Source organism: Neolamprologus brichardi, chromosome 13, assembly GCF_056152115.1.
Source record: "Neolamprologus brichardi isolate AB-2024 chromosome 13, ASM5615211v1, whole genome shotgun sequence".
NCBI classification, from domain to species: Eukaryota; Metazoa; Chordata; class Actinopteri; order Cichliformes; family Cichlidae; genus Neolamprologus; species Neolamprologus brichardi.
In genome coordinates this window covers 21,957,610-22,098,574 of record NC_142116.1, presented here as the reverse complement: position 1 = coordinate 22,098,574, position 140,965 = coordinate 21,957,610, and the positions used below count along the sequence as shown (strand labels likewise).

At 40.2% G+C, this 140,965-nt stretch overlaps 9 protein-coding genes across 14 annotated transcripts; 2 read left to right on the top strand and 7 right to left on the bottom strand.

Annotated features, from left to right (window-relative positions):
- Positions 1-8,702: 8,702 nt before the first annotated feature.
- On the bottom strand, positions 8,703-20,838 carry LOC102788974 (interferon-induced, double-stranded RNA-activated protein kinase-like). Its single transcript, XM_006807652.3, has 13 exons — positions 20,709-20,838; positions 18,375-18,507; positions 18,184-18,273; positions 16,548-16,612; positions 16,291-16,354; positions 14,701-14,774; positions 14,482-14,598; positions 14,240-14,365; positions 13,959-14,160; positions 13,548-13,691; positions 10,314-10,415; positions 10,132-10,194; positions 8,703-9,659 (listed from the first exon to the last, which is right to left on the bottom strand). The coding sequence occupies exons 1-13, from the start codon at positions 20,804-20,806 to the stop codon at positions 9,522-9,524; spliced, it is 1,416 nt and encodes a 471-aa protein (XP_006807715.2). The 5' UTR covers positions 20,807-20,838; the 3' UTR covers positions 8,703-9,521.
- An 8,436-nt stretch (positions 20,839-29,274) lies between these two features.
- Positions 29,275-36,616, bottom strand: LOC102789269 (interferon-induced, double-stranded RNA-activated protein kinase-like). The gene is made up of 15 exons (XM_006806917.3): positions 36,284-36,616; positions 35,588-35,717; positions 35,364-35,503; positions 35,157-35,280; positions 34,980-35,053; positions 34,748-34,897; positions 34,515-34,638; positions 34,241-34,299; positions 31,532-31,651; positions 31,301-31,438; positions 30,987-31,191; positions 30,534-30,662; positions 30,114-30,215; positions 29,848-29,910; positions 29,275-29,622 (listed from the first exon to the last, which is right to left on the bottom strand). Exons 1-15 carry the CDS (start codon positions 36,391-36,393, stop codon positions 29,485-29,487), a joined length of 1,806 nt encoding a protein of 601 aa, XP_006806980.2. The 5' UTR covers positions 36,394-36,616; the 3' UTR covers positions 29,275-29,484.
- A 690-nt stretch (positions 36,617-37,306) lies between these two features.
- Positions 37,307-44,209, bottom strand: LOC102789554 (interferon-induced, double-stranded RNA-activated protein kinase-like). The gene is made up of 17 exons (XM_006806918.3): positions 43,981-44,209; positions 43,453-43,553; positions 43,187-43,332; positions 42,860-43,090; positions 42,631-42,763; positions 42,368-42,435; positions 42,198-42,279; positions 41,880-41,941; positions 41,693-41,783; positions 40,546-40,604; positions 40,303-40,422; positions 40,047-40,175; positions 39,739-39,943; positions 39,118-39,261; positions 38,519-38,620; positions 38,268-38,330; positions 37,307-37,631 (listed from the first exon to the last, which is right to left on the bottom strand). The coding sequence occupies exons 2-17, from the start codon at positions 43,483-43,485 to the stop codon at positions 37,497-37,499; spliced, it is 1,803 nt and encodes a 600-aa protein (XP_006806981.2). The 5' UTR covers positions 43,486-43,553; positions 43,981-44,209; the 3' UTR covers positions 37,307-37,496.
- Positions 44,210-45,059: 850 nt separating this feature from the next.
- On the bottom strand, positions 45,060-57,821 carry LOC102789848 (interferon-induced, double-stranded RNA-activated protein kinase-like). Of its 2 annotated transcripts, XM_035914907.2 has the most exons (24): positions 57,609-57,821; positions 56,929-57,055; positions 56,690-56,844; positions 56,490-56,604; positions 56,296-56,369; positions 56,027-56,176; positions 55,783-55,915; positions 53,565-53,632; positions 53,395-53,485; positions 53,199-53,272; positions 52,956-53,105; positions 52,694-52,826; positions 50,944-51,011; positions 50,766-50,856; positions 49,164-49,195; positions 49,036-49,078; positions 48,866-48,948; positions 48,627-48,746; positions 47,585-47,713; positions 47,090-47,306; positions 46,857-47,000; positions 46,086-46,187; positions 45,832-45,894; positions 45,060-45,553 (listed from the first exon to the last, which is right to left on the bottom strand). In XM_035914907.2, exons 1-24 carry the CDS (start codon positions 57,707-57,709, stop codon positions 45,416-45,418), a joined length of 2,601 nt encoding a protein of 866 aa, XP_035770800.2. In that variant the 5' UTR covers positions 57,710-57,821; the 3' UTR covers positions 45,060-45,415. The 2 variants fall into 2 exon arrangements, with proteins under 2 accessions (XP_035770800.2, XP_035770799.2); XM_035914906.2 differs by having other exon boundaries at positions 56,690-57,055.
- Positions 57,822-58,445: 624 nt separating this feature from the next.
- On the bottom strand, positions 58,446-61,230 carry gpatch11 (G patch domain containing 11). The gene is made up of 8 exons (XM_006806920.3): positions 61,087-61,230; positions 60,657-60,883; positions 60,535-60,576; positions 60,327-60,447; positions 60,140-60,230; positions 59,866-59,976; positions 58,985-59,066; positions 58,446-58,883 (listed from the first exon to the last, which is right to left on the bottom strand). Exons 1-8 carry the CDS (start codon positions 61,134-61,136, stop codon positions 58,828-58,830), a joined length of 780 nt encoding a protein of 259 aa, XP_006806983.2. The 5' UTR covers positions 61,137-61,230; the 3' UTR covers positions 58,446-58,827.
- A 105-nt stretch (positions 61,231-61,335) lies between these two features.
- On the top strand, positions 61,336-81,236 carry heatr5b (HEAT repeat containing 5B). Of its 2 annotated transcripts, none has more exons than XM_006806922.3 (36): positions 61,336-61,490; positions 63,772-63,936; positions 64,031-64,242; positions 64,884-64,992; positions 65,100-65,249; positions 65,826-65,997; positions 66,090-66,247; positions 66,338-66,587; positions 68,690-68,845; positions 68,986-69,236; positions 69,318-69,429; positions 69,528-69,680; positions 69,766-69,865; positions 69,987-70,096; positions 70,174-70,337; positions 70,485-70,660; positions 70,839-70,944; positions 71,038-71,228; positions 72,031-72,190; positions 72,375-72,564; positions 72,711-72,880; positions 72,975-73,122; positions 73,218-73,397; positions 73,476-73,730; positions 74,403-74,584; positions 74,667-74,735; positions 75,502-75,681; positions 75,777-76,017; positions 76,317-76,553; positions 76,768-76,895; positions 77,728-77,872; positions 77,995-78,267; positions 78,489-78,713; positions 78,851-79,002; positions 79,385-79,598; positions 79,946-81,236. In XM_006806922.3, exons 2-36 carry the CDS (start codon positions 63,811-63,813, stop codon positions 80,251-80,253), a joined length of 6,153 nt encoding a protein of 2,050 aa, XP_006806985.1. In that variant the 5' UTR covers positions 61,336-61,490; positions 63,772-63,810; the 3' UTR covers positions 80,254-81,236. The 2 variants fall into 2 exon arrangements, with proteins under 2 accessions (XP_006806985.1, XP_006806984.1); XM_006806921.3 differs by having other exon boundaries at positions 66,338-66,632.
- Positions 81,237-81,421: 185 nt separating this feature from the next.
- On the top strand, positions 81,422-108,132 carry LOC102790911 (striatin, calmodulin binding protein). Of its 2 annotated transcripts, XM_006806923.2 has the most exons (17): positions 81,422-81,765; positions 93,676-93,779; positions 95,883-95,956; positions 97,781-97,859; positions 98,854-99,018; positions 99,182-99,317; positions 99,416-99,578; positions 100,297-100,407; positions 102,297-102,440; positions 102,553-102,689; positions 103,286-103,461; positions 103,947-103,994; positions 104,085-104,206; positions 104,299-104,466; positions 104,559-104,699; positions 105,208-105,396; positions 106,568-108,132. In XM_006806923.2, the coding sequence occupies exons 1-17, from the start codon at positions 81,553-81,555 to the stop codon at positions 106,735-106,737; spliced, it is 2,340 nt and encodes a 779-aa protein (XP_006806986.1). In that variant the 5' UTR covers positions 81,422-81,552; the 3' UTR covers positions 106,738-108,132. The 2 variants fall into 2 exon arrangements, with proteins under 2 accessions (XP_006806986.1, XP_006806987.1); XM_006806924.2 differs by lacking the exon at positions 100,297-100,407.
- A 1,448-nt stretch (positions 108,133-109,580) lies between these two features.
- Positions 109,581-132,120, bottom strand: vit (vitrin). Of its 3 annotated transcripts, XM_035914904.2 has the most exons (23): positions 131,925-132,120; positions 126,213-126,293; positions 125,938-126,003; positions 125,403-125,559; positions 125,186-125,319; positions 125,032-125,109; positions 123,681-123,857; positions 123,128-123,172; positions 122,760-122,798; positions 122,618-122,668; positions 121,733-121,795; positions 121,151-121,213; positions 118,982-119,056; positions 117,525-117,590; positions 117,029-117,091; positions 116,484-116,537; positions 115,457-115,504; positions 114,919-114,984; positions 113,198-113,345; positions 113,007-113,110; positions 112,020-112,246; positions 111,415-111,928; positions 109,581-111,244 (listed from the first exon to the last, which is right to left on the bottom strand). In XM_035914904.2, the coding sequence occupies exons 2-23, from the start codon at positions 126,244-126,246 to the stop codon at positions 111,066-111,068; spliced, it is 2,451 nt and encodes an 816-aa protein (XP_035770797.1). In that variant the 5' UTR covers positions 126,247-126,293; positions 131,925-132,120; the 3' UTR covers positions 109,581-111,065. The 3 variants fall into 3 exon arrangements, with proteins under 3 accessions (XP_035770797.1, XP_035770798.1, XP_006806988.1); XM_035914905.2 differs by lacking the exon at positions 117,029-117,091; XM_006806925.3 differs by lacking the exons at positions 122,618-122,668; positions 122,760-122,798; positions 123,128-123,172 and having other exon boundaries at positions 131,925-132,119.
- Positions 132,121-133,470: 1,350 nt separating this feature from the next.
- LOC102791655 (visual pigment-like receptor peropsin) lies at positions 133,471-140,122 on the bottom strand. Its single transcript, XM_006806926.2, has 7 exons — positions 140,060-140,122; positions 138,081-138,298; positions 137,276-137,481; positions 135,365-135,464; positions 134,528-134,632; positions 134,219-134,442; positions 133,471-134,047 (listed from the first exon to the last, which is right to left on the bottom strand). Exons 2-7 carry the CDS (start codon positions 138,217-138,219, stop codon positions 133,589-133,591), a joined length of 1,233 nt encoding a protein of 410 aa, XP_006806989.2. The 5' UTR covers positions 138,220-138,298; positions 140,060-140,122; the 3' UTR covers positions 133,471-133,588.
- Between the last annotated feature and the right edge of the window lie 843 nt (positions 140,123-140,965).

Sequence of the window (140,965 nt, the reverse complement as noted above, 5' to 3'; positions counted from 1 at the left end):
TTGGTTATGGCATTCCATGTACGCCCTGCCTGCTAGCAAATAGAGAGAAAAAGCCGAATAATCAGACAGTCCCCTGTGAGCAAGCGCTTGGCTAAAGTGGGAAGGAAAAACGTCTTTTAAACAGGAACACTCAGGGAGAAGCAGGTATATGCTGCAACAGACCGGCTGGGGGTGAGGGGAGGAACACAGGAGAGGAAGACGGGACAAAGGACAGACTGTGAAAGGTAGGCAGAGGTTACTAATAACTAATGGCTGAATGTAAAGTGGTTTATAAATATATTTATTTATAGGTTTTTATATAAATAGTAAAAAAGGGTTAGAAGCACTCAGCGCATCATGGGACCATCATGGATCATAATGGCTTACTGTCAGGAGCCCTCGTTAAAGGGGTTCAGCCCAGTGCAGAGCTGTCTCTGTTTAGTTTAGGATTATCTTTGAGTTATTTTTCCTTTTTTCCCTTTGTAAAGTCTTTGATTTCTTCTTTAGTTGACTGCACTGCATATATGACACATTAGATCACAGATGTGAAGGATATAATAAAAATACTGGCCTTCTGAACAGTTTATTTCCGCCTCCACCACTCGATCAACTCTCACATGGTGACTGTCTCCCGAATCCAAACTGGGATATGGTTCCTCAGAAGAGAGACCTAGTTTCTTCGCTAGTGCTGCTTCTTTGTAAACAGATGTTCAAACTTATTTTTAAATGTTGCATTGGATTTGCATTTAAATGACTCAGTCTTTTACATAAACAATGTAATATACTGGTAATATAAAATATGAATACAAGGATTATTATATTAAAAAACAAACAAATTTAAGGCATTATTTTTTTAATTCAACAATCTACAATAAAGATCAAAGCGGACTTCATCTGAGGTCATATGGTAACATCTGACAGCCTTAAAGGTACAGTTGCATTTCTTGGCTTTCTGATGTCACTAGTATGATTTCTCCTTAATTATGGTAAAGGCAGCTAGTTAGCTTAACATGGAAATGAGAAAGAGTGAAAGTAGAAACAGAAAGGTTTTCCTGCAAATATCTCAAACCTACTTCATAAATGTTTAGTTATTCCATTTGAGAAAAAAATCTGTGCTTGATTGGGTGTAATGTTTAAAAACAAAGAAGCTTTTTTTTAAAAATCCTATCAGCATTTTATCTGCTCCAAAGCCATAAGTGAAAAATGCCTCAGTGTAACTAAAGAAGTGATGCATCTGCTTTTCACAGCTTCAACCTCTGAATGCACATCTGCCACCCACACCTCGAGAGCCTGCTGATTTTGATTGAGTCCTTATAAAGAGGATCCAAACAAAAAAAAAAATGTTCCAGAGACATGCATGTGATGTCACTAACTAATCGCCCAACGTGCACTGCAGCATGCCCCCTTCCAGTGAAACAAGGTACCGCTCGTGTCTCTGTGTGTCGTTTGCTGGTGATAATACGGCACAAAAAGACTCTTAAGGACGACATTATCTCCAATGTTCTCTGAAGACTGACATGCCTGTAATGACCAAGCACAGCATGCTCTCTGTTGATAGTGCTTACAAACCTCAATTTGGGAGGTGGTGGGGGGACAAAAAAGAAATGCGGACGACAGGATGCCAAGTGTGATTCAGACCACAGGGTGTTGATTTCTGGGAAAGTGGCTCCGGAGACTGGAAGTACGAAGACAGATGGCAACATGGTGCACCGATTCCCCTATGAGGCTTCACACACAACAAGAAATCTATTTATGAAATGGCTCTCTGAGTGTAATGCCACTAATTTGGGTCTGATGAAGAACACAGGAGCCGTGTGGCAGCAGCGGAGACTTTCAGCCATCTCTAAAAGGATTTTTGAGAGGCCAGATGTGGCGTGCAATGAATTTAATTCGACTGCATTCGTCCCTAAAGAGCATCTTATCAGGTTATACGCTGACTTTTATATACAGGAGCGACTGTCTGCCCTTGAATTCATTTCATTTTTATGACCTTTGATGAGAATTGAGATATTTATTTTGTTAATAAAAATATAAAGAACAGAGGTTAGCAATAGTTTGATGCTTTAAATTTCCAATGCAGCAAATACGCAACTACTTTACTAATTAAAATAATAATAAAAAGAAATTTACAAAGATCCTGAAAAATATCAGCAACTGAAACTAACCCCACTGGAATCAAATGCAACCTTCAAGTGATGTACACGCTCACACAACAATTGATTTGTTGTTTTTGGAGGTACCAGACAGAAAAGGCTTTTTTTCCAATAAAGATCAATACAGATGTCTAGGGCAGCATTGTCTCTGAATGGATATGTGATCAGCCTCATTCCCCGACCCTCGCTGTGAATTACTTGCAGCGTTTGAAATCTTGAGTCTGGCTTTGTCCTTCGGTCCACGGCTTCTGAAGCATCTCAACTATCAAATTACACCAACCGGTTAGGGCCGATTTATGAGAAATCACTTTTTAAAGGAGGGAAAACAAGGAAACAGGCAACGCTGTGTAAATACGTGACCGTGTGATGAAAATTGCTGGTGGTATTACCTCCTCCATCAAAAACCTCCGCTATTGTGGTTAGCCCTTTAATCATAACATGCTTTGCATCTGCAAGTAAGTCGTGATGTGCACTGCTGAATATTTTCCATGTGAGACACCCCTCAAAGGAAAGGAAAAAAAACACAGTTAAAGATTTTAAATTCATCTTTAAAAACGTACAACCTAAGGGGACCTTTCACTTAAACACGAGCTAACCCACTCACGCAGAAAAGAGGTTTAACAGCTCTCGAACACAAGACAGGCAGGGCTGATTGCAGGGAAGGAGGCAGAGTGTGTCTGCTTTTAGAGGCTGTGTTGGCTCGAGTGAAGCCAAACTGGACACAAATCATCTGGAGCACCATCCAGAGGGGTGGGCGTGTGGGTGGGTGGGAAGGCAGAGCAGATAAAACGAATCCTAAAAAGCTCCTGGCAGCTGAATAAAACAGCCCCAAAGGCTGTCTGTCATGGCATGGTGTTCAAGCGTTGGCCCCCTCTTTCTGTTTCTGGCTTTGTTCGTGTCCTGGTTTCACGGCGCCTTTCATCTCCCTTCCCTGCCTCTCCCATAGGTGCCTGCGTAATTACTACTGACACAAAGAGAAGGAAGCAAACATGAATCCGCAAACATTACTAAAGTAATTAATTCCCGTCGATTCACTCTATCTTTCGATTCATCTGCCGGTTTGATGAGCTTGCCTGCTCCCCCCCCACCTCCCCGTCTTATTTCCCCTGCAAAGCCTGATAAAAGAACAGAGAAAACCCAGATTTATTGTCACTTATCATTCAAATTACGCAACAAAGTCACCTTGCTTGATCCTTTCAGCTCTGAATATTCTAATTTGTCAACTATAAACACTTCACCACACAGCCTTTAATAGCACGGAGAGGAAAAGCTTGAATCCTATCTCACGGCTTCAGTCTGCAGGTGCGGGGAGCAGAAGCAGATACTTCCCTGTGAATCATTTAATGGCAAATAAAACTGTAACTTCACAGTCTTTGAAGAAGTGCAGGCTGTCTGGTTTTCGCCACGGCTGTGATATATTTATGACAGCAACGAGGAGGATGTCTCTGTCCTCGATTTGGAAGAATCCGTCTAGCCGTAAACAACATTAGCGTTGGCGGTTGCAGTGCATGCAGTGTTGTAATCTTCAGCTCGAACCTTGTTTGATAAAGCCTTTTTCTCCGCAGAGCACGTTGGTTGTGGTTTAAGAAACCTTCATTTTCTTCTTCTTCTCTGTTTTTGCCTTCTCTTTCTTTGTGCTTGCATGAGAAATCCACTCTAACATCATGATTGCATCACCTCACACACGTCTTTCCTGTGGGCATGAAATCGGCACAACAGCTGGGCTGTCAGAAGGTGTCGTTTTTGCAAAAAGGAAACAGGGGAATAACTGGCTGCGCAGGCTTTCAGAGGATCCCCCAGACACATTGCCGCCTGCCCCCCTCTCCTGCTGCTCTACAATGAACTGCTGAACTCCAGATGGGGCTGACTCTTTGACTTATTAAAGATTTACCAGGTGAGTTTGGCATCATTCTCTTGACCTTCAAAGCTGCAAGATGAGGGGGGCGCTGCACCAAGATGCCAAGCATTTGAGGACAGGAAGCAACCAAACGACTTTGTTGCATGGACTGTGTGGGGTGGCTGTCAACAGAGAGAAAGCACTATCATTTGTAGTAAATTACAAACCCACGCAGAGTTACACAAGGCAGCCTAAATCTAGTTGGTGTGACAGCTCCTTCAGCTGAACGCACACCTGCCAAGAAAAGAGCACGCATGCCCACACATGCATCTCACTCGTATCCACGTGCCAATAAAAGCAACAAAACACACCGTTAGACCAATTTCACCAAATTTACACAAATAGGGTATTCATTTTTTGCAACAACGGGACCATCTTTAGAAAATCATTGTAAAAAAGAAATCACAACTCTTTACAGTGAACATACCTTAGAGTTTAGGGACTTTTCAAAATTTCAAACCAAGTCAAGAAGTAAAAGAGAAGTCTTTGTAGCAGTGATAAATAGCAGCAGCTAAAATCATGTGATATGCGTTATTACCTCTGACAGGCCTGCTCTCAGGAGACAGCGGGCTGGTATTTTGGAGGGATAAATATAACAAGTGAGAATGGATGGAAAATCTCCACTGAATATTTGGCTGACGTGGAGCCAGATCTGAAAAGTCAGTTGTCTTTGATTTGTCAGCGCAGTCATGGACCCGCCACAGGCCGTCTGGGAGTTCTCCTGTGCAATAGGTTTTATGTAACCAGAGTACAAGAGCTCGGGGGAGGATTCACTGTAGGCGTTGGGAAGAGGATGTAATGCGCGGACCTGCCAGTTAGAGCTGAATCAGGTGGGTCTGAGTGAATGAGGTGTTTTCCTTTCAAATCGGAGCTCAGATGTAACGGCTTGAACATAAAAGCAATGGCAGAACTTTTGTCCTGTGTTCAGTATAACCGCTCATATATGGTGGGAAATTAAGAAAACACCAGCAAATGGAAAAAACGCTGCAAAAGCAAACAAAACACAATGGAAACAGAAAGAAAACAATCCGAAACTAAACGGAAGTGACAATAACATGAGGGAACAGCGGTGGAATTTACAAGCTAACAGTATGATATGAATCATGTAATTAAAACACGCATTACCTCCATCTTTTTCTCCCTTACGACGCCAATGAGACCCTCTCTTCTTTTAAGCATATCTCAGTGCGATCCTTCACGTTTTGGTTTCTGTCACCTCCGCAGTCGCTCCGTCCTGTTGTTGTGTCCCCAAAAACACTTCTGTTGTGTTTTGTGAGATTTTGTTCAATTTTATTCTCATTTATTTGTGGGGTTTTTTTTCAACTTCTGTTGAGTCTTGTGTCCTTTTACAGTATTTTTCTATTTGCTGGTGTTTTCTTAAGGTGCAGTTCGTTTGACCTCTCGAGGTCACCGTACTCATTCATGTAGTAGTTCAACTTTTGCAAGGAAACAACAAAAGCCTTGACTTTGTGCAATGATGACGCAAACAGGTCCCTTCACAACTTCTAATTAGGGCGACCTTTGAGCTGATGACACCTAGGGTAAATCTGACAACAGCCGGGGTTTGGAAAGACATTTCATACCGAGACCATGATACTGAATAACACAACACATCTTGATACAGACCTACATATTTTTATATATGACTTTACTTATGGTGAAGATGGAACACTTTCTAGGATTCAGATTTGCCTGGAAAGCCCCTGGAAAGCACCACCGGAGGTGCTCCACATGTGTAGTGTTTTTATAAAGTAACCGAATAAAATCGCTAAATTAGAACATGTGCAGGAGACAAGACACTGATGTTCCCAGCTGTAGCCCTGTCCCTGTTTGACACCCAGTTAAAGGGTTACACTATAACTTAAAATGACTCCCAGAGAGACTCCATGTTTAAACTCATTTACTTCAACTCATGAATTTATTACCTCGGACTTTAAATGTGGTTATCTAAGGATTCAGGATGTGAAGCAGCTGCCTGTTGTGTCCTGCTAGGAGAGCTAATAAACATGAACTGAAACGGTCCATTAAAACCAGAAGAGCCAGAAATAATGTACATGTTAAGAAAAAGTGCTGAGTGCTAATAATTTGCTCTTACATTGCATTATAATTTCCCCCTGCTAACCAGCCACTTCACTAAATAGACTTTCTCTGTTGCTTGTTACTGATAATATCAAATCAGCCGACTGCAAAAAGGCAGACATGTTTGAGACAGCAACAGGAAATCCGAATACGAGCATCAGAATGGAAAATAAAGGGTTTTCCCACATAAGCGTCTCTGAGGTTTACAGATAATGGTCCAAAAAAGAGAAAATCTGTGGATGAAAACGCTTTGTTGATGCCAGAGGTTAGAGGAGAATGGCCACACTGCTTTGAGCTGATAGGAAGGCACAAGAGCATCTTTCAATGCACAACACAAATAGAGGCTACAGTTCACACAGCCTCACCAAAACTGGGAAACAGAAGACTGGAAATGTGTTGCCAGGATGTACGTGTATGTATACATAGTACAGAATTCAGAGCAACAAAGTTCTTGCAAGTTGTATAGTCATTTAAATCTTTTGCCAGCATGTAACATGACAGCATGCTGAAAAATCACAGGTATGGCCCTTTAAACCCTACAGCGTTCCTTGAGTGGAGTGGACGGTGGCTGGATGTGGTTCTGGAGAGGTGGAAAGCACAGCGTAAAAGCCAAGTGGAGCCTCGGGCAAGACACACCATGCGCTCATGCTCCAGTTAACCTGAGTGCACCAAAGGTTAAGTGAGCTATAATTTAACAGGAACTTCTGAAATATATGCATAGTCAGGGGGAGATGACAAACCTATATCTCACCGGTCACATGTATTCTGAACTGTCACGTTTCATTTTGAGGTCTGAAGGTGGGCAACAGCGTTGTCTTTGCAGCAGAGCCGATTTCTAAAGCGCACAGAGCAAAGCAAACTCCGGTTGCTGCTTCTGAAATGAGGCTACGCACAGAGTAATCGTTTGGCCCGACCCCCGGGGACTGTGGGGAGACACTCTGACTTGTGAGTCCATTTTACCCCCGGCAACATGGTTCAGGCCACTGACTAGAAGCACTGCTTCAATGCCCACAGTGCTCTCAGAGGAAGTGACCTCAATACATCCAATAAGCCTGCTCGCAGGAGCGCGACAGCTGCAGAAGATTGGAGACACACCAGGTTTCTTATCTTAGATGCTGCTTAAATGAGAAAGTACATTGTTTTGGTGGTGTAAATGTCACAGGAAGAACAGCTCAAAGTTTTCTCATGCAGTCGCTATCTAAATGACATCTGCAGAGTAAAGAAGAAAAGTCGACTGGCTTGAATAATTTTGGATTGTAGTGGAAAAAATAAGAATTTAAAGGCAATGAATAGAAAATAGCAACAAAATTCTAATTGTGTCTACGTGCTAAAATCCACAGTAAAGAATTAATGATTTTATTGATAATAAGAGTCATTTGTAAAATGCAGACTACATAAGATGGTTGTTTGGGTTTGTTAATTCACTGTTCACTACAAAGATGAAGCCTGATTGCAGCCACACACTGCGAAGGTGGCCCAACCTCAGCTCTGTCATCTGATAGTAAGTGATGTTTTTGTTTTTTAACTTTTGGATGGACACACGTACACGTTTTGCGTGTACTGATTTTATCAATGAACAGCTGCGTACCTGCAAAACTGCTATTTGTGCAAATCTTTTTCCATTTGCTCACTAAGTGTGGTTCAGTCACATATCACAGGTCGCGATGCTTTTATGCATTTGAATGGATTCCAACAAAATGTTTTTCTCACGTTCACTTACGGCCTTTTTTTGCTTCCATACAGCACCTGTTTAGTCCTTGTAGTCGGGTCAGTTGTGAACATGTGTCTATAAATAAAGAGCCAAATGTTTCACAGGAGATGCAACATATTGGGCTTTATCAGGCTGAGACAAATGTGCCTCTAGATCCTGCTGAAGTTATCACATCGTGAAAAAAGGAACTGTAATATTGCTCGTGTCCGTTTTGTGTGGTTAAAAATCTTTTAAGTAGCATTACCAACACTTCTCACCAAACACCAACAGCTGCAAGTTACTGTAAGTCATTCATGCAGGCTACAAGAGTCTTCCCAAGGTCTAAGGGGGAAGATCAGTGAGGGAGGTTTAAAATATCCCATGTTCACTGCTGAGAGGATAAGGATCTGGATCTGCGTGGTTTCTTTCAGGAGCTTTCCCCCTTTTACTGCTGCTGTCACAATGAGGTAGTGCTGTAGCTGATAAGACAGAAATCAGTCCTTCACCTATGGCCTCTCCACAGGCGGCAAGCAAATTTTAAGGCTCTTTGCACTGTGGAGATTGTTGAGGTAACATACTGAGCTGCAGGAGCTGATTTGTGCTGATTAGCGGGCCCATGTGACTGTGGGCACCGGGTCCAGGTGATTGTGTGGGATCCTGCATTTGGCACTTGTTACTGCGGTTTTCCACTGAGATGTTAATCATCCAGCATGCGCCAGAGGCATGATTAAATGTCACGCAGCTCCCTCAGCTTTGGCCCTCTCACTGTGAATAAACCTCTCTCACCCACAGGCAGACAGGGCCTGGAGCCTGCAGCTGCAATTTGAACTGCCCGACCTATGCAGTGCCACAGCTCCCCCTACAGGCCAAAGAACAAAAGACAACAACAACAACAAAATTCTCTTTATTTGACGTTACTCTTGATCAAAAGAGGAAACTGTGCAATCACCAGGTGATGCACAGACATAAATGCATATAGAAAGTATACAAAAGATAAAAAGATTTTAAAATAATGTAAATGACATAAATTAAGACAGAAGAAAGACAGAAAAAAGAAAGGATTGTCATAAAAAACTGAGGATTTTTCTCCAAGCTTCACATCCCAGTGCACCTCAGATTGCAATGGAGGAGTTTGCCGACCCCCCACTCAGAGGTCAGAGCCTGAACTTCAACAGGTAACAGACATCGATGAGCAGTTAGTTTCATCAAACCACAAACCTTCATGAAGCTGTTTCTACCTCTTCATGATTTTACAGTAGAAATGTTTTTGAGAGTTTTTGCTTTGTGTTGTCGGCTTTTTGTTCATACCTAAAAACTATGAGACTGTACACGTCTCCTCATTAGGGCACAAATTTGTGTTGGTGTGTTTATGGTGTAACGCAAAAATAATGCAACTAGTAGTGCAGCAAATTACTTTCTCAGGCGATTACTTTAGTAACTGTAACTTCAATATGTGATCAATAAAATATCTAGTCATGTGTCAAATGGCATGGTTTGCACACTTCCTGGAAGGATGGGCAGAACTGGTCACTTAAATTTTAAAATGAAAGCTACAGGTTTCTGTAGCTTCAATGTTTGGTGGTACGTTCTAAAAACGATCATTTATGATTTGTAAGTTGCATGTAAATATTTTACATTATTCTGAAAGTTTTTCAAGCGCACCAATGGATCTTTTTTCCCCTCCACATCTGCAGATGAAATTCTTCTGTTGTATTCCCGCTATTTAGACAGTGGCCCTTCCACGACGCGCTATTTCTTCAGCGTTTATCTGTTTAGCGCACTCTTCCAGGTCTGTTATGACCTTAGACGCTTCAGGTCGGTCTTCGGGATTCATACTCAGCATTGATCTGATGGTGATGCACTGTAGCATAAAAAGAGCAATAAAATATTTATTAGAAACAATTTCTCATTTGCACCATTTCTAGAGCTCAACTTCAACAACATTTTCCACTAAGTGTATATCTTTTAAATCCAGAGTCTTATTTCCCCAAATATGAAGATCATCCCTTTCTGATTTTGTTCTCATCACCATCAGATGTTTGAACCTAAACTTCCTGATGCTCCACAGACTTTCCTTGCTTCTGTGACAACTAAAAAAAGGCCTTTTCTAATGATTAATTAGCCTTTCAGACACTGGAATACTGGAGAGGTGTTTGCTGGAAATTGTCTTCTGTTAGCTGATGTAAATAATCCATCTAAAATCAAACACATACATTTCTAAGTGACCCTAAAAATTTGAGAGGTTTTGGATCACAGCCTTTCCTCTGCCAGCACATATGTCGTGAGAAATGCATACTGAAATTTGCTAATACACTGAGAAAACATTGATGTACCTCCGAGATAAAAGTGGATGCAAATTCTTGGGGAAGCTTCTGTTTTCTGATGTCTTCCCATGTCTGAAATTCAGAAATATAGTTCAGGAAACTTCTAATGAATAGTTAAAGACAAAACATTTGACCTTCTACAGATTATGAGCTACCATGCACAGCATTCTGATTGTGACTCAACAACCTACCTTGGCCTTTTCATAACGAGTGGAGAATTTCCAAAGAAGCTCAAAGTAGATCAGCCCCAAAGCAAATATGTCAACCTTCCTGCCATAATTCGTCTCGCTCTCCTGTGTTAAAGCAGTTAAACAGCATTAATAACAACAAGCACTGAGCGCACAAACCTCCACCAAGGCAGCTCACTCTCTGGTCAGTGTTTACATTTAAGGGAATAGTACTGTATTTTGCATATAGAAATTCTGTAAGCATGGTTAATAAGTATTTATAGGTATTGATTTGTAAATAATTGGGCATGAATAACCTGAGCTTACAGAGCTCTAGATTAACTTTTCCCACGGTTGCACTGTGCGCCTAACTTTTTTTCTTCTTAGGTCCACCAACACAAAAGTTAGGCACACCCCAATCTTTCAACCGCATCAATTAACACTGCAGTTTTTACATGTGCACTTTTTTTGGGGGAGGATTTGCTGTCCATACAGGCAATATTAATTTGTAACAATCTTGTCAACACAAAGTTCTTTTTTTGGAGCACAGTTCTACAAGAAAGATAAGTTACTGAAAAAGTGCTTGTGCTTAAAGTGCTTTGGCACTCTTTGGCAGTATTGCAGGTAATGTTAAACTTAATCATCATCTCAGTCTCGTCTGATGACCTGTTTCGCTGCTGCATGCAGTTTAAAGGCAGTAGGAAGAGGGGACACTTGGACAGTGCATTTATCACGGCATAGAATGTGTTTTCAATCATTCTTTTCATCTTTTGTCATTACCCAACAGCTACATCCACTTCTGTCGGGCTTAGGCTACCCACTAGGGCTGGGTATTGTCACTGATTTCTATAATCGTAACTGAGGATAAAACACAGAAAACATGAAAGAGATTTTCCTGGCCTGACTTTTTATATCAGATAACCACCTTAAAAAATATTTTGCAAGCTAAGAGTTTTTCAATTTAGTATAATTTCTGAAAATAAAAAGTATTAAACAGCAAAATTAAGGATTTCTTGTCGGAGGTCATTTTGGGGGAAAAGAGAAAAACAGCGGCCGACAGCGCTGTAAACAACGGTAAACTGGTGTGGAATAAGCAAACGAATAATACAGGAAACAGAGATTTGAGATGGGAAACTGTTCTTGAAGTACATTTTGGTCGAAGAGGGACAAAACCTGAAGCTCAGAATCAGTGAGCTGACGACTTTCAACCCCGACGGGTTCGTGCCATCGGGTGAGAAAGCCGTCATCTCACTGATACGTCGGCTCCACGCTCTGTGTTTACGTCTTTGTGTGGAATCTGTTTACTTGCTCTCATTTACTATTTTATCTGTTTGGTGGTTGTTCAAATAGTTTTGTGAGCTCCTGGCTTTTCTGGCAAAAAACATTAATATTTAAAAATTGATTCAGGATTTAATGAATCAACATCGCGTTATTCAAGCTAAAAATCCACTTTAATTGGAAAATCAACTATTGAAACCCAGCCCTACTACTCACCTGTCTATCCACCTAAACTTTCCAACGTACACACACGTAGGCTGAAAGGAATATCTGGACCACGACCAATCAGAGGTCCTGTCCCTGACTATCTCTGATTGGTTTAGACCACGATAGGGGCATAATGTGCGTTTGTTGTTGATTACATGGAGACTTTCAGAGTAGCAGGGACTTTTTTTCCTTTTTAATCGAATGGCTGGATGATTTTTCTTTAGTTGCATCATTGTTGCATCATTGAGAAATTAGAGAAATTAGAAATTAGAGCCTATTAGGCTTATTATGTAATAATACAATTTTCTAACTAACTAAGCAGCTCATCTCTTTTTCTTGACGTGTTCTTTAAAGATATAATATGTTGTGGGGTCAATGTGAAAGAAAGGCAGATGTAAAATGCAAAAGTGAGGTCAAAGGGTTAAATGTGATATATTTGGATGTAAACTATAATGTGATATTTAGAAGCCACATATACCAGTATCATTTTCCTAAATGGAAAACGCATAAATAAACAGTACAATTTTAAGCAACGTTTTAAATATTTTTAAAGACATTTTACGAAAGTCTGACCTCATTTGACTTTGGAGAAGGAATCGGAGGTCCCAAGTAATGGGTTATTTAGAATCTCTATATACACTATATGGCCAAAAGTATTAAACCACTTATCCAAATCACTGAATTCCGACGTTGCAGTAACATCCTGAGGCACACAGTGCACACAGGTTGCTGACTTTCTGCAGAGTCAATTTCTACAGAACTCCAAACTTCATGTGGCCTTTAGATTAGCTTAAAATCAATGCGGCTTCATGGAATAAGTTTCCATGGCTGAGCAGCTGCATCCAAGCCTTACATCACCAGGGACAATGTAAAGTGTCAGCTGCAGTGGTGTAAAATACGCCATCACTGGACTCTAGAGCAGTGGAGACGTGTTCTCTGGTGTGACGAAGCACACCTTGGTGGTTTCCAGGAGAATGGTACTTGTCTGGCTGCACTGTGCCAAGTGTAAAGTCTGGTGGAGGCGTGGGGTTGGTTTTCAGGAAGTTGTTCCAGTGAAAGGAACTCCTAATGCTTCAGCATAATAAGAGACTTTGGACAATTTTATGCTCCCAACTTTGTGGAAAATATTTGGGGATAAACCCTTCCTGTCCCAACACCAGTGAACAAAGTAAGGCCCATTAAGACATGGATGAGCATGTTTTGTGTGGAAGAACTTGACTGGCTGGCACAGAGTCCCGACCTCAACCCCCATACAAAGATGAGAGCGGTAAATGTGAGCCAGTTTTCAATAAACACACTTTTATAAACACACTGCTTGTCCAGGTGCAAAGAATGGCTTCATATCAAATCTTATAAATTAAGAATTGGATATTGCTCAAGTTCATATGCGAGTCAAGGCAGAGGAGCAAATACTTTTGGCAAATATATTGCATGATTTCCTATATGCCCATATGTTGTCCATAAAAACATAGTTTTAATAAACAGCTCTATGGCAATATCATCAATTGAACGTGCGATCACTCTATTGAACTTTGAGAGGTCAGAGGTCGAGAATGATTTATTTTAAATCTTTTCACAATACTTTATGTTGACGATACACACCACACTTATAAGAATCATAGTTTCTAAGTTACAAGGCTTTTTTAAATACATCGCAATAAATCATAAACTTGAAGAACTTGGTGGATGTATGCCACATTTTAATGGATTGTTAAGATGACCCCACTCTACACGTCTACAAAGAAATTAGCATAATAATGTCGACGGACTCACCTGTTCAGGAGCCATGTATGATGGTGTTCCCTTATTTACAGTTCTCTTCATTGGGGACTTGTCATCGTCGTCGTTCTCAGCAGTGACCAGTCCAAAGTCTCCGATTTTTACTTTTGTGTCCTGCCCAAACAGGATGTTGGCAGGCTAGCGGGACGAAACAAAGCAAACATGTGACCAATTGTTACATCCTGTGAGGCTGTGGGGGTGTGTGGGTGTGGTGTTGCAATAAACAGTAATGAGTGAGAATCTCTGGGTTTCTGTGGATTTCAGTAAAAGAGTAAACTGAATAATTTTAGAAAAACAAAAAGTCACATACGAACATTACACCTTGTTGTCAGGTTTTAACCTGTACACACACACAGCCCTGTGCGCTACCTGTGGTTAGCCCGTTATCTGCTTCGTCTGGCTCACCTTCAGGTCTCTGTGGATGAGCTTCTTGGAGTGAATGTACTCGATACCACTGACCATCTGCTGAGCAATGGTCAGACTTTCTTCTCTTCTCTTGGAGTTTGATTTCTTCGTATACCAGTCTTCTATCCAGTCTAGAAGTGTTTTGGTGTCACACAGTTCCATCCGAATGTAGAGGCACTTCTTGGGTGAACCAGTGGAAGACCTAAAACAGGATGAATGATCAAACAGTGAAATGATACAAAAGAAGTGAAGAATTACTTTCACAAGTGGACGAGTCTTACTGTGTACTGCAGCTTTCGTCAGTGCTGTCCGACTGGTATCCTGAATCCTCCATCCAACACGAGAAGTATCTAATGATATTAGGGTGCTCGAGGTCTGACAACGCCTTTGCTTCTCGTAGAGCTTTTCTAATTCAAAGAGGGGGGAAAAAACCCTGAATCATACAACTTTACTATAACTATAACAATATAAACCAATAAAGCACGCAGTGAAATCATGCAATATTACTGAACACTTCACTTACTCGTTCCAGCGGATGATCTTTATTGCGTAATACTTTTCCACCAGTTTATCTTTTACCATGACTACTCGACCAAAAGCTCCTTTACCCAGCTTCTCTACGTAGTCAAACTGTGAATGACTGTTGACAGAAATCTTTTATTAAATATCAATTTCTTAAAGCAATTGAACAGAATGTGATAATTTTGATAATATTGCATTCTCATATTTTTATTTTCCATACCTGAAGATTTCTGAATCAGCTAACCTATCACTGGGAGAGCTTCCTGAACTCTTTTCTTCAGGACACAACATATCCTTGACAAAACAATACAATAGAATGCATAGTGTAAAAAAAGAGAAAGAAAGAAAAGACACCAAAGCATGTAGCATGAATTAAATCAATGAACTTTCATTGTTCACGTCATTGAACTACTAAGCTGCAGTTCACAGTATCTTTTTTAAAATACTGTGAACTGCAGCTTAGTAGCATGTCTGAATAGATGTTCACATATTTTGGGCTTCATATAAGCTTTTTGTTGCTCTGCAAATTTGAGTAAATACAGAAGATTTTGCTAGAAAATATAAAGCAACAGTAAATTAAAGTAAATCAATGTTTACTGCATATAAATAGCTAGCTAATAAATGTTGGGTTACTTAACGTAATCCCTGATTCTCTGATAATGGAGTGAGATGTTTCACTATGGGAATCACCTTGGTGTGACTAACTATGGAAGCTCCAATGACACCCTGTCTGTCCATGACAGATCTGTCGAGCCGTGCCCCTCCTGACTCATTCTCAGCAGATTTCTTTTGGTCCCCAAGCAAAGGATGAAAGTGCTGGTAAAACACTGTTATCAAAGAACCAGGGGTTACGTTAAGTAACCAACCACTAATTTAATAGTCGACGTGTCTGAAGCTTTGTAAGATCCTGAAAAACGCAGGAATAACTAGTAGGATTTAAAAGTGTAATAACGTACTGAAACATAAGATGGCAGCACTGCATGTACAAGGATGCCAGCTGCCACTAAACGCGAAAGAAGAAAAAGAAGCAGCAGTCTCCGTTATCATAGCTGTGTCCAAATTCAGGGGCCGCATTTTGTCCTGGATTGTCTCTTCGATTTTTCCAGTTATCGGACTGAGCATGTTTAGCAACCATACAAGACTCGCTATAACGCAATTGCCTGACACAAACATCAGCCATCTTGCCAAACAAAACCAGGAACTGCTGGAACAACTCGCCTGACACAACAGCTGTTTAATAGAGTGTAACTATAAGTGGACTTCTTCCAAAGGATTTACCATAATCCAAACTGGGACTGGAAAAACCGTTCTGCGATATACTCCTATAGAGGACAACGGAGAACTGTTAAGCACCTAATCAAGTTTGCCTGGACACGCTAAGGAAACTCAAAGTAGTTTTTCACGGGAAGAAAGCGACAATGAGTTAGGAGGCGCTGGTCGGTAAGTTAGAATAAGGGGGCGGAATCCTGAGCTTGGCTTGACAGGTCTGTCATAGACAGATGGGTTGTCATTGGAGTTTCCATAGTTTGTTACACCAAGGAAATTCCCATAGTAAAACACTGAAGTTAGAAAAAGAACTTGTTTTTGTTCTAATAATCACGTTTGATTTAAAATAGGACAGTGTGCGTGAAACATCAAATGTGTTGTCAAATTTTACTGCCAGTTTCTTCAGGTTTCACTCAATTTTTGATCTTCTTGTTTTTAGGAGGATTTCAGACTGGACCTTGGAGTCACTCGGACACACTGGCCGCTTTTAAAGTTTTTACTTAAAATAGCACTGTTAGTGTGAAAGGTAATACAAGACCTGAACCTTGGAGTTTTTTGACGAATTACATGTCTGCGCCACAGGTTCTGATGAAGCACCACAGGAATCCCTGGGAGAAAACAAAGAGGTAAATTAGTAAACACTCCATCCTTTTTCTCTCTTTTGCGTATCCTCCTCAGGGTTGAGGGGGACAGGAGCCTAACCCAGCTGTCATAGGGCGAGAGACAGTGTACATCCTGGACAGGTACCAGTCTAGTCTACCATTTTCACAAATCTACCACTGCTATCAGTTTGTGACTTACGGTTCAGTCTGTGGTGTGGGCAGCGTTGCTGAGGCTTCATCTTGAAACACTTTGAAGCGCGACACCTGAAACACAAGCAGAAAGTCTTTAACTTCTGTACCATATCGTCCTCCTTAAAATCTATGTATGTTATGTTAATTACACTTGCAGGCAACAACTCAATGCATTTATTTATTTTGTATGTCTTATAATTTAAGTGATCTACTGAGATTTTCCTATACAACCATCTATGGTTTACAGAGAACGGCCAGGAACCGAGAAGATATCCAGTGAGTGGTAGTTCTCTGAAAAGGTCTCTGATGCCAGAGGAGAACATCAATAATGGTTTGAGTTGAAGGGAAAGCACCATTAACTCAAATAACCATACAGGTAGAAGAGTATCTCTGAAACAGCAGCAGAAGACCACACTGGTAGCCACGCCCATCAAGATTAAACAAATTTAAGACTGGTTTCTTGAACATGACAATGGGCCTGATTTACAAACAGTGTGCACAAACAAATATGTGTGCAAATTTGGAGTAGAACAGTTTTATGCAAAAAAAGAAATAACAATAATAACGACTTTATTTTTATTTGTCGTTATTACTTCTGGTCATTTACAGTTTTCCAAAACACCACAGACTACAAAATGCTCAGAATTACAAAAAAAAGCTTGTAAAAAAAGCTAAATATTACTTGGAAAGGTGTAAGCCAGGGGTGTTCACAGCAGCTTATGCAGTAACCATAGTAACCACGGACTGAGCAGCTGGATCGACACAGGTCTGACAACAATTCGACATGTATGATCTTGAAACAGGACAGACTTTGTAATTGCTAACCTCATATCAAATGTGTACGTAGGCCGAGTCCATGTTTGACGTTTATTTATTATCTAATCTTTGCTCTCAAACTTTTAAACAGCAGTGAGTCTGCAGCTGAGAGAATACAAACTCTGTCCGTGCAGATTTTAACATTTCTGATTAAAAATCAGCACATGCAGATAACACATAACACACAGCAAGAACACGTATTCAACCAAACATCTGCGACAAACAAGTGCTCATCTTTTTTACAACAGTGTTGTGTTTGACTGCTATATTTGTATGGTCTTTATGCTGTAGATTTTTCCTCACTGCTTTTGTCATGTACCCCAGTGAGCTTGAGTGGTGATGGGCACTGAATATTTTCTTGTATACATTTTTGCCCATTTTGGGCAGGGCATATATTCCCTGCCGCGCTTATCCTGGCTTCCTCGTACATTTCAATCATTTTAGCGTTTCTAATGTATTTAATAAATTAGATCTTTTCATTGTTTTCTTGGTGCTGTTACATGTATAAAACGATGGTTTTGTACTAGCATTAAACCTTGTGAACTGACTCTATGCATATGGCTCTTCTCTATCTAAATAGTACTTCCTATGGGTCACACACGTATCATAAATTGGGTGGTAATTTTGTGTGCAAATTCAGACTCAAGTGGCCTTCGTAGTCACTGGATCTTAATAAGTCAGACAGTATTTCCTGGTACTTCATTTTGACCCCTTAACATTTACAGTAATAACAAGATCCACTGTTTGCTCCAAGTTACAAGCTACACCATGCATACAAGTTAGTGTTTGATTTAAACCAGCACAGGTTATAATGTATTGCTACTCACCCCGTTAGTTTTGCGTTCAGATATACCATCAAACAAAGCTTTTCTGCATTTCAGGTGAGAATGTTGCGCATTTGAATCTTTTTTCTTCATCTGAGAGAAAAACAGATTTTTCAGAAATGACATCATTGTTAAGAATAAGATCAACAAATTTGTCAAACGTGTTCCATATACAGGCACATGCACCATCTTACCTGCAGGATTAGATTTTCCTTCTCATTCAAACTTTCCAGGGCATTTCGAGCTGCGTTCTGCTTTGCTTTTTCAGCGTTCTTCCCCTCACCATCAGGAAACCTTTGCCCATTAATCACAGCCCTCATGATGACTCTGACAAAGAATTTTAAAAGCTCTAATTAACATTGCTGATGTACTCTAAGTCAAAAGTTTGATCACACTTTCTCATTTAACAGTTTTTCTTTATTTTCATGACTATTTACATTGCAATTTCTTACCGAAGGCATCAAAACTATGAATGAACACAAATGGAATTATGTAGTAAACAAAACGAAGTGTGAACTAACTCAAAACACGTTTTACATTTTAGATTCTTCAAAATAGCCTCCCTTTGCATTGATTACTTAATGAGCTTCATAGTCACCTGAAATAGCGGTAAGTGGTAACTGAATGTTTCTACTAGGCAGAGCTATGTGAGGACATGGCAACATAACCACTGGGAAATTTATGGCGATGATGATGTTGCAGGAGCGAGCACAACATGACAAATCTGTCAGAGAAGGACGACATTTTGATCATGCCGATCGCAGAAATCTGAAACCACGGAGGGCCCGACTCAGACAGTGGTTCCGCCAGCTAAACCCACACAGCCCCTCTTTCTCTTTACATGGTTTGGTTATGAAAAGAAACAACTTAGTCTCAAGTTAAATAATGTAATAAGCGAGGTCACTGCCACAGTCAACTACGTCAAAACACGACTTGTTAAAGCCCGGGTTTATCGGGACTGTGCGAAGTAATGGCAGGGCTCGCAAAATTTCAAAATCTCTGGTAGCCCTTCGGGCAGGCATTCTTCCATTTTTGGTAGCCCAAAATAAATTTAAGTAGCCCGAATAAAAAAGAAAGCATTTTTTTATGTTTTGTTTCCGTTACAATATTATACTTTAATGTATAATATTGTAACGGAATATTGTTACAGGAGAAACAAAATTAATCTCTCACCTCCAAAATTAATCAAAAAATATTGTTAAAATGCAAATCACAACAACTGTATAAAAATTACAAACATCAACTCAAATACTTGGTTCAAATTGAACAGAAATTTCTATGAATTTGTAAGAACTGTGTAGAACATAAATCAGTCTGTGTCAGATCCTGAATTTGAAATTTCCACTGAAGTCACAAGTAAGAAGTAAGTGGAACCAAGATCTAGGACGTTTGCTTTTTGAAGTTTGCAAAGACTGCTAAATTTTGCCAGTGGTAGTTCACTCTTTGCAACATAGTACACTGTTCTAAACAGATTTTTCAGGGTTTTTTTTTAGTATGTTTTTTGCAATTGCTGTTTGTTCTGGGAAAGATATTGCAGACTGAGCAATAATGCATTTCTTGCATTTCTCATGGGTTCTAATGGGGCCTTTCTTAAAATTACTGGTCCCAGTAACAAAGGCGCTTGTCGACTCAGAAATCAAATGAAACTCACAACACACCTGGCAGAACATCATGTTATTTAGCTCGTCATATTCCAGCCACAGAAATTCTTTTGTCCATGAAACCATAAAGCTGCACTTTCTTTTTGCCTCATTGTCTGATTTGTCATAACTTTTCAGTTTTGTGGTAAGCTTTTCTTTGGCTGTCCCTTCTTCACCCTGACCCGTCTTATTTAGCTGAGCAGAACTAAAATACCTGCGTAAATCCTGCTGCTTTTACACACGTACTTACATAACGGTCAGCGATTTTTTTGCGCACTCAACCTCTCACGTGTTTAAGCTTGCTGCCAGAGATTTGACTTGTCGCATTTGAATGGTTAGCTAATGAGTGATTAGACGATGTCAGAGGAATTGGTGCGCAATCAATCTGTCACTCACCAGTCAGTGCTGCTGCTCTCTACACACCGTTCGCGCGATCGCAAAATGAAAGTGAAAGCAAAAAGCAAGCGCAAATTCAAACGCGATTTCAATATGTCACATATTGACAGTGGCTCACCGATGCCAATGACATAATTACTCAGCTACATTGGCGAAAGAATGCAAAAGCATAGACATATATTTTCCTTCCTATGATAGCCCGACGGGCAGGGCTGAGTTAGATTTTGGTAGCCCGACTGGAAAAATCGCTAGCCCCGGGACGTCGGGCTAGCGATTTTGCGAGCCCTGAATGGGCTCCGACAACACAGCCGTTGTGTATCACAGCGAGTCCCGCGTATTCCAAGTTAAACCAAATAGCTATTATTAAACTAATATAAGACTACAAGGACTTAGTAGTTGGTTTAGCACTTGCATGGCCCAATGCACAATATGGCAGCATACCCTCTTTAATACATTGCAGCTGCCGAACACATTTATCCGGTTTTAGCTCACCTCCCGCCAGGTCTCTCCAAAACGTTCTCATATTCCAGCTTCAAATCGTTCCTCCGTGCAAAGTTTTTCAGTCGTGTTGTGTACTTATTCTTGCCCATCTTAAATCGCGAAACCCTGGTCGGACAAATGCTTGCTGTAGTACAGCAGAGCTCACACACAGATCTAAATTTCCCCGGGCCGCTGGCAAGTGAGGGACGAGGACACTTCGTCAGAAACGTACGGTGGCCCTGAGAGGCCAAACGGACTGCAACTTCAGAAAACACTTGAGTGACCATTATCAGTATTTCTTAATGCTTATAATCTACAGTGCGCCCACCTCGTATGTGTAAAGTAAGCCTTAGTGGAAAAAAACATCGCGCCCGTATTTGGAAATCGGCCCTAATTAATTTTATTAAAATACCTATATGAGGTATTTTGGTTTTGTGCAGCCACTCCTTCTCAGACCAAAGTAAAGTTTTTCTTCATTTTTTGAGCTACTTTTCCAACAGGTTTTCTCAGTAGCAGAAAACTGTCTACAGACAGAAACTCCCAGAAACTCAAAATAACCCAGAGTAAAAAAAAAATAATTCAAAACTCGGTCCTATTTAGCATCCCGGATTTTTTTTTATTGAAGAAATTTCACTCTCCTGCGGGAAAAGAGGTTTTCTTCATTTTTTGAGCTACTTTTACAACGGGTTTTCTCAATAGACAGAAAACCCTATAGCCTGCCCTTTATAAATATCTCTTTGATTATTCAAACAGTGTTTAAATTGTGACTCGTTTGTTATCCAAAAACATTTTATCTATGTTACTGATTTAAAATATACATACATATATTTCATGTTTTTAGCTTAAACAGACTCTTGAGCAAAATCCGTAATGGCATAACCAGTGTGCAGCCTAATGTACGTCTTTTAAGTGTATGTTAATCAGTACATGAAGCGTACCTCTGAAAAAGAGTCCATCATTTGTGAATTTACTGATTTGTTTTTTAACTGCAGTTTTCACAAACTGCGGATGATGAAATCCTCTGTATTGTAGAAAATGTCTTTAAACTATCGCTGTTCCTACTTACTGAGTTCCATAGCTACTTCTTTACTATGTGAATAAACAATTTGAACGAGAAATGATTTAAAGACACATTGAAGCAAGGGCAGAACATTTGTAATGAAATTTATGTGACCGTTCTTCTGAAATCCGACAGAGAGTAAAAATCCAAGAGCTGCTGTAATCCTCTGCATTAATGATCTTTCTGTTTCTCTCCTTCTGCGTGCGCGCGCGCGCGCGCGCGCGTGCTCTCACAGAGAGGAGGTCACGACAGGAGTTCCCTGAGTTGACTCGTATGAACCATAAAGTCAGTTTGGACTGAGGAGCAGTCGGTAAACAACATTCAGTCTTGACAAAATTACTTTTTTATCCAAAGCATGACAAGAAATCAAATCTCTATATCACAATGATTTCAATAAAACCTTATTATTATTATTATTATGGGGGCAATATCACAAATTACCGTAGATCATTAATAGGGAACAAAAAAGAAGGATCACATCGGCAATGGGAGACAGAAGTCTTGACACGTGCTTATAACTTAAAACACAAAAAACCCAGTTACATATGGAGGACCACAAGAGCCACGCGCATCGAAATAAAAAATCCTGTGCTTGATTAATGAATTGTAGAATAAAATCTGCATTTGTAAATTCATTTTTGAATTCCAATTTAATAAACTGATTTTTAAAATGCTTTTTAAGTCTTCATTTCAAAAATCTTTTTCGAATTGCACTTTAATAAACTGCATTTCAAAAACCTTTTTTGAATTGCACTTTAATAAACTTCATTTCAAAAATCTTTTTCGAATTGCACTTTAATAAACTTCATTTCAAAAACCTTTTCCGAATTGCACTTTAATAAACTTCATTTCAAAAACCTTTTTCGAATTGCACTTTAATAAACTTCATTTCAAAAATCTTTTTCGAATTGCACTTTAATAAACTTCATTTCAAAAACCTTTTCCGAATTGCACTTTAATAAACTGCATTTCAAAAACCTTTTTCGAATTGCACTTTAATAAACTTCATTTCAAAAACCTTTTTCGAATTGCACTTTAATAAACTTCATTTCAAAATCCATTTCCCTTTCCTGTTCGCTCAGGGATTAACATGTGGATTAGCATTTGGATTAGCAGTTGGATTAACAACTTCATTTTAAAAATCCTGCTGCTATTCAAATGAGCCACACCGTGGGATGTAAGGAGCTCTCTGATTGGTTGGTCAGACACAGGCTGTCTGCCAGCCTGGATGTTTCTAGCTCATAGCTTCGCCCTGCTAAGAAGCCTGTGTGCTTGTACAAAGGCCGTTCGACCTCGGGATTTACACTCGGTTCGACACGGATATGTGAAGAATGAAGGGACCCTGCAGCGAAACGGAGAGCCCAACCTCTGGCTGAGTGCCTGTTTACAAAGTCTGACCACCTGTGAAGGTAACGTGCTAACGTGGCTAACGCTAGCATCACCGCACGTACCCCCGTTATTTTAAGGTCATCTTAGCTTATGAAAGTTTTACGTCGCAGCTGTACAAGCTAGCTACGTGTTTTGTAAGCTGCTGTACTCTTCACAAATAAAGCTGGAAGCAGCTCAAACTATAAGAACCAGCACTGAGGCCTGTTACATTTATACAGTGTTAGAGCAACGGCTGCAGCCTACAGCCTTTAAACTAGCGATTAAAATGCTGACAGTAAACTCCTCAGTCCAGATGTTACCACATTACTTTGTGATACTTGTGAGTTAAAACAACTGAGACAGGCTGATTAAAATAACAGCTTTCAGTTCTCTCATTCAGCATATAAACACTGGAGATCACACTACTGATTTCAGCTCATTTAATATGTGAGTGCACAGATTCATTCTCAACTGGACATAAACGATGATCAAAGGTTGTATATATGATGAAGTCATCAAACCCCAGCCTGTAACACAGTGCGCTGAATCTTAGCTTTGAATGTCCAGTATATTCTAATCAGTGCAATCTAAGCATTCACTGAACCTACAGTATCTACACCTGTGTGGTAAATGTGTGGTAAAGCTACAGATAATGAAATTTAATTATTAATACAATATACGTCATGAGAAACGAAAGCTGAAATTGATTCAGTTTAGTACTTTTCTCTGTATGCTCTGTGATTATAAAGGCCTTAAATTCTGTGATATATACTGTAAATGATTTTCACAGAGGTCTTAAAGTACTTAAATCACTGCTGATAGTCTGGTTGTTTATATTTTCACATTTTTGTGTCTGTAGGGCTGTTTGATGACGATTTGGACTCCTCTGGGAGATGAGGACACACCCACACCTGTTCCATACTGCAGCCATTGATGGTGTTACGGCTCTGAGTCAGCTTTGGGCCATCAGACGCACACACTGGAAAACCAGCACCTGGACTTCATGCAGGAGAGACGGCCTCAGTGATTTAGGTTCATAAGCAAGTTCAAACATTTCTGGCCTATTATCACTTAGATTTCTTAATCTTAAAAGTGAATGCATTTAAAGCAGGAACTGCACACCTAGCCATCAGAAGTGTGGCAGCATGAGTACTGTAAAGTTTTGTAGGGTCCTTGTTAAAAATTCCACAAGCACCACACATTTGTCATATAAAGTTCCATTTTTTACAGTACAGTGTTGAAATTATAAACTATATATTCTAGTCATCCACTTGTCAGTAATTTTTGAGTAAATGGATGTCAGTGATAAATCAGTGGTGATTCACCTGCAAATGTTTTTAACAAACTTTGTTTTTTGTAGAATTCCTCAACAGCTGTGGAGAGATGCATTTGAATATCTTCTGGTTCCACTTCTCCTTACCTGGAAGCTGAGCATTGCTCATTTCTGACAAGGACATACACCTCAGCACTTATCATGGGTGTTACATCCTTCGTGCAACAATTCCAGAGAAAACAAGAGAGCAACGACCACTCATTAAGACCAGCCAGAAATCTGTCCCTTTCTGGCAGCTGTGGAAACTTCCAATAAGAAAGTTTGCAATCTTAGAACAATGCTGGATCATGTGTGATGTGTCATATCAGGATATTACATTTTGACCTAATTCTGCTCAATCTGTTTTGATCGTTGATCCAGTATTTCAGCTTTGTGTTGTGCTGCAAGTTTAAAACCCATTGTCCTCATGAGCACAGCATCTAACAACTCTCCTTGAAATAGTCGATTGACTTTAACTGGACACAATGGTTTCCAGTGGGAGATATTTTCATCACTTATCCGTGACACTGGAGAAGTCACCTGAGTGAGTGATAAAACAATTTTCCATGGAAAATCCAGAGGCACTAAACTTTGTTGTTTCTTTGGGCTCTATTTCAGCTCTAGCAGCATCTCTCAGAAGAAAACTGTTTTCCCAATAATCAGATGAAAAAATTGAACCAGGTGGTATTCTCTGGAGTTTAAGACCAAGACTGAACTCAAACAGTGAATTGACATTAGACTGGAATTCATAAGATGAATAGAAATACTGCTGAAGCTGAATGATTCATTCATATATGATTTTTTTTTCTCCAATTCACCAGGTCTGTATAGTTCAGTATGACTGTGGTACATGATACAAAAGAATAAATACAGAAGAATAAAAACTTTGTGAATAACTTTACTCTTCTTAAAAATAACTAATAAAACAAGTAAAAGTACAAATGTGTACAAGTTAGAGACTTCCTCACTAAGATTTTAATTGTGTGTTAAAGAGAAAGAGATTAGGAGGTAAAATAGACGATGCAGAGTCCATCATCACTGAGGTCGTCTCTCCTGCATGAAGTCCAGGTGCTGGTTTTCCAGTGTGTGCGTCTGATGGCCCAAAGCTGACTCAGAGCCGTAACACCATCATTGGCTGCAGTATGGAACAGGTGTGGGTGTGTCCTCATCTCCCAGAGGAGTCCAAATCGTCATCAAACAGCCCTACAGACACAAAAATGTGAAAATATAAACAACCAGACTATCAGCAGTGATTTAAGTACTTTAAGACCTCTGTGAAAATCATTTACAGTATATATCACAGAATTTAAGGCCTTTATGATCACAGAGCATACAGAGAAAAGTACTAAACTGAATCAATTTCAGCTTTCGTTTCTCATGACGTATATTGTATTAATAATTAAATTTCATTATCTGTAGCTTTACCACACATTTACCACACAGGTGTAGATACTGTAGGTTCAGTGAATGCTTAGATTGCACTGATTAGAATATACTGGACATTCAAAGCTAAGATTCAGCGCACTGTGTTACAGGCTGGGGTTTGATGACCTCATCATATATACAACCTTTGATCATCGTTTATGTCCAGTTGAGAATGAATCTGTCCACTCACATATTAAATGAGCTGAAATCAGTAGTGTGATCTCCAGTGTTTATATGCTGAATGAGAGAACTGAAAGCTGTTATTTTAATCAGCCTGTCTCAGTTGTTTTAACTCACAAGTATCACAAAGTAATGTGGTAACATCTGGACTGAGGAGTTTACTGTCAGCATTTTAATCGCTAGTTTAAAGGCTGTAGGCTGCAGCCGTTGCTCTAACACTGTATAAATGTAACAGGCCTCAGTGCTGGTTCTAATAGTTTGAGCTGCTTCCAGCTTTATTTGTGAAGAGCACAGCAGCTTACAAAACACGTAGCTAGCTTGTACTGCTGCGACGTAAAACTTTCATAAGCTAAGATGACCTTAAAATAACGGGGCTACGTGCGGTGATGCTAGCGTTAGCCACGTTAGCACGTTACCTTCACAGGTGGTCAGACTTTGTAAACAGGCACTCAGTCAGAGGTTGGGCTCTCCGTTTCGCTGCAGGGTCCCTTCATTCTTCACATATCCGTGTCGAACCGAGTGTAAATCCCGAGGTCGAACGGCCTTTGTACAAGCACACAGGCTTCTTAGCAGGGCGAAGCTATGAGCTAGAAACATCCAGGCTGGCAGACAGCCTGTGTCTGACCAACCAATCAGAGAGCTCCTTACATCCCACGGTGTGGCTCATTTGAATAGCAGCAGGATTTTTAAAATGAAGTTGTTAATCCAACTGCTAATCCAAATGCTAATCCACATGTTAATCCCTGAGCGAACAGGAAAGGGAAATGGATTTTGAAATGCAGTTTATTAAAGTGCAATTCAAAAAAGGTTTTTGAAATGAAATTTATTAAAGTGCAATTCGGAAAAGGTTTTTGAAATGAAGTTTATTAAAGTGCAATTCGGAAAAGGTTTTTGAAATGAAGTTTATTAAAGTGCAATTCGAAAAAGATTTTTGAAATGAAGTTTATTAAAGTGCAATTCTAAAAAGGTTTTTGAAATGCAGTTTATTAAAGTGCAATTCGAAAAAGGTTTTTGAAATGCAGTTTCAAAATGCCGAGTCTCCAAATGCAAACAAAAGGATATTTTCCACTTTAGATCTTAAATGTGTATACATGAGATGATGTCCGATAAAAGTAATAAACGATAAATGTAAATCATTTTTTTTAACTTTGCAGACTCATTTACAGTGAAAGCGATAAAAAAAAGAGATCGTGGCTTTAATGAGATTATGAACAAAATGCATTACATTTTGTTTTTTTTGCTAAATTAACAACTTTTCCAACTCTGATTCTCTGCAGGACCAACACGGACATCAGTTCAGACTGAAATCCAGTTCAGACGGCACACGCAACATGTTCAAGCTTGCACGGAGGCCTTTCAATAAATATAAGAAGATGGTTAAGGCGAGAGATTGCTATTCTGTCTTTTACATCGGTACAAAGGGAGGACTAAATGCCAAAAAAGAGAAAAGTTGTTTGTTTTTTTAAATGACGCTCTAAAACAGTCCAGGTATCTTTGTGTTTACGGGGAGAAGGGAATAACTGCGGCTGAGGCTCTGAAAAGAGACGGTCGTTTCACCGATGACCTGGGCTACTTTGAGCTGGTTAACATCGACGACGAACGTAAGACTGAGTGCACAGACATAATTGATTGTCTGGACAATAAGAAATTCCAGATATGTTTTCCTCAGGGAGCAGATACGGAAATAAAAGATGTAGCCATCCAGGGCAGCAGAAACCTCCACACACATCAAATAATGCAAAGTGCAGCGGTGGAATGACATCAGTCTTAGATGTAGCACGGCAGAACGGATTGAGTCTGATGAGTAAGGAAAAAGTTGGTTACTGTTATGGTCTGCTGTTTAAAATAAAACATGTATCCATGTCCTTCCTTCCTGATCACTTCTACTAGTCTAAGCAAGAATATTACACTATGTTTTGGTCTTTGGCGTTTCTGTGAGCTCATCTCAATGACTGCAGGCCAGGTTTGAATCGCATTAACCTACTTATTTGCTTCTGCTTGCTAAATTAAATTCATGTGGTAGTTTTCCTGTTTTATTGATAGGTTTGTGATTCCATCATGCTATCAGGGTGGCAAAGGAAAGGATATTCCATAAGTGTCTTTAAGGTTTCTCTCATTACTGTCTGTTGACCAGAGTAAATATAAAGTGCTTTAAAAAGTATCTGCCCTTTTCCTGACTTCTCAGTGTTTTGAATATTTGTCACAACTAAATATTTAAGATCAAACAAATTTAACATTAATCAAACATTGTGGTGGCTGCGTGATGGTCTGGCTGCTTTGTTACTCCAGGACGACTTGCTGTAATTGATGGAACCATGAATTCTGCTCTATATCAGTGTGATGGACCAAGTTGAAAAAGCAGGAGTCGTCACAGGAATTATAAGAAAAAGAGGGTTTTCATTTATTTAACCCAAAAAATTATATTAACAAACAATAGATGTTGAGCTCATAAAAGAGGTCAAAGAAACAAAACTAAACTCAGGCAAAGAACTGCGAAGTTAAACTCAACGACTGCCCAAACAAACATAACGGACATAAAACAAGAAATGAAATACAAGGGTAATGGCTGATCAGACCACTATGACTAAGTCCAGACTTAAATCAGACTGAGATGCTGTGGTACAATCTTAAACAGGCCGTTCATAGTTGAAAACTGTCCAATGTGTCTGAATTAAAATAACACTGCATTGAAGAATGGGTCAAAATTCCTCTGTGTTACGTGACTCATTGCCAGTTGCATGACTGAGTTTATTCTTGCTGCCACTCTGCTCATTATTTAAATACCAAAAATGAAAATCTTTGGTAATTATTATATACCAAGTGTTTCTGCAAGAAAAGTCACAGAGCTAAATGAGAGACATTTACCATTTCAGTTTCTTATACACCTTTTATTATTTCATCCCCTCTAGTACAGTATTAATGACCTTTCTCATGTTGTTCCAAGTCACACGTAGCTGACTGATATTGCAATCAATCAGATTAAAACAAACAAAAGAAAAAATGCAACAAAAATGATTAAAATGGTTAAAAATGAGTGAAAACATTTAGGAAAGTTTGTAAAATTGAGCCACATGGAGTGTGCTTTTTTTTTTTTTATCTCTGACATTCAACATGAATCCACCAGAAGTACACGTAGCATCACAGTTCCTCCTCCTCAGGACAGCAGCAGGTTAACAACAGTTACAAAGTGACAACCTACACCGGGAAACTGATTTGAATAGTTCGATTTTAAAATCATGATTTCATGTTTCATTTCCATATCCAATACAAACTTCCCTGAAATAGCGGGATTCATGATGTGACCTCTTCCATATATTAACTTTGCGCGTTAACAGTTACCCAACATAATATTGCACAGTACATCAAATCATTTCATTAAGCAGATGCAACAAGACAGATTTGCAAAGGCTCCTGTGACTTTTGAAACTTTTCTCTTGTGACTATCAGACAGTTTGATTTTCCTGGCGAGATGCTTTGTATGAGTTGAATATCCGAGTCCACTCTTCAAGCTCTGCCTTCACGGCACTGGCATCAGGTCGGTCTTCTGGTTTCTCAGACAGCAATGAGTTAATAATTTGCTTCTGTTTACAAACAAGAAAAAATACAGTATATGTGTAATGTCTTGTGCAATGAAACCTCTGATAAATAATAAATATATTAAAAAAATCTATATGTTGTGTCCAGACAACTCAGCAATCAAAGAGGACCTTTTATAACTGAGTAAACCACTTAATGTAAGTTTTATCACTGTTCTGCTGATGACCATCCTGTGAGAATGTAAGCACAGTATGAATATGGTAATTTACCTCTTTGGTAAAAGTCACTGAAAAGTCTTCAGGGAACCTCTGCCTTCTGACGTCAGGCCAAATCTGGTGTTAATGAAGTGATTAAAGAACAAAGAGGACGTTAGTTTATACAATAATTGTTCCAATTACACTTGTTTGAAGAATGAAAATATTTAAAACACATAAAAAAGCTTTGCCAGAAGAAACCAGCTACAGATGACTAGTTATTGGTATATAATAACTCCATGCATATGCACAATGGTTAAAATGACTGCAGTGAATCTCACCTTTGCTCTTTCTGAGCCAGTAGAAAGTTTCCAAAGGAGTTCAAAGAATATCAGCCCCAAAGCAAACATGTCCACTTTTCTGTCGTACTTCCTCTCACTCCTCTGTGATAGACAAACAGACAAAGGACAAATGTATCTGATGTCATATTTTTCTCAATCATTGTGCTAAATGTTACAGTTATGCTTGAATTCAAAAAATCTTTTTGTCTTTCAGTTTTATTGCTTAAATTTGAGGGTCAAATAAAATTCTGCAGGAACAGAAGCTGATGATTTTACAGCTCTCACCACTAAAGAGAGGTGAGACTGAGCTTTGTTAAGTGTGAAAGGCTCATATGTAGTACTTAGGCCATTTATAAAATCCTATTTATTAACCAATGAAACACAAGAAGTAAACATTATTGTCAGTATAGGTCATCTCACTTGTTCAGGAGCCATGTAAGAAGGAGTTCCTTTGTACACTGTTCTCTCTTCATCATCATCATCACTGGTGACCAGACCAAAGTCCCCAATCTTCACTTCTCCTTCCACTCCAAACATGATGTTTGCAGGCTTTGCATTCAAAAGGAAAACATGAGGTATGTTTGAGCAAAATGATCATAAAGGTATATTTATGTTTATTTATTTGATCATTTCTAGGGACCAAAAAATCAGCAATGATGTTGCACAATCTATTGTTTGATAGTTTCATGAATGCCCTAAAAGCAGATTTAAAAATAGTCAACAAAAGTCTGTTATGTGTCTCAGGGCGCCTAAAGGCCCTTGTCATAGTAAACCAGAGGACACATTAAGGGGTCACACCTTAATACCTTCTAGTACCTTCTAATTTCAGCAGAACAATTTTATTTTGTCTTAAAATTTGCTGCATTGTCTCACCTTAAGGTCTCTGTGGATGTGGTTCCTGGAGTGAATATACTCGACTCCACAAACTATTTCTTGAGCAATTCTCAGACTTTCTTCTCTTCGCTTCAAGTTTTGCACACTCTCTTTATTCTTCTCATCAATCCAGTCTCTCAGTGTGTTTTTGGCACATAACTCCATCTGAATATACAGGAACTTTGTCTCGGGGTTATCTGCAGTGCTAAAAATGTAAAGAAAAAAAGAAAAAAAAAAGGAAAAATTTATGTAAATATTTAACTTTAACCTTTTAACAAAAAGTTAATATATAACGGTAGGTCCACAGGACTCACTGTGAAGAAGCGTAACTGTCATAACTGTCATCTCTAAGGTGCCACTCGTATCCAGTATCCTGCATCCAGAACGTGTAATATCTAACAATGTTACGGTGGAAGAGGTCTGATAATGTTCTCACCTCTCGAAGAGATTTTCTGAAACACAATAAGAAAAGTGTCAGTACAGAAAGTGCACAAGTACCGAACATATAACACTGAATGCAGGAATCCTACTGTGGCATACTTAACTCTTTATAGCAGCCGATCTTCACAGCATATTCTATCTTCAACTGTTTATCTTTTACTTTGTAAACAGAACCAAAGGCCCCCTTACCAAGATGCTCCAAGGGTTCAAATTCTGAAGTAAACCTGTGGACAGCAACAACACATTTATGCAAAAAATGTAATGTAATGATCAAATACAGAAAGCTCTTATAAACTTCAGAAATCAAAATCCTAGATGGCAGCATGTCTGTGTGTGTGTTGACTGATTTAGATGTTTCTGAAAACTACCAGTGATTTTGGCAGGTTTTTCTGCGCGGCACAGTTACTTGACACTTACCCTTGACTAATAATTAAAAATCCTGCATTGAACTGATAATTAGATTGTGGTCATTAGATTGCTGCTGAAGCTTAAAAGTTCTCCAAGTTGACCTCAAGCTATGTCAAGCTGTAGCTCCATAAGAAACAACTGTTTCCAATTCGGATATTTCCTTCTAAAGGAAGGATAAATCCTCTTTTCTCATTCAAAAAAGGTGGACTTGCATAAATGACCACAGGGGTCTGTGCAACTGTGACTTTTTGGCCATGATGCCTCCTCACCTTCTGGAATTGGACTGGCAAAATGCCTGACGGGCCCAAAACCCAACACGAAAGAATACATAAATGATATTGCTCCTTTCCGTCCTGCGTTTGCTACTTTTATGGATCTGTAGTTAACACCATCACAAAGGCTAAGACTCCTTTTCAGTGCTCTTAAATTGTAATACTGTATGAAATGGATCATGTACAGCTAATGGGACTCAGACCATTGAGTCATTCAGCAGTAGACTTTTACACCCACAGTGTAGGAATGAGTGCTACCGCAGGTCATTCTTACCAGCAGCTGTCAGACTCTATAACACAGTTTAACATCCTTTTGATTATCTTACTCATCAGCTTGTTTGTTCACTGCACATTTTATACATATCTCTCTACATTTTATACATATCTCCGTACAATTTTTTCTATATATATTTCTGTACATTATATGCGATCTTCAGTTGATTATGTATATAGGACCACTTTGTGTCTTCCTTTTATATTTTATATTTCCCCCTGCTATAAAAGCTGTGTAACACCCAAATTTATCATCCGTGGGATAATAAAGGTCTATTCTATTACCTTTTCCCATACTCTTCTCCTCTGTGGACTTGACCCGTATGATTTGTGTCATGGTCCTTCAGGAGAATTTTACTTTTCTTTCGTGATTTTATCATAGAAGGCAGGGAGAGGTACTGATAACCTCGCAAGAGTTTTTCTAAGCAGATGTTCACAACAAATATGTTGGAGCCCAACTGATACTCTCATTGGCCAATTTGTTTCATGAAAAACTGCAGATACTGATAACATCTGTGATTAGGCTAAGATTTACAGGTATCAGCTGAGCTCTGTTTTTTCTTCTTCTATTTGTTCTTTTGATGAGGTACTAATTATATACATAATATTGATTCTTACTGAGAGCAACGCCACTAGCTATTTGCTGATATGTTTTTTCCCTTTTCTTCAAATGTATTTTTCTTTGTAGATTCATAAAGTTTTGTATGAATAAAACAAGTTACAAACTGGTTTGAATGAGTGGTTATCTCAAATGGCCTTTGTTATGGATTCAAGTTAAGATTAGACTTTCATTTTCTTCTTTTCCTTTGTTTTTGTGGTTTCAAAACAAAAGCATTGAAAAAAATCAACTGGATTTTTTAAAACGGCACTGACTTGAATTTACTTAATTTCCCTGCATGATCTGTTAACTTGAAAAACAAAAAATAATAGCCAAGGCAGATCATTGTCTAATGGAGATTTAAAATAATATCAATAACCCTTTTAAAATTTGAAGGACTGGTCTAGACCTCACCCACATATAGACAAAGACTAACATCACATTTCTGGCTAGGCTGACATGTTTGGTTCCTTTAACGAGCATCTGATGTCCACAAAACCCTCAAACTTTTAGGTTCTAGGAAATCAAGAGGTCCAGCTAATTTGAAACTTTTCTTTTTTGGTACATAACAGGCAACATAGTGAAGCTATTTTTATTGATCTAAATGAGGTATTTGACACCGTTTATTATGAAATTTTAAAGTAAAGACTTGTCAGTGCAGGGTTGTTAGAAAAAACTGTTGACTGGTTTCAAAGTTATTTATCTTGCAACTGTCAGTCTGTGAGGATAGAATAAATCACTTGCTACCTCCCTTAATGTAACAAAAGAACTGATGGAAGGTTCAAGTGCTACTGTTATTCATTTTATATATAAACAATCTGGGTTATAATATCACTACAGCAAGAACTGTACAGAGTTCATTGCTCTGAGACTGAGTAAATATACAATACAATATAAATACTTAGGACTTACAATTGATGACTCTTTTACACCTCATATTCAGCAACTGGTGAAAACATTAAATTTGAAAAGCTGTTTTTACTTTAAATAAAGTCCTATTAATATTTTGAGGCAAGAAATAGACTTGTTGTTTTCACCTTTATGTTTGTTCTTGATTATGGGGATTTGATTTACAGTATAGAGATGCATCCTCAGAATGCTTGATTCTGTCTATCATGGAGCAGCGAGGGAGATTTAAGACCATAGTCTAAATTTTAGATTAGAGATTTAAACCTTTCTCTCAGCACATAATACAACAAAAACATGAGTTAAATTGGAATAGCAGTTTCTTAGTACTGTTTCTTTTTCCTTATTTAAAATACCGTGATACAGTTGGCATCTCGTTCTGGCCATTTCCCACGTTCTTGTCTTTGGCATCCTCCTTAAAGAATAAAAAGCATACATCGATTAAAAGGATAAAATTTGCTCTGATCAGAAATCTGATTAAGAACTAGGGCATACAACCACATCTAGTAATATCCGTAAGTTTATCCCTCCAAGCTGGTCCTTTTAATTACTTTTAAAGAACAGATTGTCTGTTGGAACCTTTAATCAACTATATCTGATGAGACAAAGTAAAGATAAAAATATAAGCACCTTGCTTGACTGCTCCTGAAGAACAAACCAGGCCAGTCGCGCTGCACTTTGTTTGGCTTCTTTGATACTCTTCCCCTCCCCCACAGGATATTGCTTGTTGTTAATCCGTAATTTGTAGAAAAATCTGAGATGCAAAGAAGTTGAACAGTACATTAACAGTTTACTGAACATCAGTCATGAGCATCCAGTGTCTGCAGTGTGTATTCAGAGTCCAGCACGTCGGGCATACTCACTGACGTTTATCAGGTGTGCCACATATTTTGTCTTCAACAAATTTACAGGACCAGTTTTCTTTCTGACAAAGTTCATTGACAAGTCCTATGTAATTTGTCTCCACTAAGCTGGGGTCTTTAGAGTTCACGGTCAGGTTTTTTGTTGTAGTACTGTAAACAACAAGCAGTAAGAAACTTTACTATGATGCAGATGCCACGATTAAACAATACATCACCATTGTTAATTACTCACCACAGATCAAAAACATTCTCACTCAAGTCCTCACTTTGTTGACCTGATCCATCGCTGTGATTCTCATCTGCAGTCTTGAAAAATATAAAAAGTACAATTTTAATGTGATTATATTAACATGTTTATGTTTTAGGATTATGATCAAGCTAGAATGGCATGGACTGAACTATAACTTACATCTGTAGTTTTGTTGCCATTTATTATGTCATATACGAGCTTGGCTGCTTCCTCCTTAGCTTCTCTTGCTGTTTTCCCAGAGACTGCTGGGTACTCCTTCTCACCAACCATGAAGCTACACCACCTAATGCCATAAAATAACATTTATTTAATCTATTTTACATGATCACAGAATAGCTATAATTGAGAAACAGTCAGGAGGCTTACGGGATAGCATTATTTGGTCCAGGTCTTGTTGTCTCCATAGGCTTTATAGTCAACCTGTTTCTCTGGCCATATTCATTGAGCCAGCATATGAAGTTGATATCTGTCTCAGCTGATGTAGAAGCTTCTGCTGCATTTTCTGTCTGTTAAGGTTAAAAAACAAACAAACACCATGGGTATATGCACCACTTATTTTTCTCCAACATGCTAAAGTTAAATAAACTTACCAAGTCCTGACATTTACCATCCAGCAGGCACCTCAGAGCATTTTCAGCTGCTTTAACCTTTGCATCTTTTTTGGTCTTCCCCACACCTTTGGGGTAGTCTTTACCATCTATGATCGCCTTCTGGCTAAATCTGTAGAGGAAATGACCTTTTAGGGTTAGGTTGCAAGAAATAACTTGAATTTTCTCCTTCCACTTTTAACCTCTGGGAGGCAATATTTCTTTATGATGAAACTTGAGATGTAAATTGCGTGTATATGCAATATATATATAGTAAGACATCCTATATATACAGCAACAGACAAGCAGGTGCAGTTTTAAAACGGGTTTCCAGTGCTTTGCTGGGCTCTTTATAATAACATGACTATTCAACTAGTTAGAAATAAAGATTTGGCAAAGCATAGCGCCATTATAGAGCCTTTGGGCCTAAGAGCTATCATTTCCTGAAATTAAAAGACAGATTAAAATTGATTAAAAATATAACTGCAAGGTAATAAAGGCTTACGACTACACCAGTCTGTATTTGCTGTCACCATCATTACTGGTGCATTTTTCCGGTAAGACACACAAGTCCTCTTCTTAAACTGTACTGATTAGCTTTGACTTACCGTGCTATCAAACACTCATCTCACCCAATACTCCTATTATCGTCGATATATTATAATGCTCAAAGCTCTCAGGTACTACAAATGTACTCACACTTTATTATGGTCTGGGCCGTCAGAGCCAAGGTACTCATACTTCAGCTTCAAGCGATTTCTCTGCGCATACTCGTTTAGTTCAGCTACGTAGTTTTTAGTTTCCATCATTAATGACTCAGCAAATGTAATAAAATCCCGGTGAGAGCACACAAAGCTCACAGTACTGCTCCCGTCCCCACTTCCATCTTCCTTCTCCGGGTATATCAGCGTATGTCCGTCGTTTGTTTCGATTCAGCTGACTTTAGGCATCAGTAAGTTTCGGTTTCTTCGTCCTCCCCTACGTGGTAACAGAGCAGTCGAAACCAACTCCAAATATCTGTCGCACATTAGCGACGTTCTGTGTACGGAAATGCGCAACCCATTCAGCTGTCCTGCGGTGTGCAGAGAAAGCCTCTACATTTTTTTAAAGGACCCTCTCCAAGCTCTTTTCTTTCTTCAATAAGTCTTCGTGGGCCGTGTTGGTAATGCTGAAAGGTATATCTAATTTTAATAATAAACTAACACAAAGTCTGTAATTTATTTAAATGTAAATTTCACAATCCCTTTCCAAAGTGAATATCTGTTTTTATGGTCTTATGCCATAGTCGAACCAAATAACAGTGGTTGTTCTGTTTATGGGGCACAACTTTATTGCAAAATTGGCATGACTTTACTTTTAGGAAATTACAACAGATTTTAAAGTTGTTTAAAGTGGCCTAGCTTGTGGGAAGCAATAAAAAGGAACAAAAGTGCATTGCAAAGAAAGTAGTCTTCCAGTTTGTAATGTTGACAAGAACTTGTTCCATAAAATGGGATTTTTCCCAAACTGAGTGCACATTTTGCATGTGGTAATAAAAAAATCCCATACGCACTTATGTTTAATGTAAAGTGTAAGCAAATCATCAGTACCTGTCAAGACCCACTCACTAAATTATGCAGTAAAACATGTACAAAAACTGTACAGCAGACAAATGTCCATTACACCCTGGTTATTTTATTTTCCACATCAGTCTATTTATTACAAAGCAAAGGCTGTAATAATTCATCAGTTTAAATATGTTAATCACATTTCCACAGAACATGATTCCTACTTTCTGTAAATAGTGACTGAACATAACTGCTATAGACATAAAAAAAACAGTACATCAAAGACATTGAAACATGAAAAAAGACATGACATGAAAAAAAACCCCACAACAAAAGATATATTTATGTCACTTAGTAAGTGCTGATCAATCAGTTACATTTTCTAGGTGCATACTTTGTGCATTTAATGTTTGAGCCCACTGTTCCAGATCTGCCTTCAGTGTACTTGCTTCAGGTCGGTTTTCTGGGCTCTGACACAGCATTGACATGATTATCTGGTTCTGCAAAACACATTAAAAAAATCTGCTACTTTCTGTATCAACATGAATATATGTTATCAGTACAAATAATTAGCCAATTCATGCTGCTGCACGATTTTTAACTCATACAAGCAAACAAGAGCACATAACTCCAGTTTTAGAGTCCCTCATTGGCTTCCTGTTAAGTTTTAAATCCATTTTAAAATTCTTTGATTTGTCTTTAAGTCTCTTAATGGTCTTTCCCCTTCTTATTTGTCTGAGCTGCTTCACCCTTACATGCCATCACATGCTCTTAGATCAGCTAAACAGGTGCTTTTGACTGTCCCGAAGACATTTTCTAAATCTCGAGACAAAGCCTTTTTAGTTTTGGAACCTAAAATGTGGAATGAGCTGCCTCTGAAGGTCAGGCAGGCTCTCCGTTTATAAAACACTTTTAAAAACACTATTTTCTTGCTTTTAACCCAGTGTGAGTTGTCATCTGTCTTAAACTTCTTACCCTTTGTAAGTCAGTACATGTACCCTATGTACATGTACTGATTTATTCTTTTATTCTTGTTTTCCTATTTTATGTTATTTTTTTGTTCAGCACTTTGGTCAGCTGTTATGTTGTTTTAAAGTGGTTTATAAATGTGATAGTGAAAAAAATAAGAATTATACCTCTTCTGGAAACTTCAGTGTAAATTCTTCAGGGAGAATTTGCTTTCTGACGCCTGTAAAAATCTAGTATACATAATGATAAAAGGATACAAAAACATGTTATTTGACTTGATAGAAAATCTTCACAAGAAATCAAAAGCAAAACTTAAGTATGCAATTCTATACATTATATTCTTCACACATTAACACTCATAGGAAGCTACCAGTAAACATTTTAAAATGTAAACTATTAAATTGTTATACCAACTCACCTTCCCTCTTTCATGCCCAAGAGAGATTTTCCAAAGGAGTTCAAAATATATCAGTCCCAGAGCAAATATGTCCACTTTGGAGCCATATCTTGTTTTGGTCCTCTGTCATAAAACAAAAACATAATGTGTTACATACCCCTTAACTCAGTGTGAGTGTTTAAATTATAAGATATGGTTGTGGTAAGCTAATCTATGCGGATTTCACTTTTTTCAAGTTGTAGTTAAATTTTAAGACCATGGTATACAAGTCTAAAATTAAAAGTAGAAACTACAAAAAAACCCATCTGGCTGCAATCACTTAAAAAAAGATATCTTAGCATGTATCATAAGAGATGGTTTTATCTGGAATGAAATAAGAGATTTACAGTGAATGAATGAGGTGGTAATAATAGAAAGAAAAAAACTTTTCAATTTGTGAACATCTTTAAAAAAAACACACAAAGAACAGGAGATTCTGTCATTTTAAAGAACATTTGCAGAAGGTAATGAAACTTGAATAGATTCAGAAAATGTTGAGCACATAGCTATCATTGAATACTGTCAAAAACAACAAAAATGCAGAAAAGAAATCAAAGGTTATTTGTTTACAGAGACCTCACCTGTTCGGGAGCCATATATGATTTGGTTCCTGTTTTCTCTGTTCTCTCACTCTGATTTTCATCATTATCATCAGTCTCAGTAGCAACTAGACCAAAATCTCCAATCTTCACTTTTCCATCTTTTCCAAACATGATGTTGGTAGGCTGACGATTGGAAAAGCAAAATTTAAACATTGAGCATTTAGTGCTCCGTGTAGTCAGAAATGAGTGAATAAGCTCAGGTGATTCTACGAGAAATCTTTCAAATTTACACCATATGTGCATCTACTAAGAGGCTGAGGCATAGCACTGGCTGCTTCTAGTATTTCTCCTTGATGCTGCAGCTTTCTGTGCCATCTCTTCAACCTTCTTATACTTATCACCACCTTGTAATGTTGACTTTATTCCCTAAATCAACACTAATAATGTTTTTCTTAATGTGGCCCTAATACTCAGTCATTTCCTGTCTACTGGGTTTACTTGTGAAGTAGAAGAATTACACCAATACTTTAATAGCAGCAGTGTGCATCTCCATTAAACACAGAAAAAGGATACTAAAGAATATGGAAATGGAAAAACTTAAACTTAAATGTGAGCTAGCTCAGCAACATAAGCTTGTGATCCTGTAATCTTGAGTCTCACCTTGAGGTCCCTGTGGATGAGTCTGTGGGAGTGAATGCACTCGACTCCACTGACTATTTGCTGCATAATGGGAAGACTTTCTGCTCTTCTTATAGACTCTTCAAGAGTTGTCTCATTCTTCTCAGTTATCCAATCTTTAAGTGTTTTGTCGTCACATAACTCCATCATAATATAGAGGTACTTTTGTGATGAATTACTACTAGACCTAAAAAAAAAAAGTAAGATTAAAAATCTAATTAGCATCATGTCTTCATTTTAAGCATAGAAATGCAAAACTGGATAATACTAAATAACTGAACAAAACTTACTGGGAAGTACTGTAACTGTCAGTTGTATTGTCCCACTGGTATTCTGAATCCTCCAGCCAACACTTGTAGTATCTAACAATGTTAGAGTGGTTGAGGTCTGATAATGCCCCAACCTCTCTTAGAGCTTTTCTGTTCAGAAGGAAAACACAGAAATGCTTCAGTAAGTAAGACATACATACTCACGGTTTCTGTTATTAGAATATTGCTTATGCAAAACATTTGTACTTTGAAAATATACGCTGCGCATATGACTTACTCTTTGTGGTGAACAATCTTTACAGCATAATATTTCTTCACCAGTTTATCTCTTGCTTTGAAAACATGACCATAGCCTCCTTTAGCAAGACATTCAATGCAATCAAAGTCTAAAGTAAACCTAGTGAGATAAACAACATTCATTAGATGAAGATGTGAAAAAATAAGTAAATTATTGGAAAAAAAGAGGATGCAAAAATCTGACCACACAAGTATAAACGTCATGAAATTTTTTTTTTCATACTGTGATTGGCCTGATGTGTCACTTGGTCTGTTGTCTGTATTTTTGTTTTTGTTAGCGTCCTGAAAAAAACACAGAAGGACATAACATGGTTATTATTATCATTAGTATGTAAAAATATCTGATGTCTGAACATATTAATGAATAATTACTTTTAATGGCGGTCTGGGCTTAGCTAAACATATCAAAGAAAAGAAAAAGGGAAAATACATGCTGTGTTACCCGTCTTTTTCTGTTTAACTACACTGTGATGTGGCAGAGCTGTAAATGTTTGTGGCGCTTTGCAAATACATTTGGATTTTCTTCTAACTTAGTTCTTTGTTAATCCTGAACTTGGGCTTGCAGAGACTGACTTTCAGATGTTGCATTACTGTCGCATTAATATATCGCATGAACAGCTTCTCTACCAGCCATCTGCTACCCAGGGGTAGCAAATATTCTGTGTAAACAGCCAAAGCGCTTGAGTCACAACTGATGTCCATATTTTAAGCTGTTGAAGCCAAATTCAGTGATATTTTACAATCCATTTACAAATACCAGTAGGTTTACAGATCTGAACAGATCTGAACACAGATTTGCTTATTTATTAATGACATTTATAGATTCACCTGGCCGGATCAGTGTTGTTATTCTTAGATTACCTCCTGTATCTCTCCTCAATATTTGAACCCAACACCATACACATTTATGATTTTTAGTACAAATGTAATGACTTTACATTGAAAAAAATATGATTGCACACTAATTGACTGAAATAAAGTGACTGAACTAGAACAAAACACTAAACAAATTTGCAAAAAATTCTGACACAAAAACAGCTTCACATAATGCCACGAAGACTGACATGCTATGACTCTTAACTGTGTCTAGAAAATCTTTCCATGAAAGTTATGAATAGAACTGGTGAGAGACGTGAAAGTGCCCAGCAGCCACTAGAAATAAGTCCAACTTATTGCTAAGAATGCAAACAAAGCTCTAACTACAACTGTGCATGATCTAAAGACCAGCAGTTGACCATTTATCCCATAGTCAAGCCCTCCACCGTCCACCCCATAGTCACCATATGCCATATAATATACAGTGCATAGAATACAGATTATAAAGTGGGGATTTCTTTCTTTCAACAAATTCTGTGTTTAATGCAAGAGACCTTTTCCATGGAAGGGTGTGATGAATCAGTGAAGATAACGGAGTCACTCGTACTTGTTGGCATGCTTTTTGAAGATGCTTCGAGAGACTCCCTTGGAGAATACAACAAGAGTACATGAGTGCTGCTTTCTTAATACTCAACCGTCTGACTTAGTAGTTGTATTCCTACTAGTATTAGAGTTTCTTACATTGAAGGTGTTGACAGCCTGGTTGGTGGAGTGTCTACAGACGAAGTCGACATGAGGGACAGCTATAAAAATGAAAACAAAAAACAATGTTAGCCTTTGGAAGCACTTCTTAATAGTAACCTCACCAATGAGAAAAAAAGCAATCCTAGCATTTTATGCTTTTATAACATTTAGTGTTACTGATCTGACAGTAACGCTAAATGTGGTTTAATTCCAGAAAAGGGACACAGATACACCGATATATTTTATTGTAAAAAAGCCAACTTCAAGTTCTATGAATTCTTTTATAATTTTAAAAGCAACATAAAAAACCCTGACCTTAGTCTCCAACAAGTTCGATAGGTCAGTGATTGATACTGATTCACTTTCACTCCTTGTTGTGACTTCTGACAAGGCCTCCCTTGGAATTAAAAAGAGAGCCATTTGTGCAGTTTTATACATGTTAAACTTGACCACATACTCTACCATTAATGTTAATACTTGCTTACACTGTGGATGCTGGGGATGGCAGCATTGTTGAAACACTGTCTTCAGACATGGTTGACCTGTAGGATACCTAAAATAAGCACAATATGTCACATTCAACATTAGTTATCAAACTTAGAAAAGTGCTGAGTGCAAGCTTTATGAAACTGTGCAATGTTCTGCTAAAGTGACATTTTAGCAGAACATTGCACGTTGTGTAATGAATATGAATATAATTTTTTTTTCTTACCTAAGTGACAATAACATGCTGAAAGCATTTAAATACCTTGCTGTCCCAGTCAGACTGTTCCTGAAGAGCAGACCAGGCCAACTGAGCTGCCTTTCGTTTGGCTTCATTGACAGTGTCACCTACAGCCTGAGGGTAATCCTTCTTGTTGATCACACATTTGTAGAAAAACCTGTGTAACCAGGAAAGATATGTTACTTTAGACTTTATTACCCAACTAAGTGTTATTGCAGCTTCTATTCACCCTCAAAGATTCACTTATACTCACTTAGGGTTATGTTGTGGGCCGCATCTTCTCACTTCAATAATATCAATGATTCGCCCTGTCTTCTTGCAGTAGTTGTGAACAAGTCCAACGAAATTTGTCGGTTTGTGATCTTTATATGTTACACCCAAGCTCTGATATACTAGCTTGGCTGCTTCCTCCTTAGCTTCCTTTTTATTTTTCCCATAGGCAGTTGGGTACTCCTTTCCACCAACCACAAAGCTACAGCATCTTCTGTAACATCATACAACATTATACATTAATTTTTATATTTTTAAAACCAAAAATATATTTAAAAAAAAAAAATTCCTGTGATGTATGGAGGCTTACGGAAAAGCACTTTTGTGTATATTTATTGACTCCTTAGGCTTTATGATGATCTTATTCTTCTGACCATATTCATATATCCAGCTTACATAGTCAGAAATATTTGCTTGAATAAGTGGAGCAGTTGGATTTTCATCTTCTGTTTTCATCTAAAACAAAGACATCAACAAAAAGCAGTTAGACTTGCAGCTGTAAACTACACTTTCATTTTGAACATAATAAGCAACCTAGTATACTTTAGTTCAGCAAAGACTGCATCATGATCTTACAGAATCAACTGGAGCTTGTTGCTCTTTATCCATTACTGCAGAGTATTTCCTGTTGTGGTCTGTTTGGCTCACTTCCTTCAGGCTGTTTAGTGGTGGTAAATCTGATGACAAATGATCAAAGCTTTGATTATACTGGCAAGTAATGAAGTTCTTAACTACATAAAAATACATATCTATATTCAGTACCAGTCAGTTGACGTATCACTTGAATAATATTATTTTGTGCAACTGGTTTGTGAAGAAAGTGACTTTAAACCTTTTTTCACTGTCACAACAGTAATTAGCAGTCAGAGTAATAGTCAATAGACCAAATGACTTGTTATTCATTTACTAGTTAGATGTTCACATTACATCACTATATATACGTCTTTGTCAGCAGAAGAAATGAAAGAATGGTGACAGAACAGGGAGTAACGGAGTGTAGCGCCAATTGCACGAGCCAAAAAATATTACATAAAATAATAAAGCCGACGAATGATAAGAAGTGTGCTATTGCATAGACACACTTAAATATTAAATAAAACTTACCGTGATCATGGCCTGTAGAGCCAAGTTACTCGATTTCACCTCCAAGCCTGTGTGGCTCATTCCCCATAGAACTACATGGTGTCCCACTTCCCCCCAAAATGACGGAGTTGTAATCAGAGTTCAGAATTGCGAATAATTCTGACAAGTCACAAAGTACAATAGTATCTCTTTATCTCTTTTTAAAAAATTGCCTCCACGTTTCCGTAACCGCGTTAGCGGATTCAGCCGCCTTTAAGTTTCGATTCGTCAGTGGAAACGTCATGTCCCAGTGTCCACACCTTGGCAGGCATTAAAACTTAGCATTAAAGCAAAATCGAATAAAAAATAATTGCAATAACTATAATCTACGCATTGTCCATTCCCACTCCTCTATTTATTTTGGCCCATGTTCATATCCATCTGGGAAAGGAGAAAACTAAGGCACAATGGAAATGACGCATGAACAATGGCAATTAAACATTAGAAATGCCTTGTCATTACATGTATAAGCTGGCATGTTAGAAGATCGCGAGTCACCGATTCACTCACAGCTGCTTTCTCTATATTGGAAAAAAGTTTTAAGAAAGTTTCTTGATCCAGAAAATTAAATACAATTTTATGTATATGATAGGATAAAAGACAGGCTATGGAAGAGAGCCAGAGATAATAAATAAATAAATAAATAACCAATGGCTGAATGCAGAGTGGTGTATAAACAGAGAGTGAAAAGAAAGTGAGTAAAGAAGAAATACCCATCATGGGAAGACTCAAAATTCAGTTTTGCAGTACTCCATGGCAAATCTATCTTACGCAGTGACTTCACAGTAAAAATCTGAGAGAAGGATTTATTCACTTAACAGTACATTTATTATTTCAATTGATGAAATTACTCACATGACACCCTATACCACTTACTGTAATAGAAAGTGGCCTGCATGGAAACTACCATAACCAGCATGCTACTCCCTCCACACAGGAAAGGCACTGAAAGGATGAACCCAAGTCACCTTGTAACGTTTTTTATTGCACCTACTATTTCACATTGCAGTCATTCATCTGGAGTTCTTTTTTTTCCGTTTTTAATTATTATTGTTATTATTATTATTATTATTATTATTACAAAACTATACAAAGAAAGTATGACATCACTTTTATTACAAAATATTAGAGGATAAAACAAATAATTTATATAAGTGTAGACAACAAGTGAATAATGACACAAATTTAATTTGTATTTCATTCACATATTATAACATGAATTACTTCATCAGCCTTTCTTTAAACCAAGCACTCCATAAATACAACTATATCTGATGATGCATCAGACCATGAAAAGAAAGCATTCAAAACATCCACACATGCACTGCATGACATGATGTGCATTGAATACAGTCATGCATGAAATGACTAATCTGAGTGTTCTTTTTAAGACTTTTCATTAAAGTCCTTATAACTGTCAAACTGTGTTACTATTTCGAAGCATTTGTTTTTGCATTAAAAGTGCATCAGAGTACTCTTTCAGCTCCTCCTTTAGTTTACTTGCTTCAGGACGGTTTTCTGGCTTCGCACACAGCATTGCCTTTATGATTTGATGCTGCATTTAGACATAAGAAGAAAACAGTGTGAAATCAATATCAATCAATGCTGTCATTTATTGTGAAAGTCCAGTATATATTATTTGCCACATTTATACTTTACTTGGGAAATTAAACAAAGAAAACTTTCAGGTTCTTGGTCATTTTTGCTATTAACGATCAACAGTTGTGGCTCTTCATCCTTTGATGGAAATAGATGATTGCTGGAAATGTGTGTATATTTTTAAAAAAGAAGACGCAAGTTTTATGTAGTAAACTTAAAATAATGTTGATGTACCTCTTGTGGAAAATTATTCAAAAACCCTTGAGGAAGTTTCTGGCTTCGGGCATTGTCCCAAACCTGGCATTTATATAATGAGAGAAGGGATGAAAATGATGATCTGTTCATTTATTAAACAATATTAAATAAAAACATAATACACAAAAAATTTGATTTATATCAACATTCTGCTTCCTATGACACAAACTGAAAACCATTATTAACAGAGCAAGTTTGCAGCAACATTTTGCATAAGCTTTGGAAAAACTCACCGCTTTTCTTTCAGGGCCAACAGAGAGATTCCAAAGAAGTTCAAAATATATCAACCCCAAAGCAAATATGTCTACTTTTCGGTCGTAATGGCTCTTGCTTTTCTGTCATTAAAAAGAGAAAAACAAAAAACAACACAACAGTAAGTGCTGTGAAACCTGCACTAGTTACATCTCGTGTCTTCTCTTATCAACGGCTATACTAAAAACATGACTCGCACTTTTTCTCTTTCTTCCTGACTGCCAAAAAGTGTGTGTGCAAGCTGCATTAATCCCATAACAGACAATAAAGGAAGTAAGTCTGAAAGCCAGGTAGGAGCGTGCTGTGTAATGAAACACTTTTCAGAGAAGCCTAAGAAACAGAAAAATGTAACTCACAACTTAAGTTTCTGTGAAATTTGTATTGCACGTCTAAGAAAGTTTCAATATATGCAATATACTTATACAAACTGTGGATAAATAAAGGAAAAAATGGACAGGAAATATGCAAAAAGGGCCAATTTTGTGAGTAAATAATAGAAGACAAAAAAAGATTTTTACTATCTCTTTTCAATATGGGTGGACTAACCCTTAAGGACATTGGGCATTAGAAACTAGTTTAATAGTCAACCCAATGCTCCTTTGGTTTTAAGGCAGTTGATTTAAATGGTTTTCCTATTTACTTGCAAAGTAGTAAAATAGGTTTTTAGTAGTACAAGAAAGAAGGTGCATTGTCTTATGGTGTTGACAACCCATCGGAGTGTCTTTAATGTCTTTCAATTTAGATTATTCAACCTGCTCGGGAGCCATATAAGATGGTGTTCCTTTGTAAGCACTTCTTTCCAGTAGATTCTCAGCATCATTGTCAATCTCAGCAGTGACCAGGCCAAAGTCTCCAATCTTCACTTCTCCATCCCGTCCAAACATGATGTTGGCAGGCTATACATTTGAAGAAAAGGCACAAATAAACGTCTACCTCTTTATGAGATGTGCAGCAACAAACAACCGTCTTCTCCTCTTTGTCTCACCTTCAGGTCTCTGTGGATGAGCATCTTTGAGTGAATGTACTCGACTCCACTGGCTATTTGCTGAGCAATGATTAGGCTCTCTTCCTTTCTCCTTGAGTCTCGCAGAGATTTCTTCACATTCTGAGTATTCTTCTCGTCTATCCACACTCTAAGTGTTTTAGTATCACACAGCTCCATCTGAATATAGAGGCACTTTTCAGATGAATCACTAGCAGACCTTGAAAAGAAAAAAAAAATGAAGGAATTATGAACCTTTACTTTATCCTCAATGGTGAGGCAACACTCTGTAAACTACTGTAAAAAGCAAGAAGACAGAAAACTGTGGCGCAATGTGTGTTGCAATAATAAACTTTAATGTGTCCAGTCTTCAAAAATGTACATCAAGGTAACAGACAAGAAACTAAAGTGTGAAGTGAATGCTTTCTCTGTCATTTACACCACATGTGATGCAATGTTAAGACATAATAATATTAATAATGAAGTAATGTGACTTACTGCGAAGTACTGTAGGTGTCACCTGTACTGTCCATTTGGTATTCTAAATCCTGAATCCAACAGGTGTAGTATCGAACAATGTTGGTGTGATGGAGGTCTGATAATGCCACCACCTCCCTTAGAGACTTTCTGATTATAAGGAGTACAAGAAATATCAATAAACTTTAAATCTCTTTTTAAAAATCTGTAACTTTCCAGCTGAGGGACTCGATACATCAGGAGACAATACTGTAAGAGTATCTCTGTGAAGACTTATAACAACTCCCTCACTTTCAGAAGAATTCTAAGTTTCATATAGCTTCAGGCTGTCATTGTGCTATGATGTAGCCATCAAATGCACATGTAACGCACAGAACTAACCTTAAGTAGCAAGCTAGCTGCAACTGAGGAATGTACACTTTCAACTAACCAAAAAAAATTCTGTGTCAGTTTTGTATAAGAAACATTGGTTTATTTATTACTTTATGAAGTAAGAAGACATTAGATACTGATGGGTGACCTGATACTAGAATGGATAGATTGCATACCACATGGAGATAAATGCCTTAAACAACCAAATTCCTGCTCGAATCATTTGCTGCGTTACTCTCTCGTTGTATTATTCCCTCTCGCCACTATTTCTATCAAAAATGTTTCCAAATGCTAAAAAAAAAAGGTACATTAGCATTAGCGGACAGTAGCACAAAGTCGTGTAAAACAGTAATGTGATGAGAAATTTGGCACCTTAATTCATTTACTGATGCTAAAGTGAAGGCTGTAGATGGATGTTAAGTAAAAACAAAACATCAAAAACCTAAATGTATTTGTACACCGAAAAACAAAAGATGCAAAATATCCCCAAACAGATGACAGTAAATTTGCCACCCGCCTTACTGAAAACTCTTGTATACTACTAGTGTGCTAAGATTGTTAGGCATAAGATATTGGAGGCTTTGGAAAGACTGAAGAGATCTCTCTCAAATCTCCTGTACAGAGCTAGTGGGAATTCACTTTTTTCATAAACTTAAACAAAATTAAATATTTATATTAAATATTTACTTACTCTTTGCAGCGAACAATTTTAATAGCATAATATTTATTCAGCAGTTTATGTTTTGCCTTATAAACACGACCAAAGGCTCCTTTACCAAGGCGCTCTATAGAGTCGAATTCCAGTGTAAACCTGTAGAGATTAACATAGGTGTTACTATTAATGACAAATGCTAACAAAGACAAAATTCTCCTTTAACTATAAACTGTAGTAAAAAGATGATAGCAGTACATTGTAGTGTTTTTTTATACCTTAATTGTACTACTTGACTTGATGTTTTCTCGGTGGAACCTCTTTCTTTACTCTTTTCTTTGAGATCAGAGCTGTGCAAATCCTTAAAAAAAAGCAAAGTCAGCATATTGAAATACCAGTATTAAACAAAAAACTGAAATCACTCAGAATTTCTGTGAGTCCTTCATACCTTTTTTTTGTGTCTGGAAACATTACCGAAATTTGCTGCAATTCTAACCAGGAAAATCATCATTAGCAATAATGTCAGATGAAATATTACACAACAATGTTTACAACAGGTTTCAAAGTATGACTTACCTTATTTTTGGTTTTAAATCAGGATTTTGATCCTTAAAATAGGAGAAATAAAGGGGGAAATAAGGCTAAATTAGATGACATTTAGATACAAAACATTTGTTACAAACAAGACAAACTTAGTTATTACATAGTATTATTAATAGTAGTTTGAAACACTGATGTCAATCATCAGGTACTGAAAGTTTGTAAGGTGCTATTTTACAAATACACACTCAATTTCTGCCCAGAGCCTTAGCTAACTTCTTGTCTGTATAGAATGTATATATTTATGTATGTTTTCCACATACATCATCCCAAGGAAACTTTTCCTTCATTTGTACAAGTACATAGTTGAGCCTTGTTGGATTAGTTCCTACAGATAAAAATTATATACTTGAACAACATCACAAGAAAAAATAATATTTTCAGTCATTTTTCAAATGCTTGGAAAAAGTTAAGCCCGTTTCTAGCTAATATTATCCCCTTTAGTACAAATTACTCATAGGAAATTTGCATAATTATCCACCTGCTTGATGTGAGGAAAATCTGCAGTGTGCAAAATCATTGGCCAGTATTGCAGTGATACAGATTTTACCACATTTATATTTTAATTAGAAAAGAATATCAGACTGTAGGATTCAGAGGTTTAAACAACATGGGTTTACCTTTCCCAGGTAAATCCTATCATTGGTATTTTTTCTTGAACTTCTTGTTCTAATTTTACCTATTTATACAACTGTGAGTTTTATGTTAAAAAAACAAACAAAAAAACAAAAAAAAAAACAGGAACAGCAAAAAAGAAAGTGATGAATGAAATTGACAATAACAAAATCTAGGATGCATTCATTGAGACCGGAGTTATTAGTGAGGGTTTTTTTTCTTGTTATTTTTTAATTTTTATTTTATTCTGACTTTGTTTTTAATTCACTTTCGTTTCAGTTGGTTTCCAAAGTGAATGTTCTTGTTTTACTCTTTTTTTAAATTATTATTGCATCAAGGGGATATGTCAGAGGCAAGATTTAGGAAAATCAGTGCAGGTATTGCAAGAAAAAAAGAAAGCAGTTGACTCACAGTGTTGTAGACATATAGGGTCTCAATAAACATGTACACCAGTGACCCATCAGGCAGGTTGAAATAAACAAACTAAATACTAAAACTAAAGATATTTCCTCTATATTTGTATTTTAGTTTAGCTTTTTTCCCCCTAACTGTGCAAAATCATTTCACTTCACTTTAAAAAAAAGTCTAGTTTTAATTTTCATTTCATTTTTTTCACATCTAATTTTAGTTTAGTTTAAGCTGACTATAATAACCTTCATTGAGACTGATCTGTTTTCATTTATGTCATTTATTTAATTTATGAAGACTGTCAAATGCATTTGTCACATTTAATAGATCCTGATCACCAATATGTAGTGTTTGCTTGATCACATCTATTTTCATACCTTGATATTACTATAGATACATCACCCATTATTATTGAAAAGTTGTTACTGCAATTATGAAAACTACTAATTGGGAGTGTAGAATTGGAGCTAAATAATTAAAAGCATCCTAATATAACCGTGTTAGTATCAAAGGACATGACAACAAAAGATATAGAAGACACAGGAGATAACAAACCTGTTCCTTGGAAGGTCTCTGAACCTTTGGGGAAACAACTGGGTCACTTGAAGTCGTTGGTATTCTTTCTGATTTTGCATCATGTGGGATCCTTTGAAAATACAGCAAGATACATTCATGCAGTTTTCTCCACATTAAACTTAATTATTAGGTGTGCTTGCTCATTCCATTGCCTTACAGAGTGCCCGCTGGGCTGGACAGCTGGACTGGTGTAACATCATCTGACACAGCTGAGCAAGAAACCAGCTGAAAGAAACAAAAAGTGTTCAGCTGTACACTAAGGCACTGTTTGGTAGTAGGACATTTTAGTGTAAAATAATATGATTGTTGGTAAGTGCAGGGGATATTTATTAACATGCACGACACACCCTTACTATTTGTCCATCTGGCTGCTGCAAAATTAACCATTGGTTAACCACATACATGTATGTTTAAAATGAGACTGTCAGAAAAATTCTAAATGTTTTTGAAAACATTAGTTTTAGCTATAATTTAAACCTCCTAAGACCTGAACTCTTTCATGGCATGCATTTTTAATTTCTCCTTGCTATTTGGGCTGATTGGGACCTGATGAATGCAAAAACAAAGAATTACATGATTTTTTTTCTGATTTTTAGAGCCACATATGATGACATTTGCTTTAAATTTCGATAGAACAGTGGCAGTATAATGTCCTCGTAAGTGGAAATCAGGCCCTTGTAGAGCAAAATTTAGTATTTTGGTCTAGACAACCCAAAATGTGATGTCCACATATGTGGATGCCAGGTCTTAGGAGGTTAATATACAACATAAAATATTTAGCAATAATCACTTTCTGTATGGTTTCTGTAAGGTACAGCAGTGGCTTCAAACGCATGTTAGCATCCTGGAACCGACATCAGGTGTTTTTTTTGATATTTTTTACATTTAACCTCTTAGCATGTCTGCTTTTTTGCGACTGATCTGGTTGCATATGTAAATCTGTGAGGTCTGTTCTCAAAGCGCAAAACATAGAGAAGAAAATATTTAAATCAAGCACATACACTTATTTACTAATGTTTTCAAATGCCATTTACTGATAATTGCACCAATAACGCTAAAAAAAAAGAAAAGAAATATGCCTTATTTTTTTGGGCTGGATATTGAAATTAACTTACTGTACCTGTGTTTACAAAACAACCATAAACTTTTGTAAATCACCCGTAAAACTAACCACATCTATGAGGTCTATTTGGGGTTTGTTCTCACCCACTAGTTTCCTCCATTTAGCAAATCTGGTCGTATGCTTTAGAAACACATGCTTTTTTTAAAAAAAAAAAAAGAAAAAGTTCACTAAGTACAATAATATCTGATGATTTTGTTAGGAACATATTTCTGCATCATCCAGTCTTTGAGATACAGCAATATTTGGACACTTATAAAATATATGATTATGATTGTGAAGTATTGTTCCTTTACCTAAATTGTGCTTCCCTGTCTGTAACACTGAGCTTACACTTTTCAAGCTGTTTTAACACATGAAGTTCAGGCATCTTAGAGAGAAAGGACAATACAAAATACTTGGCTGTCCTCTCTTTTATGACCTTACAACTAGCAGGAAATAACCCGCCTCAGACTAGTTTGCACTATTGGAAATACAGTTTGGTTTAGGCAAGCTTCCCGCATAAAGTGGGTTTGAAGCAGTAAGAATGATGCCCACTAATTAGAAGCGAATGCAATCCGACATCACACATCATGTGTACACAGCAAGTAGGGAGCAGGTAGATGAATGAAATGTGCGACATTTGCTTTCTCACAAGCATCTCTGTTGAATGATGCTGAGAAAAGTTTAGGAGTGCAACGACTTTATAGTAAGGAATTAAAAAGCTAGAGTGTGTTGGATGAGGAATATGGAAGATTTCAAGGTTGTGGATAAAAACAAAAATCATTAAGTAAAGATCATTAAGTACCTTGCTATCCCAATTTGATTGTTCCTGAAGAGCAGACCACGCCTGCCGAGCAGCATTTTGTTTGGCCTCTTTGATAGTCTTACCCTCACCCACAGGATATTCCTTGTTGTTAATGACTACTTTGTAGAAGAATCTGTGTAGGGAGACAATATCAGCAGCAACAGGTTTAAGAGTTTTGTGCCATACAAATAGCTTTATATACACACATATAGATTTAGTCTATATAAGGTGTATTTAGTTAAAAAGGTTAAGTCATACTCACTGAGGATTATGTGGTGGACCGCATTTGCTCACTAGGACGTAATCATGGCAATGCTTTGTTTTCTGACAGTAGAGATTGATGAGTCCTATGAAATTCTCTTCTGTAAAGATTTCAGCTTCTTTCTTTACCATCAAGCTCTTTGTCTTAGAACTATAAAGACAAGCCACATATTCAGAACTTTACCAACAAAAGAGAATCCAAACATTGAAACTGAAACTATTTGTTGCAACTGTTTGTCCTCACCAGTTGTCGTCATGATTCTGATTTATTTCTACTCCTTTGTGACTTGAGGAACCACCGTCTTTTAGATCGATGATCTTAGAACAAGAACGGACATTTAAACTGATTTTACTTAATCCGGTAATTAAAAAAACTTCTGCAACAGCCTCAAACTGGTGAACCGTGGCAGGAGTGGATGAAAGAATGGGATATAACCAACCTGCTCCTTGGAAGCATTAGATGACTGGGAGAAAACAACTGAGTCATTTGTAGTTGTTGTACTGCTACTTGATTTTGGATAACCAGAGTCCCTTTGAGACAAATAAAATGCCTAATTAATAGGTATTTTCAACATTACATGTTACCATCTACAGTACTGCTTAGCCTTACAGTGTGCTTGGTGGTGTGGACAGCTTGGACGGTGCTCTATCATCTGACACAGCTGACTTGATAGTTATCTGAAAACACAAAGGAGGTTGTGGCGCTGTTAAACACAACCCTTCTCATTATAGTCTGCATGATCATACAGAAGAAATTCTGATTTAGTTATTCGAGTAAGGCCATCAAAATCTGACTGATGAAAAATCTCCAAAATAGGCAGAATAGTACAAGAATTATCTGAGGAAAACACTTTAATATGCAAATAGGACAGAGTGCTCCATAATAAAAAGTTACGATGAGGCCAAGAGCTTACTCAACCATTACACGCAAAAAGAATTAGGTGAACATACACAGAGATGGACACCTGAATTTTGTTTCTAGGGGAACTCAAACTCAAGTGTGCAATAAAATTATGTAAATAGTGTATGCAGCACCTAAAATACCAGGCTAGGGTCCCACTATTCTTTGGGAACAGTGTCAGCCTGGGTGGTACCATAGTGTGAATAGTGGAAATACCAACATCAACAATCTACTAAATGGCCAAAATACACTGAACAAAAATATAAACGCAACACTTTTGTTTTTCCTCCCATTTTTCATGAGCTGAACTTAAAGATCTGAAACATTTTCTACATACACAAAGGACCCATTACTATCAAATATTGTTCACAAATCCTTCGAAATCTGTGTTAGTGAGAACTTCTCCTTTGCCGAGATAATCCATCTCACCTCACAGGTGTGGCATGTCAAGGTGCTGATTAGACAGCATGAATATTGCACAGGTGTACCTTAGACTGCCCACAATAAAAGGCCACTCTGAAATATGCAGTTTGATCACACAGCACAATGCTACAGATGTCGCAGCTTTTGAAGGCATGTCTACCAGAACTGCTGCCTGTGAAATGAATGCTCATTTCTCTGCCATAAGACATCTTCAAAGGTGTTTCAGAGAATTTGGCAGTACATCCAACCGGCCTCACAATCGCAGACCACATATAACCACACCAGCCCAGAACCTCCACATCCAGCATGTTCCCCTCCAGGATGGTCGACCAGGTGGAGACCAGCCACCCGGACAGCTGCAGCAACAATTGGTTTAAAACCAAAGAATTTCTGCAAAAACTGTAAGAAACCATCTCAGGGAAGCTCATCTGTATGCTCGTCGTCCTCATCGGGGTCTGGACCTGACTGCAGTTCGTCACTGTGACCAACTTGAGTGGGCAAATGCTCACATTCGATGGCGTCTGGCACGTTGGAGAGGCGTTCTGTTGACAGATGTTTTTACTGTTCCGGGCAGATGACAGACAGCTTGTGTTGCGTTGTGTGGATGAGCAGTTTGCTGACGTCAACTTTGTGGATTGAGTGGCCCGTGGTGGCGGTGGGGTTATGGACAATGAATACGAGTGCATTTTATTATTGGCATTTTGCATGCACAGAGATACTGTGTTGAGCTCCTGAGGACCATTGTTGTGCCATTTATCCATGACCACAACCTCATGTTACAGCATGATAATGCACGGCCCCATATTGCAAAGATCTGTACACAATTCCTTGGAAGCTGAAAACATCCCAGTTCTTGCATGACCAGCATACTCACCAGATATGTCACCCATTGAGCATCTTTGGGACGCTCTGCACGGCGTATATGACAGCGTGTTCCAGTTCCTGCCAATATTCAGCAACTTTGCACAAGTATTGAAGAGGAGTGGACCAACATTCCACAGTCCACAATCAACAACCTGATCAACTCTATGCCCACTGGTATTATATCAGCTTTTAGGGCTACTGCAGAGTCTATCTTAGGCTATGACAGCAGGTTTGGAAATCTAACAATCAGGAAAGCAGGAAAAATTATAGGAACATAAACATTCCCCAAGATATTTTTTTACTGTTCGATAGGCCACAATATTTTATTAGGAGGTACAACTTCCCTTTGTGTCAGTATAACTGCTACAAATATTCAATTGTCCCTTTGTCAGTTAAACTGGTAAATGAACAGCTCATGACTGAAGGACAACTCTACTACTACTTCAACTATTTATTCAATTATTTATGCATTCTAAGGTCTGTATTTATAAAAGTGTGCCCAACTAGGGTTTATGCTTTGATTTTTATTACTATGTGTGTGGGGGTTTTTTTTTACGATGCAGGAGCTGGCCGATCCAGGATGATTTCCCCCTACGGCAGACAATAAAGTACTCTTAACTTAACAGAAAATGTTAAATACCTTGCTGTCCCAGTCTGACTGTTCCTGAAGAGCAGACCAGGCTAAGCGAGCTGCATTTTGTTTGGCTTCCTTGATGCTGTTACCCTCACCAACAGGGTATTCCTTGCAGTCTATGACTAATTTGTAGGAAAATCTGTTGTGAAACAGTGAAAAACTGGTTTACATCATTTACCAACTGTTAAACATCAGCCAGCATTCAGCAGAAATTGTCTATAATGGCTGGTAAGGGGACGGTCACACTCACTGTCGATTATGAGGCGGTCCACATATATCCTCTTCAATAAACGTGTGGGAGCGGGATGTTTTCTGACAGTAGTGGTTGACAAGACCTATGAAATTTACCTCTGTAAACCTTTTATCTTCAGGTTTCACAGCCAAACTCTTTATCTGAAGGCTACAATATCAAAGAAAAAATACATAAAAACTGAAACCTCAACCACTTTAAACAATACATAGTTTACAAAAAGGCTTCACAGGGATAAAGCATCAAAAAGAAACACTGTTTCAACTCACCAGACATCTGCAACATTTTGTTTTGTTTCCTCTTTTTGCTGACTTGATGTGAAAATGTCTTTCTCATTTCCAGTCTGGAATATAAAGTACAAGTGAACATGTTACTAGAACATGCATGAAAATATTTAAACCATTTCTCCAGTTTTCTTTGACGTCAAGTCAGTCAGTATAAAACAGTATGTTCCATTAGTTACCTCTAAAGTGCCACATATATGATATACAAGCTTGGCTGCTTCCTCCTTAGCTTCCCTTCTTGTTTTCCCGGAAGCTGCCGGGTACTCCTTGTCACCAACAAAAAAGTTACACCATCTAACATTAAAAGAAAAATATTAAATATATTTCAAATAGATTATTCACATCTACAATCAAAACTAGATGCATCATGTAGACTTACTGATTTTCATTATTTGGTCCAGGTCTGGTAGCCTCCACGGGCTTTACAATCACCCTGTTCCTTTGACCATACTCATTAAGCCAGCCGATGTAGTTGATGTTACTGCCACTTCTCTGATGAACTGATGTATTAGAAACTTCTGCAGCATTTTCTGTCTGTTTGTAACCAACAAACACATAGCAGATTAAAACAAATGTCCACACATACAGTGAGTGAATACAATGGTGCAATGATCTTACAGTATCAGCTGATTCCTCCAAAAAGCCTGCCAATGCATTTTTAGCAGCGTTCTGCTTGGCTTCCTTCTTGCTCTTTCCAACAGCGTCAGGATAGGCTTTACCATTCAGAACAGCTCTGATAGTAAATCTGTTGAACAGACAAATACAGTAAACTTCTAGTGTACTTTCCCCACACAAAATATCGAATATGCCATTCTACAACTTGAGGCCAATTTAAGCTTTAAAAATTGGAACACTGTTACTGTATCTTTATATACACGTGGCAAAAAAATACTCAGGACCACAGAACTTGCTGCTCAAAAATATTTTGTCCGTTTTTAACATATGGTTGGGATGTTTTATTTGTACGGTAGGAGATAAACAAACAATTGTAACAAAACATTACAATTGCATGCAGAGTGACAAAGTTTATGTGTGGAAACAACACACTAGCAAAATACTGCAGGATCAACATACCTGTGGAAATTTAGTGAATGGACTAAAGCGACGTACAAAATACATTTACTGTGCACAAACGTGCATTTGGTAGCGAGTAAGCGAAAATACAGTGGAAGCTAAGTTTCAAAGAGTTGACATTTATGTTACAATAGCCTACTACGGTTTCATTGAAGAGTCTGTCCTACAAAAATACACTCTCGTACGACATCCCAGGTGGCAGATCCCATCTGTGTTCAACTTACGTTTTAATGTGGTCAGGGCCAGCAGCTCCAACCTCCACAAACTGGAGCGCCAGTCGCTGTTTCTGTGCATACTCGTTTAACTTAGCTATGTAGTTTTCCATCCTAAGTTTGTCGGGAGTCGGATTATTTACACAAAATTCATAAAAATATAGAACAAAGTACAAATCTCAAAATAAAACATGGTTTCCGTTTTTCCTTTCCATGTCAGTTTAGGTTTCGTTTTCTCCGAAAACGTCACATGGTGCTTTCAAGTAATGTCCGACATATCAACCACGTTTTGTTCAGTAAAGTCTCTATAAAAAAGAAATGGTGTGAAGCTGTACGCTGAAACTTGCAGAGTTGGGTGGAAGATATCCAAATAAAGTATAACAACAGAGAAAGTGTGAGTTATAGTACAGGAAAACTGAGTAGCAATGATGCTGTTTTGGGAGAATAGCTGTTTGCTTTATCAGTAGTTGTTTTAGATTGTTTTTTGTAGTTTAACTAATGTTAAAGCTCGGAATTTCAAACGTTTTAACCCGTTTGTGTTTTTTTTAATCTTACGTATGTTAGGATTGAATGACTACATGTCCCAAGATGTTTAAGAGCAGCTCCCATCGCTAAGTTTCATGGGAACTGTAGTTCTTTTGTCAAGCGCCAAACGTAGAGATGTGGCGATGTCATAGTGACGATAACATATAAACCAAAAATGCTTAAGTATTTCAGACATGGAAATTATTATTATTATCATTATTGCCCAATTTACGCATCAGAATTTTTTTAAGTAATAGTAATGAAAAGAAGTATGGCTGATATAAACTCACAACAAATCATACAATATACAAAAAGTCAAAATGGTAGCATTCTTAAAACGTTTAATGAAGACAGATAAATACAATTGATCTTGAAATATGTAACACAATTTGTATTCATCTTTATAAAATATAAATATTGAAAGACATCCTAATCTATAAATGGAAAAAAAAAAAACCAACCCAAAAAACAGAAATGTATACAACAAATACAAACTTGATGGTCTTTCAGTGAAAGACAGCAGATTAAAACTGGATGATTAAAGAACTTAATTTCTGATCACTTTATTGCCTTGGCTTTTTGTAGTCTGATGAACCTGACTCACATATCAAAGTGCATTCACATATACACAATATTTTTATGATCAAACATTTATACTTTTTTTTTCTCTTTACAGGAAACTTGTGCAGACTGGTTTTCATTAATTTTATTCATGGTCTGCTGCTGTATCCCCAGGACAGTTAGCGCACAAGTCCTCTTCATCTGTAAAATAGAAATCAATACATTATATACACATACACAGTATGAGCAATGGCAATACAAAAGAACCTTAAAAGCTACAGCACTAAAGATATCACACCTACCATTATAGGTGGTCCCACACCATATGCAATAAAAATGGACTCCTCTCAAATAGGATGTCAAAATTTGTAGTTTATCAAAAGACTGCAACAGAGAAACACATATCACATTTAATATTCATTGGAAAAATTTTGCCATTAAATCCTATAAGATGCATTTATGTTTTTTCAGCTCAACCTGAGTTGTCCCTCTGATGTACTCATTTCTAATCCTGAGTATATGAGTATTAGATATGAAATTTAATTAAAAAAATTTATTTTCATTAATTCAACACATCATAGCAGGTCTTCCTACCATCTTTTCATTTACTCTTGCTGCTATCCTTCTGTTAGAAAACACACCTCAGCACTGATCTCCATCCACTGCACTCTATGCTCTCTTCTTCACCTCTGTTGTGCACTGTCTGGTGATTTTGATGGTTTAAACTCATCCATCTTCACTAAAGCTACTCCTTGCATTTTCACCCATTTCCCTCTCATTCACACACATGTATTCTGTCTTGCATCCACTGTCTTTCATTTCTCTTGAGAGACTGGAGAGGTGAATATCTCTCCAAGCTTTTCTACCTGCTCTCTACTACAAATTTCAATGTCATCTGCAAACATCGTAGCCCACAGAGACTCTTGTCTGACATCATCTGCCCATCACATTGCAAACAATCAGAGCCAATCCCTAATGTAATCCCACCCCCATCTTGAACAAATCTGTCACTCCCACTGTACACCTCAACATCATCTTGCTGTCCTAATACATGTCCTACACATACTTCTCTGCACTTCCTTAGACAGTACCACAATTGCTGTTTTGGTAAAAAAAAAAACAAAAAAAAAAACCCCGATGAATAACATACATTAATTTTGATTGTCTAAAATAAAATACTTACAGTGAGTTCTGTAACCTCCTCTTCATCCTCATCCTCCTCTTTAAGATCGTCCTCTTCTTCATCAGAGTTTGCTTTAGGCCAGTACCAGTCTTCTCTCGGAACACTTATCCCCTGAAAAGAGAAGAAACCTCAGCTAGGAGATACTTTGTGTCAGCGGTCTATAATTTTCCTCCTTTCACTGGTAAGAGACTGATTAGAGAGAGACCTGCTACTAACACTAGCACTGTGATGTGCAGAGGAATCCATAAGGAGCTATACTCATAATTCTTCCCACCTTTTGACTGTCAAGCTGTTCACAAGCTCGCTGACTCCTCTTGAGGTCTCCTTCAATCTTTCGCTCCTCTCTTTCCGTCCTTACTCTTGACCTGAAAACGCAAAAAAAAGAAAAGGTTACAAACACAAACTATAAGACACTGTTATCATCGAAGGGGACAACGTTTAGAGGCAGCTGCATGCTTCACCTGAAATCTTCCAGAGATTTGGTCTCATTCTGTTGTTTGGCTCGTACTTTCTGCCTATAATGCTCCAGTTCCTCTTCAGCTTTTCTTTTCTTCATCTCTTCCATTCCAATACCCCCTCTGTCTGATTATAAACAGAAAAGTGCTGCAATCATTCAGCTAGGCTGCACACAACATCACTAAATACTCATTTTAAAATAACATTTCCTACCCGTTTTGATATTTAGTGGAATTGGATCAACTCTTCCTGCTCCTATAGGGGTAACAAAGATTAACATCAGTGCACACTACAAATGCAAAGCAAATTCACAATTTAGCGAAGAACAAACTTGCCCTGCTTCCCAAGTCCTTGCCCAGCTTTGTAGCCCATTTTCTGCAGAAGTGCAAACCCTTTGTTTTCATTGCTGATGGAGCTCTGTAAAGCCGCTTCTCGGCTTTCGCTCTCCTGCTCCTTGTAGCTCTTCTGACGGTTCTTAATATTCGTTTCTTTTTGCTTCTCCTCCCTCTTTATTGCTTCTTTTACCCGCCTCACCATGCTGACACCCGGTTTCACATCTTGACTGACAGTCGGAGGGACAAAGAAAAACGTTATAAGGGTGTAAAAAAATACCGATAACTATTCTGAGAGCAATGACACCCTGCTTCTTTGTTTTGATAGCTCAATATCGGAATATACTCGATTCAACAACAGTTTCATAGCACTGACCGAACATTGTTGTCAATATGAACATTTTACAGTAAACACCAGAGCCAAAACACTTACAGTTTGCTAAGAAATGCATCAGACATATAGTCCTCTTCTTCATCTGACATTCTGTACAAACTAAAGAGAGAAAAAACAGAGAAAAACAGCTAAAAAATAAAAATCTTCGGTTTGTGCGTTTGTATTTTCTTCTGTGGTGTTCTGTTCCTTTGCAAAAACGTTCCGAGTAGCTGCAAGGTACACACAAAGTCTACAGTTCCGCTGCATTTGGCATATATTTCAAAAGAACGTGTTTGTCCTGTGAAATGGACTCAACTAATGTCACGTCTATTTTTTGTTTATTTCACAAAATTCTACAAGCTATATGATTTAAGTTAAATTATTTGTTTGGTTTAACATCGGACAAACTTCACAGCGACACCGCCCATAGTCGTCGTCATTCATCCTGGGTCACCGAAGCACAGGTAGGATGAACAGTTTTGCTGTATTTGTCCCGTATTTCAGGGAGTTTGTTGTCACTGAGGGGTATATTTTGAACAACTCAAGGTTGTAAAAAATGACGACGAAGAGCCAAAGTCCTATTTAGTCGTCAGTGTTTCGCGGTGTTTAGCTTTCCCCTTTTAGGAAGCAGCTAGCTTATGTTGCTAACTAGCTCGCGTATTAACAGCTGAAGGATGACAGCTGTCAACACATCACTGCAGTGTTAATATTTTTTGTGTTATTCCATACGAGACTTGAGCGCTGCTATTATAACTTTACAGCCACTGACATTAAAATTACTGACGTACGGAACACAGCGAAGGCATTCCAATGGCGATAATTGGTCCTTAGCATCTATAGGGCTGTTATAACCTGTCCAGCTGATGGATGGGATAGTTTATTGACTGAACAGGCGTATTGTTAGAGAAGAGGCATTTAAATTAGACAACTGAGAGGCCCTGTCATGCTGTTGGGTACAGAGTTTGTCTCCTGAGCAGGAATGTCCAACCTTCAGATCAATACAGATGTTCCCAGTATTTCTCTTCATCCTATAATACAGTATTCCTTTCCTGCTAGGAATGATCTCTTCCATGGTGGCAATGAGGTGCAAGAGCTGATAGAACTTTTAGATGAGCATGAAAATGATTTTGATCATGTTATGTGGTGACTGAGTGGCCTTCACAGTCACCACAGCTCAAGTTTATTGGAGCCATTTCAACAACACAGCTGCATATACAACAAGACACATCAAATGACACAATACAGCACAACATACAAAGTACACGTGTATTGAACACATCAACCCATAAAGGTAGTGCAGTGTGTCAGTGTACCTATGTTTAAAGGGATTTTAGTGAATGACGTAGAGTCTAGATTGCAGAAGGGAACAGTCCACAGTGCAAGAGGTTAAGTTAATATTGCAAATGCATGATACATACGTGTAAGTTTTGCTGCATAATATATTCAGATTCTGGGCGGCACGGTGGTTAGCACTGTTGCCGCACAGCAAGAAGGTCCTGAGTTCAATGTGTGGAGTTTGCATGTTCTCCCCTGTTTGCGTGGGTTCCCTCCGGGTACTCCAGCTTCCTCCCACCGTCCAAAGACATGCAGTTTCTGGGGAAAGGTTAATTGATTAATCTAAATTGCCCATAGATGTGAATACAGGAGTGAATGTGAATGTGAGTGCGAATGGTTGCCTGTCTCTCTGTGTGACAGACTGGCGAGCTGTCAAGGTGTACCCAGCCTCTCGCCCTATGACAGCTGGGATAGGCTCCAGCGCCCCCCGCGACCCTAAAAAAGGATAAGCGGAAGCGAATGGATGGATACATTCAGATTCTATGATCACAACTTGCTGTAGGTAAATTGAAACAAAAAATAATAGAAGGTTCAGCGTATATTTAAGCGCCTAATAGCTTGGAGATAGCTACTATCTCTGTTCTTGTAGTAATACCACTGTATCTTTTGCCTGGTGGGAGATGATTAAACAGATGATGTGTAGGAGGGGACAGTGATGATGCTTCTACCTCTCCTGGTGGTTCGGGTGGCATAGTGTGGAGCTATGAAAGGCAGACTACAACCAGTGATGTTGGAGGCTCAAACTTTTTCCAGGCTGCTGTTTGTCCTGATTGGTTGTGCTACCTTACCAAGTCAGGTTGGAGATAATAATGATAATGGTTTGTAGCTTCCCAACTGAACCCATATTTTCCATACATCTCTACTTCTGCCAAAGGAAGTAGAGTCTCTGATGGGCTTTGTTAACAGTGAGACTGGTGTTTAAGTTCTGTGATAAAGACTGGCATATAGTGGTGCCCAAGAAGCACTCTTTCAACAGACCTTGGCCAATGAAAGGAAGATGTTGGACTTCTTCCCTTCTAAAGTCAACAGCCTTTAGTTTTAGATTTGCTCAGGATCAAATTGTTGTCTTTGCACCCCTTCACCAGCTGTTCTGTCTCACTCCGGTATGCAAATTCATCACTGTTAGAGATAACGTCTACCACACTGATACCATCACTCAGTCCAGCTGAAAACCCATTGAAGATTTTGTGCTAGTAATGCTCCCTACCGCTATCATCAAAATGCCAAATAAGATTATTTCTAAAAGAAGTGGTGCTCCAGTCTTTCACTTTAGTCAAAAAGACTTGCAGATTCAGTGTCAAGTCACACTGAAGCTGTTTGAGCAAAATATGGTCTACCAACTCCTTGTGTTGCAACAGTATATTAAGCTTTTTTTCCTCTAATTTGTCACGTGTTCGTGAATCATTGCAGAGAGGAGGGCGCACGTCTCTGTGTTCAAGGTTCCTCGCAATGGAGCTGGCTCACAGTCTCCTGCTCAATGAAGATGCTTTGGCCCAGATCACCGAAGCAAAAAGGCCTGTCTTCATCTTCGAATGGCTCCGGTTTTTGGATAAAGTGCTTGTGGCAGCAAATAAGGTGACTATGCAGATTTTTAGCTTTTCTGAGTCAGAATCATTGGAAGCGTTTTGTAACTCGATTGTGCTTTTTTTCCCTTCTTTTTTGAATGCAGGTTGATGTAAAAGAGAAGCAGAAGAAGCTGGTGGAACAGCTGACGGGACTAATCAGCAGCGCTCCGGGACCACCGACTAGAAAACTCCTGGCCAAAAACCTTGCTACGCTCTACAGCATTGGTGACACCTTCACTGTTTTCCAGACTCTTGATAAATGCAATGACATTATCAAAAGCAAGGATGACACACCAGCATACTTGCCAACAAAACTGTGAGTTCCCATTTATTTACTACCGCGTGTATTTTTATTGGCTATTTTTAGAAATACAGGAACTGCATATTAATAGTCTGCTTGAGCTTTCACATATTTCAATTCAAATGTAAGCTGTTCAGAACTGCTTTTAGAGCCCCGGGCACGTGCAGTAGGCCTATCTTCAAGGGTATTAGCAGTTAAGCTGGACGGTAATCTGCAGAACGACATTTTATGTTTAAAAGGAGGGATTAAGTGTACAAGACTAGATTTGCTGTGTTTCTTGCTGGCGTTAATGGAATTTAACAGTGGATGAAGCTGCATCAGTGGTGCCCTGCAGGGTTTTATCCATCAGTCATTCATACCTGCTCATTTCTGATTAGGTGAAATACACGACGTGCCAGGGCCTCCCTTTTGCATACTAAGCCACTGTACTTCCCCTTCAGCATTTTACAGTAGATGAGGTTAAAGCTAATTCATGTATGTAAGCCAGTCTCACCATTTATCAACATAAGGAGGAGTCTAATAAATAGAAGTTTATAACTATTAATTTTCATGAAGTATTCCATGTATTTGCATATTTTAATTTACATAATTAAGAATTTTCACATAGATTTTTGTCTGAATTGCTGTGTTAATGCACTGTTACACATTTCTTGCAGTGCTGCAGTGGCATGTGTTGGGGCTTTTTATGAGAAGATGGGGAGGATGCTGGGAAGCTCCTTTCCAGATACCATCAATAATCTTTTAAAGGCATTAAAGAGTGCAGAGGTATGCCACATGAGAGTAAAGAAACTAGGAGCAGGCACACTACAATATAAGAACAGTAATGGAGGGATTGATTTGTAACGTCACTTTCTTCTATTTTATTGATGTAGTCACAAGGTAGAGGAGAGATCCTTCTGAGTCTGCAGAAGGTGCTCAGCGGACTGGGTGGAGCTGCAGCTTCTTGTCACAGAGACATCTACAAGAATGCTCGCTCTCTGCTTACAGACAGGTCCATGGCTGTGCGCTGTGCAGTAGCAAAGGTTGGTCTCACAAAAACACACAGTTAAGATTTTTAAATGTGTCAACTAACTTGCGCTTCTTTGTGGGGATTTTGTGGGCTGCTTCCAAAACATAAAGTTAAAAGCTACGTAGAAGAAACACTGAGTAATCTTCAAACTCTTTCTCCCAAAACAGTTAAACTTGGTTTTTGAGCTTAAGTTGTTAAGGCCCATCTGAGGAGCCATCAGCGTTATGCAAAGCTTCATTCTCAGTTTCACTCATAAAAGTAAAGGTACTGCATGATTACTTGTGATCACTGTTTTCAGTACGATCTAATTTTCCCTTTATGACACAAGTACAGCAATTGTGTGTCAGAATGAGTGCAGACTGTTTTTAAAGGGAAGAAACCACTGACTTAAATGCTTTTGCTGTGTCACATATGTCAACCGCATACGCTGTTTCAATTTCCGTTTAGAAAGCGTACAAGTTACTGTGTGTATTGTAACATTATGTGCACATAAGCCTCTGAATTCATGTCATGAAGTAAATATTATCAGTACACACATTATATGAAAAGTAATGGTAACGTCCCATTTTTTTCCTCCTTGCCTGATCAGTGCCTGTTGGAGCTACAAAATGAGGCTGTATTCATGTGGACCACTGAACTGGAGAACGTCGCTACTTTGTGTTTCAAGGCCTTGGAAGGGTCTAACTATGGCGTTCGGGTAGCCGTAGCGAAACTGCTGGGGACAGTTATGGCCACGGCCCTGATGCCCAAACAAGCAGCTGGTAGGTTACAGAGTGGATTTGTGTTGTTTTTAGAGTAGCTCACTGCTTCTGTTCTTTATCGCGTTCTTTTTTTAAACGCGTTCTTCTCGCAGTGATGCGTCAGAATGTAAAGCGAGCCACTCTGGAGGAGGTGCTGGAGCTCATGGCCACAGGCTTTCTGCGCGGTGGATCTGGCTTCCTGAAGAGCGGAGGAGAGATGTTGAAGGGGGGAGGCTCTGTCAGCAGGGAGGTGCGGGTGGGCGTCACACAGGTGAGGTGAACTCTCAAACATATTAAAAATATGAACCCGATCCATCTGACTCATTCACCTCATGCGTGTTTTTCGTTAATTTCTTCTTAGGCATACGTTGTGTTTGTGACAACACTTGGCGGTCAGTGGCTTGAGCGCAACTTTGCCACGTTCCTGTCGCACGTGTTGGACCTAGTGTCTCACCCTCGGGCCACGCAGACTCACGTTGAGGCTGTGTACTCGCGCCGCTGCGTCTCCTTCATGCTGCGCGCCACCTTGGGGGGCTTGCTTGGAGAGAAAGCACAAATCGCAGCCGGCAAAGAAATCTGCCAAGCCATCAGCAAGCAAATGAGGGCTGTGGGTAAGGAGGATGGGGGGGAAATATCACGGTTCAGAGCATTACAGAGTAAGTACTCATCCATTATTATCACCTTTTAATTCGCTCTTCATTCAGTTTTGAAATTGTTGCATGGCTTGTGCTTATGTTGTGTGCAGAGACGGCTTCTCTTTTTCTTTTATTTCTCTGCTTTTCCTTCTGCTTTCTGCCTTTGAGGTTACTTTCCTCTTTCTTCATATCCCCTTTTCACCACAAGTAGTATCATAATGTCAGTAAGATCATCCATTACCTGCGCAGCATATTAAGTACTCATGCTTGCATTATTGCATAGCCTTTATGGCTTTTTTGCCTGTGAATTCTCATTTTGTTATTGCCTTATAAACCCTTAAGAGCAGTTAACGTAACCTTTCCTGGCATCTAGCATCTGGCATGCACCAGCAGAAAAACTGCACGTGCCACTAAATGCAAAGACACACGACAGGATGATGCCATTACATCTAAGAGAACAAGACACAGTGTTTTGCATTATTTAATTTATTTTTTCGCTTTTTATCATCACAAAATTATTTTCAAAATCACCCATACCTCGTTCACAAAGGATGTTTCTTACTCTGATTTGCTTTGCAACCTTTAAACCGATGTACGTTTCAGAACTTCTTGGTGTTAAGACAGAATTTCTAAAAATGTTGGATTCTCCTGGGTTCTTTGTTGTTCACTCTGTACTTGCTGCTGTATTTTTTTCCATCTAGCTGGATATGTGAGACTTCTTGAAATGGGACTTTGAGAAATGTCTAAGCTAAACATAAGTGGGAAAATGTTACCGGGAGCCATGATAGAAGTAGGACATCTAGTATATGTGTTTACATTTACACTAAAGTCCGAATGAAATGCCACAGTTCAAGAAGCATCTTCATATACTCTCTTCCTCAAGTCGTTTTATTGACCTTTTTTCTACATATGATCTGTCTTGACTGTTGACTTTCAAGAGCTCAGAGGATTTTAGTTCCCGGTAAATGATCAGCTATTCATTTTTTTTTCTTTTTTCACAATTATAGCCATCATTTCCTGTTTTTATTTATTTCTTTTTGAATGGGGGAAGACAAATCCTCAGAGCTCTTGGTGTACATTGAAGTGTGCTCTTCTGTGTTTTAATGTAGCGGTTCTGTAGTTTAATGTCGTTAGTTAAATATATGACAACAGTGCATGGCCTAATGGGGTCTGTTGTGTTATTAGAAGCTACGGTACGCACCTGTCAGTCACAACATTAAAATCACTGTAGGTGACAACAATAAAAATCATTATTTTGCCTTAATGTTACTTGTCGAGTTGTAGCAGGAAGTCAAGTTGTTGGAAGCTGTAAAAATGTGACTTTTCTGATGACTAAGCAACTGGATCAGATTATCTATAAAATATCAGGTTTTGGGGATTGTTTCTGGTAGTTAGTTGCTACTAAAAGTGGTATAAGTAATGAACTGGTAATAGGGTCACAGGGGCACTATACTCCACACTTTGCATGTGGTCCTGTCTGTTCTTGAAAGCACCTACAGCAGAAAGAAATCCCATTTTCTTTTACATCTTGTGTTATGTTTACCAGAGAGAGAGGGGGATCAGCATGATACACAGTAGAGGGATTTAAGCAATTTGATTCTCTGATTTTCTGCAGGAAAATAGCTTTAATCTGATTCTAACTAGCCGCAGACAATTTACACCTCTTTATGGAAACACTATTCCCTGATGGTGCTGGCTTTTTTCTTCTGCAGCATAGTGCACCCGCCACCTAATATTGTTCAGGAATGGTCTGAGAAACATTACAAAGAGTTCAAGATCGGAAAAACAAATCAGATGTAAGGGGGCCCCACCTTGCAACTTCCTACACAATATCGGGTTTTAATGTTGTGGCTGATTAGTGTAAATTTTACTAATAACATTAGTGATTTATACTTATTATGGACACAAAGCATCTTGTCTTTGATATAAATCTTTTTCATCAATGATGCACACATTATAAATTAGTGTGTTCTAAATATTATTGTGTATTCAAAATACGAACTTAAGTGATAACCCAGAAAATGTTCATGCTGACAGATTGCTTTGCTCGCTTCTCTTCCTGAAATTTGTGTTTTCAGAGGCAGTAGTGAATGATATCAGTGGGGAGAACAAGGCAGGGGCAGGGGATGTCTCTGCCAGCCAGCATGTTATGGTGTGTGCTTTAAAAGAGCTGGGCAGTTTGGTTCAGAGTTTGAGTGCCACAGCTTCACCACTCATCCAGGAGCCTTCTGTAGGTAAGATAAACAGAATACAAAACAGGATATTGACTGTTGTCACTCTCGGGTTTCTGGTAACACAAGCTCGTGTGACATAAATCCTAATTTAAAATAAGGCTGAACTCCTTAAATAACTTATTCCACATCCACTTCTTCAGGACTTCTTGAAACCGTGACCTCAGTGCTGCTGCACCCAAGCATGGCAGCACGTTTGGCAGCTGCATGGTGCTTGCGTTGCGTCGCCGTTGCGCTACCCTATCAGCTCACCCCTCTGCTGGACCGCTGTGCTGAGAGAATCAACAACCTGAAGAGTTCGCCTGAGGCTGTAAGCGGCTACAGCTTTGCGATGGCTGCTCTGCTGGGAGGCGTGCACCAGTGTCCACTGGGTATCCCCCACACCAAGGGCAAGGTGTGTAGCCTCAGAATTTGGCCTTAGTGGTTCTTTCAAATGTATGTCAGACTTGATTGACTAGCCTTGCTGTTCTTGTAGTTGGTGGTGAGTATAGCTGAAGACCTTCTGCGAACAGCTGCTCAGAACAGCCGTCTGTCCCTGCAGCGCACGCAGGCTGGATGGCTTCTGCTGGGGGCCCTGATGACTTTGGGTGAGCCTCAAAGACACTTCCTGATTTTGGAGTTTTTCAGAAATCGTCTCTTTCTTCCACCACCTTTGTGACCACATTGTGTTCATTTGTGTTCCCAGGTCCCTCCCTTGTGCGCTATCATCTCCCCAAAATGCTGCTGCTGTGGAGGAACGTGTTTCCTCGCTCCCAGAAGGAGCTGGAAGCCGAAAAAGCCAGAGGAGACTCCTTCACCTGGCAGGTCACCCTGGAGGGCAGAGCTGGAGCACTGTGTGGTAAAGACTTGCACCTCCACAGTGTGCACGCCCTAAAATGTTACGAGACGCAGTGTTGACTAAAACTGTTCCTTTTCTTTTATAGCCATGCGTAGTTTCGTGGCCCACTGCCCCGAGCTTCTCACAGAAGACGTAATCCGCAGGCTGATGACTCCTATCGAATGTGCCATGACTATGATGTCTCAGTGAGTGTGGTGCTTTTTTTTTTTTGTGTAATTTTCTCTTAAATGTGTGACTTTTTCTTTTATTTTTTTGTGTGTTTTTCGACTGCATGTCTAATGATTGTAACATTTTGACTTTTCTCAGTGTCCCTGCCATCATTAAGGTACACGGAGCCCACCTGAAAGCAAGTGCAGCTATGGTGAGGCTCCGGTTGTACGATATCTTGGCTCTCTTGCCTCCGAAAACTTACGAAGGTAAATCAGTCACTTGTGCATTAGCTTTCACATAAGTTGAGGAGAGGTGTTTTAAAATGGGTAATCCTCTCGTACAGGCAGCTTCAATGCTCTCCTGAGAGAACTGGTGGCAGAGTTTACTTTAACCGACAACTCGGCCAACACTACCACGTCTTTGCTGCGCTCTCTGTGTCATTATGACGACAGCGTGCTCATGGGCTCGTGGCTACAGGAGACCGACCACAAGTCCATAGAGGATCAGGTTAGTTGGTAAAAGACCATTCTAGTAACCCATCTCTTATTTGAAGATGCTTTATGTATGTGATTTGGATTAGTCATCACTATCTCTTGTTAAATATTAAATATAAGTTTGGCCTTTTGGTGTTTCTGTGTCGTTGCTGCGAAACAGTTGCAGCCCAACAGCGCGTCTGGCAGCGGAGCTCTGGAGCACGATCCCTCCTCGATCTACCTGCGCGTCCCCGTAGGCGAGGCCATCCCAGGACCTCTGCCTTTGGGTGTGTCGGTTATCGATGCTTCGGTGGCTCTGTTTGGTGTGGTGTTCCCTCATGTCTCCTTCAAACACAGGCAAGGCGCTCTCTCTTATTGTGGTGATTTGATGTGGTTCTGCATCATGTTAACATTATTTTTATTTTCTTGTCCTGCAGCTGCTCTCTTTATTTTCCTTATATATTTATATTCGCTGCATTGTTGCTGAGCTGTTTTTTATTAATATACTGTGTTTTAACTGATGGGTATGATTCAGGCTGCAGATGTTAGACCACTTTGCAGAATGCATAAAGCAGGCTAAAGGAGTTCGACAGCAAGCCGTCCAACTCAACATCTTTACTGCAGTCCTTTCTGCCCTCAAGGTAAGAAAAAAGCTCTATATCCTCTTAAATGGGAAGGTAATTTAGGTAATAGCTACAGTGAGAAATAATGTTTCTCTTTCGCTTTAACTGTAGGGTTTGGCTGAGAATAAGAGCACTCTTGGGCCTGAGGAGGTGCGTAAATCAGCTCTGGCCCTGGTGATGGGAGCTTTGGACAACCCTAATCCCATCCTGCGCTGTGCTGCTGGAGAGGCCCTGGGGAGGATGGCTCAGGTGGTCGGAGAGGCAACCTTCATTGCCAGAATGGCGCAGACCAGTTTTGATAAGTGAGCATATCATGTCTCCAATTTCTGTTTCTTTGCTTTTTGTGTCCAACATTATGGTTTCAAATCAAATATTTAGGAAGGCCTTAAGAAAATTTCTTCATATTTTACACCAGTGTTCACTTTCATTGACTGATTGATTTGTTTGATTCATGAGGATGAATTTGATAGCATTTGGAGGTCAAAGGTCAAGCCCAAAGAGCTTACTTTTGGCCATAACTCAAGAATTCATACACCAATAAAAACGATATAAGTGTCTAACAGGATAAAAATGATGAATTGATAACATTTTCTGTTTAAAATGGTCTGTGGTTAACATTACCATGACAACCTAGTGATCTGTAGAAACACTTTGGACAGAAGGAGAGATTTGAGCGCTAGATTTAGTCTTCTGAGGTGCCAGGTTTGAAAAGTGTAGATTTTTGCAATAACATAAATATTTAAAACATTGTCTACAGTGCACAATGTTGTGATCAGAATAACCTGTATTTACCTTACATTAATAATTGTTTTTAAGAATACAGTGATTTTAGGTGTAAAAAATATTAGTCTATCACTACATATCTTGAATGAGCCTGGACAGACAAGGATGTAAACTGCACCCTGACGTTTAGTGGGACGGACAGAAAGTCATTTTATACTTGATTGCACAAAATAAACATTCTCACTACATTTTCAGAATGTCTCTTTTTGGAAAGTTATAGTTTGTGTTTCATTGTTGTTCATCTGTCTTGAAGTTGATCTCTCATACTTTGTATCTGTCTCTACTCATGTGATGCATGTTTTTGTTTTGCTCTGTTTACAGGCTGAAGTCAGCTCGTGATGTAGTTTCAAGGACGGGCCATTCACTGGCTCTCGGCTGTCTGCATCGATATGTTGGAGGAATTGGCTCTGGCCAGCACTTAAAGACCAGTGTCAGCATCTTGTTGGCTCTAGCCCAGGATGGCTCTTCACATGAAGTCCAGGTGCAGTCAATTATTTATTAGAAGAACATTTTTATATTCACTCATAATTAAATTACATTTTGATTGTTTTTCTTTTCTGTTAAATGTTATGTCAAAACCTAGTTTTGATGCACCCCTTTCTTTTTCTAAAATTCTGGTCTGGCCCACTCTAAATGAATTCATTCTGTGTTTTTGTCTTCACCAGACTTGGGCTCTGCACTCTCTGGCTCTAATTGTGGATTCAAGTGGTCCCATGTACAGAGGCTATGTGGAGCCTACACTGTCTCTGGTGCTCACCCTGCTCCTCACTGTGCCCCCGTCTCACACAGAGGTTCACCAGTGTCTGGGCCGCTGCCTGGGAGCTCTAATCACTACTGTGGGACCAGAGTTGCAGGGTAACTGTGGCACAACCAGATTACAAACATCATTAACCATAGTATTTTTTTAGCCAGCAGATGGCAGTGTAACTGGTTTTGATCCTTTGCAAGCTACTGAAGTATATGTCTTTAAGTACAATGTTTCTTTGTGCTGGTCTTGCTAGGAAATGGAGCCACTATTTCCACCATCCGCTCGTCCTGCCTGGTTGGTTGTGCCATAATGCAGGACCACTCAGACTCTCTTGTGCAGGCAGCTGCTATCTCATGTTTGCAGCAGCTGCATATGTTTGCTCCACGACACGTTAACCTGTCCAGCTTGGTGCCGTGTCTCTGCGTAAGACATAAATACTTTTAGAGTACGTATGTGACAGTTAGAGTTTGTGTCAGTCTGAATGTTGATTTCCTGCTGTGAACTGGGGTTCCCATAGGTGCACCTGTGCAGCTCTCACCTGTTGCTGCGTCGTGCTGCAGTGGCCTGCCTGAGACAGCTTGCTCAGAGAGAAGCTGCAGAGGTCTGTGAGTACGCCATGAGCCTGGCAAAGAGAGCAGGAGACAGCAAAGACAGCACTGCAATCAGTCAGTACACGTTCAAAACCTGATTCGAGCATTCTGTTTGAATAATTCCCCTTAATGCAACCTGGATCCTAATGCCTTAACTTGATCTGGTTCAGATCTAAACATCACAGAGACGGGTCTGGAGGGCGTTCTGTTTGGCATGCTGGATCGGGAGACAGACAGGAAGCTGTGCTCAGACATCCATGACACACTCGGCCACATGCTGTCGTCTTTGGCCGTAGAAAAACTTTCCCATTGGCTGAAACTCTGCAAGGATGTTCTTGCAGCAACTACAGGTAAGTCTACAAAACAGCAAATTCAAAAATCATCTTTTATAAATCTTTCACCACATATGTGCCTGTGTCCTCTTTCAGATGTAGGGGGCGCTGTTGTGTTTGAGGTGGAAAAGGACGAGGAAGACTCGGAGAAAAAAGACGAGATGGACGATGACACAATGTTCACGGGTCTAGGCGAAGACGACAAATCGAAGCCATCTGTGGCGCCGCGCTGGGTCACACGGGTGTTTGCGGCAGACTGTTTGTGCCGCATCATCCTGCTGTGTGAGAATGCAGACAAAACACACTTTGACCTGGCAGCTGCTCGTTCGGCGCAGGCCAAGAATGTGAAAGGTACCATTCACTGTGCTGCCAGAATAGACTACTGCAGAGTTCACTTAAAGAATTGTGATTGATTAATGCCACTTTTACTGTGCTACGGGAAATGGCTTATTCACATGCTTTCATTTAAAGATGGAACAAAGCTAGAGGTTCAGAGGGTTTTGTTCACTGTGGCAAATATGGGAGACAATATTTATGTAAGCTTTTCTGTATAATAAGGAACTATTCTACAGGCTTGCCCGTAATAGCACATTGTATTGACTTTGCAGCTCTGAAACCAGCTAAGCCAAATTTAGTGACTGGGATTCAGTGGATGGTTGGTCTGCATGACGGCATGTCCAACTAATCCCTCAAAAGGTGCCCTTCAGTTAAAAGTCAATTAACTCTCAGCCCCAAATTTAATGTGGGGTTTCTTTCTGGTCGTTGCAGGCACACGCTGAAACTCCAAAAGTGTTTCCTCTTGAAGAAAGTATTAAAGCAGAGAGTCTGAAGAAAGCACTGGTTATAGCTTCTTGCTGAAGTGTAACCCATCATCAAAGGATTAATAAATCAAATACTAAACAATGACTGGAAAAATCATTATTGTAGCTGCTCCCGGAGTTCATATTCCTTCCAGTGTTTATAATTAGGTTCGTATTTCTCACATAGTCCTTGTTGTTTTTTCATCCATCTCTGTCCGTTCAGGAGATCTGCTGGTGCTCCATTTATCTGACCTCATCCGCATGGCTTTCATGGCAGCCACAGACCACAGCAACCAGCTGAGGATGGCTGGCCTGCAGGCTTTGGAAGACATCATTAAAAAGTTTGCATCCGTACCAGAGCCCGAGTTCCCGGGGCACGTTATCCTGGAACAGTACCAGGCCAATGTGAGTAAAGCATTGCATTATTTCGTAGTCCAAACCTAGAAACAGCATGAAAGTAAACTTGTTGCAACTCGTGGGTATTTAGGTTGGAGCTGCTCTCAGACCTGCGTTTTCACCTGACACGCCGTCCGACATTACAGCAAAGGCATGCCAGGTAAGACATACCTGTCTCTTTCACCAACTCAATTGCTTACAATTCCACTTTATGCCTCTTTTTGAGGTGTGTTCAACCTTCTTTCCATTAACAGCCATTAAATATGTTTTTTGATTGTTAGATGGTAGAACTGTGGCTGCATTAGCAGCTTAATTACCACGACAAAGTGAGTCATCATCCCCTTAGAAGCCAGCAGTGTCAAATTTGTGACTTAATGCTTTTTGACTTAATTGAATGATGAGAATGTTGAGTGACGGGGGCAAATAACAAAACATGCCTGTCAGCTTATTACTAAAAGATGTTCTCTCTTTGACATTCCCCTGTTTCTCTGCTTGGGAGACTTTTTGAAGGGTTTAATTTTTCTTATCGAGAACAACTTACTCTGAAAAAGCAGATTAGGATACATATATCTGTGGATGTGAAGGTCACAGAGGACCTGTAGTTTGCTTATAGTTTAATAAGCTACCAGATTTATATCACACTGCTGCCCTTGAACTGACACTTTAATTGCTGTTCCTCCCAGAAGAATGCAATCTTATAAACATGTGGTCCAGTTTTACATCACTAAGGTGTCAGTCCATTTATTAATACCCATTTGTTTAACACTCCCACCCCCTCTAATAGCTTGGCTAATGAGCCTAAGTGCTCTGTTATATAAGACATTTTTTACATCAAAATCAGAATCAGAAAACTTTATTGTCCATTGTTGTAATAGATAAAAACTGTAAGATTCATAGCAGTTTTACCTTTCTCACATTGACTACAGGTGTGCAGTACGTGGATCGGCAGTGGCGTTGTCAGTGACCTCAATGACCTGCGGCGAGTCCACAACCTGCTTGTGTCATCGCTGGACAAGGTGCAGGCTGGGAAAGGCTCGTCCAGTCAGCTGTATAGTGAGAGCGCTACCACGATGGAGAAACTGGCAGTGCTGAAGGCGTGGGCTGAGGTGAGATGGAAGATGAGCAGGAAACTGCTCCTTTTTTTTACAATCAAATGATGCATGTAACGAAACTGAACGTGCACTCTGGGTTTCTCACTCAGGTCTATGTGGTAGCAATGAAGATCAAAAAAGAGGCTGAGTCTAAACCTGCAAAACCAGTCAGAAGTGGAGATGACGACGAGGATGAGGAGGATCTGGGAACAGACGTGCTTCCCCCTGACAGTCTTATCACCCTGGTGCAGCCAGAGCTGCCCTCACTAAGCCGCCTGTGGCTGGCCATGCTGCGAGACTATGCTCTGCTCACTCTGCCTGCTGAGTTCTCCAGTCAGCTGCCCCCTGATGGTATGAGACTCTTTCCTGTCTTCCTGTGGGCTAAATATGGTTTTAATATGATATCTTCAGTGAAATAAAATATAGTCTTGTGGTGTTTCTACACAACATTTTAATGTAGCTTGGTTAAAGCATCAATTTTCAAGTCTTATGTTCCACTTTGGATCCTTTGACGTTTATTTATTCCAGATATTACCAAAAATGTTCCACATTATTTGGACAATGTCAGATTAAATGTCAACAAAAACACCTCTTAAATCAAATGGAATTGTGGGATATATATATATATATATAATTGTGTTTGTGTCCAGGTGGAGCATTTTATACCCCGGAGACTATAGATACAGCAAGGCTCCACTACCGAAGCTCCTGGGCTCCTGTCCTGCATGCTGTAGCCCTGTGGCTGAACAGCACTGGGTTTGGAGCAGGTGTAGGTCAGGAGGAGGTCTCATCAGCTCCCTCCAAGCCTCCTGGCCTCCCCCAGGGAGGCTCCACCACTATAAAGACCTTTGAGGAGTCTGTCAAAGACAGAATGCATCTAATGTTAGGTAAACAAATGCATAGCTAACATTTTCGGTGTAAAGCATTTAGCATACTTTTCCATTTTGTAGCTTCACAGTGTACCTAATACAGAAAACAGCAACTGCTTTTGTTCACCTCACAGCTGTAGGACCACCGGCCAATTGTGAAGGAATGGTAGTAGAAAGAAAAATACATGTACAAGAACATAGACTAAGAGCATTTTTGTGTTCTTTCTCTTAGGTGTCAGTATAGAGTTTCTCTGCTTTCCCCGCCCTGAAGAGCCTATTGAACATGTGATGTCGTGCCTGCGGGCCCTGTGCACTCTGCTCGAGACTCCTTGTGCTAAAACACATATTGCAGATGACCAGGTAAACACACAGGGCTTAAATTATAGGGTAAAAAAAGAGAAAATTTTTAAACCACTTTTATGACTATTGTAGAATCTCATTAGTAACATATGAATATATGAGTTACACATTAAGCTATAAAAATAACTACTGTAGTTTTCACTTATTAGAAAATACTAAAAGAAATTCAAGCACCCAAGTGTCCTATAAGAAAAAGTGTTTTCCCTTTAAATCACCTCTTGCAGCAATCATATTGTGGTGTAATTCAAGTGATCTGTTTACCATGCACCACCTCACTGCAAATCTTTGATAAATACAACACCGGCCTGTGATATTTACTGACTTTAGAAGGTGAAAAGGATCCCCCACAGAACAGATGATTGGGTACCGATGGCTTCAAAGGGCACACGTGTGTATCCTACAAATTCAGCAAAAGAAGGTTGTATTTCTCAGCTGTATTTGGTGAAGCCTTTGAGGAGGGACGTGTCTCTACCAGACTGCTTCAAAGTGTGGACTTCAGAGGATATGAATTGGAGCACAGTGTGTGGGATCACTCAGCCGTCTCACTAACCATAAAGATATTTGAACAAAGAAGTAAAAATTGCTTCTGAACAGTATAAAAATCATATTTTTAAATATGAAATTGTATCCAACGATGGACATGCTTTCTGCTTTTCAACAAACCAGAACAGATAGTTACAAAGCATCAAGCACTTTGATTTAAATGAGAAAAAAAATACATAATTGAAACAGTTGAAATTCTAAATGTGAGAGAAATGAGAAGTTTGTGCTACATGTTTTACAGTCACATTATGTACATAATGTAGTTGTTTACTTTTTCTTTTTGCTGTAGCTGCTGGCTGTGGAGCTCCTGAACGTGCTTCACAGGCTTCTGTTGACTCGGGATCCACCTGCTGTCCAGCTTCAGGTCACTGCTGTTGTCCAGGAGACCATCAGGGCTGCACATGACCATCTACAGCGACAGAAAACAGCAAAAGGTCAGAAACATTATGTTACACTGCATATAAGGTTTGCATGTTGTCTTTAAGCTTCTATATTTAGAGTGAAGTTAACCAAATTGTGTGGTAGTTTAAACAGTCATTACTTTTTTTTGGTTTAGGCAAAGAGGAAGATGGCGAGAAAGACTCTCAGGCCAGCCTTGGAGAAGGAGGAGACACAGGGGAGCTCGTCCCCGGCAAGTCTCTGGTGTTCGCCGCCATGGAGCTGCTCGTGTTCATCCTGGTCCGCCACTTACCCCAGCTTAATACACGTGTGAAGGAGTCGCCCAGCCATGTGCCACTCAGGCCTCAGCGACTACCTGAAGAAAGTGCCCGCCTGGTGGCAAACGCAGTTTCCATCCTGGCAGAGCTGCCCTCGCTCTGCTCTCCAGCTGGTGAGGCCTGAAGCAAAGTGCAACAACACACAAATACCATGCATAATAAGAAAGGAAAACTCGCACACAGTCAGTTGCTATTTCAGTGTAACATACTCTCTCTTAATGGATGATGTTTTAAACTGCTTCATGCATTTCTGTGATTTTAATCATAAATAGCAAAGGAACATGAGCATCATGGTTTTCAGCCCATTGTTTACATTTTATTTTTGCCTTATTAGGAAGCATGACCATCCTACCTACAGTGCTTTTCCTCGTCACCGGAGTTCTGAAGGAAACTGCAGTAAAGACTCCTGACAACTTGGTGCCAGTGCCTGTGGCAGCTGCCCTCCAGAGCATTAAGACCATCTTCACCTCTCCAATAGCCCGGATGGAGAGCGTGCAGACGCAGTGGACCAGCCTTGTGAGGAGCAGCCTGGCATCTGTACTTGAGTATTCGCAGCCAGGTGAGCGCATCCACACGCATTCATTATTCATTCATTCATCAGACTCTGACTTTTTGTCTTTCTGTGGAGCAATCTACAAAAAAAAAGCACAACATCACTGTTAATCAAAAGCATGTTTGTGTGGGTTTTTTTTTTAGATGAGTCCAGGCCTGACATGGATGAGGTCAGTATGCTGACAGCGATCACACTCTTCCTGCTGTCAGCCAGCAGTGAGCTTGTAGGAGTGACTGTCCTGCAAAAGGGCTGCATGGACCACTTCCGAAATGCCCTCAACTCTAGTGACCCCTGGGTAAGCTCGCATATACACAAACAAAGATGTAACAAAAGAATTTTGAATACCAAACCAAATCATCTGTTTTTACATGTGTACCACACCTCTGAACCTTTCTAGATATTATCTAACAGAAGTGCAGAAAACCCAAATTTCTGAATCAGTACTAGGTTTTTACTTGCCAGCTAGACGGTGGCTGTGGTCTGCTGTGCACTGTACGCACTTCTCTTCTGTTACCAAACCCAAACGTAGCATTTCCACGTGTGAAAAAGGGCAGCTCTGAACAATGCCTGGGCTGGATCCTCCTCCCATTGTTCAGAGTTCATGCGTGAAAACAGCTTCACACTGTTCACATAAGTCTAGCTCAGTTGAGCGAAAGATGTAATTGTTGTTACCACAGGTTCAGGCTCGGTGTTACCAGCTGCTGTTGTCGGTGTTTCAACACTCCAGCCGTGCCCTCTCTACTCCCTACATACACGCTCTGGCTCCACTCATGGTGGAGAAGCTGAAGGCAGTGGAGCGCAGCCGCCCAGGGACGGCTGCTGAGCTGCAGGCTGTGCAGGAGGGAATCAGGGTCCTGGAGAATCTGGTGGGCATGGGTGAAGAGCAAAACCGTAAGTATTCCTCTGCTTAATGGACCAAGTGAAGCAACATTTGGTTCATTTTGTGCCACATTTACTCTGTTAAAGTAGATCTCTTCAGTATTTAGCTGTGCTGCCCTAGATCAGAGTAATAAATGATTAAATGTTGAATTTAATGCTTTTCTAATTTCTAGTCCAACCATTCAAGAAAAAACTTTTTTCAAACGATTTTATGTCAGTTTACTAATAATCTGGCAAATCTCTGCGTAGATAATGACATTACATTGGATTTGTGGCCACAGTTCTGCTTCTCCTTTTTTTAAACTGTCTTCTAATTACTGATTATTTATATATTTATGTGTGCTTTATGTGTTCAACAGGGGTGCAGCTGCTCGCTCTCCTTGTACCGACTCTCGTCTCTTACCTTTTGGATGAAAATTCCATCTCCTCTGCACCCCAAGTTTCCAAAGGCCTGCACGAGTTTGCACTTCAGAACTTGATGCGGATCGGCCCCCTCTATCCGGCTGCCTTCAAGATAGTGATTGGAGCGGCACCTGAGCTGAAAACCCGTCTGGAATCTGCTATACGGGCCAACCAGGCCAGCAGCAAAGCCAAAGCTGCAGCCAGGCAAGCTCAGCCAGCAGTGCAAGCTGCACCAACCATTAAACTCAAGACGAGCTTCTTCTGAACACTCCAAAATGCACCGCACACTCTCACCTAATCTTTTCCTCTTTGGATTTCTTTCAACACTGTACCACATGTCATGTCTGTATCAGTTATGCTTTCTAACTGCATTTATTTATTCTACATCTCTTCTTTGTTTTGATGGACGAGTATTCCCCTCAAAGAACGTTTATGTAAATATCTTTGAAAGCCTTTGAATGTTCACTTTAAAAAGCTTGCTATAAATTTTGTAGGAAATTTTAATTGTGTGAATGTATCATTTCCAGACCACACAATTTACATTTTACTTTCTTTTTTTTGTTCCCCCCAAGTCACCAAACCCAGCTCTCTATGGAAGTTTGTTTCTGACACTTTTTTTTTCAGGCAGAGCTAAATTGAAATTTGAAAAAATCCTCTCAAAACTTACTTACGAAGTATGTTTTCAGGTACAAACCATGACTTTTGACTTACAGAGGGCAAAAAATAAATAAATAAATCAGGTGGCAGAAATAAAATTCCAGAAAAAGTCAATATTTGCTCTACAATTTTCCTTGATTTTTTTTTTTTTTTTTTTAGGAGGCCTCGGGGTCTCCAGGTTGTTACTGATGAATGTTACTTTAATTTCTTATGTTTTGTGTGTTTTCTCAAATTATGTTGTAAACCTTCCTACTAATTGCTCAAAGGCATAGCTAATAAATTAAAGTTGATCAAACCAGTATCGAGACTAAAATTAGAACAATCTAAATGATGAATGCATTATATTTTTCACTAAGACTCTCCAGTTATCTGCACACCAATCAACAAATAAATAATTATATATATATGTATATATATAAGTACTGGTCATCACATAGTTTTTTGATTTTTTTTTGGTCTGATAAATACCCGTGTTTACTGCCTGCATGTGCTGGTGTTCACCAATGTCATCAATAACTGGCACATTTGTGTAAATGTAATGTTACACTCAATTTTTTTTTCCAAAATATGAATAAACTTATTTTGACCTCATTGCTGTTGGAAGTTTTCACTATACTTAAATGTAATTGGATTAATAAAATAGGAATGCATGATTTATAGCTAAAGTTCTGCTACTGGGTCTGGACGTCCGGGCAATTCGGGTGAGCAAAACGAGCACCACCAGCCAACTCGCTGTAGGCGTGGCGTTTGTGGTGACGTCAGTGGATGACAGCTAGCTGTCAGAAAGTGAGTTCATTCCCCCGAGCCGAGGAGACGGAACGCCGTCAATAGGTTTTTTACCCTTCCGCTGATATATAGCACATCGAGTCAGCGAGACAACGGACCAAGCTTTCCACCGAGCCCGGCCATGGATGAACAGGCGGGGCCCGGCGTGTTCTTCAACAATAATAACAACTCTATTTTACCCGGCGGTGGAAAAGGACCTCTGCCCGATGGCGACGCTGGGGAGGCGGCTAGGGCGCAGTACAGTATCCCGGGGATCTTGCACTTCCTGCAGCACGAATGGGCCCGTTTCGAAGTAGAAAGGGCACAATGGGAGGTGGAACGAGCCGAATTACAGGTAAAAAAGCTGCATTTTTTTCTGTACACGACAACATATTAGCGGCATTACCAGGGCTGGCCTTTTCTAGTAACTCACGTTGAGTTTGTGTGTTTGATTGTTCGGGCTAACGGTTAGCTTGCTAGCTGTAGTTCAGAGGCTAAACGAGCTGCAGCGCCCCTCTCAGCCAGCTGCACGACGACTGTTTGCGACCTATTTACTGTGGCGAAAACCACGAAACTTACCCTCTACTTTTATAGTTTGATAAACTCGCTTTAGGCGTTTTTCAATATGATAATATATCAGTTTAAAACCAAGGTAATTGCTAGATTTAATGACAAAATAGTTCATGTGAAACGTAAACTATGGCTACTTGCTATTTCGAGCTAAATCTATTATCACCCTGTGTTTGTTTGAATCGTGCTTTATTCCCAGTCCCAATATAAAAAAAAAAATGCTGTGGAGAGATAACAGCAGGTTTCTTTTATGCTCTGATCTTTCGGGAGCTGCCAGTGCTGACAGACGGCACAGACTACACAAGATAGTGCAGTAACTATGTCTTGTTTATGAATCTTATCGTAAGCTAGCTGCCATGTAAAGCCACTCCTGATCCCTGAATTTAAAACACTCCACGGCGTTTCTCTTACAGATCGAACAGGTCTCTCTTGTAAATGAGTCACTGAGTCTCCTGTAAAAAATAAAGGTTAAATTAAAAAAATAAATTACAAAATTGTGTGTGGGGATATCTCCATGATTGGCAACCGGATAAATTATTCGCGGATTGTTTTACTTTCCTGCTTTGTTATATTTTATTTTAGGAGCAAAGCAGTTTTTTCGTCCCATGAACTATAATTTTGTTAATCTGCAAACCTGATGCAAGCTGGGATCTTTAGTGGTGAGTTTGCTTAAACGAGGAATTGATGTCTGACAAAGTTCATTTTCTTGAGATTCTCAGTAAGACTAGAATTTGAATTTTCTCACTATGGATGCAGGTGAATAATTAACCCATGCTGACTATACTGGCTTCCAGGAGTAATGGTTATAATACACGAAGCCTTATTGGATTTTTTTTTTTTTTTTGGTCTGTTTAAAATGATTTTGGGCTCTTTCCACCAGACTATTCTTTTTAACTAGGAGTTGAGAGGGCAGCTTATTGTAGATGTGCTCTTGTCACTGTACCTAATGTTTAAAAGATGTGTTTTTCTTTCCAATATTTTGACCTGGCTGTGGGGGGGCAGCTGCTGGATCCCAAACTGAACTTTCTGTGATTTTTGCAGCAGGAAGCTCCATGGATTTACTGACCTCAGCTAACAAAGGGAGGAGAGGGAGACACGGCATTGTTTCTAAACTGGTGACGTACCCTCATCAGTGTAGTAGGGTTTTGAGTCATCAGCGTCATGCGGCACTTTGAGTCTGGCTGAGGCATTGAGCTTCCTGTGTGCTGTCATGAAGCAAGCTTATCAGCGAAGGAGCTGCAACAACTGCGGTGAAGCACAGAGAGGCTGCTGTATGGCTCTTTAGGTGGCTTATTTGTGGCGGCAAAAAGTGCGCGCTCAGTTTGAGTTCTTGTTTTTGTCATACGTAACGCCAGGCTGGTTAATCCTTTGAAAATCATTCGATCTGCACCAGACAATTGGCAACTTTTGGATTTGTCATGTTTGTGCTCTGATCCTTGTGGCACAGGATGTATCTGGTTAAAATAAATCCTATAGTTTGTCTATTGTGACCATTGCTGTTAACCTTAATGTCTTTCAGTGGTAATATTTCACTATATTGGATTATAAACAATGACTAACATATTACAAATCTTCCACATGGAGAGTAACCTTGCTGTGCCCTTGAGGAACACCTGCTTATTCCACAGATATACGTAACTTTTTCCAATAGAGGGGCTTGATGAGTTAACTTTCAGGAAAAGAGGCACAGTGAGGAAGAAAGGATAGCAAGTCATTTAAATGAGCATAAATAGACATGCATGAATAATGAAAGGCTGTTGTGGACCTAGAGCCTTGATGGAAGATACCAAGCAGCATCAACAGTGCATTTGTTTCTTCTCCACCTTATCCGACTGCAACATACCTCTCATAGTGTTCATCATCTCATCTGCACAATGTCTTTCTTTTAGCTGTAGACTCAAATCTTATATGAGATCTTTACAAGTTTTGACAAGGTTGTACTTGTAGCGGTTTCATCACCTCTCAGGATTCCTTGTTCCTTTTTTTTTTTTATTACTGGTGGTGTAGTCAATGAATGGCAGACAGTTGGAGCTGTGTTTTATGTCACTGTTTGGGAGGAAGGCAAACCCAGGACTTGTACTGTAGGAATGTTGTCCAGCCAGCCTGTTAGGTCATGCTCAGAGCCACTCCTCTTTACTGGAGCTGCACAGAAACTGTTCTCCTCTACCCAACCTTTCCTGCTGCTGTACATCATACGTTCATGGTTTGACTACAGCAAAGTAATCATTGGTAAGAAGTGGACTGACTCAGTCGAGGTGATTTGTTGAGCTGGTGGTCATAGGTTACAGCTCTAGTTATTCTTTAGTATGTTATCTTGGCAATAACAGTCGATGACAATAACTCCGAATAATCGTTATTTCATTTCTACTTAATAAATCTTTTTAAATTATGTACAAAAACTCTTGATTGTTACATTGTCCACCTTTCCTATTATCAGAGCCGCTGTAAAAATTCCCAAAGATACTCAATTTAGAGTTTATAATAGAAATACAGCAAATACATGCATTTTTTTAATTGCTGAGGATGCAACTAACAACCAATGAACCTGCCTAAATGACTGGAAAGAATATCCACCACTTTTTCAGTGTAAATTCTTCAAATGTATAGTGATGGAGCTCAAGCGTCCTGTGCAGAAAACTGTAGCCACTGGAGTGGAAACGGGCGGCACCACGATATGCAAACGAGGACTGAAATGGTAACAAAATGCAGCTAGCTAGCTAAAAATATAATTTTCCACAATGTCAAAGGGTTATTTTAGCAGTGAAATCTAATGTTGCGTACACTAGGAAGTGTTTTGCTAAGGCAGTTGTGAGCATAATGAATTTATCATAGTTTTCTGAGTTATCTCAATACCACAGAATGCTTGTTGTCAACCACAGAAATATGTTAAGATAAAATGTAACTTCTGATAGCCTAAAACTTGAATTTGGATATTATCTAGTAATCTGATACACATATAGATGTAGAGTAGACAGGAAAGTGAGGAGGAATTATGGTCAGGAAACAGCCTAGGATGCTGCAACAAGGACTGGGTCACCTGCTCGACCAGGTGAGCTGTAGCGGCTCCCCCCAGTTTTCCTATTTTTCCTGCTAATCCAGTCCCTACAAGGGTTGGTGTCTAAGTTATAATAGGTTATAAAAACCTGGAAGTGGATGATGCAAACAGATAGAATTAACCAGAAGACAGCTTTACAGTATCCAGCATGAATAGGAGCCATGGATTGTGTCTATCGGTGTAAAGAGTTTATTGATATTATATACCATGGAAAAGAGTTGATTGATTTTTCTGTTTTTTAATTAGTCAGTGGTCTGATAATTACTTTCCAGTTGAACGCTTGAACAGTCACTCAAATTGCCATCGGATCGGTCAGAGTAGCTTTATGTTGGCACTGAAACTAGCGGAGGGGTTTGCCTGTTTTGTTTAGCTGGTTTTTAATTTGAATGATAGAGAAGGGGCCAGTAAACTGAACTGACCTTTGGTTATTTACCAGGATCTTTACATACAATTTTCATATTGTAAGAGCGATCTGTCATTTAGAAAGAGGGGGAAAAATCGTATTCATATTGCTATATTGATTTAGCTCTCATCACCCTGTTGCGCTGATTACTGCTGATCTATTTCAGTTATGATGATTGAATTTGAATCAAAATGACTTCCTGTACAGGCCATCCACTGTGCTCCCTTAGCTCTCCAGTTATGGGGAAATCCCTGCTCCGTGGAGTATCTCCTTGCCAGAAGTATTTGTCAGCAGCCATAATTTGACACCAGGAGAAGGTTGAAGGTGACACAGGGTGTTGGATGGCTTCATGTGGGTGCACACTGAAACGTGGGCTGTCTTCACAGTATAGAAGCATCTCTTGTATTTCTGCACCAAAAGCTTTTACCATGAATAAGATTATTATGCGTCTCGTGCTATTTGATTACTCCACTCCTTGTAGACGGCAGCAGCCTAGATTTACCCTGCCTCCGGTAGATGACTTATCACCGTGATGTTGTGTTTACTTTTACTAATGGCAAAACCTGAGGCATATTTAACTCAATGGTGCAGCAAAAAGAAGGACCGAACTGTGCACAAACATCTACACAAGCATGCCGTGGCATTCAAAAATTCAGAAATGGGAGTCACCGTCATTCCTGAGTCGATACTATGTCCACCCCCAAGCTGAAGCTATTTTTGCCCTCTCAGTGTGCGCCTCTGAGTGGGAAAGTACAAAAAGTACGTGCTTCCATCCAAGAATATGGTAGTATAAGTACTGGTTTCTCAATATCCTTGCCTTCTGAAACTGGCAGAGGAAACTTGGGCTCCCAAAGAAACACTGTGCACATTTTTAAGATCTCACAGACTGAGAAGGCAGCTATCGACACCTCGTATGAAATGTTCCCTTGTAATGTAATGAGTAGTTTAAAGGGGATTGTGTTTTTCCTGTGAAAGAGCCCGACTGGATCTGTGTTTATTAACTAAAGCCCGGCCCTCTGAGCTTTGCTCCGCTGCCACCGTTGGACTGACACCAGAGCCCTTCTCTGTTGGCTTGTTAATTCCCTTCTCCTTCCTCCATTCACACTTACAGCCTTCATCTGCCTACGTGGGTGTGCGGGAGAGCTGCCTGGTTGTACCACAAAGTCGCCCGTCTCCTTTCGTGTTATTGTAAATTTGAGGTCAGCAGTTTGTCAGAGTTGTAAATTGGTGTACTCACCAGATCAAATTGCTGTTGTCTCGATGTAATGTGGTGACAATGCGATGTAATCTGGTCTGTCATTTTGCCTTTTTTATTTGAAATGCTTCTCTCCCTGTCTTTAAAGCAAATTAGAGTAGCACTTTTCTAAAACTTCTACTCATATTTTATCCACCAGCACATTTTGCATTACATTATAGTTTATACAAGAAATGATAACGCTGCATACGTCTGAAAATTAAGTCAAAACTGTGTCAAACTAGCTTTAAACCAAAGTAATATAGAAAACGGGGACGACACAGACCTTTCAGTCCCGCAGGCTCTTTTCTTTTTAGTAACTCTGTCTTAAAATTGCCTCTTTCAGACTTTGAACATCATCACACTCTTCATCCTTGTTAAGCTGCTGTTTGTGCTGATCTCTGCAAGTACATGCAGTTCCACAAAGACAACACCTTAAAGCCGTACAACCTGTTTGTCAGAGAAAATGCTGATGTTTGGAAAAAATGTAGCTTTTCGCCTGCATGTGTTCGTGTCTGCATGTGCACCGCGAGGCTTATGTAATATTAATGCAGAAACATGGGATGCAGCACCCTTGTCCTTAAGAAGCCCAACAAAAAAGGCTTGTGTTTGCACCCTCCGAGGTAGCACCATGGCGTCGGCTCCACATGAGCTTGATGATGGTTTAAGTGTAAAATGGAGCTCAAGTGAAAACGATGTGTTTTTGACTTGAAGCAGCTTCTGCCAGTTTGATTATTTGTCTTTTGATTTCTGGGTGTTGTACAAAAGGTGGGAGGCAAGAGATATTCCAGAAAAATAAGCAGAAATCTACACCACAGTTTGGACAGACTGATGCTAAGCTGCTCATCAAAGCATTTCTGAGTCTCTACTCATGCACATGAGCTCTGAATTTGAAATATATGCAGTTTGTTTGCAGCCTTTTAAAAGGTGCTGTCTGACTGGAAGTGAGCGGGTGTGGAAAGAGCTGTCATAATGCAAACACTTAAGTCACCTTTGGCATGCTGAGTGGAGGAGGCGGCTAAAGGGTTGTGCAACTGGTGTTAGCATTAGGATAGTAAAAAGAATACTTCAGCTAGACTCAACCTTAATGTACAACTGCAACAAAGGGACTTATAAAAGTTGACTTTATATCTAAGCTGTGGTCACTGTCCCTAATATATCTGTCCACAATTCTTTAATACACCCAATGTTGCAAGTCGGTAAGTGATCAGTGTTGATTTCCTTACTTGTGTATCAATGCAATACTGAGTTTTGAGTTCTCTGTACTTTTTTGTGCTGGGTTTGCAAAGACCATGCAAAAATGTGTTGTAATAATGACTGTGACCTTTACACTTTGCTTTATGTTGAAAGGGTACCAAATAATTCAGTGTGGTATCAGAAAGGTCTTAAACTTGGATACCTTTTAGTAATAGTATAGCTATAGAATATTACATGAACTGAGGATTTAGTAAACATTGCAGGTTGGAGCAAATCCAACCAACAACATCTTGAGTCATAATATCTGTTTTGCACTTCAGTATGAATAGTTTTCTGACAAAGTGTCCATGTAAACGAGAGGCTTGTGTTTCGAAATAGTAGGTGCAAATACCAAAGATTCATTCTTTTCCAGATGAGCTGTTTTAGACACAAAGAGCTCATGTTTATTTGCTGTAGCCACATTACATTAGCCCCAGCTCCTCTGTCCTGCTGCTTCTTCTGTTCTTTGGCTCCTTTCTTTCTTTCTTTTTTCTCCTCTCTTCCTTTTGGGGCATGCGTGGAATGTACTTGGCTAGTTATCGGGAAAGGCATCACGTTGCTCTCTGGTTTGTGGTGATGGTGAGAGTAAATCCGGTGTTCCCTAAAAGAAAAGTTGTTTGAATTGTAAACTTGGGATTTACACCCCCCCCCCCCCCCCCCCCCCCCCCCCATGCCCCCACCTTCTCAGGCTGCGGCTGGAGGTCCAGCCTGCGTGGCTGTTCTTTTGCATGTGGTTACATGTGGTTACTCACGAAAATATGCATTAATATCCGGCAAATTTCTTTTTTCGTGTGATGAGCTCAGCCTTGCTGAAGGATTTTTCACACTGTTCACTGTGTTGATTAAATAGACTCATTGTTTTGCGGACGTCTTTGACTGTGACGCAGAACTAGTCTGGAAGAAAACATGTCTGGCATTCGCAAATCGTAGACTTGAAAGCCTTGTTTAATTAAATTTTGTGGAAATGGGGTTGGCAGTCATCATACATTCATTGACTGAAAATGAAGTTGAAAGGCAGAAGAAGACATTTGACAGAATTGTTTTCCTTATGCTTCTGTTGTCTTTCATTCATTGCCAACACTGTGTGGTTAAGTAATCCACCTTTTAATTCTTGTTAGTGTCATGCAAGTGTGGTAAGGTTAGAAATGAAGAAGCGAGACATTTTTCTTGTAAATGGTATGGCAGCCACATTTGACTGCCATCAAACTAAATGATACTGCAAGATTATAAAATCAGTATCTACTTTAAATACTCTAAGAGAATAAAGTAGACCTGTATCTTAGATATATTTTCATATAGAAGTAGAGTAGCAGTGAAAGCTGCTACCTGTCCATGTTTCCTTATTTTACTAATTAAATTTAGAATAGATTTATTCAAAACAGAAGAGATTAATGCTAGCCAACCATCTTACCAGTGCTGCTTACCAGGATCTAGAGGTTAGTGGCTGTTGTTTATTTTCCTCTCTATCCTAGCATTAGCCAATCTCTTCTGCCTCCTTTTCCTGTCTCTGAAAAGCCCAGCGCTCTAGATGCATACCCCATTCTACATGTCTCTTGCTCAGACACACTAAGGAGCCCTTATCCAGCAGCGCAATAATGCAGTCAGTGTGAGGCCGGGAATTAAATGCTTCCTGTGTCTCTTTATGGCCAGAGTTGACTCATTGCATTCCTCCCAAGGTTAATGTTTGATGGAGAAGAGATGGCGAGCCAGAGATTCACAGAGACGCACTCTTCTCTATCTCTGGCACGGCAGGACTCCAGGGGTCCCTGGGCCAGCGCTTCATGTGGATACGGGAGTGAATGGACACTTGCTATCTCAAGCAGCACAGATGTACAGTTTCATCTGCGGTGGAACATTAGACAGTGAATTGAGCCGGAGTGAAATAACAGCCTTTGGAGTTGTTCTTACACTTTGTCATCGTTTTGGATCTGATAGGACTTCACTGTGTGGCCTTGCCTTTGCTGCCATTGTGGAAACAATTGAGCTGTTTTTCTCCACTGAAGCAGTCGTGACACATTTTAATTGAAATGTACTTTTTTGCTTCAGCAAATAAAGACCAGATGCACTCGATATGAGAGCCATTAAATGGAAAATAGCTCCAAAATTAGCTTAATGAAGTTGTAAGTGGACCCTTTTACTCGTTATCCAGTTTCAGTGCCCTGAAGCAGTGATCGCTACTGATACTTCGATTCAAGCCAGTCTAAACAGTATAACTTATTTTAAGAGCCAGCCAAGCTGTGATGATTTTCCTGATGCAGTAGTTTTCTAATTCCTTATTTGTGTCCTTTCTCATCCCATGATCATTTCTGTGTTTCTGTGCAAAAGCCATTTATTAAGTCATCATTGACGCCACTCTTTTCCTTCTGTCATACCTACAAACCTGATCATCAGTCCACCCGCAGGGACAAATCTCTGTTTCATCTGATAAATAAGGGCTTACTGTCTCTTTTGTGAGGTGTATGATTTGGACTTTACTGGAATTTTCTCTAGTCCTCTACACTCTATTATTTTACTTTCATCGTGAACCTTTTTATGAGCCTGTTTTGTTCTTGGACAGCTCCATGTTTTTATTCTTGGACTCTACTAGAGTAGCTTTACATGATTCAGAGCATAAAATAATTTGTATTTAATTTATGCTGAAGCTTTGCGCATCTCCTCAGATCTTACTCTCTTTGAAAGAAGCCTTTTCCCCCTCCGTCCTTTATAACTACATTCTTCTGATTTGCTGCCCTCTCACCTGGTTTTCCACCAGGTAATTAGTTGCTTTACAGCCCTGCCTCCTCCTGTTGTCCACATCTTAGCATGAATCTGATTGGAATGATAAGAATGAACAACACAAACCCATACATGCATCAAAGGTTACAGCAGAGCATCACTGCTGAGAAAATCTTACACCCTTTACCTGCTCACATAACGGTGTGACATTGTGTCTATAGCTCTTGTGTCTAAGCTCTGAAATGTGGACTGAAATAGAAATCTTCTGCTGCCTGGGCATATTGAAGGTAACATGTCAAGTAAAATGTTATTCTGCAAGTATTTGTATATCATTTTCTTTCTCTCTTATGCGCGCTTTGGAAGATTTAGTTGAGTTATAGAGCAGCTTAGCTGAGCAGTAAATATGGCCTTTGTCTTCACTGGAACTGCAATAACAAGTCATTCAGCTGAACATCAACACAAGACAAACACTTCAGTGACACGACGTTACTAAAGCTTGCAGTTCTGACTCCTCAGCATCGCCCTTTATAGATTGGGCATCCTCGTCTTTGAGCATTAGCCTAGCCAAAAATCCAGCTGTTCTCAGTTGACCTAAGACACTCTGAAGTAGCACCAGGTGTAACGTGTACACTCATCATTCTCTACACTGGCTATGCTGGATGCACATCCACCTGGATCCACCATAACAATATATGAATATGAGAAAATAAGTAAAAGTTTAATAGTTTTTTTTGTTTGTTTGTCCGTCCATCAACATCCATAGTGGCTCAAGGATGAGTAAAAGTTAATATTGTTGTTGTCAGTCCCGAATACATTACTACGGATGCAGCTATCGATCAATGCACATAAAACAAGCTGATTAAGGAACTGGAGACTGTGTAGATATTATGGTTAGAGTGGTATGAGGTAGAGTGGCTGCTTACCCAGCTTTCAGAAGCAAAGCATGTGTACACTATCATCACGTGACTGATCCTAGCTGAACTCTATGCTGTTTGCACTGTCACACTGAGGACAAATACTCTAAGGTGTAATTGCACTTGCACAACAGCAGGCTGGTTTTGATGAGTTCATCTACAGATGACTGTGGTGATGGAGAGATGAAGGAAATGCTCATAATAATTCGAGGCAGATTGAAGTGCTGTCATGACTCATTGTTGCAGGCAACAGTAGCTGCAGCAGCGCTACTTGCTATCCATGTGAAACTGTGATACAACCCACTCAAACTCGCACCATCCTCTGCATGTAGAGTGAAATGCAGGGAAACAAGTTAATAGCCATCCCCTTAAGATGTGAGCTTGGATGTTTTTAGAGGGAATTGTCGTCTTCTTTTTGAAGTTAAACACAGGAGCAGTCAGACTTGTGCTCCTGCTTTCCATCTTTCTTTGCAACATATCAACCTTCATGATGCTGTTCAGGTTGTGTTAATGATTTTAAACGTTGCTCTAGTTAATTTTGTCATCTCTTCCTAGCTACACAGAGGCACTTAAATCCCTTCTTGTGCTTCTTGTTTTTCTTGTGATCATTTAGCAACTGAGATGGATTCTACAGCAATTTTATTATAGCAGTGAAATGGAAACGGCGGCATTCTCATCCTCTCTGTAAACAGCACAGCCTTTACACACTTTAGCAGCTTTTAAGAGTCATTTGCCCGGCTTGCTGTAACCTCGTAATGTCTGATGGACTGTGTCTGTTTGGTTTATCTTTTATTTGGCTCCTGTGACTATATTTAGTGGAAGGCATATTTATAAGGATTTAATACACGCTTAAACAAAACGTGAATCTTTAAGCTGGGAAGAACACTGACATTTTTTTCCCTCACAAATTATAATGTATGCTATCGAGCGTTTTCTTTCATTTAGACACGCATGGCATTATTACAGAACAAAACCAGAAGGAAGCGCCTGCTAATTTGGCTAAAACTCGGGGGGGATACTGTAATTCTCTACAGGATCTGTGACTTTTTACAGCCTTTTTCCTGTGTTTAAAATGATTTTCATTCTCCAGCCTCACAATAATTGAGTTTGTTAAAACCACATAAAAACACAGGGGCTATCTAATAATAAAAGACTAGAAACCATCTTGTGATGGAATTACTTGAGCTGCAATCTCAATGAGTTCTCTAAATTAATCACCTAATTGTCTTCAAAAATATTGTGCATGCCAGATGAAGACACATCAGGCTTGGGTCATCAAATCATCAGACTGAGGCTGGATTGTATTTTACCTTGAATTTCTTCTTAAATAAACCTCTGTGTTTTGTGCCTGTATCTTGCGTGGTTTAAAGACTTTGCCCACAGACGGACAAATAAACACCTGCCAAAGTCCTCTGATGATTCCTGCTAATGTCGGTGTCACCAGGACAATATTTAGTCATGAGGACGTGCATGGTGGACTCAAAAGGTGAAAACCATACCAGCTTTGCTTTAATGGATGAAAAGGCATAATGAGGTTGATAAAATACAACCATATAGAGTAATTTTACCTCTCTTGATAATTCTTTTTCCTTTTTTGTTTTTAAAAATTTCTTTACAAAGCAAAACACTTCACACTGGATATTGTTTTTAGTGCCCTTGCTGCAGCTCATGTACTGTATGCTACACCGTGAGTTTCCGTCTACCGCTGTCATTGCGAGTGTGTATGTGTGCACACATGGCCGCACGCGTGTGGTACCCGGCAATGTAATGTAACGCTGACTCAGACAGAGTGCGTCAACAGCTGCTGCCTGTTAGTGAAGAGAGACAGTGGTGTGGAGAGGGAGGGGGACGGTTGCCGCGTGGGGGGAGTGAGGAGGTTAGATTAAAATAGAAAAGTACAGATAGGCTTTGTATTTCCCATCATGCCACACACATTGATTTGACATCATCCTATTTTAGTCTTGACAAAAGAAGTTGTTTTCAGATGTTGCCTCACGGAGGCAACATCTGAAAATCTCTTTGATGTTGTTAACTAATATCTAAGATGCCAAAACCTCTGAGACGTCAGCTCTATTTATAAACACAACCACTGTAAATCTCTCAGCTCTTTACTGACAATCCTATTTTTGTGTTTTCAGGCCCAAATCGCCTTCCTGCAGGGGGAAAGGAAAGGCCAGGAGAACTTGAAGAAAGACCTTGTCAGAAGGATCAAAATGCTCGAGTATGCGCTGAAGCAAGAGAGGTGAGTGCCCTACCACCCACTGCTTCTGCAGCCCACCCACAGCACACACATACCTCAGCAAGTCTCCAACAAATGCAGTGTTTTCAGGTTTTATAATAAAAAAAAAGTTCCTGCCACTGAGACTGTTTTAAGGGGTACCGTAGCTGTGTCAGATTCTCACTGGTCAACAAAGCATCACGTTGGATTTGTTGATAAAAATTCAAACTGCTGTGTTTCAGCCATATGCCGTGTCGCCTGCTCAGCCACGGAGCTAAACTGATGCTTAAAGAGTAGTGGGCTTTCTTTGCCTTTTTTTTTTTTTTTTTTTTTTCCTTTCCCAATTTTCTCTTATTTTCTCTGTCCCAGTCTGATGTCTCAGCTGGTGTCAGCAGAAGCAGAGTGCCAGAGAGATTCCCCCGAGTCCAGCTGGTGTTATGTCTCCAGTTGAGAGCAAGTGTTGGCATGAATGCTTTGTATGCTGTCAGATGCTCATGGCTGCACGGTCCCCAGCAGGAGGACAGAATTGGAAGGAGAGAGGAGTCCTCTCTCTACCAAAGGCGAGGTCACCGTTGGCACGTTCTTTCTAAGACGAAAGGGCGATGCAGTAGTAGTGGTGGTGACAACACTTTGCATTTCCCTTTTTCTTTGAAGCATGGCTGCACACTGGAACAGAGATGTCAGTGATGTCTACACATCTCTATTAAAGTGTCTCTAAGCCACCGAGCACATTACCCCAGCGGGGCTTGAAGAATTAACCGTCTTGAAACTGATAAAATAGGCCTCTGGATTTTTGTAAGTGTGATTTAGTGCATTCTTTATGTAGCCAGACACTCGGATCACTGTCTCAGCAACCACACAGGATGTATGTAACTGCTCTGTGGCTGACAGTCGAAGGCTCTGATTGTGTTTGAAACCCGTGAGCTGAAGAAGCATTGCTGAACCAAGACAGTGAGCAGAGTCCTCCCTGGATAAGTAAAGGTTAAACACAAGAAAGTGAAAACTGGGGTAGGTAACAAATGAAGTGGCTGGCTGCAGGTATCATAATTAGATCTGGGAGCAGGGAGATTGTGTAGGCTAATGAGGGCCTTAACACAACTGAGTTAGACAGGTGTCAGAATGGGTTAGCACCTTCTCGTTCCTCAGGTCAGCTCAGAGGTTAGTTATATTTTGCCTCCATGCGCTCTGCGAGGAGCATCATTCTGGGTTTGAGCGTCAAATCTTCTTCTGGCTGTTTGCAGCATGTATTTGTCTACTTTTCTCCAGTGAGATCACTACAGACGTTGCCTCTGGAGCAACACTTAACCCAGAATTACTACCACTTTGCCTGGTTGCTAAGCAACCGGTCATGTCTCCGAGGGTATCTCAAAGCAATATCAGGAATGGCTTTCTGAATGTAGGATGTACCCAATTTAAAATGAATTAGATTTTGATGGGGGTTGCTTCACACCGCTCTCGTGTGATGGTTCCTCTGAATCACAGACATGAGTGGTTGGAAAGCTCTCCTTGTGTCGACTCTTTACCACTGTTGTGGATGCGTTTGAAACCCGGGAAGAAACTTCACGTCATTATTGTGAAAGCTGAATCACCTGAAACTGTGATGTCATCACTGTATGTCTAAACTGCATTAATGTTTATCCTTTTTGAACAGCAACTGGAAAACTGATTGTTAAGTCGTCTTTTTTGGTATATAAAAAAAAAAAAGACTCACAGATTTACTAGTTTCAGCTGCTCAAATGTGAATATTTACCTGTTTCCTTATTTTTCTCTAAACATTCAAATAATTTAATTTGAATATGTTCACTTGTATACAGGAGACTACGATGAGCCGATAAATGCTGGAAATTCGAGTTCAAAGCAGTCCTGTTTTCTATATTGTCAGAAATATGCTATTTAATGATTCGGTACACACTGTCTTACGTTCCTATTACAAGTGTGCCTCTTGTTTAAGCTAACCGGTCTGTGAGAAGTAGAACAAGTTGCAGCTGAGCCGACCTTGGGAGCTTATTATGCAAATATTGTGCATAATGAGTTTTTTAAATAGCTTTTTCGGGCCGTTTCTGATCAATCCTGTTTACTTATTTGCCTGTGTCCCCCTTTTTTCTTCTTTCTCTCTTTTACTCCCAGAGCCAAGTACCACAAGTTAAAATATGGGACAGAGTTAAACCAAGGTGACATGAAGCCTCCAAGCTATGACTCGGGTAAGTCCATGGAGACCCAAACGGCCAGCTCCACCTCCTCACACTAAATTACTGTGATTGTTGAGTTCACATACCTCTGGTGACAGGATGGTTACGCATGCGAAGCTCCTGCAATCGTGTTGAATCTTGTTAGTCTCGATAGATCTGTTCAGAAGTTCCTGAATAGTGAAAGATTAGGTTTCGTTGCCATAGTACAAATATTTCATTCACCAGTCCCTGAGAAATGGTTAGGATTATTCAGGGTGACAGTGACATTGTTTCTGGAAAACCGATTTCCAGAAACAATGTAATTGGAGCTGAAACAGTAAATCAGTAATGAGTTTTTCAAACAGCACAAGTATTACCTTGCCGTAGCCTCACAACTGCGAGAATGTGCTCCTTTTCCTGTTAACTTATTTGTTAATCTGCTTGGTAAGCTGTAATGAAAATGACTGCTTTTCTTTAATGCTGTGTTTCTTTAATGCTTTAAACACAATGAAAGCTACTAGTGTTGAAGTGAGGGGTGCAAGTCCCTCTCAGCTCAACATAGATAAGAAGTCCTTAAGAGCGTAGAAATGTGAAAATGTAGCCATTTCTAGTTCAACCTGCTGATGGAAAGCAGCCACACGGTTGTTGGAAAATGAGCTCGATGCTTGGGAACGTACATCCAAGAATTCCAGGAAATGCAACCAAATCTCTTTGCATGACTAAATCCCACCAAAACCAAGTTAGAAGAATTCGCACAAATTAATCTTTGATGCTGGGCATCAGTTCTCCATCTCTAGCGTGTTTTCCTTTACCTTATTTAACAGCAGCATCACTCTGAAATCTGCATGCTACCTGTTTCTTGTTATATTATTATAGTTTAATTGGCCTCTCATGTTTGGGTTCACTGCCATCGTTAAGTCAGATTGGGATATTTCCTCTCCTCTCCTCATCTCAGCATCTCATCTCTATTCATCAGAGCTCTTCAAAGCACCCGAGCCCTTGAAGTGTTGATGAATGAGAGGAGGTGAAGGGGAGAGGTGTTGGTTGATGGGGGCGGGGGGGAGTGAGAGACGAGAAGTGGGAGGTGTTGCTGGTGTGGTGGCACACCTGCCCGCTCGTCACCCTCTTGAATTAGGCATGACCCAGTTTTTAAGGCACCCTCATCTCTCTGCCCTGCCAATTCCACCCTGCAACGCACATAAATACGCACACTCTCCCACCCAGTCTAAACCTCATTAACATGTCTCTGTGCTCCATGCAAAATTCCCAGATGACTCGCCAACGGACTGTTGACTTAAAGTATCAAAGTGAGCTTTGAAAACCTTCATCGTTTGTCATAGAAAGACAGAGCGTGTCGGGCTGGATGCTGGAAGCACCAGCACACGTTGTTGATCTTTCTAGTATGTCATGAGACGGGTGGAGCAGAGACGAGTCGTTTCAGCGGCGTCAGAATTCATCACACGACATCAAATGTTTTGCTTTAACGTCACAGAAAAAGCTGGTGATAGTGAGTTTTTGAAAATCCATTTTAAAGTCAAAGCAGCATCAAAATCCAGTTTGTCAAATGAACAAAAACAAGAGTTAAAGGATGTAAATATTTTGTTTAAAGCTCTTTTGTTTTATTTATTTTTTTTTTTAAGTGAGTTTATTAATAAATCAACTCGTTTTCACTGGAACGATTCAAAGAGAAACCATACTCTTTTCTCTATAAGTGTATTTAACCTTTTATAGACTGAAAGAAACTGAGTACGTGAGTGTATGGTTGCTGTGATTTAGGAATGTCTTGGTCGTGTTTACAGAGTGGAAATAAAGTCTGTTTGTGCTGCCCTGATTTGTGTCCTCCTCGTCTCTCTCCAGACGAGGCCAATGAGAACGAGACTTCTGGATCGCTCAACAATCAGCTGTCCTGGAAACAAGGCCGTCAGCTCCTCAGACAGTGAGTGCACGCGCTTTTAAACCTCGATCAAAAAAACGGTGTTCAACCCAGAAACCTACTAAACTCGCTAAAATTAACTGCACTGAAATCGACGTCTTCTGTTGAGAACTGAAATGTCCAAATCACTGGAATGGTGTGCTTCCAAGCTTATTAATTGCTTAATCATTGCTGGAGGCACTTTTTTTTCCCTGGCAGTTGCACATTGCAAATCAGTTACGTCAAACTCATGACAGCCTTTCCCTGAGTCACATGCACACCTTTTTTCTGCTGTTTCTACACTGTGTTCAAAGTCGGAACCGAGAAAACTGAAAACCTTTTGTAGAAACACGTAGAATGGGACCAATAAGCAGAAAGTCAAGTCTAATCAATTTCCAACCTCTGGTTACATTTCTCTGAAATATTTGACCCTTGTGTCAGTCTACTTACTATGGGCCAAAAAAGAAAGTGTGGGAAAGGGCTCCCTCACATGGCCAGCAGCCATCATTACCTGCTCCGTGTGTTTCCTTTCCTCTGGTGCACCCAGCACACTCAAGAGTGTGGTTATCCTATCATCCTGCTCTCTAGTCTGTCATTGTAAATAAACCAGACACCATCAGGCAGCCTCACACATCATCTGCCCCAACATGCCTGATGATGCAGCCAATTTATTCACGAGTCCGTGTCATGGGACAGATCAATAATGTGCTAAAACACCCCTCCCTTTCAGTCAGTTGCCCGCTCAAATTGCTAAAGCTTCTTCTGCGTCCCCACAGGGTAGGTGTAATATCTGATGAGTAGCTTGTCGTGGTGAGACTGTTGACTGTTAGAGGACATTTTTAACAGCGAGAAGTGCTTTTGTGTCTTTCATGGTGAGGTCAAGACAGTAAAAGTAACGCAGCCGGGTTAATTTATCTTTCTTTGCGTCACTGCAGGACTTTACTGCTGCACAAATATTACTTAAAAACTTGGGGGAAACCATATGCATCCATATTTAAATTCTCTTACTTTGTTCCAGGTACCTACAGGAGGTGGGCTACACAGACACCATCTTAGATGTAAAGTCCCAGCGAGTCCGAGCACTGCTAGGACTAGCCGGGGATGGAGCTGGAAGGACAGGTGAACGCACGAGCACCGAGCCTTTGGTCAACGGGACAGACGCAACAACAAAGGGCACCAGAGGGTGAGCATACACCCTTTAAGGGTGTCTAAACACTCCTTGTATATCACAGAATGACTGAAAATGAAAGTCAAATAAAGCTGATATAATGGAATTGAAAGGCTTGCTTTAAAAGCATAGTTAGTGCAGCTGTGTGTTTAATGCATGAAGCATTCTCACTCAACAGGAAAACGGAGCTCTCTGACACCAGCGCTGTACTGGAAGCCTTCAAGTTCATTGAGAATGCAGCTGCTGAGTTCAGCGATGAAGACGAGGAAGAGGAGAGCGAGGGGAAAGACAGGACTAACGTGGAATCGAGGACGGTAAGAAACCAGTCGACCTTCCCACCTTCTGTTCTCACGTGTTTTTGCAGAAGTTGTTACTATACTATTAACAATGGCCGGCAATGATTTCCCTGCAGATCATCAGGAAGAAGCCCGCATCGTCTACGTCGCCCGCCAGTATGGACACCACTGAGGACCCTGACACAGAGGAAGTGATGAAGGGCTTCGACTTCCTGTCTAGTCCTGACGAGATGGACACCTCGCCAGAGACTAGAGGCACCGGGGACGGCACAGACTGGGGTGAGTTGCACGTTAATCACCAACAGATCGGAGTTTGGAGTGGATGACACTATTAGCCAGACACTATAGATACAATTAGAGTAGTTATGATATCAAAATGTTTCCTTTTTGTATTATCTGTGAGTAAATGTAAAGATCTTGTTTTCAGTTTGGTGACCGTTCATGGAGTACTTGTCATTCACATATCATGCTGTGGTCATTAGTCATGATGTTGGGAGTTTATGTTTAATCATAGTTTCTTATCCTTTCCACCGTGTGTTCCCATAGCCAGCCAACCTGTGACCACAGTGTGCATCCCACTCCTGTGTGTGTTTTCCCGGTGTATCTCACTGATCAAAAAAACTGGGCTTAATGTCATGCTGAGGTGTTTTCTTTGACTCTGACCACAGATCTTAGTGTTGAGTCATCTGTAAACCCAAAGTCAGTACACTAGACTATGCATGGGATGATTTTTCTGGTCAGATTTAGCACTGAGAACCCGCCACATGACATTAACAACCCTGCCATTACTTTTACATAGACTGGAAAAGAAATCGTGAGTAGATTAAAAGAGATGCCTGATAATGCTGCTCCCAGTTATGCAATGTCAAAGATGCTCACCTCAGACCCTCTGCTCTCCTGAGGGAAGCCTCCAGGAGAGCATGAGCCTTGGCCCTGCAAGGCAAATCAGGCCAGTTCCTCAACAGCCTCTCGGTCTGGTTTTGTTCTCCCTGTGTAGAAAAGGACGAGCAAGGTCCCATTTCTGAGGCCTGGGACGTGGACCCGGGCCTGATAACCAAACTCAAGGAGCAGTACAAAAAGGAGCGCAAGGGGAAAAAGGGGGTGAAGAGTAAGTCCTGTCGGGCGATGCTGCCTCCCTCCCTCTCCTCTCTTTGTAGAGCCTGACTTTTCCTGAGCTAAGCCAAAAAGCCTAAAATCAAAAACAAAATTTCATTTCCGTCTCTGGCTGCTCCTCAGTTTCATTTATCTTTTTGTCTCTCGTCTTCCTCGTCTTTTCAAACTGATGTCTCTTTTGTCTTCTGGTGATCATTTTCCTGTCCAAACTCATTGTTATGCTCAGTGCATGTTTATCCCATTTAAGCATTTTTTTTTTTTTTTTACTGTATAGCCGTATTCATCTTCTCCTCTACACTGTCAAATATAAGATTAATGAATTAGCCGTGACGATAGGTCCATCTGTGTCCCATCTGGGCCAGCAATAGTATCCTCAGTCATCTGTTTCTGTATCTTCTCCAGTCATAATAACATAATCCTCACCATCTTTACCCTCATCTGTCAGCCATGTTGATGCAACAGTAACGAGTAATTTTGCCGCTGCCATAAATTGATGGCAATTAAACACTATTTTTTTCAGTGACTCAGTGAAGTGACTCAGCTGAATACTACAGCTCTCATAATGGCAGCCCACTTCAGACCCATTCAGCCACTGAGAGCTCTTAGATTTCACATTTGTTTTGAGACCCACGCTCTGCTTTGCTGCTGTTGTGATTGAATCATGAGATCAACAACAAGTTTGCTTCACTTTCTTCTGCTCTTGACTGTAACACCACTTTACACAGTTGGCTTTTTTTTCCTGCTCTGTGTTGGAGCTTTATCACTTTGGTGCCTGTGTGGATGAGATCATCTGGCACTTTAAGAAGTAGTTTGACATTTGGGGGGGAGAAATATTTCTACTGGGCTGAGAATTCAATTGTACGATCAATATACTCTGTTATCCATCTGTTGGATATAAGCAGCATAACAGCTGCCCTTCCTCTACGGTAATGTAAGGAAAGCGAGCTACATCCACCTCTGAAGCTAATTAGTCTGTTATGTTTTGTTAGTTTGACCCATTCAGAGACCATTATATGAAAACAACAGGCAAGAGTCAACAGAGCTTTCCTCCCATTGGCAATATTTTTAATATAAACAGATATCTGCATATTCATTATTGACCATCTGGTTTGAGCAGGCTCCGGTTGCTTGCAGAACATGTGTTGAAACAAAAGAGGGATTACATTTAGCTCTAGCTGTTTATTGCCTTTTTGTTTATTCCAGAAACCCTGAAAAATGGGCTCAATTCCCAAGTGAATAGACAAGCCCATGGTCTGCTGAAACCTCATATATACAATGTATAACATATTTTACACCCAGTATAAAGGCAAATTGATTAGAAGAAGTCCACTTCCATGTTTGCGTGTCGTACACATCCCCAGGGACTACCTCAAGTCTCTGCAGGTTCCCTGGCAGCTGCTCTGAGCTCAACTATTTCCCTTCTTTCCGGACTGTATGCTAAGCTAAGCTGATGCCTGCAGTCTTGCTTTCTGTCACAGGGAGACTTTTAAAACTGTCAAACGACTTACTTGAACAATCAGGTTTAATTCTGTTAGGAAATGTGTGCAGCCCTGTAGTCCTGCACAGTAAACAGCACTACAGGGCTTATCACGCCTCAAAACGCAGCTCTATCTGAAGTTACCCTCTCCACACAGCACACCCTTTGGTGATGAATGCGCCTCAGCAACTTCTCTTTTTCTCATTTTACGAGGTTTTTTCTGGTGGCTTCTCTTCATTTTCCTTCCTTTACAATCAGAGTTTATAATTTATTTTCTTGCCTTTTAATGCTGCCTTCCTTCCATCTTTATCTGCATTCTTTCTTTCAGCCTGTAGTTGCAGCTTTTTGACAAAATATTTTTATGTGTGTGTTTTTTGTTTTAACTCTTAACCTGACTTGCTAAACAGGGCCCAACCGATCCAAGCTGCAGGACATGCTGGCTAACCTTCGAGATGCAGAGGACTTATCCCACATCCAGCCTGCACCCGCCCCTCAATCCCGGCCCAACGTACCCCGATTCAACGAGCACGATGCAAACCGAACGGATGAAGGTGCTCCAGAAAAAATACCTGCAGGATGTAGAAGTCAAACAATAGATCGGATAAAATTGCCCACAAAGTTATCGGGGTTGCATGTTTATTTAATTGTTTGTTCTTTCCCCAGTTGAGTCGCTGACCTTCCCGCCCACCTCAGGGAAGTCTTTCATAATGAGCACGGACGAGGCCATGGAGAGTGAGCTGGGCCTGGGGGAGCTGGCTGGACTCACTGTGGCCAACGAGGCCGACAGTCTCGCCTACGATGTGAGTAGGAAAACGCGGAAATCAAGACTCACAGAACCACTTCTTCAGAGAAAACTACTTCCTTATGTTAGCTTATGTGACATCCTGCTTTCTTTCTCTGATCTCAACAACATTGTCTAAGTCACAGAGGAAAAACACATCAAAAAGCTGTTTTTAGAAACTGCTGCCATCAAAATGTAATAAAGATAAAAGATCTTTTTAGATCACATTTACTGCAATAATATAAGTCACGTGGCTCCAAAAGCACGGCAGAAATGGTTATAACATGTTTTTTTTTTGTTGTTGTGTTAAGATGAGCTGATGTTTATTTTATGCAAAAAAAGGATGTTTATCAAAGTACTGAAAAATTAACAAAGATGTTAAGTTATTTTCATGACAAGCAGTAAATAGTGACAGTTATGCTGCCTTTGAGGGCTTTTTTTAATCATACTTCTTCTTTTTTTTTTTTATAAATCTATGAAACTGTTACTTTATGCTGCTAATAAATAAACAAAATCCTTCACATCCAACTGTGGCTCTGCTCTGAGCTGCTGCTTATACTTATGAAGCTGTTCTTTCTGCTGATTGGATGCTGAGTTCTGTCGTCTTCTCTTCAGATTGGAAACAACAAAGACGCCATGAGAAAAACATGGAACCCCAAATTCACTCTGAGGAGTCATTTTGATGGGATTCGGGCTCTGACCTTCCATCCCGTGGAGCCCGTCCTGATCACCGCTTCAGAAGACCACACGCTCAAGATGTGGAACCTCCAAAAGACCGCTCCTGCCAAAAAGTACGAATGCCTTTACTCAGACATCACCTCATCCTTGGTTTTTGTTTTTTAATAATTAAACGCACAGACGCTCTGAGCACAGCGTGTCGTGCTACAGCAGCAGAGCGATGCTGATTAAAGAGAAAAGCTCGTCTGTTTGACTGGAAGCCCGTAAGGAGTGTGCTTGTCTCTGTTGCCGTGCCGTCACATGATACAGTCACAGGAAACCGATCCCATGTGTGACAAAGAGCTGACGACACTGCTTCCCAAGACTTGTTATTCCGTGTCACAACTCCGCAGCCCACACACAATCTGGTAGTGATTTGGATTTTAGGAAGCTGAAGTCATTTTTAAGGGGAACGGTTACTGTGAATAAGACAATTAAACAGTGTGATGTCAGCTCAGTGGTGCAACGGCACATTAAAGCATTTAATCAAGTCTTTGACATTTATTCTCTGCTGGTTAGTTCTGTATGTCATAATAAAATGCAAATTGTTTGTCTGCAGAAGTACGTCTTTAGATGTGGAACCGATCTACACTTTCAGGGCTCACAGGTAAAAAAAACAACAAAAACAAAACACGACGTGAATAAAACATTCAGTGTTAGTGCTGGTTTAATAGATGATTCATGATTTACACCACAGGGGTGCTGTACTGAGTGTGGCGATGAGCAGTACAGGGGAGCAGTGTTTCAGCGGCGGTGTCGACGGGACTATTCAGTGCTGGAACACCCCCAATCCCAACATCGACCCCTACGACTCATACGGTAACAGCCTCATGGGTTTTGTTGTAATTTGAGGGTTTTCTAATCTGATCACGATGTCTGAATGGAGTACTTCTTTATTATTTCTCTCACAGATCCATCTGTGCTGCGAGGAGCCCTGAGCGGACACACGGACTCTGTTTGGGGTTTGGTGTACAGCAGCGCACACCAGCGCCTTCTCTCCTGCTCCGCGGATGGGACGGTGAGACTGTGGGACGCCAACACCACCTCACCTGCCCTCGCAGTATTCAACGAAAACAAAAGTACTGACTTTACTCGTCTTGCTTATCCTCATTTTTCAACATTTTGTCAACTGAGCAGGTAAAATAATTTGTTTGTGTTTTTCCTGTACCAGAGCTGGGAATTCCCTCCTCGGTAGATCTGGTGTGCAGTGATCCAGCTCATCTGGTCACATCTTTCACAAACGGGGAAATCGGCCTCTTCAACATGGAGACCCGTCAGCTGGTTCTCAGTCTGGAGTCCAATTTGGAGCCAGGTAGGTTTGGAGCTGTTGGTCACTAACACACCAACACTAGCACAGTGTGATAGCGGTGGAGGAAAATCCTTAAAAGCTTATCACCAGTAAAAGTTTTCAGGGGTTGAAGCTATTTTTGAAGACATGTTAAGGCCATAATAAAGGCTCTTTACTAACATCTAGTGGTGGCTGAAGGCAATAAAACGCTGCTGTTGCTTATTATCCAAACTAGTTTAATTTTAGAAAGATCTGGAGATAGATGTTAATGTTTAGTATTTGTAATATGTGCTTTACAACACTAAATATGTATTTCAGCATCAAAAAACTTATGTGAGGTCTACCAAACTAAAATTGTATTGTACATGTGCATGTAAATCCATAATTTATATTTATGCCAAGAACCCTGATTTGTAAATTTTTGAAAAGAGATATTTTTTTATTTTTCCCCCCTGACCGATCATCCCTTTAGTTATTCTGCTGTCTCATAGCTGCTGTTTTAAAGTCCATTGTGCTCATCTGTTTTCAACAGGCACTCCCTCTCACATCAACAAGGTCCTCAGCCATCCCACTCTACCCATCACCATCACTGCGCAGGAGGACAGACACATCAAGTTCTTTGACAACAACAGTGGGAAGCTGATTCACTCCATGGTGGCCCATCTGGATGCTGTCACCAGCTTAGCAGTGGACCCTAATGGACTTTATCTTATGTCAGGCAGTAAGTACCTTATGAATCTCCCTATCCAAGATTTAATTTACCAAAACTAACATTTTCTGGTTTATTAGGTGGATTTGCCCAACAGTGTGTCGGCTGAATTTTACATGCGTCTGAAGTTAGAAGAAAATATACAGTGTTTAGAATTCTCAAAATATTCACCAAATTTCACCAAATTTCCCTTTGTGGGACAATTAAAGGATTATTCTATATAACACTGTTATGGGTTACTTATAACAGTGTTCATAAATAGAGATGGGTATCGTTTAGGTTTTATCCGATACCAGTATCAAACTGGTACTTTTGAAACGGTGCCGGTGCTTAAACGGTAATCGAACCGGTGCTTAAAGAATGGAGAACACAAAATTGGTCAAAAAACCTCTCATGTTTAACTGTTTTCCAATTTTTCTTTGGTCATTTTAGCCTTTTTGGCCAGGGTGAAGGGAGTATCTGCCATCAAACAAGAAGACAGCCGCATGTAACTACGATGGTGTTTGTTAGTTCACCTTACATGCGTTAATTTAATAACGTGGTTAGCCTACTCAACGTAAATTACACACGGACAACATTAAGCTACTCACGCAGAGAAGAACGGCTGCTGCTGCCATCATCATCCGTCATCATTTCTGCTACACTGGCAGGGCTGTTGCTAACTCCGGGTCCGATAACAGCCACCACACCTACAGTAGATGTGCCCGGTGTGAGGTCTCGCAGCAAGCTATCAAATACGGTGCATTTCTCGGCTTTTAACAAAATGCTATACGTCGCCAGGTGTTTCATCAGATTTGAGGTGTTACTTCCTTTGCACAGTATCACCTTAAAGCACTTGTTGCAGGCTGCTGAGTTTGCATCTTTTGCTGTGAAGTACAGCCAGACTTTGACCGCTTCGCCTTGGGCATTTTTAATCTGTAGCTCTGCTCTAAAAGACGTACGTGCCTGGGCCCGCCTACTATCCTTGCAAAGGTAAAATGATTGGCTAGAATCCAAAGTGTATGACAGCTCAGGAAAAAAAAGCACCGAAATGTACCCTGCTTTTCAGTCTGGTTACTACCGTTTATGTCAGAACCGGTCCCATAATGGCACCAGATACTGGTACCCATCCCTATTCATAAAGCTGTTCATACTCGCGCAGATTCACTTCTACAACTCTTCTCACTCGTCATCTTCTCCACAGGTCACGACTGCTCTATCCGTCTGTGGAACCTGGAGAGTAAAACCTGCATCCAGGAGTTCACGGCTCACAGAAAGAAGTTTGAGGAATCGATCCACGATGTGGCGTTCCATCCGTCAAAATGCTACATTGCTAGTGCTGGAGCAGACGCTCTCGCCAAGGTGTTTGTATGACGCGGAGCTGCGTCTCCCCCCACAGCCCCGCCCTCTGACTCATCTTCCCGTGATCAGGGACCAATGGCGACACAGCAGAGGAAGGACCTTCAGGCAGGGATCCAGTCCCACCTCACCCAGCCCACTGGTCTCCTGTCGGACTTGCAGACTATGTAGCCACTAGCAGGGCTGTGACTGTCCATAGAAAGGGTCAGCAGGGAGGCCAGTCGGGAGGGGAACTGCCCTTCTGGTCCCCCGTCTACCATCCAGGCAGGCCTGGGTGTGACCGGCCACAGCGCCCCTGCATACAGACTCAAATTTAACCTCGAAAGCTCAGAGGCTCAGGACAAGTGTTAGAGCGTGAAGTGGAGAAATGAAGTCTCAAGCCCCGTCTTCTTCTTCTGCCCGTGTGGTTTCTCGCTCACCCCGGATCCCTCAGGCCCTCGACCTTCCCTCTGAGACAAAACCAGGTCCGGGCCCTTTACTCCAAGTCAGGTTTTGTGTTGTTGTGTTCCAGAAACGTGGGGTACCGAAGGTCCGCTGGAGCTGTCACGGAAGCCTCTCACTTCCTCTTTGTCTGCTTCCCAGACTGACTCTGCTTGCTGGCCTGCCTTTATTTTCCTTTTTAAAAACACGTATTGACAAATGTGCCTTTGCTTTAAAAAGGTCTTGAAAACGTTATTTTAACAAGCTTGTTTTCGGGGAACAGGGAGGGGGATGGCGGCGAATCGGAGCTGGTTGTCACAAAGTTGTTGATTTTAACATTGGATGTAAAATTACAAATGCTTATAATAAACAAAATATATATTCAGTCTTAAAATTTACTGTGCAGCGTGAGTTTGAGTGCTCCTTTTTGATAAGTGTGGTTGGGGAATCAGTTTTGTGCATTTCAAAGCTGGTAGAGTGATAAAAACCATTAATTATATTGCCTGTTTGTTAGATTCAAGTAATTGTACACTTCAGAAGTAAGATTACCAACATATGTGTCCAAAGTAAACCATCTTGGTTATATAATTACAATTCAAACTTGGTTCTAGATGTCAACGTTAGGCATAATTAACTGATTTTTGGCCAGTTTGCTCATGTTTGAAGTGAATGGCTTGTACTGTATGTAATTTTCCCCAGTCGTGTGGACATGCTTAACTACAATGTGATGTATCATGTCCAGATATTTACAGTAGTCCAGTGTTTAGCAGGAAATTAGTGCAGTACTTTAGGACTATTTGAAATGAGTTGACCATCCGACACCAAGGGAAGAGAAATGTCCTGCAATTCCAGTTTACTGTAAACTGAGGAGGGTAATAAGAAAAGTTACGATGTTGTACGAGTAGAGTACAGCTTCAAATGAGCCATTTTCTCAGTCACTGGTTTGTATATGAAAGTATGTTCAAAATAAAACCTGCTGTAAAATGTTAATTTGGCTGAGGCTGGTCTTTTTGCAGACTTTTTTTTTTCTCTCCCCCGAGCCATCCAAGACTCGGGGGAGTCACAGTTATCCTGTGGGCTTCAACTTGAGCCTCAATTTTTACTTTATACTATAGTATAGTACATGCTAATAAAACCGTATAGTAACTATACGGTTTTATTTAAAGCAGGCTTGGATTTCTTTTGTACTGAAGGAAAAACCTACTCAAGCAGTTTAATGGCCTCACATTAAACTCTAGCATACTTGGGTGTATATAGAGGAGCTCCTAATTGACTCTTTGACTACAAGGTGCTCTGGTCCTGTACCTGCAACAACCACAGTTCATCACCCCTCCCCCACCATGCTTGACACTTGGTGTGAAGTGTTGATTCAGATTTTTACCAACTGTGTTTTTTGGTTGACTCTGCAGAATTTTGAAAAGCCAAGCTGCCACATTCTTTTCAGAAGAGAAGAGGCTTGCTCCTGGCAACCCTTACAAACAACCAATACTTAGCCCTGCTGTTTTCTAATCATACTGTCAGGAATGCTAACATTTAACACGCTAACTGAGGCCTGTAGAGCCTGACATAAAGCTTCTTTGGCAGTTTCTCTCTCTGACCCTGGGGTGAATTTGTTGAGACATCTAATTCTAGGAAGATTGACAGCTTTACACAACATGCCTCATTCACACCCACTCATGCGAACACTTTTTTCCTTACACCTAAGTGTTTTCTACCTAGCAGTCACACACATTCACAGTATGATGAATGGATTGGAGAGCAATTTTGGATACTGTGGCATGCAAACGAGAGCAGGCAGGGATTGAACCACCAAACTTCTAATTAGCAGATAACCTGCGCTGCTTCTTGAGCCACAGCCATCCCATGTTTTCGACTTGTGAATAGCTTTTCTTACTGTCGAATGATTAACTAGAAATTTCTTGGGCAAGGCCTATAATATATTCCCATCAATCTGGGATATATTAAATCCCAGGTTGGGCAACAATTGCTTCTTTAAACTAATTTCTGATGTCGTTCCTATTGTGGCACTGTGTGCACACATCTGAATGCTCCAGACCAGCAAACTGCCCAAACCTCTGCTTTCACAGAGATGCTCACACTTGCTGATGACCGTTTGATTAGCAGCACCTACTTCTCCTTTTAATTCCTGTAGAAGGAGCAGGAGTGCACTTAATTTTTTTTTTCAACAGTACTTCTGTATTTTGACAAAATAAATAATGGCATAGAATAATATGTCCTGTTTTGTAATTCATCTGAGGTTTATTTAAACAATTTTAAGATTTTCTGAGGATCAGATGACTTATTATGTCCTGATGTGTAAAACCTCAGACGTTCTTTTTCACTATGACTTCATGAGGTTTGTTTTCAATGAATAAAAACTGAAAGCAGTCTGAAAAGTGAAGTTTTAACAAACTGCAATAAAAAAGGCACTTTAGGTTCTCTTCATTTTCTTTATTTTATTAAAAATTGCCCAAAAAATACAGATTAATTATCTGAACATTATTAGTGATAGGCTTCTTGAATATGCATATGTACAAACAGGGCATAAGAATGATAAAATCATAAATACTCTTCCAACAAAACTGCAATATTAGAAGCGAGCACTGTTAGAAAATAAAGATTAACATGAGTTGCTTTTATTCCTGATAAGAAGCAAATTTGGGATCTGCCGTCACTCTTTACAAAGATAAACAAGCTTACTTTTCACACAAGTCCACATCCGTGTTGTTGCTTTGCCTTTCACCTCAACTTTTTGGTTGCATGTAAAAATCATCTCAGCACCTTAGTCTCTTAGGAACCCAAACAATGTTCCTACGATCAAATCTCTCCTATTAGGAAGATTAAAATGCACCAACTCTAATACAGTATTTTCTCTTTACAGAGAATTGTAAAAAGCACCGCGCTATTAGGTTTATGAAGGTTTTTAAGCCATAAGAGGAAGTGCTAGGCATGCTTTAAATCTACATTTCTCTGCAAGCACCATACCCCAGAAAGACAGTCTTACAGTATGTTTGTTTCCCACTAAGTCACCCTTCAAAAAGGCACTACAAGTCACACAAGAAGCGCTACACTAATGTTAATGAATAATGTACTAATGCCCAGTTTTAAACATAACATTAGGCCTGACAAGCAGTGGAAATGGTCTTTTAATATCCTTTTATGCCTTTTATAAGTTTGAGGTCACAATTTTAGATTATTAAATATTTACTTAACATGGAGAACTTGCTAATTGAAGCGTTTGTTGTGCAGCTTTTTTCTCGTTTGACAAAAGTTTCATGCTAAAGGAGATAAAGCGCCATCTAGGAGGAAATATCACAACCTGGCAACCCAAATGCTGGCTTGTTCTTTCCAGCTTGGCTTGCTGTCTGTGCTTGCCCACTTGCTACTTTTGCATGTAGTATGCATACAACTAGGACGTCGCACTTCACATGTTTTCAACCGTCTTGCTGTACTTGCACCTAGATGGATTAAAATGTACCCTGAAGCCATGCTTGCTTGCAAACAGATTTTTTGCATACCAAGTATGAAAGATTAGGCATTCTGTAAAGCATTAGTAAATTTTCTAGCATTAATAAGACAAGTAGCAACTTATAAAGCCTTTATAATGGATGACTTACTGGTGCTATTCCAACTGTTAAATACTTGTCTCCAGACAGAAAACAGCTGGCACCACACTACAGCTGTGATGTCAGTTTGTCACACTGCGTGCCAATCCTTTAACATTAGCACCATCTGAATATTTGGGATAAAAATTATTTTTTATGTATTTTTGCCCCCACCTACATTCAAACCCCTCCCTCTTCAAATATGGGGCACTGCAGCCAATCTAGCACTGCCATCTGGGCGACAGAGTGAGTAAATTTACCAGCAGTGCTCTGTTACTAAAGCCTCGGATCCGGACAGGCCTCCCGGCACGTACGTCCTCAGTTTCTGGGCTGAGAGTTGAACTCCTGGCAGATGTTGTGGATGATCTTTGGTACAAATTTGTAGAGGTTGTCAAACTCATCCACGAAGAAGGAGTGCTCCTTGTCGGGGTCTGTGGCGATGTACTCCAGCTCATCCTGGGCTGCCCAGGCGATGCCGATGGAGTAAGCAATCACACCTAGATCATGAGAAGGGAGAGCAGATTACACACACACTGTTTTTCACATCAAACAGACAGTAATTGACACCAAACTGTCGACTGACACACAACAGAGAAAACAACTGTTTGCATCATTGATCCTTAACTTCAGCCTTTTTTTTTAGATTCTGTTACAGATGATGTCTGACCTTGGCGATGGACCGCCAGTGCCGGCGCCCTGACATCATCATAAGAGCGCCCATCCGTGATGACAATCATGATCTTGCGTTTGTTGGGTTTGGATTTGCTGAAAAGCTGCTCTGCCGCGTAGGTGATGGCAGCACCGGTGCTGGTCCCGCCGCTCCAGTAGTTGATGCGCTTGATGGCGTTCAGCAGCTCGGCTTTGTTGTTGTACTGGCCGAAGGCAAACTCCAGCCTCTGCTCGTAGGTGTACTGCACAGCCCCGACCCGCGTGTCCGTGTCTGAGATCTCAAACTCCCGCGTGATGTTGGCCACAAACTGCAGCACCGTGCGGAAGTTGCCGGTCCCCACGCTGCTGGAGCCGTCTATGACGAAGGCGATGTCGTTGGCGTTGAGGCAGGTTTTGCTGCACACCAGGCGGTCTGTGTCGCACACTCTCTTCACCAGGGGTTGCACGGCTTTCCTCAGGGCAAACCAGCTGTTCACAGGAAGCGAGAAGAAGCCGTTCGTCCGGCACACGGCCTGCGGAACAAAACAACACACCGTGCTTTAAACTGCTTTGATTTCTATCACGAAGCACAGGCACACCTCTGAGACGGCGTGTGTCACCTACCTTGTCAACAAAGTTGGCCTCAACAAGGTTCTGCTTCTCATTGTCGTCGGGACCCTCGATGGTGACGAAGAAGATGTTGATGCCGGACTCGCGTGCGAGTCGAGACGCCTCTTCCACCTTGTCTGTGGGCCAACCGTCCACTAGTATCACAGCCACGTTTGGAGCTCCTCCTCGGTTTCCATTGGCATCACTGAAGTAGTGCTTGTTGATGTAGTGGAGGGCTTTTCCTGTCAAGACACCAGGGGGCAACGGGGAGATTCTTAATGGTTTTACTGTATATGCAAGTCTGGGACAGAAAGCTGAGGAATATAAAAACAGTCATTTAATCACAAAGCTTAAACTCATCCTTTATGTAAATAATAGGCTAGAATATAAAATGACACAAAATTTACTTTTATACAGAAAATACTGAATGCCATATAAAAACTTTACATAGTAAAGTACATATATTTTGCTTCTCTATGGGATGCATTGCTCAAACTGTGCATAATCACAAAAATGTGGATACCTATCATTTAGTCTATTACAGTCTCGTCGGTGGTCTTAACAAAGGCTCTGCTGGAGACTAGAAAGTTTTACAGCCACTCACACTGTTATATGATTAGAGAGCACTTCTGGGCAAACGCAAACACTATTTGGATCGGCATGCAAAATTTAGCAAGTCATAAAGGCACATGTGGCAGTGGATGCATGCTGACGCACCAGCCAAAGCAGAAAAACCGCAAATGCTCTCTGAAAGCTGCCCCTTAACTGGGCTGCTAAAACCGAGCGCTTTTTGGTCAGAGCAGAGGAAAAACACGGCCTACAGGATCAGGACTGTAATTTCGCTAACACTGTCTCGCAGCAAATTTAGATTTAATTCTATACTTGCATGTGAAAATGTGCCTGGCTAGTAAACCATGCGATAATTGCACCCCTTTCCCTTTCACACTTGTGTTTGTAGGCATGTGCTGTGTAGGCTGGCAGCTGACGCAGAGGGTCGCTTACCCACGTTGGAGAGGCCTCCTTTCTGCACAATCTTATCTATGGCTGCTTTCAGCTCTCTGGAGCTGGAGTGAGTCTTCAGACTGATCTCTGTCACAGGGTCATCTCTTCGAGACAAGACAACCAGCAGTTTCACTATTTTTTTTGTCATTCAAAGCTAGTACAAGATAACACAAAAAGAACAAAGAGGTTACCCGTATTGGATGATGCCCATCATGGGGCCTGCCACACCCGCATTGATTGTCTGAGCCACCTCAGTTAGGAAGTCTTTCTGGATCTTAAAACGCCGCTTTCCAATGCTCCAGCTCCCATCCATCAGAAAGGCCAGGTCCACCTTACAATCTGTTACACAAATTCATGTTATTAGATCCAAAAATCATGAGGTAGCTACAACTATACACTCAGAACGGCCTTAATTCTTCATGACACAGATTCAAGAAGGAGCTAGAAATATTCCTCAGACATTTCGGTCCTTATTGACACGGTAGCATCACACACTTGCTGCACATCCATGATGTGAATCTCCTGCACCAACACATCTCAAAGCTGCTTTATTGGATTGACATATGGTGACTGTGGAGGCCATTAGAGTACAGTGAACTCACTCTCATGTTCATGTTAGAGCTTTGTGACACTGTGTGTTATGTTGTGTGCTAGAGGATGAGTACACTGTGGTCATAAAAGGACAGACATGGTAAGCAACAACACTCAGGTAGACTGTTGTGTTTAAGTGACTGCTAGTTGGTTCCAAGTGCCCCCCCCCACCACCACCACCACCACCACCACCACCATCATCATCACTACCATCACCACCACTACCACCACTATTACACCACCAGCAGCCTGATCTTCTGACATGTAGCGGGATGGATCCATGCTTTCTTATCCTGCATACCAAATACAGCTCTGCTATCTAAATGTCAGGAAGAAATCAGCAGTTTTCCCATCTTCTATTATCCAATTTTGGTGATCTTATGCAAATTATAGCCTCCGTTTTCCTGCTTTGAGCCTACAGGAGTGGCACCCGGTGTGGTCTTCTGCTGTTGTAGCCCATCTGCTTCAAGGTTTGACTCTTTGTGCATTTAGGCTGCCTTCTTGTCAGCTCAAAGCAGTCTCGCCATTCTCTTCTGACCTCTGACGTGAACAAGACATTTTCTCCCAGGGAACCACTGCTCACTCGATATTTTCTCTCTTTTGTACCATTCTCTGTAAACCTTAGAGAAGATTGTGTAGGAAAATCTCAGTAGATCATCTGAAATACTCAGACCAGCCCATCTGATGCCAAAATCCATGCAATGTTTAAAATCACTGTCTCCCATTCTGATGTTCGGTCTGATCAGTTCAGCAGGTGGTCTTGCCCTTATATTCATGCCTAGATGCACTGAATTGCTGCTATGTGATTGGCTGATTTAATCTTTATAGTAATGAGCAGCTAAGCAGGTGTTTCTATCAAAGCAGTGGATCAAGAGACTTTATGCAATGTTGAAAATAGATTATTAGCGCTCAGTTCAGCAGTTCTGTGCTGTGACTGGCTGCTTAGATCTTTGCATTAATATGCACTTGGACACGTGTACCTAACAAAGTGGCCACTTAGTTTATACAGAAAATGCAACTGAAAGTGTGGGCTGTATTTTCAACTATCTGCCCCAAAGGACACCCAAATGTAGCACCACAACTGTAAGGCCAAATTAAACAAGCTCTGGATTTTATTGTTAGGAGACTTCACCACAAATGTATAAAATTGATGCATTTACATGTATTTAAGTTGGGGTTAGGGTTTTATGGGGTTTTATGAGGAAAGATGTCTCTTTAACATGTGTGTTATCCCTCAATAATACAAATACACAGAGTGCATACATTGAAAAACACAAACACTTCTTGCGACAGTTTCATTGAAGCAGTATGGGGACCATACCCGGGTTTCCCTGTGACACAGGCTCAGGAGCTTTGCGGAGAGGTTCTTGCTCCCTCACACTGAAGCCTGGAAATCACGAAACAAAAGGAACATTTTAGCTAATAAACAAATACTCTATATTCTTTTATTCCAGGAAAGAAGAAATGTTACAAAAATAATTGAGTGCATAACTAAACCCGTCCTTTTTAGTCCAATAATATTTATAAGATCCAAGGCAATGCATTCATGCTTTGTAATGGAGCGAGAGCACATGTCTGCTTTTGTAGAATAAACCCGGTAGTTTGTTTGGTAAAAATTTCCAGCTGCCCATTTTCTGGAGTCGCCAAACGTTGGCCAGTATTTGTTGTGGCAAATATCGAGCCAAACAGCAACCGATTTCACCCTCAAACAACCACACCATTCGACTCCTTCAATTACAGGCTGAGCAGAAATCCAGATGCTCTTCCGTGGATGGCGTCAGAGTGGTTTGTATTTACAGTGAGAACTCGGGATTGACTGGCAAAGCGACTGTTTTAGGGGAGCGGACAAGCAATCTTACCTAATTCATAAGGTGGCGCTTCTGGATTCCAGGCGTCCACCGGCTCCACTGCACAGATGACATCACACAAGCTCAGCGTTAGCGCACTTTTATCGCAGAGCAGCAGGTAACAATTTCACGACGCTCAACACAAATCCCATATAGAAAACAGCAGAAGTCAGAAACATCTTTTAACTTGAGCTAATGACATATCTTATGTATTTTTATTATTTAGTTTCAATATAAAGCACTTTGTGTTACTTTCTGTTTTTTAAAGTAGGGCTGTTCGATATAATGATATATATCGGATGACGATATAAAAACGTCTATCGTTTCATTTTACGCCATCTTTGTTTCGTGGTGTTGCAAAATAAACTGTTTATGGCAATATTTTTTCATTGTTTTGATGGTCACTGTACTGGCTATATTAATTTCTTAAAGTTCTCTCTTTCTCTTATATTTTATATAACCACACTATGGACGGACAAGCGCGTGTTACAACAACGACGTTAACACCATCGCGTGTCCGCGTGTTTACGTACCACATAAACCTTTCACAATAAAGCTCAAGATCCTGTTGAGACTTTTCAAAATAAACTGAATCACGTGAAAGAGCAGATTATTTACGGATGAGAAGTAAAAAAGAGCCGCCAGGTGCTAAAAAATAAACCTTGGACTCAAACGTTAGAACAGGCTTTTCCCCGCAACACCCTGTGTAATAAATACTCACACAAAAAAAAACAACGGCTGTTACAACTTATGTCAAAAAAATGTATCGGTTCATGCATCTGTTAAAACACTCGACTCCAGCTACATGACGCGCAGCTGGAAACACTTCCCGCAAGTCGAGCTGCCCGAGATTCACAGAATTTACAGAAAATGTTAAATTTTTGTGATTTATATCGTTATCGGACGATTGAATTCTTATATCGGGATATGAGATTTTGGTCATATCGCACAGCCCTATTTTAAAGTGTGTTTCTTTTTTAAAGATAGATGGATGGATACATGGATGCAAACAGCTGCAGTCATACTAACCCCTCCTCACCTTTAGTGTTGGCCGTATCCATTATTTTTCGATCCGAGTCAGCAGGTCGCTGCACTAAAAGTAAATTGTCAGTGATGGTGAACCATGACACACAAGACAAAACCACACCATAGCAATACAGCCTGTCCTTACTGGCTCCATGTTTCATTTGGTTGGATGTGTGGTGCTATTTTTGTGGTACACCCTGAAAATGGCTAAGCCACTCGGTTTTCCAAACCATATCCCTCTGGATTCGGATGCTCGGCTGTGTCTTGAAACAGACAGAACCAGGGCCTGTAATCTTTTTGCACGCCCTTTTGTGTTCTGTCACTGGGCCGTATCGTAAGTGTATTTTTAGTGTGAAAGAAAACAAATAAAATGTGTTCGTTCTTCAAAGCATTTCAATGAAAAGTTCAACATCTTTGTGAAATATGCTGCGCTCTACATACAAAGCTACTCCCGTACATGTAAAAACAGTTTTTACATGATCCCAACCTGCTCATTTAACAACATCAAACCGGAAGACTTGTTAGTTCCCAAAAATGAAATAAAAGGAAAACACTTACGGTATTGTCCAAGGTTATAATACCAGCGCTCATATTCTGAGATATCAGGCCTGTAATCCCGAGCTAGAGGAGGATGTTTTGAGACCCGTTAGTATGGACAGAACTTCAGAGGGAGAAGCACACATTTTCATGGTTGTGATTGGTTGGTATGTTCTCCCCAACCCATCCCAGACCAGTGAAAACAATGGCTTTATGCAGAATTATCACCTCACATTATTTCGCTCTCACATGCACAATAAACCTGCCCAGCTCTCTTCTCTTTTGCACTTCAAAGAGTCTCCCATATGGCAGGCAGATGGCATGTAAACATAATGTCCCGAGAGACACATTGCATGTACTTACACATGGAGTCAATTTCAACACATACATGGTCAGCAGATACCAAACTGTATCAGTCACATGAGCATGCTACGTTAGCACATGCAACACAAATGCATACAATGTGTAGTAGCCTGCAGTAAAGAGGCCAATAAAGACAGAAAGAAAGCCGACTTACCTGTAACCTCAGGTGTGCCGGTCTCACTCCAAGCGTATCCTGTGTCTGGAGCTGCATAACTTACATCTGAATGTACAGCAGAGAAGGTGGAGGCATGAGCAGAAAAAAGAGCTACATACAAGCTGCTCAGAATAATTATCTTCTCATTAGCTAATTAGAGTGAACATTTGCAGCATTAATTCTACCCCATGTGGGCACCCCAGATCTGACAGTTAGTTGATCGAGGTCATTCAACTGTGATGACACAACTCTGATGGGCAAGTTTCACTGAATGCAACTACATTGTATAAGTAAGAGAAGCATCAGGTGATGTAACAGCTTTACATAAGCTTAGACTGCATTTAAAAGAGCACAGAACACTGCTGGATGACAGTCTGCACCACGATGAGCAACAGCAACCTGTTCCTGCACCAACAGGTGCTCCTGGTAATGATACAAATGGCTTCTGCATGTAAAATTGTCTCAATAAATCAATAAAGGTGTGTTAATAGGGCATCTGCACTGAGTTATTGGTCATGACATTATTGCATAAAGCCTTTTTACTCTTGCTTAATGTCAATGTTTCTGGAAAACTCTGATCTCTGGGCTCTATCAGGTTTTATCTCTATATCTTACACTGTTTTTACTCATGATGAAATATTGCAGGTGGACCATCCCATATACTGTCAGGTGACATTTATGGCACTGGAAAAATTTCCTCTATGCAGTAAATGTCCATATTATTACCATTATTATTATCACAACATATTTTAAAGTCCTGATCTGCTATAAAACAACCAGTGAGTAGATCTGTCAGATAAATGAAGGAGAGTAAAAAGTACATTTCCCTTTGTCAAAGTAAAAGTGTCATAAAATGAATATACTCAAAGTAAAAGTGTCTTGGAATTAAGTAAAGTATGTTACTCTGCAACACATTTAATTGGTTTTTAAGTCTGAATAGAATTGTTCGTAGGTCCATACAACATACAAGTAAATATGCTGTTCCCTGCATTCAGTGTACTCATTAAGGTTAAAACTGTATTAGTTTTTAAGGAAAGGAAAAACTTGCCTACTTGAAAAACAATGGATGGCTAAACACATCTTTATGCATAAAATGTAACACATGTTTTAGAAGTCAAAAAGGTAACTTTATAGGTATGAGCCTATCTAAATCAAATAATTAGTGAAAACTACAGATGATTTGATTTTCATTATTTTAACAGTATGATTTGGCAAATTGAACCACCAGAAATAAAACAGCTTTCATGTTTTTGCAGTTTTTCTATAAATCATCACCTCTAAAATTGTTTTAACCTAATGTGATCATTTTTCAGGTTTTATTAACATTTTTTAAAGAGATCTTTAAAGGATGGAGTTGCATAATTACTTTGAACACCAATCAGTGTTTAGTCAGTTTAGAAAATATTTATGATTTCCACATGGAGCCTGATCTATCTGTTTGCCTTTGTGCTTGGTACCTGCTGGTCGGCGAGCTCCAGGGAACCAATCGGGATGAGGAAAAGAGGGGAGTGGCCAATCCCTTCTGGGTAAAGCTGTACGGAGGGGTGAGAAGATTAGAAAGCTGCATTCAGGACAAGCATTGGGGAGGTGCATACTTGTGACTCCACAAACCACTTTATTTGTGGAGGTTGGACAAGATGTTTAGCCTTGAGTCAGACAGTAAACATGAAGGAGCCACTCAGACACAGACTGAGTGACCAAAGCCTGCTTTAGGAAAGTTTAGCAATTTTTCTTTCTTCCTTAACCCTGGAGAACCCATGGGGTCAAATTTGACCCCGTGGTTTCCCTAGAAAACCAATGGGGTCGGCTCTGACCCCATTGGTTCTCCAGGGTTAAGGGAAAAAAGAAAAAGGAAGATAAAAAATGTTTGGATCTTCTGCATTCACACAAGGTTTCTACTTACAGAGCAGCTAACAACACTGATCAGATTAACTAGCCTCATAAGGTTAATTGAAATAGGCTTTATTGCCAGAATCCCTTACAGAGGAGCAAAACCATAACAGTGCATTTCATCTGTTTATACTGACTGAGCCATGACAACACACTTCAGCTAACCCCTCTCTGTGGTGGATGGGCAGCTTACACAAACACACAGACTGGGCTTTGAGGTTCCCATCCAGTGGCAGCCAGTAAGCAGGGCCTTTGTTGACCAGGACGGGCTGGGAGAGCCCAGCATGCCGTCCAGTGAAGCGTGGGAGTATTATTCTAAAGTTGGTGTCAAACTAGGGTCAGTGTAGATAGTAGGACGCAGAGATTAGGCTAATCTGGTGCTGGTCAAAGGCCCAGCGCTATACAGCAGACAGCAGTGTTATTTTTTCTAATGAAGTAGGTGCTTTATAGGGATTGAGTTTAACTCTCTAGATCATAGCCACCTCAGCGATCACCACAGGCAGACAGTCACCACGGGCCCGGGGGTCACTCATTCTCACTTTGGGTATTGTATGGTACGCCTGAAGCATTACTAACATGTCTGCATGAGACTTGTTGGAAGAGGCCCATTGGACAGAATGGATCTTTGTGGGTGTGAAAGCCGACACATACAAGGCTCAGCTGGATCAAAACTTTTTCACTTGTGTGACCGATAAATTCAAACATCTGTTTGAAGCAGCAGGGTGGCAAAGCGACTGCGGAGAAAATCCTTCAGCTCATAAATCATAGTCCGAAATGTCAAAGTCAGCAAGCATCTACCTTTCAAGTGTGTCCTTGAGAAAGACAGTGAATCCCTGCCGGCTCCAGGGGGTCTGCTGTGAGGCCAATCCTCACCTCTGACCTCTTCCAGCTCAAAGAATTTCCCCTCAGGGATTCAATAAATTTAAAAATTGCACTATTCTCACCAAATGCCAAACTTAACACCCCTTTTCTGCACTGATCAACATCTCAGTGGGTTTAGGTTTGACCTCAGATCACCAAACCTTATGATCAGACATCATTTAAACTGGACTTTAGGAAAATGTGTATAATTTTAGGGATCCAGGGTTTTGTATTCCTCGGAAGAAAAACAGAAGCACATTCCTCAGTGAGCCAAACCTCGCCTGGTTTGAATGGCAAAGAGCTTTCTATTCTTGACAAGCTACTCAGCGGACCCAGGTCCTGCAGCACTGCGGACTGGCTCAGACGTCTCTCTGGGAGCAGCACAAGGCCACTTGGTGCTACTGCTTTCATCTCTCCCTTCTTTTCTCAAAGTATTTACAAGGGAGGGGAAGACCCCAGACCAGATGGGATCTGTCATACATTGTTATTACTGTACTGACAGAGCACATTTCTCATCCTGGTCTTAGTTCAAACTGAAAGTTATTCTGGACTTTGTGAAAATATGGCATAAATATGGCATGACAGTGATATTATATCATCTCTCGCCTTTAAGGTATATAAACTTCATTCTTTACTGCTGGGTACGGTGAAAGTTGAGCATCTTTGATTTCCACACCTCTTTTATAGAAAGCAGGCTCATGCATTAAACCATGGCGTCCCACAGACGGTAAACATTAGTGCTGCTTTTTAAAACATTTCAAACAGGGTTTTACTGCCATAGTTCTTCCCCTGTTTGATCTGACCTGTATATGTACTACGTCAGTCTCCCTGCATGAGCACTTTGCGACTACCACTCTGGATCTGGAGACACTTACCAGGGTTGGACTGGCTCATGGTTGGAGTTCGCTCAGGCTGGGCAGGCTGAACCCTGTTAAAACCTATTTGTAGCAATGAGACACAGGCAGAAGGAGAGAGAGAGGAAAAGGGAGGGGGAAAAGGGGAAAGAAGAGCGCTTCAGTTCTGGGGCTGCATCTACAAATACAGCCCAGCTGCTTTGCTTTGAGTGAAGCTGAAGTTTGCCCGCAGCATGATATCGAAAACAATAAGATATATGCTGGGTGTAGCTATTCCTCGTTTGCCTCTTTTCATGTTGGAAAATGAAAATATGAGTAAGAGGATGTGCCTGAGGGCAGAGAACAGCAGTTATCGTGAAAGGAATGTTAGCTGAGATGCTTGATAGAGCGGATTAGTGGTGACCCTGGGGTGAAGATCACAGGAGCTTATGAGTGTCAACACCAGGGTCAAACTTACACCATTCATACTTCTCCTGGATTCTTTTTCCAACAAAGACATCAGTAACCCCTGTTTCTCTTGACCCCAGCCCCACCAGCTCCATCAAGCCTACCTGTTTGTAGCTCTGTACATGTGTCTATGTGGGTGCTAATGACAAGGCTGACCTGGACCAACTGGTGAGGATGGCTGCCTCCGGACAGGCGACCCTGGCTCTTGTTTGTGTATACCTGAGACCACAATGAAGAAAGAAACATATAACAAGAAAGCATGAATATAATAAAATGACACCACATATGTATGTTATTCATGATATGATAGGTTTGTAACGCACCCGCTCAGGGCATCTATCATCTTCGGAGTTACCTGGTTTTGGTTTGGTTTTGTTAGTTTATCTTACTAATGTTAGTTTAGAAAAGAGGCCTGAATCTTATGCTCCACTCCATGGTTGGTTCAGGGTCCTCCTTTTCCCTTTTCTGTGTAGTCCATCTTTGCAAATAATTTTATTTCCACTAGTGCTGTTAAAATGACGTTAATGCCATGACTGCATTAACGCGGCAAATCGCTAACGGAGATTTGCCGCATTAATGCAGTTATGTCATTTTAACGAGATTAACGCTGACAGCACTAATTTCCACAAATAATCCAACAAAACATTTGCTGACCTGCATCAGTCTTGTGCCATCTTATTTGACAGGCTCCTCTGAGCCATCAGTTTACAGCTTGTAAAATATTTGGGGGCTCATTCAGGATAGCCAGTGGACTTTGCCAATAAACACAAGGTGAAATTAATATGAAGCGAGTAAACATATTACACAAGAGTCTTTTAAATCTACTAAACAGTTTCCAAAACAATATACTTTGAATATAGTAGCAGTTCAAATAGTTCATTACTTGAACAGGACAGCAGAATCCAGTCTGGATGTTGTTAGAAAATTATTGAAAACATATGTGGAAACAGGAAACAGGAAAAAACAAAGTAAAGGAAGACAGAGGAAATGTGGATGTAGGTAGAATAAGATAGAAGACATCAAAATTAAAAATTTGTTTACCTGCACTGGCACGTTGTGGAACTCTATGTGAATAGGAACCTCCTCTGAATACTTTGAAGAAATGCCATGGTTTAGTTACATTTGAATTGCTTGCTTGAAAGACTTTCCATGAGCTGCACACTGAGTGAGAGTGTTCACATACCTTGGCCGGGACTCTTTCTTTGACCACTCTGTGACTGTCCTAACACAATATGACACAATGTGGGCAAATTTAGACATAAATCTATGTTTACATGTAAGTTACCAAAAAGATTAGTGAACTGTTTATTATTTTGAATGGACTATAAACCCAGTAGACCCAGTAAACCCTGATCTGAACTTCACTACACAAGTTTGCCACTGACAGTGACAAACTTGGTTTGAATGCATGACCACTGACGGCTTCAAGAGACAATATTTATGTGAATATTTATTCCTGCGTACCTTAAAGCAGCTTTAAGCAACACCACCAGAAACCCTCACACCACAAAGAAAAATATTGTCAGTCCCTCTTTGCTTCCTTTTACTTACTTGAATTTGAAGCTGCCGCATGGGCAAGGTATGGGTGAATGCTGCCTGGATGGAAGAAAGACAAATGGAGTGCCGATATGGAGTGAAGAGAGATAATGTTACAGAAAATGAAAGGGAGAGAAATAGCTGGAAGGTTGTCTGGCACATAGCCCATGTAATTTGCACACATACCTTATGATACTGTAGCATTGTCTACTCACTATCGCTGTATTTCTATCCAAAACGGGGCAGATGACTCAGTGATTACTGTCTGATAATCTTTTCATTTAATGAGAGCGATGAAAGGTCTGCTGATCATATATGCTGTTAGTAACTGAACAGCATCATATTAACTTCATCGCAGAGCAGATATAATTTGTCTTAATTGCAGTTGTCGCTTGCAATTACCATCTGCAATCATTACACTTTATTAGTCAGCTGCACACTAATGAATGCTTCTTCTGGCATTTGTAGTTACTGCTAATGTTATTAGTTAATGTCGACTTGGCAGCGCACCGACTGCAAACGATTTCACTTTTGGTACAGAAGTCATTTAAGTGTTTGCTTCATTCACCTGCTTCCCTCACTTTATGTACAACGGGTCGAGCCTTGGTAGTAGGGGGTGGAGGTGTAGTGGTGGAAGCAGTGGTGGGAGTCGGTGTGGTGGTAGTGGTCGTGGTTGGTTCAGGAGTTGTTGTGGTGGGTTCAGGTGCTGTTGATGTTGGAGGAACTATCGTGGTCTCCTTTTGATCTGAAAGAAAACAGACAAAGGCAGTGGTGCACGATGAAGATGGATAGAGAGGAAGAAGGTCTACAGTAACTTCTGTGTTGTAATGCATTCTTAACATTCTTCACCAGCCTGCAGCACTCAGCCTGAGCAAAGCTCATCATGCCAAAGTCAAGCGCCAGGATGTCTATCTACTAACCTTTTGTCCCTAGAAAGCATTGATCTGGTGCCAACAGATGCTTTGATACCAGGGTTAATACTGAGCAAGACTTGGTTGGAAAGCAAAAGTTCTACATGCTTTATTTTAATATCATTTTGGTAGTTAAATAGTATTTAAATGTAAACACAATTACCAGATAATTTATGCTACGCACCACTATTAGATAACAATAAAGATGAAAATATCTATCTTTAGAAATTTAGTACCTTCACTGCTTGTTTGAGAATCTTTTAAGTTTAATGTTAAATTGTTCTGACCAGCCATCTATCGCACATGGTGATACACTATGTTGCCAGAAGTATTAACTGACCCATCCAAATCATTGAACTCAGGCATTTCAATCACCTCAATGGCTACAGGTATATAAAATCCAGCACTTAAGTATGCAGACTGGTTCTACAAACATTTGTAAAATGGTGTGGGATTTTGGTGTGGGGTTGTTTTTCAGGAGTTGGACTCGACCCCCTTAGTTCCAGTGACAGGAACTCTTAGTAGAACTTGACTGGCCTGCACAGAGTCCTGAAAACCTTTGGGATGAATTAGAGCGAAGACTGTGAGCCACACCTTCTCCTCACCATCAGTGTCTAACCTTAAAGATGAGCTTCTGGAAGAATGTTCAAAAACTCCCATAAACACACTCTTAAACCTTATGGAAAGCCTTCCCAGAAAGCTTGAAGCTCTTATAGCTGCAAAGGGTAGACTGACATCATACTAAGCCCTATGAATTAAGAATGGGGTGTCACTCAAGTTCATATGTGTGTGAAGGCAGACAAGTGAATACTTTTGGTAATATAGTGTATGAACCTTTGAAGTTTACCCAAAAAACATTTAAGTTTCCTTAATACAATTATCAGAAAAAAATGCATGGTACTAATCCTTTTTTTCTGGTACTCTATATCTGAAACTCTCTCAGCTCATGCATGAAAACATGAATTCACATAAAAACTTGCTATGAGGGTAAAAATAACCTCCTCTCACTTGTTTTCACATAGGTCGGTCTTGAAGGGACATAATCCAGAGTAGATGGGTAGATGACTCCCTTCTTAGGCTTGCCCTCTGAAACACAACAAAGTCGGCATTTAGCTGGAGAGTGACTTCTAAAGAACTGTATTTAACCTTGTTGACTTTATACCCGAGACAACGAATGATTCCCTCCATTTAGGCAGAGACAGAGAGCGCACGCCGTTGGAGTTGCTGCCTTTGTAGACATTCTGTCCAGCCATCTTCCTCACTATCACCTTTCCTCCTGAGTTGGTGATTACGCCACTGTGGAAACCAATTTTTTACTGTTAAATGATAGTTTTGATTTCACCCATTCATTTTTTTAGAGTCATCACTCCAATGCTAACCTGTGGATGGCTGCATTGCAAATGCTGGAGATGGAGGCAAACACTCCTGTCCCATAGACTTGCTGTCTGGTTTCCCTACAGCGTGGGGGACATTTTACTATGAACTCTGGGAGATTGACCTTTCCTGCTCTGACATCGCACTCTACAGCTGGAATCACTGTCAATGAAAGAAGAAAAGGAAGACAGCATCATAATGTTTTTAGATTTAATTTCCAGACAGTTTTGCTTCTTTCATAACATTTACTTACATTTTATTGATTAATCAAGAATAAAATTATCCCTTGAAAGTATTTGTTGATTATATTTCAACATGTTGACCGTTAACATATATAGAGTAAGAAGCTGCAGAAACAAACGTTTGGCGTAAAAACCCACATTTCAGCCCAATTTTAACCTCAGCTGCTATACACACAGCTTTTTGCCTGCAAACCAATGCAGTCATACAATATTCTTTAATATTATGGGTTTATTTTTGCTTGTTTAGTGACCCCTAACTGAAGCAGGACACTGAGGCTTGCTCGGCAACGATGCCTACCTTGCTTTGGTTTCTTATTCTTTGGTCCGTTAGGCTTGGCCCAGCATTGGTACGACAGGAGGAGCGCTGAGGGTGAGGCAGAGGGAGTTTCATGTAACAGCAGACAAATGATCATAATCATCAGTATGTTTACTGTACACACAAGACCTCAATGACAGAGGAGACTGCTGTTTTATGGTGTTAATGTGCAGAAAGCCTGATGGAGATATTATAGTAGTCAACCTTGATGTATTTGAAAACAGTATAGCCTGCAGACACACAAATGGGTTGCTCACCAAGGCAGATGGCAGTGAGTGATGCTCTGATCATGATGGACAGTGATGTTTCAGCACGTTAGCCAGACGTTCTTGTATAACCTTTGCAAGGGCAGAAGGAGAAGAAGGAAGTCAAACTGAAACTTTACGCTTACCTGCTGAAAGCAACTTTGGACCTTTCACTCAACACGCCTGAGAATGACAAATGTTGTGTCTGCTAAGAACAAAGCAGAGAAAATGCATGCTACTGAGGCACACCCTCTCAAACATTTTTGATAAACAGCAGGCCGATTATGGAGTGGCACTACACAAACAGCTGAGTAACTCATCTACTGCCTGTAAAGTCAAGGTGGCCAGATGAACATTGCACTGTCTCAGTCAACTCAGACACTTTACATCAGTTAAAGTCAGTATTTCTTTCTAGTTTCTTCAGTTGGAAAAGTCTCAAGATTTACAGCAAACATCTGCGCACAGTCAAAAAAAAAACTGCATGTAAAAGTCTGTGGAGGCAGACTCTATTAGAGAGCGCACACGGACATAATTTAATGCGACAGGAATGGGGGGATATGTTCAGTCAGATGGCTTTGTTTGACAGCCGCAACCACATCAAGCTGGATCTTTGTCTGGAACACTGTCTGTTTACAGTAAGAAGAAAATTTCTTTCACTGTCTGTCATTCTGTCCAAAGTAAAGACATAAGTTGAAGCCTGCGTTAACAAGATCAGATGAGGACCGCCAAGCAAGGTGATATTCTGCACTTTGCGTGTCAACTGTAAAGTAAAGATCGCACTGGTGGTAACTACAACAACAAGGTCTAAAATAAAATGGACCACCACTGAGATTCTTTAGGATGCACAACATTCTAGTTCATGCAGTGTACAAGAGCTTTGGGACAGCACTACATACTGAAGTCTCCCTCCCAAAGGAATAATGTACCTCTTAACAGAGGTGGCGTCATGACCTCTGAAAGCAGGGTCAAAACTATGTTCTTTAAAGTGAAGTGCTGAACTATTACATGAGAACGTGTTTAAAAATACACCTGACTGGTTGATGATTGCTACTACCTCAGGTCACGTACTGAGGTATCACTGACAACATGTCAAACTGTGGCTACACTGAGCACACAGGTTCACAGAGCATTTCTGAAAAGACCCTTTTTCAGTTGTGTCATTTTTCACATGAAATAGTGTGTAAACACATGTGTTAGCCATGACATTTAATAATGAGCCTCTGTACCTGAATATAACAGAACCTTCTTTAATGTCATTAGGAACGCCTGTCAAAGGAGCTTGCAAAGAAAAGCGTCTGGACTTCTTTAAGTTACTTGAAGACGTTTCACCTCTCATCCGAGAGGCTTCTTCAGTTCTAAGGTCAAATGGTGGAGAGTCCCAGATATAACCCTAGTGGGAGTGTCCCCCCACAGAGGGACAAAAGGACCCCCTGATGATCCTCTAATCGCCTAAGCCAAGGTGTGGAACTGGGTGTGGGTCCCAATCAGCCAGAGTTTCGGGTAAGTTCATTGTGAAACCTGGCCCCACCTTATCATGCGAATTCCTGAGGTCAGATGGTCATGAATTCGCATGATAAGGTGGGGCCAGGTTTCACAATGAACTTACCCGAAACTCTGGCTGATTGGGACCCACACCCAGTTCCACACCTTGGCTTAGGCGATTAGAGGATCATCAGGGGGTCCTTTTGTCCCTCTGTGGGGGGACACTCCCACTAGGGTTATATCTGGGACTCTCCACCATTTGACCTTAGAACTGAAGAAGCCTCTCGGATGAGAGGTGAAACGTCTTCAAGTAACTTAAAGAAGTCCAGACGCTTTTCTTTGCAAGCTCCTTTGACTACGATGACCTGGATGACTGAGAACCTTCACAGACATAGGAACGCCTGTGTTTACCTATTCCACGTGAAAAATGGACTTTGGCCTCGGCAGTATTCCTGTGAGTAGAGGTCTAAAACTGGGGAAATAAAGTCTGGCTTTCTTCCTTTACGTGGTAATGGGCTTGTTTGATTAAAGATTTTTTTATAACCACATTTTAATTATTGCTACAAGATCAGTTTGATACATGGGAAAGTTATCTGCTATTTTGTTGGAGGTTAGACATGAAAATTGATGAAGCCTGAACTAGCTACTGGTTAACGTAGCATAGCTTAACATGTGTGTGTGTTAACTCAGAACCACAAAACTTAGTCAGGCTGGTTATTTAACTATCCTAAAGTGATAGCAAAGTTTCAGAGAGTCTTTAAACCTTATTTTCTTGTTATCACTTGACTTAATTTGGGTTTTGTTTAGCTAGCTAAGTCCATCTCTTTCTAGTTTTTATGCTAAGCTAACTGGTTACTGACTCAAGCCTTATATTTACCAGCAAAAACCCACCCTATAGGCAGGTTTTGCCAGGCCTGGGATGGTTTTTCAAATTCTTCATTCCTTCTTTAGTATAACTTGAACAAAATTCTGCCACAGATACACATTTTGGTGATCTTTAGGTTATGTATGTTTAATGTGCCATGTGAAACAAATACAAACAGAGAACACAATTTTAAACTCACAGGGGGATGAATACAAAAATAAAAAGTATTGGGATTTATACAAAATGTTTTTTAAAAACATAAATTGTTAAAGATTGCTATATGTGTGACAATGTTTGTGCAAAGCTTTGTTGAGGCTGGCCCACCTCTTAAGGATTAAATAGGATACATACAGACTTATATGCCCATATATGCTCTGATCATAAAAGTAAGATAATTATATCGCCACAGAAAGCTTTCTGTCATATGGCATGTGATTTCAACTTCATATCAAAAAATACAAAGTGTGAATATAAGGCTTTCCTCCCTTTTTCCAGAGACAAAAAACAGCAAGAATAAGAGACAGCTTATACTCAAAATAAGCAGAATATGATATGTTTGATCATCTAATTATGCAGAAAACTGCTGTTACTAAATTATATGAATATACAGGCAACCTGCCCTTACCCATTTCACTTCCAGCTTCAGTCCAAATTATTGTTGGATGTTGACTATGCTGCAGTTAAGTGATATCAATGTTTTAATCTCAATCCTACAAAAAGAGAAAACATTTTCCCAGAATGCTAAAATATTTCTTACAGACTCAAGAGTGAATTATCAACTGCTTCAGCACCATCCTATGCTGCATTTCCATCACATGTTTAAAGAAAGATGTGCTTGTCAGGCAAACTTAGGTATGCTGAGTAATATCCTTGTAACAGTCTTGGATTACTAAGATACCGCAAGCCATTCTCTTCCGTAGCTCTCTATTAACTCTCTACAAAGGTTGCGGCACAAAACGGTGTAGCTTGTTGAATAAAAACTAAGATCAACAGATCTTTCCTTAGTGCATTAATGAGCACTGACATGGTTTTTCCACAGTGCTGTGCTTTGACAGGTAGGCAGATCACTGATGCACAGTCGGGACTACAATTTTTCCTCCCGAGTGAAGAAAAACGAAGCTGGAAACAAGCTGGGACAGATATGTGCATCTACAGTGCAGGAGTGAGATTTGCAGTAAGAGGAGAGGTGAGTAAGTGCGCTTTCATAAATGAAGCAAGCTGCTGATCAAACAGATAAGGTGTAAGGCAGCAATCTCTCAATTTAACAAATTTAGAGCGACAAATTAAAAAAACAATCAAACAAAGTAAACATTTAATTTAGTGTCTATGCTTCACTGAGAAAAAGGATGACATCATAGTGGAAAAAATGAATGACAAACAAAAATGATGATAATTTGGAATTTGTGTTCTTAGTGTGAGCGTCTAAATGCCTCCTTTTCATGGCAATGAAATGGTGGGCAAATGATATCCTTTGACAAACACTTAGGGGAGTTTCCTGTACAGTAGATAGTGAATCCTCAGAGACTTGCAGAGACACAGTCTTGCATGCTGACATGCACACGCACACACACGCAAACACACTCTCTATTAAAGAAGCTAAAATAAACAAAGATTTGGGATAACTTATCACATGCTCAGATAGCTTTGGAGAATGCTTATTTAAGGACTTTCAGACATTTAGCATCGAGACAAATCACAAACACATTGTCCTACATACTGCTGAAGTGCCCTATAGTTTGCGTTCACCTAAACTTTAGATAAAACATGTGTAATTTAAATAGCCTAGCTTTGCCTCTGAGGTTGCATCAGCTATATTCTCAGTCATCATTGGGATCTCCAGCATCTAATTTCAGCTGGGTGGGGATACAAATCAAACAAACCATTGACATGGTAACAAGTATGAAAAAAGCTACAGAAAAACCAAAGTGATTTTCACAGCCACTACAAAGGCTCTGTGCATGAGCCTTTTTCACTTTGTAGAAAGCAAAGCAGCTCAGACAGCTCACATAGTTTAAGGCATTAAAGTCCATTTCAACTAACACTGTCACTACAATGTGGATTACCTGCACCGAACAGCCTTCACCAAGATTACACAGTGCCGAGCTGTTTTGCACGAAACCAGCTAATCTGATGTTGCTAGTGAAATTAAAAAAAAATTCAGCTGCTGTGAAAACTTTCACAATGCATAAAGCAGGGAAAAAAATCACATCTTGCAGGAGCAGCACAGGTATACAGTGGATGTAATGTAAACAGTGGCTGTCTGTGGGTACTTCAAAGACCAGCACATAATAGGTTTTGGAAGCATAGGTACAGACCACAAACACTTATGACTGGTGCATCTGAGTCTTCAGAGTGCTTTTTTTGAACTGAAAGCACACAGTTGTTGTTTTTTTTCCCTCTAATGCAGCTTCTGCCAAGTAAAAGGTACTTCTGCTTTTCAGCAGTGCCACATTTCTAGGCTGGAGTGACCTGTGCAAATGCAACAAGGGTACACACTGAAGGAGACTGAGGCTTATTTAAATATCACGACCAGTTGAGAACTTGCTTTCACCAAGTTCCTGGGTGATTGCATGCCCAGAGCGAGAAAGTATTTACACGCACACCCGTGCCAGGCAGTGTTAAATCCCACCCTTCACAGGTGTCAGAATTGTACTGTAAGCATGCTGGATGTGCCAAGTGTTGTAGTAACAAGCCAACTAAGGAACCATAAGAGAGAGATCAAAATCAGACACCAAGGAAAGCCAACATGTCTCTACAAGGTCATTTCTGTAGCTTTTTGGGCTGTGCTGCTGCTGACTATTTGTTTATCCAGCACAGCACAGGCTGAATTACTTTAATTCTTGGCACTGGCTTCAGTGCAAGCCAGAGCCTGTTTATGTTCTGCTGTTGGACATACTGTATAGAGACCACCTGCCCTTAATCAGTATGTTTCAAACCAAACAGAACAGAAAGACATAACACTTAAGAAGATAATGTACAAGAAAGTAATTCAATAGCAGAAAGATTCTTGCAGCTGCAATAATTTAAAGCTCTGACAGAATGATTCCTTTCAGGATAAAAGCTTGGGTAACTTAGATCTTTGTGTTTTATTTTATTTAAAAAGAAAATATAAAGAACTTTAAAAAATAATTTAAGCAGCACTAGGTTTATTCAAGCAACTTGTTAATGCAACTTTCTCATGAAATAACATGAAAATCAAAAATCGAATCAAATCAAAAAACATGCAATGCTGATTTAAAATCCCCGACAGAAAAAAAATAGGACTAAAACGCGTTGGAAGCCAATTACGCGCGTCGTTTAAATAATTCCTATGTGGAGCTGCTTGTTAGCTCTGTGTTCAAAATTCCCATCCTCGCTGAGTAATGATGTGTGCTTACCTGATTAGGTATAATAATCCTCCGAGGTTTAAAGGGGTGATTCCCAGCGCAGGTTTCCTGAATCCTTACTCTTTCATTGAAAAACAGTTTAACGCGTGTGCGAGCGCTCTTCCACCTGGAGTTTTTCTCCTGCCTGAGCGCAGCGCTCATTAAAAGTGGAGAACGGGACGGGGGCGAAGTTTCTCCTATTTGCCCGTCCCACTTCAGGCTTGCAGCTCTTCACCCAAGCAGAAGAAGACCAGTAACCCGGGGCCATCGAGACAGCGCGCAGACAAGTGTTTTCTTTCTCTCTCTCTGAATCAAATGACGCGCTGCCTTAGTATGCCCACTGAAGGAAAAACTATGATTCTGACTATATGTTCTAAAACTCATTCATCCCGATTACCTGGCTGACAAATGAACCACCTAAGATGAGTGTGTCATCTCTCACCAGAGCAATCATTCCTCCACAAATAAACCGATCAACACCTGTTTGGGAAACACTTCAAAGTTAAATCCACTGTCACTTTGGGGGTTTGCGGCTTTTGACATGCAGTTGCGGTGTACCCTACAGCTCATGTACAAACACACACACACACACACTGACTGCAGACTACACAGACTTTTACTACGAGCGCAGTAGGTATGGGTGGCTCTAATGAGCCCGAGGCCGTTTAGCTCTTAATGTCTGCTGTAAATGTCCTTCATGTCATTACGGTGCAGAAACAAAAAGTTGTCCTAATTCAGGCTCTCATGATTTCAATTTACAAAAAAAACCCCAAAAACAAAACACTCATCTTTTGATTAAGCTGATCTTTTAAGTTTTCCTTCTTTTCTGTCATGCATGTACTGTTACAGCAGTGAATGCTTATATTATATTCAGTATTATTTTAAAAAGTCAAGCCTTCTCAGACAGTTTATTCTACATTTAGCTCCTACGGACCTCTGGCTGTGAGGACAGCAGCCTAATCCATCTGCTGTTCAAGCCTTTTGTTTGCCAGGGGCAGCAAATCAGAAGAAAGCTGGTTTAAGAGGAGAGTGGCCTTAAAGAGAGATGCACTAAATCAGCTTAGACAGTGGGTGATTCAGGGGCTGTAGCAAGGCTGAGGATGAGATAATAAAGCACGCAAAGGCAAAGCTACTCTAGAAGAGAATTTGGAGTTGGAAATGAGAATGAATCGGCCCCTTTAATAAAACCATTTCCTTGTGAGTGATGCGTAAACACACTGAGAAATAAAACGTTGTTTCTCAACAGAGTGTAGACTGCAGGATATAAGGTAGATCTGAGGGTATGAATGCCCTCAGGGGACACAGGGGAAATAGTAGGATACTGTGCCATCACATTGCTTCGGTTGAGTTAAGGACACTTCAGTGTTTCCAGATGTTGTTGTGCATCTCTTGTCTCGCTATTTTACTGACTGCAGATTTCATGAGCTGGGCATCTTTTAGAAAAACATATGCATTGTTCCAGTTTGGTTTGAGTGATTGTTAAAACACTCCTAACAGGACCTGGAAATAAATACTCTTTGCAGCAGGGATGAAACTTAAAATAATTTATTAACACTGGTTGCACATACAATTTATTAAGATGGATAAGACCATAACATACAAAAAAATAAATAAATAAATACTCCCAGTCTCCCCATCGAATTCAAGTATTGGTTGAGGTGAAATGGAAACAGTCTTCAGAGCCTGTCACACCAGTACTCTGATGTTTCAGTGTAAGAGGGCACGTCGATGTGGAAGACCTGTGGGTCAGACGGAGGAGTCTGAGGAGGGCTGTTGACCCCCGAATCGCTGTCGTGCTCAGATTGGTTCAGCTCTGCAGCTGCATTTTTCACTTCCAGCTTCTGGCCTGGAAGTGATTCAGGTGGGGGCGGGCCCTCGGCTTTTGGCGTGATGTTTTGCAAGTGCACCACCTCGCTGTGCTCTTGCACGCACGGCAGAAGTACCAAAATGTCCTTGCGAAACTTGGAGCTCATGCCGAAGTAGATGAGCGGGTTGTAAAAACTGGCAGACTTGGCAAAGAGGCGGGTGATGATACTGGTTGTGCTTGGCACGTGGAAGCCCCAGGCTGACCACATAGACACCACTGCATATGGTGACCAGGCCAGGATGAAAGCAGTGCAGATTACAATGGAAATCTGAAAAGAGACATAAGGAAACTATTGTCAGCACTTGAGTAACGTGAGAGGAGGTTTATGACCGAGCAGGCACTTTTAAGTAGACCTTTTAAGAGTCCCTTTTTACATTTCTAATCAAGCCTTTCAATAAACCCTCCACAACTAGACTCGACTATTTTCCTTTTGTCCTACCCTTGTGACGTCCCGCTCCATCTTCCTTTGGCGGGCGGTGAGGTAACCGTCAGCTGACATGGCATTAGTGGTTTTCACTGTGTTGATAATGGAGATGTAGGAGAAGAGCATGATCATCACCGGGATGAAAAAGCAGAAGATCAGGATGGATATGATGTAGGACTTGTAAATAGTGGAGTAATTGGCTTTGGACCAGTCCACTTCACAAGTTCCATAACCTCGATCTAAGAAACACGAGATACAAGGTCAGATCACGGCTCTGTTGTCATGTTGCATGAAGCACCGTTAAGTCCGATGCATAAAACAGACCTGTGTAGCTGCCCCAGCCCAGGAGTGGAGCAACAGACCAAAAAATCCCTCCAGTCCAAATGCAGATTAGTGATACAGCAATCGTGTTGATGCTGATACAATGAGCTGTGAGAAGACAGAGCAAGGACAAGTAATGTGAGTACAGCCTGCTATTCTCACACCGTGGAACTGACTGCAGGATTGTTTGCAGTTTAAAAACAGTTTAAAGGTCATGATTTTGGCAACAGAAAAAGTTAGATGCAGAATTCTTGACTTGCTATGAATTTTTGTTAAACAATGAAGTCTTTTCTTTATTAACAGCCTTTGGAGACATCTGCGACTGAAAAGGGCCTCTGTTGATAAAGTGTTCACGGGAAGAAAATAATAGTTTAACTCATTTGCACACAAAAACACATGCAGCGTTTTTTTTGTTTTTTTTTTAGATTTAGCATCAGAGAGAAGGTTTTAGCAAACGCAGCTGGTGCCACACCACATTTACCACTAATGTCCATAGTGGCAAATGTAAAAACACTCAGGTTAACATGAGCAGCCACAAACAATAAAATCCTTTATCCCTCGCCGACAGCAGAAGCAGTTGCTCAACTAAATTTCCAGCATAATTAAGGCATTTTTTAACATCAGTTGTAACCCCCAAAATAGCAAATCTCACTTCAAAATCAGTTTATAATGTCTTTGAGAAATAAAAATGAAACTGCGGGAGACGAGTGGTCGTTATTTCCACAGCTGAAGCCTGTAATGAGCTTTCATTAGCACTAAAAAACACCACACTCTCCTGTCAGATAAGAGACTGCTGCTGGAATGCGAGGAAGACCAAAAGGCTGGGCTAAAGCTGTAAACCTTTGTTTGGATGGCATCCCTTTATGTATCTGGTGATGCTGATCACCGTCAAGGTGTTGATGCTCGCGAGGCCGAAGAGCAGCGTGAAGAAGCCGTCCACCTGGATGGAAAGAGAGAGAAAGATGGACTGGTAGTTCCTGTGTTACGTCTTCAAAATATCTGTGAGTGGTCGGTGACGCCTCGGGGCAGAGAGCCAGTGCCTGTCTAATGTCAGACCTTTGTCTGCCGACTTTGCTTTAGATTTTATCAGATAGAGATGCTTCAGATAAAGAGCTCTTCCTCCCTTTTGGTCAATATACTCCAGACACAGAGCCTTTCCTCTGATGTAAGCTGTACATGTTCATTAAGAGGATATTAAAATGGAAAATCTTTACTGTCTGCTAATTTGTAGAAATTTACTTATATCACAGGAAAATTTGATTTGACTCTCAAATATGGTAACACATGGAGCTTTGTTGCAGTCAGCCCAATATTTGGGAATCTTTTAATCACGCTCTTCTTAAAGGAAATTATGCTACTGTGTTTCAGTCTGGCTCCAACTATGTAACACCCAGCTCCTGCTGTGCCATTTCCAGGTGATGGGGATCAGTTGAGGTCTCTTACTGATTACTTTCTTGATCTTCCTTAAATGTAATCCTATTACTTCCAAGCATCACGTTTTTTCACCCTCATTTGGCAGAAAACTATCTTACTAACATTGGTATGGTTTTTATTAAGCGTTAATCTTATGTTTCATTTTAGTTCTTATAAAATTTCAGGACCCTTTGCAATAAAAATAGTGGTTAATGCAGTTTAGTGCAACTAATCTGTCTTTTATTTGGCTCTCAAGAAGGTGATGTAAACTTTCATAGACCTTTTACACTGCTGCATCATTTCTTCTTCTGAACTTTCCTTCTGTAATGTCACATGATCCTGAGAGGCTCTTTTATATCTAATAATGTCCTGCCCCACCGAGTGTGAAACACGGGGATAAGGCCCTGCTTGCAGCTCGCTCATGTCCCATCACGCTCCATGCAGTAATGTGCTTCTCACATGCCTGTCTCCTTCACCTTTCCATTCTTTTTCTCCCCTATTTCTGTCACTTTTTACCTGATTCCCTTATTTATGTCTGGGGCTCCCTGTCTTAGCCCACTTCTCTTGGGGGAAGTTGAAATAAGAGAGGTGGGGTACTTCCCTTCCCAATATTTCTCTTTCACCAGAGATTGGATGACTGAGAGATGAGATCATCTCTGTGTAGGGAAGCCTAAGAGCAGCAAAGCTTGAGTTACAGTATCTCTTTCAATTAGATTTTTAAAGTTTACGTTCTCCAGACTAAAATATATTCTGGTTACACCGGCTTGTTTTTGTATGACTCCTCAGAGACTTTACTCGCTGCAGCACGGAAATCACAATTTCTACCACGCCTGGCTTTGAGCAAGAAAATATCCTGGATGAATTCCAAGCTAAAGTATGACAAATATTTCTTTTCAAGCTGAGGCTGTAGGAAGAGAAAAACACAGAAATGAATGGTTAAATATAAGATGCTGCAATATAAGTGCGTGTAGATATAAAATTCAACAAATAGCCACCAAAGCAGCTCTTAACCGTTTACTGTTTGGTTGTTGACAGGTGCCCTACTGCTAGAAGAAAGGCCTCCACAATGGTAATCTTATCACGATTTAACCCCCAGCCCACGTGTCTACTAGAATAATCCCTTTCACGTACACACACGCATATACACCTTACTGTTACACTTCCACAGATTCTTTTAATGTACTTTATTAACTGAGGGCTGGCCAAAGACAGCAGATGCACACGGATGGTTTTTTGGTGACTCTGCACAGTCATAGCTTTCCGGACAAACACTCCTGCGATAAGACTTGTTGTTCCAAATGTCAGTATTTTGAAGTCTTGTTCGAGTTTGGATTTTACCTGGCAGGTCCAGATCCAGGTGATCAAATACCCATCATCCTTGAAGATATTGAATATTTCTAGGATTCCCCGGGAGTAGCCGAATATTGAAATGCTGGCATCAGAGATTGCGAGGTTTAAGGTGAGCAAATCGGTTGATTGAAGTGTGGCCCGCTGCCTGTACAGGACAAACATCACTAAACTGTTTCCAAACCAGGACAGCCATCCTGCAGGGAGGGAAGCACACAGAATATTCAGGGGATACCTAATTAACCACATAGCATAAATCTTATGGTAGCATATGACATTGTATGGTGTTTTATTTTATTATATCTTATCATATTGTATCGTATGTAGTAGTATAGTACTATCAGATAATATGTTACATACAGTATAGGAACATGTACGTATGTATCGTTGCTGTTAGTTCTGGATCTCATCCTGAAGTGACTCCAATAGTGTGAATAACCCGTGAAGCTCAGAGTTAAACCCTTTTACTCTGTAGTTGGATAACAAGCCAACAGGGTCCCTTTCTTTTTATATCTCAGACTCTGTGTTAAACAAAATCTCTCGACTATCTTAGCTGGCACGGTCCAAACCAAACTGTGGGTGTCAGCTGTGGACTGGCCTTTGGAAACAAGAGGAACAAGAGTCGGTTTTGTTCTTGACACTTGAATAATGTGTGACTCTTTCATGCGAATGTAGGAAATACAATACTGACACAGTAGCATAACGTACAATCCAAGTAAACATATTTCATCTGTAAACAATACACGAATAATGCAAAAAATAAACATTGCATTCCAGCGTCTGGTGGTTTACTTACCCAGCACTAACAGGTAGACTCCAATGATGGTCTGTCCTTGATCAGACAGAGGAGGGTCTGTATGCAGGGTGCTCAGGTTATTATTCCTCCATGGAATATTCACCACCTTCAGAGTGAAAGCCTTCAGCGTCAGCTCCATGGCCTGAATTTCGATGCCTATGCATGAATTCTTCCTGTCCTCTTCAAAAATCCCTGCTCTCCTCTGCTTTCAGTAGACACTGCAGTGACACACGAGCAGGGATGACCGGTCAGTTCATTTTAAATCCAGCTTAGACACAGTCACTAATACCTCACTACTAACTGTCCAAATGACTGCAGCTGTAATCCTATCTACTGCTTAACAACTAAGAAGATAGAGGTTTTGGGTGGAAATTTGAGGCAACAGGGAAAGGTTCAGTGGGTTATAGTCTAATTTTCAGAGTGGCTTCATAAAGCTTAAAGACAAAGGTCTCGTCTCAAGCAAAGCTATCTTAAAGCCCTCAGCAGAGATCAAAGCAGTGCTGAACAATTTCAAACGCCATCTTGTGCATTTTCTTTGAATTGTCTCCTGCAGGTTTGTGTGAATGCCAAACAGGAATTAATGACTGAAGCTTTTCAGTTGGGCAATAGCACAGAATTGGTATTAAAATGTCAATATATTACTATTAATAATGTTCTGAAAAATATAAATAAGAAATGTATTTACCCTTGTCTGGTATCAACAGACACCTAACATCAAGTGTTTGGGCAGCATTTACATTTAAGAAAATTTTATTGTATTTAGTATATAAACATAATGTACGTGTATCTACTGGATAATAGATAATGATTTCTAAATAACTGTACATGAATAACTTGACTTTATTATAAACTGTAATATTATACTGCTGTATATTTCTAACCAGGCAGCTCATTCTCGTTCTCTCAACAATACTTTTGTCATAGATATAACACATTTTGGGGTCAACTTAAAAGAGAAAGAGATATGAAATGTAAAAGTGAGGTCAGAGGTCAAATGCGATGTAATATTTGGATACTTAGAATCCCCATACAAAAGTATAATTTGCTAAATGTTGCGAATGGCAGTAAGAAACATACTTTGAAATAGAGTTTCAGATCAATCTATTGACCTAAAGAAAAGATGAGAGCTCAAATGTGATGATACTTGAAGTCTTCATGCAGTACTTTCTGTATGCTGATAACAAACATCACACTTGTACGAATTATAGTTAAAGTTATAAGGATTTTTGCCATTTTTTGATCAATAAATCATTAGTAAGTAATAAGTTAACCTTGAAGACCTTGGTGGATGTAACCAAATTTTAATGGAGTTTTAACATGACTACGCTCTACACCCCTACAACGCTTTAGGGGTAAATTCAGAACATTTCAAGCCCATCATTTTAACACGCATGTACACATGTAAACACTACTAAAAACATCTGTGGTGGTAACAAAAATCAATCAAAAAACAATAAAAAAAAAAGTGCTGGGATACTAATAAAATCGAGCTTTTCCATCTCGACCATTCAAATATCTGTTTACACTTTTAGTCCAACTCCTGAACTACTCTCAAGAGTTGTGTTCCTGTTTCTGTACTTCCATTTAGGAGGTGATGACTTTAGACCTGCTGCAGTAACCACACGTTGTCTAAACACAGAGGACATTCATCTAAACATACACTAAACCCCAGAAATATCATATGAAGTATAATTTAGTTTGTTTGAGCTGATGTGTGCACTGAGAAATGTGCTCTGATGTCAGAGTGAGAACATCTGGCACTTCAGAAACACAATCTTTATTTAGCTCCACCAACAGATGCTGGTGCAGTGTTATTGATTAACATTGTTTTGTTCTGTGAAAACTTATAATTGCAGCACATCTCCCCTCCTCCACCTTCTGTCCTTCTTCTCTTCACAGTGAACTTCTCTGTGGTGACACACCCACCAAAGGGGTATCCTGAACACCCCCTCAGTTTGTATTTAGTTCACAGTGTGCACCTTGTTTCTCTCTTCTGGCTGCCACAGCCCAGGATGTGGTGGGAAGGGCTGCTTGTGCTTCTGATGCCAGATGCCTCTGTGCTTCCGCGTCTTCTTTCAGCCTCTGAAAGCCAGCGAGCAAGAGAAGGAAGGAGCCAAAGGGGAAAATGAACCTCTGACCCCAACTGTCACCCGTCCAGCAGCAAACACTGAACGCAGTCTTTGCACACCATACCTTCAGCCAGAGACTCAGAATGACACTGTTGCTAGATGTTAAAGTTCCTATTTTTGCTAGCATAATATGAAGTCATGACACTGTTGATGTCAATTTCCTGCAGCAGGCTGGAAAGCCATCCTCCTACAGTGAAATTAAGATGATTAGGAGTGCATATTATAAAGTCATTGTTTAGTGCAGCCGCTCCTGAGATTAAACTGTTGCTAAAGGACAAAGAAGACCCCACATCCAATCTACAAAGACAAAGCTAAAGACAATGACATCCGTCCACAGAGGATAAATGTGTGAAGCTGGCATCTTGTAGTCTGTCAGCTGCTGTGCAGAGATGTGGGCTCTGTTCTGACAAAAATACAAAATCCATGCATCAAACACGGGTTTTGCTGAGTTAAGCACAAAGCACTGGCACCTACCATACACCGCACAGTGCTTAAGTGTTGCCACATTACAGGAAGACGACAAGATTACCTTAGCACTCACCTGTATACCTTGGCACGTGTTTGAGTTCACAAAGCTGGGCAATCACGGTGCACCTACAGTAGGTCACTGTATCTTTCTCTCGATCTCGCTCTGTCTTAAGCAAAGCCAGAGACAGAGCAAGCAATTTTCCAAATGGAAAATCACAGACACATATGCTATTATGAAGGTGTGTGTTAAAGGCTAAGAGCTGTCTGAGGGCAACAAAGCCTCTCTTC

What these genes read in the sequence shown, in the direction of transcription:
- LOC102788974 (XM_006807652.3), bottom strand. Translation starts at nt 20,806, where the DNA reads ATGGGCAAGAATAAGTACACAACACGACTGAAAAACTTTGCACGGAGG. An exon ending in CTGAACGCAAAACTAACGGG is followed by an intron (nt 16,613 to 18,183) that starts GTGAGTAGCAAT and finishes CTTGTGTTTCAG; the next exon opens with GTGTCGCGCTTCAAAGTGTT. An exon ending in CATCCACTTTTATCTCGGAG is followed by an intron (nt 9,660 to 10,131) that starts GTACATCAATGT and finishes TTTATGCTACAG; the next exon opens with TGCATCACCATCAGATCAAT.
- LOC102789269 (XM_006806917.3), bottom strand. Translation starts at nt 36,393, where the DNA reads ATGATGGAAACTAAAAACTACGTAGCTGAACTAAACGAGTATGCGCAG. An exon ending in GGACCAAATAATGCTATCCC is followed by an intron (nt 35,281 to 35,363) that starts GTAAGCCTCCTG and finishes TTATGGCATTAG; the next exon opens with GTGGTGTAGCTTCATGGTTG. An exon ending in TTCAGGAGCAGTCAAGCAAG is followed by an intron (nt 34,300 to 34,514) that starts GTGCTTATATTT and finishes TTATTCTTTAAG; the next exon opens with GAGGATGCCAAAGACAAGAA.
- LOC102789554 (XM_006806918.3), bottom strand. Translation starts at nt 43,485, where the DNA reads ATGGATAAAGAGCAACAAGCTCCAGTTGATTCT. An exon ending in AACAAGCTCCAGTTGATTCT is followed by an intron (nt 43,333 to 43,452) that starts GTAAGATCATGA and finishes TCTTTGTTTTAG; the next exon opens with ATGAAAACAGAAGATGAAAA. An exon ending in TTGGGCATGAAAGAGGGAAG is followed by an intron (nt 38,331 to 38,518) that starts GTGAGTTGGTAT and finishes TATGTATACTAG; the next exon opens with ATTTTTACAGGCGTCAGAAA.
- LOC102789848 (XM_035914906.2), bottom strand. Translation starts at nt 57,709, where the DNA reads ATGGAAAACTACATAGCTAAGTTAAACGAGTATGCACAGAAACAGCGA. An exon ending in CAGAATCATGACGACAACTG is followed by an intron (nt 53,106 to 53,198) that starts GTGAGGACAAAC and finishes TTGTCTTTATAG; the next exon opens with TTCTAAGACAAAGAGCTTGA. An exon ending in GATTTAAAACCAAAAATAAG is followed by an intron (nt 49,079 to 49,163) that starts GTAAGTCATACT and finishes TTTCCTGGTTAG; the next exon opens with AATTGCAGCAAATTTCGGTA.
- gpatch11 (XM_006806920.3), bottom strand. Translation starts at nt 61,136, where the DNA reads ATGTCAGATGAAGAAGAGGACTATATGTCTGATGCATTTCTTAGCAAA. An exon ending in GATGCATTTCTTAGCAAACT is followed by an intron (nt 60,884 to 61,086) that starts GTAAGTGTTTTG and finishes TCCGACTGTCAG; the next exon opens with TCAAGATGTGAAACCGGGTG. An exon ending in GTGTGGGACCACCTATAATG is followed by an intron (nt 58,884 to 58,984) that starts GTAGGTGTGATA and finishes TCTATTTTACAG; the next exon opens with ATGAAGAGGACTTGTGCGCT.
- heatr5b (XM_006806921.3), top strand. Translation starts at nt 63,811, where the DNA reads ATGGAGCTGGCTCACAGTCTCCTGCTCAATGAAGATGCTTTGGCCCAG. An exon ending in TGCTTGTGGCAGCAAATAAG is followed by an intron (nt 63,937 to 64,030) that starts GTGACTATGCAG and finishes TTTTGAATGCAG; the next exon opens with GTTGATGTAAAAGAGAAGCA. An exon ending in GCCTCCGAAAACTTACGAAG is followed by an intron (nt 70,097 to 70,173) that starts GTAAATCAGTCA and finishes CCTCTCGTACAG; the next exon opens with GCAGCTTCAATGCTCTCCTG.
- LOC102790911 (XM_006806923.2), top strand. Translation starts at nt 81,553, where the DNA reads ATGGATGAACAGGCGGGGCCCGGCGTGTTCTTCAACAATAATAACAAC. An exon ending in ACAACAAAGGGCACCAGAGG is followed by an intron (nt 99,019 to 99,181) that starts GTGAGCATACAC and finishes CTCACTCAACAG; the next exon opens with GAAAACGGAGCTCTCTGACA. An exon ending in AGTATTCAACGAAAACAAAA is followed by an intron (nt 104,467 to 104,558) that starts GTACTGACTTTA and finishes TTCCTGTACCAG; the next exon opens with AGCTGGGAATTCCCTCCTCG.
- vit (XM_035914904.2), bottom strand. Translation starts at nt 126,246, where the DNA reads ATGATCAGAGCATCACTCACTGCCATCTGCCTTG. An exon ending in ACTCACTGCCATCTGCCTTG is followed by an intron (nt 126,004 to 126,212) that starts GTGAGCAACCCA and finishes CCTCACCCTCAG; the next exon opens with CGCTCCTCCTGTCGTACCAA. An exon ending in AGGAGGCCTCTCCAACGTGG is followed by an intron (nt 112,247 to 113,006) that starts GTAAGCGACCCT and finishes GTGTCTTGACAG; the next exon opens with GAAAAGCCCTCCACTACATC.
- LOC102791655 (XM_006806926.2), bottom strand. Translation starts at nt 138,219, where the DNA reads ATGGAGCTGACGCTGAAGGCTTTCACTCTGAAGGTGGTGAATATTCCA. An exon ending in GGGATGCCATCCAAACAAAG is followed by an intron (nt 134,633 to 135,364) that starts GTTTACAGCTTT and finishes GTCTTCTCACAG; the next exon opens with CTCATTGTATCAGCATCAAC. An exon ending in GGGCTGGGGCAGCTACACAG is followed by an intron (nt 134,443 to 134,527) that starts GTCTGTTTTATG and finishes CGTGTTTCTTAG; the next exon opens with ATCGAGGTTATGGAACTTGT.